Source organism: Canis lupus, chromosome 31, assembly GCF_048164855.1.
Source record: "Canis lupus baileyi chromosome 31, mCanLup2.hap1, whole genome shotgun sequence".
In the NCBI taxonomy this organism is placed as follows: Eukaryota; Metazoa; Chordata; class Mammalia; order Carnivora; family Canidae; genus Canis; species Canis lupus.
The window spans coordinates 20,252,099-20,381,196 of record NC_132868.1 but is presented as its reverse complement, the minus strand read 5'-3'; the positions used below and the strand labels follow the sequence as shown (position 1 = coordinate 20,381,196).

At 43.1% G+C, this 129,098-nt stretch overlaps 1 protein-coding gene and 1 non-coding gene across 3 annotated transcripts; both read left to right on the top strand.

The window, feature by feature from the left end:
- The first annotated feature begins 15,912 nt into the window (after nt 1-15,912).
- Nucleotides 15,913-78,139, top strand: ETV5 (ETS variant transcription factor 5). Of its 2 annotated transcripts, none has more exons than XM_072807744.1 (13): nt 15,913-16,404; nt 22,148-22,266; nt 22,399-22,486; nt 22,619-22,666; nt 22,760-22,810; nt 47,063-47,192; nt 48,119-48,406; nt 60,181-60,440; nt 62,532-62,591; nt 66,999-67,067; nt 67,242-67,411; nt 71,710-71,811; nt 75,584-78,139. In XM_072807744.1, the coding sequence occupies exons 2-13, from the start codon at nt 22,222-22,224 to the stop codon at nt 75,803-75,805; spliced, it is 1,533 nt and encodes a 510-aa protein (XP_072663845.1). In that variant the 5' UTR covers nt 15,913-16,404; nt 22,148-22,221; the 3' UTR covers nt 75,806-78,139. The 2 variants fall into 2 exon arrangements, with proteins under 2 accessions (XP_072663845.1, XP_072663844.1); XM_072807743.1 differs by lacking the exon at nt 15,913-16,404 and adding an exon at nt 18,825-18,986.
- On the top strand, nt 40,799-40,902 carry LOC140622501 (U6 spliceosomal RNA). The gene has a single exon (XR_012022259.1). It is a non-coding gene; the product is annotated as a U6 spliceosomal RNA (small nuclear RNA).
- Nucleotides 78,140-129,098: the final 50,959 nt, after the last annotated feature.

Genomic DNA, 129,098 nt, shown 5'->3' with positions numbered 1-129,098 from the left:
ACACAGCACAGTGCCCCCCAGATGAGTGGACAAGTGCGGGGCCACGTCCCTCCCTCTGGACTCTGCTCTCGCGTTCCTTGGCAGCCGTGCGGCTCTGCTAACGTATCCCGCTCTCACAGCTGGCATCTCCTCCTCCCCTGAATGCTGGGCACTCCGTTGGGGCGGTGCCTCACAGATCACGAGGCCCCTTCAGAGACACCAGCGCTTTTTACTCCTCACCACAGCTCGGGGAGGGTGATTAAAGATGAGGAAGCTAAGGTTTTTCCAAGGCCTCATGGCCAGGCCTCATGCCCTGAGCCTGTGGTTCCAAGCCCTTGCTGCTCCACATACACCCATGTTGCCTTTTCACTTGAACTTCTGTTAAGGCCAAGAAAGTCTCCCTGGCTTCGTCTGTTAGTGTCTACTCAAAATCTTTTTCTCTTTTCTGCTCCATTTTGTCTTGTTAATTTCTGCCCATCCTTGAACCTCTCTAGATCTTTCTGGCTCTCATTTCTGCCGCCCCGTATATTCAGCGGAAGACACTAGGTCAAAGAGAGAAGGCAGCAGAGGAGGATGAAGAACCAAGGAGGAAGGAGCTGGAAAGGGAGCATCTCAGAGAAGAATGGGCAGCATGGTGTGGCAGGTGTGTGTTGAAGGGGGTGGGGAGACTGGGTTCCAGGGCCCACCCACCTCCTCGGGCTCTGCTACCCTAGGCAAGCCCCTTAGCCTCTCAGAGCCCCACTTTCCGAGGAAGGGGCATGTGAGTGGGACCAGTCCATTCCCAAGATTTTTCCCAGTTTCATGAATCTAATGCAGAAAAAGACCTTCTCTTTAATACAATGGGTCATTTTCTTTTTTAATCCAATGACTATGTTGAAACACCAGATTTCACTCCAAATATTTCACTTTTTTTTTTTTTTTTTGCCATAATAAAGAAAAACAAAGACGGTCAGGGGCCATGGCTTTAAGCAACATATATTTCATTTGATTGCCAGCCCTGCATTTTGAGGGGTGGGGAAGGATTACAGCAGTTACATCTCAAGATGTTAGATCCAAAGGCTAAGGAATACTCAAGGAGACCAAGCCAGAAGCTCTGCAGTTGTCACCAGACATCTTCCCCATATTGTAAGAGGGCCGTGAGTCCCGCAATAAACAGTGGCCACTGAAATGTCATGAGAAGGAAGAGAACATGTTATGTATGCATCTCTTGTGAGCCTTCCTGGGGAGGTCACATGGCAAATGTTTCCAGATCATTGAGCTAAGATAGGAAATAACATCCCCGGTTTTTATTCTTCTGGAGCAAAGCTGTTCAATAGAAAGATAATGTGAGCCACATATGTAAGTTTACATTTTCTAGCAGCCACGTAAAAAAGAATAAAAAGGAACAGGTGCAATTAACTTTAATAAAATATTTTATTTAACTCACAATTTCCCAGATCTTCTCATTTTCACATGTCATCAATATAACAAGTATTAATCACTTAACAATCAACTAAATACTTAAAATCATCTTAAACAACTTTAAATAATAATTCGAATACTTTGAAAGGGTTGATTGAATACTTAAATACTCAACATCATTTTTTGGTACAAAGTCTTCAAAACCCAGTATCTATTTGACATGATGGTGCTAGTCTGGGGCAACCGGCTGCCATACCAGACAGAGAAGCTCCGGTACTTGCTCCCACCGCATCTGGCATGTCCTCCCCATGGCCCCTCTCAAACTCCATCGTAACCGCATTCATATACACTTACTCCCTTGCACATAGACACAGCACCCCAGAAACCACAAACACTTGTACCTAGCAGAGCCCTCGCACACACAGGCACATACACAACACCCCAACTGTGTCATACGCCTTCCACTGGTCCCCCCCACCCTTAGGCAAACCCAACCAGCAGATGGAAGAGGACAGGAGGGCTGGCCCCGGGGAGTTCACTGGCATCTTTCCAGCTCCTGGCCCCGTGTTTGACATGGACATCACAGGCCCTTGATGGACATTTGACAAGGAAGCAAGGAAGGAAGAGATGCAAGCTCGCCTACAAGCCATACAGGGAAGAGCTCGGGTTTGAACCTAAAATAAAACACGTCATCATTCCACTGCATCATGCTTCCTCCTACACTTCCAGAAGCAGTATGAAGAGAGCACAGGTTCAGTGCTCAGCAGACTCGGGTTCAAATTTCAGCTAGGTGACCAATTAGGGGGAGCTCACTGCAGGGGTTTGGGAGTGACTTTGGCTAGTGACCTTCTCTCTCTTAGCCCTGATTTCCTCATCTATAAAATGGGGATGATAATATTTACCTCATAGGTAACTATGAAGATGACATGTATCTCGCAAACGTCAGACTTTCTGTAAATGTTAGTTTGCTTTCTTGTCTAATAAAATGGAAATAAATCATTCTTATCTGGCCAAGTTTTAATCATGCAGCAGCTTTGTCCCTATCGAGAGAGGGAAAAGTAATGAAAAGCAAACCAAAATTTGAGAAAAGGAGCCAGCTCCTACCATCTGCCTCCTTGTTTGTTCTTTAAAAAGCTCCACAAAATGCAGATCTAGCCAGGGTAGCCCGTGAATTATGAGCAAGCTAGCAATCCCCTTGCTTTTCCAGCAGGTAGATACACACTGTCCTTTCTTCTGACCTTTGCCTCAGGGATTCCAGCCTTTAAACCTCCTCAGCCCCAAGCCCAGTAGAATCTGCTTTTGCTATTCTGAGCTCTGGAGGCTGGATGCACTTTGAACCACGCCTGGTGCCGCCGCCCAGGTGGGAAAGGGGCCCAGTAATGGCTCAGAGATTCAGCCCTGAGGCCTGAGCCTTAGCTGGCCTTGATCCTCAGGGAAGGAAATGGCTCCCTTAACCAAGAATCTCACATGAGCTCAGGAAAAGGGACAGCTGGGGAAAGCAAAACTGCCATTGTCTGGATAAGAAAGCAGTTATCAAAATTAAACACTCCCTCCTAGCTTATTTCTGACTGTGCGCCCTCCCCTCACACACCCCCTCGAGAGTCTTCTCATCTCCAGGCCTTTTCTGGCACAGCTCCTCTGCCCGCGGGCCCTCCCCCTCCCCTGCCCCACCTTCACTTGTCCATAGGTCTCCCCTCTCTCAATCCTCCCACTGCCATGGCCAAGAAGTACACCGCATACACACACACACACACACACCCCATACACACTACCCTAAAAGTCTTCCTTTGCCTAGAAGTCATCCCTTCCTCCCTTCTACCACCACCATGATCAACACACACCACACACACAACATACACATGCACATATATACACAGCATCATCACACGCGTCCATGGCACCACCACTACCACACGTTCATACCCATATTCCATTACCATGTACCATCGCCAACTGCATCCATATACACTTACTCCCTTGCACATAGACACAGCACCCCCCACACCACAAACACACGTGCCTAGGCAGAGCCTTCACACACAGGCACATACACAACACCCCAACTGTGTCATACACCTTCCACTGGTCTCCCCACCCTTATACAAACCCAACACAGAAACCAAACAAGTATCCACCTGGGAACATTTGATCTCCTGAGTTCTAAGGTCTTACCTCTTTCACCTTGATGAGAGACATCTTGCCTCCCCTACTTGACTACAAGACCCCTGCAGACAGAGTCTGTTTCTCTTTTAATTTTTGCAAACTGCACGGTTCTTGGTCCCTTGGTTGGTTTCTCTCTTTTTTTAAGATTTTATCTATTTATTTGAGAGAGAGTGTGCATGAGTGAGCAAGAGTCGGGGGGAGGGGCAGAGGGAGCATCTTCAGCAGTCTGCATGCTCAGTGGAGAGCCCAACGCGGGACTCAATCCCAGGACCCTGAGATCATGACCTGAGCCAAAATCAGATGCTTAACCGACTGAGCCACCCAGGCGCCCCTCAAGGATTATTTCTGAATGAGCCAACGACTCCATTAAACCATCACTATGGGTCTATAGGGCCCAAATGAGGTGACGAGGAGAACCAATGGTGTAGGCCCTGAGTCCTGGCTGCGGGGGGGGGGGGGGGGGGGGGGGGGTGTTGTCTTTCGTGGCTAGTCCTGCCTCATCCTGCTTCGCTGCCTCGGTTTCATTCCAAGGGAAATATTTGTTCTGTGAGCAAATAAAATGTGAATATGTTCTAATCTGTTGCAAAGATACACAGAGCTGCCTTGGGCCTGATGCTTAGCTCTCTGAGGGCACTTCAAAGAACTGTAAAAATAAAATGTCCCGGTGGGGGTAGGAGGCGTAACTCTTTCTTTCCCAGAGACCAGGCCAAATGAAGACTGGGTATTCAGATTCCCCTCAAACATTTCTAAATAAAACCTCCTCCTCCAGGGACGTGCCTGGCCGGCTCAGCCAATGCTGAATGCAGCTCTCGGTGTCCGGGTTGTGAGTTCGAGCCCCGCATTGGGTGGGGGGATTACTTAAAAATAAAATCTTTAAAGAAGCAAAGCCTCCTTGCGGACCTGTTGGGATCCCAGAAATGATAGGTCCACATAAGGTTGTCTTTCCCATGGTGTCCCTGACTCAGAAGAGCCAAACCTGTGAAAACACATAGATGCACACTCATCCCAGAAAACTTCACTTGGTGTCCACGGTTAAGTAATGGAGGGGATACCTCCCAGAATCGGGTGAGGTACATGGAACTTGTCCACCTCCCCGGCCCTCTGAAGCTAGCCTTCTGCCCCCCACCTGCCCCCCGGGTGGCACACACGGTGGATCTATGTGCCTACATTCGGACAGACGGACAGAATGGTGGGAGAAGTCAGAAAGAAAAACAATTCCTAGCAGCAGAAAATTAGGAAAAGATCTTTGTATTTTGTTTGTTTCCTGCTAAGGAATTCTTAGAAGTTCAGAACCTTCCATAATAAGCTGTCATCGGATACAGTTGTTTCCGAATATGGCCTGGGGTTTGATTGCAGGGTTTTTAAGCATCTGACCCAGGGATGCAATGTTTCTTTCCACTGTCCCCTTGGTCCAGCCCTATCCCCGCTTACAGGCTGGGACAAAAAAACACAGTGTCCAACTATCAGTTACAGAAAGCCAGGACGCAAAAGTGCAACCGTTTAGTAAACGCCTGAAGAGGGATGACTTAAGTCCCTGCAGTAGATTCTGAAAATATAACCCAGGACTCCCCCCGCAGCTCCACGTTCTGGAAGCCTGGGGCTTCCAAGTTGAGCTGTCCTGAGGTCAAGCACACCTATCTATAATTCCATTTCAAAACAAGCCACAGCACTTCTTAGGGTACAGCCTTAGCTGCCATTTGCAGATCCTTATTTGGTGCTTGAAGCCTCTCAACGAACTGCAGGTGAAAAATATTAATGTCATCCTCTGCTTCATTTCACAAGTGGGGACCCTAAGGCTCAGAGAGGCCAAGCGACTTGCCCAGCAAGAGTGAGAATTCTGACTTGCTGACCCCAAAACTCCTCCCCAGGGGACTGCTTCACCGAGGAAGCCAGCCTGCACAGAAGAACTTCAGGAAGCCAACGTCTGCTTATTCCTACTAGTTTGTTATTCAAAGCAACTGCTATTCTCTCCCTCATTAGATCCTCTATTTTTTAACACATGTAATTTTAAAAATTTAACACATGTAAAAGCAACACAATACTAACCCAATCAATTCAAAAGGCTTTTTGAAAACCTCTATGTTTCCTTGGAGAATGAATTATCTTGTAGATTCCCCCATTGCAAAGTGGAATTGGAAGACCTCTGTGGTGTGTTTACAACAGCCCTGTGCTCTGGATGTTACTTGTCTCTTCCAGAGGCCAGGTGGATGCCTCCAGAACAGCCCTTCCTCCAGCTGACACCTGCCATTCACAGCAGGAAGGGGGGCAGTGGACCCTCATCTGATACAGGCAACAGGGTCTGGCCCAATCTCCAGCAGGCATACCTATACTAAAACTAAAACACACACACACCTACACAGAGATTATCATGGTAGTGTTGTTTTTAACCTCAAAAAATTGGAAACAGCCTAATAGCCAACAGCAGGGAACCAAGTAAGTGATATTATAGCTATAAGAAGAGTACTAGGCAAACCTTAAAAATGGAGTTTATGAAGAGTGCTTAAAGCCCTGGGGACATGCCTGTGACATAATCTTAGGCAAAATGCAAAGTTATATATTAAAAAATATATCTCTATTATGTAAAACAGTGAAGAAAAAAGCCAGGGAAGAAATATGTTTAAATGTTAACAGTATTCATTTCTAGAATTATGGGTGCCTGTTAATTCTGAATCATTTTTGTATTTTCCTAATTGTACACAATGAGTATATAATGACTTTCTAACTCAAAATGTTTTTTAAACTTTTCAAAGACCAAGTCCCCAGCGCTGATGAATTAAGAAGACTGACAACGAAAAAATTGACAGAAACAAACAATTTGGGAGGGAACTGTACAAAAATGAGACTATTAAATATCTGATTGCAATTTGGCCATAAATTTAAAGTTTTTTAAAGTATCGTGATAGATATGTACGCCTGCCAGTTGAAAGAACAATTTCTACTTCCAATCCTACTCCCTGACAAGTAATAATGTACCAAATCTTTTAAAATAACAAATGTAGCAGCCTTCAGAATTCTGTTCCTTGTCAGTCCTGGACTTGAGCTCAGAATGGCTTGAGTTGACCTCTACCATTCAGAGTCAGGCTTTATGAGGGGCTCTTGGATGAAATCCCTGGTGTTTGGGGGGAAGGGAGACAGGGGTATAAGCAAATATGAGCCTCCTCCCCAGGCTGGTGTGAGCTTAGTCACTTGCTGGAGGAATTTAGAACTCTGTTCTCCCTCTACTATGCAAGCTAGCAGAGGCAGAGAGTAGCAGCAGAAGGACATGCTGGGTTGATTCCAATCATTCTGAGGCACGCAGAGTGCCAATAGCCCATAGCCAGCCTTCCTCATTCTTCTTGTAGACCCAAACCTGTTCATTTCCACTTGGGAACATCCTGGGCCAGGACAAGGAGGCATCTAGAATAAATGCTTTTTTTGATTCCCCACCCTCACCTCTTCATCTGACATCTGAGCCCTTTTTCTCTTTCTTCTCTGTTCTGATGTACTTTAAGCCACCCTTCACACCCATTAGATGCGGCTTTCCCAAATTTCCCCTTTCCACGTGTGACTCCCCTACTCCAGAATTTACCTAGCTCCCTCTTGCTCAAGAAATCAGATCTAGACTCCTCGAATCTCCACTACAGTCCCTACCCTGCTCTCCCCAAACTCACCTTCCTCTGCCCTACTTCCCCTCCACACTCCCTGCCCCCCTCCCTCATGCTCCCTACTCCCTATCCTTGTATCCAGCCCAGCCCTCCCCATCCTGCAGGCTGCACTTCAGTGGAACCTCAGAAGTCTCATCAATTGGAAAGAAATGTTCCTTCACTAAAATAGAATAATGGAGTCTTGTCCAAATTATGTTCAAAGATACAATTTTTTCAATGTTAAGTTTTCTCCCATCAACTTTTGTTAAACCTTTGGCACCAGCAGCTCTGCCTATCTCTAGTGAGAGCCCACAGATGGCAAAGCGAAAAAAACAAGTCCCTGGTGAAAAATTGTGGAAAAGCCTCAGGAACAGCCATCGCGTGTCTTCAGTAGCTTGTTTATTTCACAGACATGTGCTCACGTTGCAGTTTTATATGTACACAAAAAATAAATTCCCATTTTCTACTAATTGTTTTGGTTCATGTGAGAGAATTACATACCACATGCTTTTGTTATCGCCTCTTCAAAAAAAAATCAGTGTTCTTTGTATAAGAAAATTATGATCACTGTGAGCCAGGACCCCCCGGGTGACTTTGTAAACCATTGCTTAAGACACATTACACCCCTCTTCCCCCAACATAGCACACCCTTATGCCTATTTGTGCCTTTATCATTCTGTTCTGTCCGTGTTCTCCACATCCCCTCCTCTGCCAAAGAATACCTCGGCATTGTACAAGGTCCCCTTCAAATAACACATCCTCCGTGAAGACATTCTGCTCTCTGCCCTGAGATCCAACCTAACTCCTTTAGTTCCTTCAGAAATCAATGAAGAAGATGAGCACTGGGTGTTATACTGTATGTTGGCAAATTGAACTTAAATAAAATATTTAAAAAAAAAAAAGAAATCCGTGGAGAAAGAAACACTATAAATCAGAGAAAAGTAGTTAGGAAGAAAACACTAATAAGATCTACAAGAAAGGAAAATATCACATTGAGAAGCGAGATGTTAAAAACTTTCCTTTATCCCGGGAAATACTGCAAAGGTCAGGAGTGGTCCAGAAAGGTTCACCGAGAGCCTGAATTTATACAGAGAAGAGAGGAGGGAGATGATGTGTTATGTTTCTAATCTATCCCACTGTGCTAGATGCTTTTCAAATATTTTATTTCATCCTCCTTGGAGACCTTAAGGTTTGCATCTGTATCCCTATTTTAGTGTTAAAACTGAGGCTTAGAGAGATTAAATTTTTTCAAATTCACCCACTTAGCAAGTGGCAGAACCATGATGGAAACCCAGTCCCACTCCTCATGCATACTAGGCACTGGGCATCTTTCTTTGTTTTTAAGATTTTATTTATTTATTTGAGAGAGAAAGAGAGAGAGAGAGAGCGTGAGCAGAGTGAGGGGCAGAGAGAGAAGTAGACTCCCCACTGAGCAGGGAGCCCGTTGTGAGGACTCAATCCCGGGACTCCAGGATCATGACTCCAGGATCATGACCCGGAAGACAAACCCTTAAGACTGAGCCACCCAGGCACCCCTAGGCACTGGACATCTTCACATACAATTTCACTGAACAGTCAAACTCTGTAGAGGGAGAGCTATTATTCCCATTTTCCAGACAGGAGAGGATAGTGCAGAGAAGTGAAGTGGTCTGCACCAACAGTCACATAAATAATAGTGATGGAACTGGAGTATGGAATGGAGCTTTGGCTCCACGTTCACCCTCTCTTCCCTCTATTCACCCGACAAGGGAGCACAGGTAGGTTTTAGTCACTGCAGGAGAAGGCAGGGAGTCTGGGAGGCAGGGAGAGGTAGTCTAACCCACTGAAGGTTGTTTAATAAACAGAGAGCTTCTTCCAGACATGAGTCTATAGTGCTATTACCATATTACCTTATGGATTACCTCACAACCACTTACGTCTGCAGGGTGTACACAGAGTTGTAAATGAACGCTACCCGCATTCTTTTGGGAATGTGTGGGTTGGAAAGGGTAAAACATGGATCCTGTAATGAAAAATTGTATCTCGTCATTGAAGGCAGGTTAACACATAGGAAGGAAGAGGAAGACCATATTTAGCATTTATAGTCTACTGTGGTTGAGAGGACCCTGTCAGAACAGGCTCCGGGGGCAGTTTCCAGGTTCAAAATGAACATTCCTAAGTGGGAAGGTCCTGATGAAACCCAGATAAACATAGAAAGCAATTAGGTATGTAAAAAAGAGCAGCAAGAGGGAGGAAAGATGGCAAAGCAATTCAAGTCAAAGGGCAGGTGAAATTCTCCCAACCAGGATGCTACCTGGTGAAAAAAATTCCTCGAAGGTCAGGTGGAAATGCTGATTTTTTGGGGAGGTACCCTCAGGGGTGAGGGTGGGGGAGGTCTCTTCCAGGGAGCTGGCCATGTTTAGGAAGGCCAGGCAGACCGAGGAGAAAGGGAAGGTGGTTCTTCCAACCTGTTTCACGTCACCAGCCCAGTGGCTAAGGGGCTGTCTGCAGGGGAGGATCTAAGTTGAATGAGTCAATGAGGAGGCTGATCCCCTTTTTCTGAACGAGGCCTAGATTTCCAAAATGGAAATGGAAGATGTGGGCATGTTAGTGCAGTACTAGTTCCCTGGCTTGCCAAGGGTGGAGATGAGGCTGTAGGGCCTCACCAAGCTCCATGCCACCCTCAATCTGCGGAACGGAAGGCTCATGTTGGGTGCAGGTAGTGTTGCTAAGGAAATGAAGCACTTCCCTCAGCACACAGCCTGAGCTAGTACAGAAGCCAAGGTTACCAGCTCCCCATTCCTCTCCCACCATGTGGGCAGGCAGAAGCTGGGCGTGCCTAAAAACAAATCCACAAAGAGACGTTAACCCAGCCACCCCCTTTCTCCAGCACAGAGTTTTGCTGTGCCCTCAAAATCACTTGCTGCACATTCACATACTCATTCATCCTCTGGTGACCATCTGCAAGTGCAGGTGCTGTGTTTGGGGCTGGGCAGTTCAGACAAGCAAGAGGGTCTCTATGAGAGGAGTTTGTCCTGTGGACCATACAGACACACAGCAACAATGTGATGGATACTTTAATCAAGGCTATTGCAGAGAAGATGATGTTGGAAGCAATTGCTCTGTGTCTTTTGGATGATTGTTTTGAAGGACCTAAGAGACATAGCCCACAATTCCAAAATGTGAATGATCACCCCTATAACGACTAAGGCCCCTGACATCTTGTCTCCCAAATCCCTGCTTTACTCTGGCTCAGTCATCTGCTGGCCCTACCGTCCTACTAACCCATGGCCTAGCCACACATGAGCAGCGGCCAGACCCTGAACATGCCAGTTACTGCTTAGCCTCCAAAAACTCCAACGTTTTTGAGTCATTCCTTCGGCCTAGAAGGCCTTTCCTTTATTGCTCTTCCCTTCCAAGTTCTAGTAATTAAACATTCCAGGGCTGGCCCAAATGTCAACTCTCTCTGATGGCTTCCTTGACCCTAACAGGAAGTACTCACTGCTCCTTCATTTGTACTCTCAGAAATCATTTTCAGACTTCTGTTACGACACCTGTAAACATCATGTAATAGCTACTTGTTCCTGTGCCTTGCACCCACCTCCCACCAGACTGGGAGCTCTTCTCAGACAAACCCCACACCAAGGATACGAGCCACTCAAGAATTGTGTATGGAAGTAGAAATGAAAGTTACTGCTGCATAAACTCTCATGTGTCTTACCTTAATAAGAGCCCACTGAAAGTGATAGTCCAGGTTCAACTGACAGGAGGAATAGGCCATTCATCCTCCATGCCAAATGCTCTCATACTGATTGCCTTGACTCTATAACGTCAAGTGGGGGACGGGGAGGGGCAGAAATATAGTATAGTAAAATCAAATTTATGGGGTTTTAAAAGGCTTTAATGCATATCCTTAGATATGATTGCCTGATCAGTAGAAAATATCTAGACTGATACACACTAAACAGTTAATAGAGCATGATTCTGGATAATGGGTACAGGCTGGGAAGTGATGTACAGGCTTTTGTTTTTCCTTTGCACACCTTTCTGTGATGTTGAGATTTTTGTCATGAGTCTCTGTCACTTTTCAAAGAAATAAGACACTAAAATGAATCTTGTGACTATATTTTTAATTTTTTTTTGAATTTTTAATTTATTTTTTTAAGTAATCTTTGTCCTCAATGTGGGGCTCAAAATCACAACCCCGAGGTCTAGTCTCATGCTCTTCTGACTGAGCCAGCCAGGAACCCCCTATGACTATATTTTAAATGAACCAATTCAAATTAGGTTAATGTTACTAAAAACCACATTCTACAGTCTTACTAGAATGTTCATAGCAATGTCATTAGTAATATCAAAAACTAGAAACTGCCCAAATGTCCAGGAACAGTAAAATGGATAAATCAGCTGTAATATATTCATGCAATGGGATACTATGTGGCAAAGAGTGAATGAAACACAACTACACACTACAAAATGAATGACTCTTCTAAATATAGTGAAGAAAAGAAGCCGCATGCAGAAGACTTTTTACTGTACAATTCCATCTATAAAAATTATAAAAACAGGCAAGATTGATCTATGATAGGGGAAGTCAGGATGGTGGCTACATTTATGGGGAGGGGGGAGAGGGAGTAAGTAGAGGGGGGCGTGAGGAGGTCTTTTGGGAGCACGGAGCTGATAATGTTCTGTTTTATAATCTGGGTCTAGATGCACAGAGGCGCTTGCTGTGTGAAAATCCATCGAGTTCTACAGTTATGATTTGTGTACTTTCCTGTATATATGATACATTAAAAAGAAAAAAAAAGAACACAAAATAGGTCACAATTTCGATGTCCGAGCACTCCCTTACCTCAAGCTGATAACCTCTCTTAAGAGGAAGATGCCAACCTTCTGGCCTTCTTAGACATTCAGCGATGGGACAAGGGAGACAGAAGCCAAACTGTGCTCCCTACAGGTTTCGGGAGCACCGGTGTGCTGCCCCAAGGCAGAGCCCAAGTGTGAGGAGGGACAGACAGAGGACCTGAGCCCCTCCGTGGGGCAGAGAAGTCAGAGCTTTCCAGGGATGGGCAGCTGTTCTCATATTTTGCATTTTTAGTTGCGTATGTAGTTGGCTACTTGTGGGGAGAAAATGTGGAGAAGGGGGAACAGGGATGAGGAGAGGTTTTTTAGGTGAGCTCTGGTTTAAATAGAAGTTGCCTTATGCCCCAGAGGTAAGGGGCAGGTAACAGACCACTAGCAAGAATCATGGTGAAGAGCAGAAGAGGACATTTCTGGGTTTTTTTTTTTTTTTTAAATTTTTTAACATTTCTCTTTTTTTTTTTTTTTTTAAGATTTTATTTATTTATTCATGAGAGACACACAGAGAGAGGCAGAGACACAGGCAGAGGGAGAAGCAGGCTCCATGCAGGGAGCCTGATGCGGGATTCGATCCCAGGACTCCAGGATCACCACCTGAGCCGAAGGCAGACGCCCAACCACTGAGCCACCCAGGCGTCCCGGACATTTCTGGTTTTTAAACAATTGTTTGGCTTCTTGTAGCAAGAAGGGGGAAAGACTGCCTCAGGCTGAGAGGGCAGGCCGGACGCCCGGTTGAAGCCATCTGATCAAACCCACTGGCGGGATCGTTTCACCTGGGGGCTCCCTCAGCAGTGGCCACGCTTTGATCTCTCCTGTGTCCAACTCGGGCCCCACGCAGCCCCCTCCAGGCCTGGCAGAGCTGCAGCAGAGGTGGGCGCTTCACAAGCCAAGCCAAGAGCTGAGAGAACCACCCTCCTCACCACCCGCTTTCCAGCTGCCACGCTGAGGCAGGCCGGTGAGAGGATCGGCGTTCCGGCCCTTGCAGCCCGGCCGGCCTGCTCTCCCAGGGGGCCCACGGGGACGGGACGGGGACGGGGACGCCGCCGCTGCTCAGGCTGGGGGCGCTGCGGCCGGAACGTCGCAGTGAGCGTTGACCCCTGGCCATAAGGAACTCCCCACTCATGGCCTAAGGGAAGCAAAAAGAGGACTCTGGATGGCCAAAATAGATTCCGCCAAGTCGACACATTCAAGTTCACCCACTTCCTCATCGGAGGGGGCCCGGTGGCTCTCAGAACCCACAGACCCTCTCTCTACGCCCAGGGCCGACTCAACTTGGTTCGCTGCCTTCTGTGCCCTCAGTGGATCAGAGGAAGAAAATTGCAGTGGACGTGAAGGGCTGCTGGAGAAGCTCGTTCCTCATATGTGGACAAGCTCTGGCTGAGAGCTAGTGCGGCAAAGGGGCAAGAACACTTGAAAGACAAGACTCAGGATTGCCCCCCAGTTCCAGCAGCCTAAGGCTCCTTCCCTTGAGGACGGCCAGTCCTTCTTGGGCCTGGGGGGCAGAGCAGGGTGCCGGGCTCGGACCCGTCTGACCCAAGGGCCCAGGAGGCCCTGGAGAGACAGCAGGGCACTAGTGTTCAATGGGGACCCCGCTGCAGAGCGGGACTCCTTTTTGGAGGCTGTGGGAGGCCTAAGAAGTTTCTGAAGATGTTTCACTCTTTTTTTATTTTTATTTTTTTTTAAAGATTTGGGGCTGATTCCTCAGCCATCAGGAATCTAAATATGACCTGTGCTCCCAGGTTTCCCTGATAGCAGATGTTTTCTAAAATCTAAGAATTGAAAGTTAGGAGGAAGAGGCGGGAGAGAGGGTGTCCTCAAGCTTAGGACATGGGCCAGGAGAGGAGGGAGGGGTCCTACTAGGCCCATGGGTCTGAGGGTCAAAAACATGCATCAGGTCAGAGGCCTGGCTTGCCCGATCCTCGCTGTGATAACTGCAGACATGTTTATTAACCTCTCACTTTGACCCTCAGTTTTCACAGTGGCAAATTGGGTTCTGTTGCTCCCTCTGAGGAGACTCGGGAGTTATTAACTAAGACAATGTTGGAGAAGCGTCTAGCACAGAGCTCAGAGCTCGGGGTCTAGTAACATAATTTCCATTCTCTTTCTAAAGTGGCTTTCAAGTCTTGCCGAGCCCAAGACAGTAATTCAGAAGTCGGGTGAGAGTTGCTGGAGCAAGTTCCCAAGGAAGCACAGGGACTCTCGTGGGAGTGGTCAGTGAGCAGCTGGAGCCCCACAGGCAACATGAGGGAAATGCACAGAGGGAGACTAGAGGGACATCGGCTTCCTAACGAAATGTTTCAGGGCAAGGACTATGTTCAAGGTCTGACTCTGTTCAAGGTCTGTGTTCAGGGGTGCCTCGGTGGCTTAGTGGTTGTGTGTCTGCCTTTGACTTAGGTCGTGATCCTGGGGTCCTGGGATCGAGTCCCGTATCGGGTTCCCCCAGAGGGAGCCTCCTTCTCCCTCTGCCTGGGTCTCTGCCTCTCTCTGTGTGTCTCTCATGATTAAATAAGTGAAATAAATTTAAAAAAAAAATCTGCATTCAGCTCCTAACTCCTACTCCTACTCTTAGGTCTTAGACAAATTCCCTAACCTCTCCCTGCCTTGGCTTCCTCACCTAGAAAATACGGACACTAATGGTATCTACATCACAGGGTTGTTAGGAGGATCAAGTGGGTCAGTACAAGCAAATCCCCTAACCGGCCTGGTGCAGCAAAGTGCTCTTTTGCTGAGGTCATTCAGCTTCCTTCCCTGAGGCTGAGGCAGCCCAGCAGCAAGGGTAAGGGTGGGCTCTGGAGGGGCCCCTTCAGGTACACTCTCCCTCTCACTGTGTGCGGACTCTGTGACCTGGAGTGATATATGGAACCTTCCAGTACTGAAAATTCCTCATCTGTGAAAAGTGGAGGTGGTAATAATAGTACCTCCCTCAGAGGACTGTTGTTGGGACTAAATGTGCTAACACATGTGAAGGGTTTGGGAGAGTGTCTGGCTCATATTAAGCACTCAGTAAATGTCAGCTGTTATTATTCCCTGGCTATAAGGAACCCTGAAGGCAATATGGCCCCAGTTTGTTTAAAGAGACATTGAATCTAAAAAAAATTTTCTTTCCTCTCTTCCATTTTTAGGGTATTTGCTTCTGAATTTTAGAAAGGAAGAGGTGCTAGCCAAATGGAGTTCTTTATCTCCCCCTTGAAGACAAAACAAGCAAACCAACAAACATTTCCTTACCTTTCTGACATTGCCCTCAAGTCCCTTCCTCCGTATTATACTGGAAGGGGCCGGGTAGCCCATACCCAGCCTCCACCCAGGGCTACCCTCACCAGAACAGTTCTAACAGAGGAATGGGAGGCAGTTTCCCAGTGTGAGGGACCAAGAACAGGACACGGACACATTTCCCACCACTATTTTGGTGATCAGCTGGAGGCAGGATTGCCTACCTTGCACTTTAATCTGCTTTTGGGATTTTAGGAAAAACCTTAAAAGCTGCCCTCCAAGGGAAGAGAAGTTTTCAGGCGTGGGGCAAGGGACTTGTTTTTTCCATCCTTCCCTGTTGTTTCCCTGAAGACACACTGCAAATTGAAGAACAAGGTGCGAGTTATCCTATTATAATTGAGTTCTGCTACCACTGGAGGACAAAAGCTAGGTTGACACTAGAGGAGTGTTTCAGAGGGCTGGTCCCTCTTTTTGTTATCTTTTCAAGTCCTGTTACTCTCCTGGAAGAGAAGAAACAGTACATTAGAACACATGCTGAACAAAAGCTCCAATGTAAGTAATGTTCTAAGGAGGAAAGACTCAGTGTACTAGACAAAGAACTTCTGAATACTGACCCTTAACTCTTTTTAAAAAAAAAAAAAAAAAGATTGTATTTATTCATTTGAGAAAAAGAGACAGCGATAGCAATAGAGAGAGCAGGAGTAGGGAGAAGAGGGGGTAGCAGGCTCCCCTCTGAGCAGGGAGCCCGACATCGAGCTCATTTCCAGGACCCTGGGATCATGACCTAAGCCAAAGGTAGATGCTTAACTGACTAAGCCACTCAGGTGCCCCTAACTCTTTTTTAAAAAGATTTAATTGATTTATTTATTTGAGTGAGTGAGAAAGCTCACATAGGGAGGGGGTGAGGAGCAGAGGAAGAGGGACAAGCAGACTCCGTCCTGATGCCGGGCTGGATCCTACTACCCTGAGATCATGACCTGAGCTGAAATCAAGAGCCTTAGCCAGCTGAGCCACCCAGGCGCCTGACCCTTAACTCTTATAAAGCAAAGATAACTAGAGAAGATGGGCAGAGGACAGAAGTCACCAAGAAGGAGAAGCAGAAGAAAAGAAGGAAGAGGTGTGGAGAAAAGACATCAGAAACACTAAACAAAAAGGAACCAACTCTGGGAGGAGAAGTCAGCCTGCCGAGGTAGGTCATCATGAGTTATACTATCACATTTTACACCACAGTACAGTGCCTGTCCAAGGACCTCCCTGTCCAACACAAGCTCCAAATTCTAGAATCATAGACTCTTAGAGCTAGAACAATCCTCTGTGTTCATCTGTCCCACCCAGTACAGTGGTCCCTCTGCACTATCCCTAAATCTTTCTGCATAAAGGCATCCTATGGTAGGACACCCATTACCGGTGGGAACATTCCCTCACTGGGCCACTCCAAATAACCCCAAGTCCTACCTAATGCTATATTAAGCTAAAATCTGCTTCCCTGTGACGTCAGCCAGTTCTGTCCACCATTTGAGATTCCAGTGATATTTCCTGGTGGTTTGCTGAGCAACAGAGGCACATGCTATGTCTCCCACATATAGACTCTGGGGCCTGCCGCCCTGAGGGAGGAAGTGGGTGGGGAGCTAACCTGGGCAGGGAGTCTAGCTGGAGAGAAAAAGCCCTCAGGGCTGGTAGCAACCAAGTGGAAACACAGCAGGACTAGGGTACCAGACAGAAATAGCACTACCTGGGGAATGAAGAGAGGCACTAAGGGAAAAACTGTCCTTGAGCTGGGGTCAGAAGCAAAATGCTCGACTAGGAAATTAAGTATCATGGAACTGCTGTTGAAAGTTCAGAGCACCTTCCCCCACCATCAACTCATGCTCACCCCAATCTCTCCAAAGCCAATAACTCACACCTGACCACTGCTGGGTCCTGGACTCAACCAGAGTACTCCACATTCCTTTGGTGAACCCCGGCATTTCTTAGGCTATAAATGACAAATCAAGAGGCTTCTTTCTTTAAGATACAGGGATGAGAGGCACCTGGGTGGCTCAGCGGGTGGGCAGCTGCTTTCAGCTCAGGGGCCAGATCCCAGGGTCCTGGGATCCAGTCCTGCATCAGGCTCTCTGCTCTGCGGGGAGCCCGCCTCTCCTTCTGTCTCCCTCTCTGTCTCTCTTGAATAAGTAGAGTCTTTTTTTAAAAAAAAATTTTTTTTTCTAAAAATCCACACTGCATTCCCCATGGCAGAGGTGGTGGCAGTCCTACAGTTGGCTACCCTGGGACCGCCCTTCACTGGGGTTCTCTCCTAGCATTTGGCGTCTTTCCTCCCTACCACTGGCACATGGGGGGAATGGCAGGGCACCCCAGCATCCTGGGGGAGCGCAGAGAGCTGCCCAGCCTTCACAGAAGGGGGTAGAGGGGGCAGAGGGGGGAGAGGATTGCTTATTTATTTGTTTCCTGGAACACCCTGTTAAGAATCTCAGCAATTGCAGTTAGTGCCCGATCGTTTGGCAGGCAGAGTAGCTTCTCGCCGTTCCCAGCTGCACGGGATCTAACTCGCAAATGCACCATCTTGCATTCAACGCTTAAATGGAAAACAAGCAGTCCCGGAAGGGAGGCAGGCGGTCTAACGCTGCAGGCCCGTTTCGGAGGGATTTACGTTTCTAGGTCGGTCGACTGGTTGGTTGGTGCCATCCCCGCAGAGGATTTCTTTGAGCTCCGACCCCTCTCTCAGCTCTTCTCGGGCCAAGAACCCACCCTGGCGGAGGTTGTAAAATGCAATTAAACAGGGGGAGAAAACGGAATTTGCTTGGGCCTTAGGCTCTGCCAGGATAAAATTGTAACTGGAATCTGTTTGAGAGCTCAGATTTTAAAGGGAGATCCTGCTTATTCTTCCCCACTGGAAACCTGGTTAAAGGAAATTAAGGCCTCTCTTAAAGGTAACTAAGATTAGAGGGCTCGGTTTCCGTTTTCTGTGTTTCTGTGGGCCAAACGCCCAGGTCGGTCAGCGAGTTTCTTTCTGGGTGGAATGACGAATTCCTCTCGCCTGAATTCTAAAATGATAACTTTGCTTGGTGCTGCAGCTGCGAACGTCTGGCGCCCAGCGGCCCATCCAGGCGGTGGCGTTACCCGGGCGGGGGGTGAGGGGGTGGGGGGGAGAAGTAGGGGTGAGTGGGGACGGGGGAAGAGCCTTGCCTCGGCGAAAGTTGGGAGAGCTGCGAGGAGGGAAGTAAACGCGACACTTCGCGGCTTCGGCCCCTTTAAGTGCTTCACTGACTCAGCTAAGCTTCCCCCTCAGGTCGCGTTTTTTATGAATGAAAAACGTCCTTACATTCATTATATAAACAAGCCTGTGCTGATTGGCCGAAGGCCCCCGGTGCATAAATTATGTAAAACAGACCCCTGAGGGGGCGGGGAGGGGCGCGGTGTTGACCAATGGGGGCTGGAGTTGGTGGGGCGGCTTGGCTGGATTTGCCCGCAGACAGGGTAAACAAGGCGTGATGGACAGGCGCAGGAGCGGCCTCCGGCCAATGAGAACCAGACTGAGCTAGGCCCGCCGGCCAATGGCGGCGGGCGGAGCAGCAGGCCCCGGGGGGCCGGGCCAGCGCTCCAGCCTGGTTGGCAGCTGCGGCGCAGAGTCCAGCCGCTGGTGCGCGGAGCGGTTCAGCGTCCCCGGAGCGGTTCGGCCCAGCCATTCGCCCAGGCGCCCAGGCCCGGTGCGCGCGTGCGTGAGCGCGCCTGCGCCCCGGGGCCGCTGCAACGGGAGGAGAGCGGCTGCCTCAGGTGAGGGGGCGTCGAGGAGGCAGGGGGGCCTCGGAGGGGGTGTCCAGGGACGGGACCGAAGGGCCCAGCTGGCGAGAGTTCACTGGCTGATTCAGAATCCTCAAAGTCCGGGTGCACTTTCTATCTGGACTGAGCGCCCCCCCCCTCCCCAGGCCGGCCGCCCCATCCTCTCCCGTGGCCCAGCCCGGCCCGGCCCGGTTCGGTTCGTGGGAGGCGTAGGGTGGGGGTGGCTAACGGTTCGGGAGCGCTCCAAGAGCGGGTTTCCGCACGTCGCGGGGAGGCGCGCCCGGGCGCGGGGTGCGGGGGCTCTCGGGTGGAGATGGGGGGGCTCGGAGTTGCGGGGCTTTGCAATCTCCGGAGGTCTGAGAGCCCGGAGGAGACTTGGAGGCTCGCGAGAAGAGACGCCCGGCGGAGCTTTGCAGTGGGGAGGAGGGGGCGGGAAGCAGCTTGAAGGGAAATATTTGAGAGGTGATGCCCCCCAAAGCACCAGGAGGGGTTAAGTGACACAGGCATGTGCAGCCTGAGGGGTTGGGGCTTGGCCAGGAACTTACGCAGGCCTTGCAAGTTTCAGATTGTGGCAAGTGGACACTCAGTCCCCCAACTCCCACCCCCAGCAGCCCGAGGGCGTCAGGCTGCATCGCGGTTCTCGAGAAATCGGGGAGCATCAGAGCAGCGGCCTGGGGATAGTGGAGGAGAAAACGGGTGCGGGGGGGGGGGATGGATAGATGCTTCTCGCTGGGTTAGGGATCTGTCTGCATTTGCAGAGGAGAGGAGACCCCCGGAGGGAACCGAACTCCCGGTTGAGGAGGGGTGCCAAGGAGAGATGTTTGGAGGTTTGGGGGGCGCGGGGCTTTGGGGGCGGTTGATAGCGCCGGGCGCCGCGGCTCGGTTTTATGAATGTGGATGACTTTATGAATGAAGCGGGTTTCTTTCGTTGGCTCGCGGCTCCCTGCAGCTTTTTTTTTTTTTTTTTTTTTTTTTTCCTCCTTTCCCTTTTTTGTGAATGAAGCATTGAGCTTTCTTCCGAAATCGCTGGGGTGAGGGGCCTGCGTCGGAGGCTGGGCGTGCGTTGGGTGTGGGGGCGGGGGCGCATCTGAAGGAGTTTTCATGAATGGGGAAGGCTGGGAATTGGGTGGAAGCGTGTCTTGTTTTGTGAATGGGGCCCAGCGCGAGGGATCCAGTTACAGCCTTTACCTGCTGCGGCGGCCGCGGCTCGCTCTCCCATTCATAAAACCAGGCCCGCTGCGCGCCGCGGGGGAGGGGCCTCGATCGCGCCGCTGCGCCGCGTGAAAGTTTTCCTGGGGGCACCGGGAAGGGGGGACCACAAAGGAAGTGGCTTAAACTCCCTTAGGCTTAAAAAAAAAAAAAAAAAAAAAGCAACCAACCCTATACTTTGAACAAGATTTTCCTAGCCCTTGAACTCTGAGAGCTTGCTTTAAAAAAATCCTCGATGCCTCTTTCGGGTTCGCTGATGGCAAAGCTTCTGTCTTTCATTTTTAAAAAGGTATTTTTTTTTTTTCCTCGTGGTGAAGCGTGTCGCAACATAGTTCATCGTGAGGCTCTGAAATAGGTCTCCCGCCGAGCCCTTCGCGGTGCTCCCCTTCCCTCCTAGACACTGACGGAATTTCTGAGGTCACGATTTAATCTGACAGATGGGGAAGGTTAGAGAGGACGCATTTTCGTGTCCCTCCACTCACTGCGGATGCTTCTCAGGTTGTGTAGACGGGGTTGGTGGCATTTGAGAAGGAGGCTTTATTCGGAGTTCAGCGCTGTTTGGAAGGCTTGCAGGCAAGCTAGCCGGAGTGTTTTTCTAGGAAATTATGGACTGTGCAGTTTACTTCTCGCCCCCTTTCTCTTTGACTTTGAAAATTCCTGACTCCTTGGGCCAGAGTGCTGAGAGGAGGTTGGCCGTGAAGGGTTCTCTTGTATCCTCCTTACTTCAGAAAATTTAATATTATCCACAAAATGCAAAACAAGCTGCACGGAATTGCCCACTGAGAAGAAGTTCCCTATTTAAAATTTGTATAGGAGGTAAACAAAAGCATTATCCTTAGGCATTTTGCTCTGTTTAGAGCTGGGGTAAATGAAATTACTGTTTTCTCTATTCTGCTGATTTCACTGCATTTCTATTTGGAGAATGAAACAAAGGGTTCGGGAAGATGGTAGTACCTTCCTAAAATTGTTACTTTATTCCTCCCGAATTAGAAAAAGCCCCCTCCTTTCCATTTTGACCCTCAACCTATCTTCCCAGCCCCAAGACTTGACAGTGCCTAAACAAGTTTAATTTTATCTTTTGGCAAGTTTGGGGGGAAATTGGCTTCACTATAAGAAACAAACTGAATTTTCTTTACAGCAAAAAAAAAAAAAAAAAATCTTTTGCTTTTAATGCTTTTAAGGTCTGTGGTAGGGATACATTTAAAATAAGTGTGGTGGAATTTGGTTTCCTTGATCCATTACTTTTCACAGCTATTTTATTTATTTTAGAAGTTGATATCACAGATATCTCTGTTAGGTTGCCATAGGAATGTTTGTGACTTTACAGACACTACATCTGTTTGGACAGAAGAATTAGGTTTTAAAAGAGTGTTGTGTGAAAATAAGTATATCTCTGATCGATATATTCCTGGAACTATATATAGTATCTTACCACTGACCTACAAACCACTTTTAGAAACACTATGTATGTCAGTTTCTTAATTGCCAATAATTTGGAATGCTTAAACCCATTTTCTCTACTTCCTGTCACTGTACTGTCAAAAATTAAATTATCTCTTGAAAGAAAAAAAGAAAGACCTAACTTTACAAATGCCCTGGAGAATCTTGTATTGGAGAGAATCTTGAAATCATCCTCTTATAATGAAAATAAGGGGCTTTGTTTTTTGTTTTTATAGGGAACAGATAGTAGCAAATTTAGGATGTTTATGATAAGAAAGAGAGGGAAGCATAGCTGGTAAATGGATTTGACACTAAGTACACTAGGAACTTTTGATGCCCTTAATCAAGCACACCTTTAGCCTGTAAAGCTTACACCCTGAGTGGGCTTTAAGTACTTCGGGAAAAGGTAGTGATTTTGCACAGGCCCTAAAGAAAGAGCAGTAAAAATTACTTCCTTTCTCTTCTTCCCCACCCCTCAGTTAAAATCTCCCAAATTCATATTGCAGGAGGACCCCTTTCCCCCCAGAAATTACTCAATGCTGAAACCTTTCAAAGTGATATTCGAGGCGTTGGAAGCACCATGGATGGGTTTTATGATCAGCAAGTCCCTTTTATGGTCCCAGGGGTAAGTTTATGTGGCTTTGGTTTGTTTTGTTCTCCCTCTTCGAATATTAGTCTCCTTATTGGCTGAGTGGCACAGCTCCCTTTTGACCTGTGTGTTTCCCTTGAGCCTTCACTGTCTCTTGGCCTCTTGCAGAAATCTCGATCAGAGGAATGTCGAGGGCGGCCTGTGATTGACAGAAAGAGAAAGTTTTTGGACACAGATCTGGCCCATGATTCTGAAGGTAGTGAAGCTTTCCCTTTGCTCTGTGGCTTCTTCAAATGGCGTCCCTGTGAGAGCAGCACGGAGACTTTGTCCTCCCTGCCCTCCTGGGCACAGGAGTTCTCATTCTGGTGTCTTCTGTTTTCAATTCCAGAGTTGTTTCAGGATCTCAGTCAACTTCAAGAGGCTTGGTTAGCTGAAGGCAAGTTTCTTGGCTGTCCGATTTTCTATATCAAACATTTTGCTGTGCTCTTGAATAAAACGTAAAGGTCTAAAATAAAAATCTCTTTTCCAGCACAAGTTCCTGATGATGAACAGTTTGTCCCAGATTTCCAGTCTGATAACTGTAAGTACCTTTCTGGTGGTGGCACATTTGTTCTGAAAATGTTTGGTCTGGGCACATCCATGTCTGGAAGACTCTTTTCAGCCGTCACCAGCCTATTTGGACATGGAGTGCATTTCGTTTCTTTTAATAATTCAAAGTTAACCCTCGAAACTTTTGTTTCATTCCTTATTGGAGTTATTTCTAAAATGCTTTTATTCTATGGCAGGTAAGATTTCCTGAACATAATTTCATCCTAAATTTCTTTTTGCCTAAGAATACTGCAAGGCTTCAAGCTCAAAATTATAAAAACAGTTTACATTATATATGTAAGATGTTGGACTTAACATCCTCTAACCAGACATTATTTTACAGTGTTTTGTTTGTTTGTTTTATAAATTAAGTCCTTGATGCAGATCATGAGTCTGACACTTTTTTCTCTTTTAAAGGTGCAGAAAATAGTTAATGGACGATTCCAGTTAATTGTGGCTTCACCCAACATGTTGTCAATTTTGTGTCTACTTCTAGGTTGACACTGGGTGGTCACAGTGTGACCTGATTTACTCTTGTGTTTTGCATAGTTGTCAGGACTTTATCTTTCAGAGAGGAGTAAAAACTTTTTCTTCAAATGGTCATTAAGTGCGCCTATCATTGAGATAATAAATGCAGTGGGGAAACTCAAAAGATGGCTCTCGAGGCTGGCAAGGGCATGGTTAGCTTTGCACTGATCTTTCCGGGCTGTCCTCAACAGGTTTGGGAGCTTTTATGGTCCAGGCAGAGCTATCAAGGACAAAGCCGGCTGATGAAATGTGAGCAGCACAGGGCAGCTCTAGAGAGCATTAGTCACTGGCGAGTGAGCAGGTTTAAGAGAGGCCTGGAGAAAATGCTCCCTCTCTTGAGAGTTGCATCATAGAGAAATTCATGTCTCTTAGTCATAGTTTATAATAGCAAGCACCTGAGCCAGGCAAGGATTCGATTTCTCATCTTGCAGCAACAAATTCTTCCCAGCTTTGTTTTATCGTGTGTGTGTGTGTGTGTGTGTGTGTGTGTGTGTGTGAGAGAGAGAGAGAGAGAGAGAGACACGGAATGCCATAGGAGAGAGAGGGTATCTTTGTATCTAAGTAAAAGCTGGCTGTTTTAAGCATTAGATGAAAGACCAGAGGTACCAGCAAAATATTCTTTAATGATAGACCTCCTATTCAAGGCACAATGCCATGAAATTTAAAAGGGAATAAACTGTAACCCACAGATGTATAGTTACCTTAGTGCTGCCACAGCTTGCTGTAGTTGTTTTCTATAGGAAAGTAAATGCATGTTAATTATTGCCCTTTTAATTGCTTTCAAGTGATTGGGAAGCTTGCCACTAAAGGGCTAAATAAAGATAACCCAAATATTGTGTGTGTGTGTGTTGCAAGATAAAAGACAGGATTTGTAACCCCACTTTGTTCTGTGTTGACAATTTGGCCCAGCCTTTCCAGTTCCTGCTCAGAGCAGCATAAACTGCAGTTTGTTTGGGAGGTGGCTTTCTTGGCAGAAGTTCTTTGAAATGCTTTTATGACACTTTTGTTTGTTTCTCTGTAACCCAAAGAGGTAGAAGGGAGTTGAGATGACTGCATTCAAATTGATTTCATGTGCTGAAGCAAAGGTATGCTCTTTAGAGAAGGATGTCAGTAAACAAGATTTATATTTGGAGAGATGTTTATCTGCAGGAATAGGCTAAAGTGAAGGAATCAATAAATGTGTTTTGGCTCCTTAGAAATAATTCCCACTCAGCCAATAGAATGTGCTAAATTCTTTAATTAAATTGCCATGCCTACCTAAAATGGAGATGCATTGAGAGAGATTTCTACTTACCAAGCGTGATGTGTTTTTTACTTTGTTTGCTTTTTGCTTTAACTTCTTAAGGTTGAGCTTTCCTGTCCTTTAAGGATAAAACAGATGGTTGAGTAGCCTCAAAAAGTGTTTTAATAATTCTTTCCCCCCTCTGACTCTTCTTTCGGGAGATAGAGGTTTAAGAAGGATAGCTTCAAATAGATCAGCTTGTCTTAGAGGTTAAGTAAGAATACAAGTACAGGGTGGTATGTACTTGAGCCGTTCATCCTTACCATTATGTGTAACGGGTTTGGCTGCAGTTGTGAGTGACAGTGTGTAGATGCAAGGGAGCTGGCAAAGCCTGAGGCTGGTCAGACTTCTCTGTGAGCACATCTCACAGCCTTGGATTGATGATCTGTTTTCACTGCAGTCACCTTCTGGAAGAGCCCATGATTATTCCAGGGGAGGGGGAGAAACTCATTCAGATTTAATAAAACCTTATGAGTTGATTTGAATCAGCCAATCAACGAACTGTAAACCAAACTTGCACTTGCCCAGTAAGGCAGACCTTTTCCCTGCAGTAGCGAAAGCCTTTGTAACAGATATTCTTCTGTGGCCTGCCACACTGATCTTCCTGCCCTTTTAATGATGATTTGATTAATTATCGTGTGTGTGTGTGTGTGTGTGTGTGTGTGTGTGAGTGTGTGAGGTGGGGGGCAGAGGCAGAGTCTGTGTGTGTTTATGTATGAGAGAAAAAGAAAAGTAATGTGGGTAATTTTTTTTTTTTTTTTTTAGAATGTCAGTTTTGAGGATTATGGCTTACTTTTTTCAGTAAGTGCTATGAGCTCAGCTTCTAAAGAGATTATGTTTTGTCAGTTTTCCAGATTTGGGTTCCCATCCATAGTCTTCTAAGTGTGATTTGAATAAATGAAACCATTGTTCTTGTAAGTCCTACAGAAATGCTCTGCTTACTTCTAGCTGTATAGACTTTCCCTTACCTCACAAATACAGACATTAGTAAAGTATCCTCCCCCCCCCACTCTGGAAATTTTTAAAGGTCAAATTCAGTGGAACAGAAAGTGCAACCTGTAGACCATAGGGGATCTACAAATTGGACCCATTATTCCCTGGTCCTGAGAAGTAACCTTGAAGATCCCAGATGGTTCAAGCTGCAAGTCCCTTGTAGAAATAGTCTTGCCCAACCCCTTCATTTTATAGAGGGGATAATACATGGTCCAGATCACTGGAGCTACTGACTGGTGAGTTGGGGCAAGTGGGAGGGGATAGGTGAAATAAGAAAAATTATAAAATATGATCTTTAAAGAACCTCTCACAAAGCTGCAGAGCCAGGTACTGGCATGTGCAGGTGTGTTCCACAGGCTCCCTCATTATTTCAAAGACCTGGAGCCAGCCCTCGGGAAAGATATAGGGAGACTGTTGGCCACCCAGTCTGACATGTCAGTGCTCTTCATTCCAGGATCCTGAGAAACTTATTAAATATCTTGGTGCTGTGAGTTTTTCCATCTAGGATTTGGAAGAGACCTATTAAACAAAGTTATAAAACTGACATCTTTCCTATAAGACATATTAGTGTGCATATAGATAAAAACTGTGTGTGTATATATATATATCTTGAATAATATAAATGTGTGTGTAACTAAATATGTGTATTAACATACAAACCTGGAACCTACAAACCTGGAAATCTGGGTCAGTGGTTAGATGTGTCACACTTTTACTATACATTTTCATAGACTTAACTATAAATCAAAATGGTGGCTAAGATTGGAACTCAAAATGCTTTAGATCTGGGGAGGCAGAGCTTACATTAATTTTTTCTGGATTGACTGGGCACTTAACAGTATTACTAGACTTTAGTATACATAAATAGTATTTTTTTAAATGCAGATTTCAGATTAATTTTTTAATCTCATTTGTGATATTGTGAATATAGCATCTTGAATAACAAAACTATTTTACACTGAGGAAAAAGCATGATAAAAATCTTATTTTAAAACCGTGACCTCCATAGCAAATATAATTTAGAGAACTGTTTGAAAATCCAAATGACCTTATTTTCCCCTTGAAGTGTTCTTTTTTAGATCTGTGTTTCAAAAAGAATGGACCGACTGGAGGAAGTACTAGTAATTTCCTAAGGACTGGCTAATTAACTGATAAAATCGACTTTTCATAAATACATTGCAATAGGTGGCCGGGGAAATAGAATTAACTGTTATGGCAGCCCTTGAGCCTGAAACACATTGATCTTAATCCTGTTTTAATATGAGATGATTCAACTGGACTTTTCTTTTCTTTTCTTTTTTTTAAAACTACATATGAAGTTGATAGAGTAGAGGCAGAGACCAGCCTGTAGCAAAACTCTTGTTAACTTGCCCTGTGGTCTTGGGCCATTTCTATTTGAAAAGACTGTCCCAAAGTCTTTTTGTTTGGAAGGTTAGAAAGTAACAGTAGGCACTTTGAAAGTAAGAGAGTTGAGGGAGTCAGGGCTATCAGTTTGTCCTTTTTTAGAGAAGGTAGAAGGCAGAAGAGTACTGTTCTGGAAAGCCAGGAGAGAACAGTGGAAGGGAGAGGACGTTTGACTCCAGGCTACAGGGTATCTTTCGGAGTCTTTGTTAGCTAGCCCCCTAACTTACACTGGGAGAGTGCTAAGTGATTTGAAATCCTTCCTGTTTTGATAGCCTCCAAGATCCTTTGACCAGGACTCTTAAGGATCCAAGACCTGGAGTTCCCGTTTATCTAAGAGAGCCATATGTTCACACAAAATCTATTTTCTCTAACTTTAATTCAGTTAGGCTTATTAAAAACAATGAATTTCTCTCTTCCTCTTTGATGTCTTTCTGCTCTTAGCCCTCTAATAAAACCCAGTAACCTTTCCAGTCCTTTGCATTTGGCAAGAAAGACTTGGGATGGGGAATTACATGTGTGTCTGCCCCAGGCAGATCACTTATGTAGATGCCAGAGGTAACAAAAACCTGGAATCATTCAAGACCTTACCATCTATCTCGTTTTCAGCATTCTTTACTTTCATGGGATTAAAACATGGGTAGCTCTCTAAAGCTGAGGATTTGTATTATCAGCTCATTTCTACCATCTAGAAGTATCATCTTTTGAATTTCAGCCCCAGGAAAAATGTTAGTGGTAGTAGGCTTGGGTAGGATATGTGGTTTTCTACCAAGAGACTGTACCCTCCACATGTTTTTCGAGTTTTAATGGTGGTAAAGTACAACGAGGCTCAGAGGCTGACAGCCCCCTCTCAGGCGCATGGCTGCCCTTGAGGCAGCTTGGGCCCCATCTGTGCCCTGGCACACGGTGCTTCTCCACTTGGAATCCAAGGAGCTCAGAGTCTTGTCATGTTGCAGCTCCCAGCTCTTGGACAAGCGCCAGGCATGCTGATGCCAGTACCGGATTAGGTTGCTTTTTTAAAAATTCATTTTGTGAACTCATCAAGCTCATTTAACAGAGGCTTTGGTCGTCAGTTTCTATCATTGTCCCAGCCCTCTAAGAGGCTCAGCTTAAAGGAGGGGCAAAATACTAGGTCCATAGTGTATTTGCAGTGGGTGCTTATGAGAGAGAGGGAGGGAGAGTGAGTGAGTGTGTGTGTGTGTGTGTGTGTGTGTGTGTGTGTAACCGTGATGTAAGTACTCCGATAGGCTTGGCTATGAAGTAGCAGCTCTTCTCATGGAGAAGACCCCCACAAGGCAAATAAAGAGGGCTCCCCTGCCCAGAAGGAGGAAGCACGGGGGAAAGTTGCAGCACAGAGCGCAAAGACTCCAGGAGCAGGATAAGTTAGCCACTGGTCTGCAGAGCAGCCAAGGCGTTGAATGTGGGGATTCTGTGGTCAGAAACACTATAGAGAGAAATGCTCCCTGAGTCACATCTGAGTTCACTAGTGTTGGGGCGGGGGGGGGGGGGGGGGGGGGGGGGACAGGCAATGAGAAGAGGTAAACAGAAGATATTTGAAAATAGCCAAATCTGTTATGAAAAAAAGGAAACAACCCAAGAGCTAATTTATCTCCTGGATTTGGTTTTCACAAAGTAGTATGCTTTTCTTGAAATAAACCCTGGCTGTCAGACTGGCTTCATCAGATCTTCTTCAGGGTAATTATTGAAGATTTGGGGAAAAAAAAAAAAATCTCCAAGAAACCAAACCAGTTTTTAGCCTTGTACTTTGTGCGTTGTCCTTGGAGTAGATTTCACCCGCCAACCCCAACATATCCATGCTCTTCCCTTTTGATGTCGCATGGGCATGGTGGGGGTGGGGGGCTGGGGGAGATTATAAACCTTTCAAGCCGGATGTGAAGCCGGTAGAGGAACTGTGAAACTGTTCATAATAGGTAGCTCGCACCCTCCCCCCCTCTGCAGCCGGAGAATCGAGTGGTGTCTCCAGAGACCCTCTCCCTTGGGGAGGATGCCAGGTGGCTCCCCATGTAGCTGTTGGCAGTGAATGGAAAAGCAAGGAGTCTGGAAAGGCTGACTTCCATAGAGAGGTGTCCTCTAATGCAAACCAGCTTGCCCGGGGGGCAGGAGAAATACCAGGGAAGTCTTTTTCTCTTTGCTGGTAGCTACAGTTGGATTCTGAACCGGGCAGCACGGGACAGTTTTCTTTTGCCTTCCCCCCCTTGTGCCAGAGGGCACTTGCCGACCTTCCTCGGAGCTGACTTGCACATCCTTGCAGATTTGAGCCAGGGGCTCGGCCATCCGAATGTTAGGGAGGGTGCAGAGCAGGCCGGCGCCTGCAGTGTCTGAATTTCTTACATAAACACAGCGCGCTGGGCGAGCAAGCGTCCCTGTGGCGACAGCTGGGCTCTGCTCGGTCCGCCCCGGCGAGCTGAGCTGCTGAGTCCCCCTCCGGCCTGAATGGAGCATTCCAAATTGGTTGTGAATGGAGGGCGGGGCTCCCTTGCAGACTTTTTCAATGAATAACCAGACCCTATTGTGCAGCCTGTGGAAAAACAACCAACTCAAACAACACTGGGACTGTTAGAAATATGCTTGTGATTGGCAGCTTGGAGAACCTCCAAAATTAGTTTCCTTTGGCTTCCCTGCTGCTCCCTGTTCTCCGAGCCTGGGCTTAATGAGCCTGGGCTTAATGGGGTTCCAGTTTTCTTTTAAGTGCTGGCTTTAACCCTGCAACTGCCAAGCTAATGGTCTGGGCTTCGGAGGGAGGGCTGCTACTGACCCATGAGGCCGCCCTCCTCTCTTTGTCTCCCATTTTACACTGTAGCTGTCTAAAGGGGGTGCTAATAGAAGAGGGTGGTTCAGCTTCCCCAGAGAGAGAGGTGTTGAGACTTGATCTGAGGATATTACCCTTTTATCTCCCGCTTGCAGTGGGGCTGTGGCTTTAGCTCCCATGGAAGATTCCTGCTTGCTCTTCCACTGCAAGCTCCAGCCTTGATTCCAGGCCTGAGGATCGGGTGTTTGTCTGCTGCAGCGCACAGATCTCTTGCTTCTGCTTACATTTTGACTTGGGAATGACAAAGCTGTAATTTCCCTACTCCTTGGCCTTCTCTGTCCTGTTTAATTTCCCACTGTGGTCGGATACATGTCATTTTAAAATGATACTTCCCAGACTGTTATTCAGCTACGGGGGAGCCTCGCTTTGGCTGTGACCCTTCCGCCAGGCACTCCTCAGATGCCTAGCCTCCTCAGATGAACATCCCAGGAAGTGCCAGAAAGAACCCAGCCTCTGAGCAACCCCATAACCAGAAGGGCCTCCTCACCCCAAATGAGGTCAGGTTCTAGGGATATGCTTACCTCTGTTGCAACCATTCGAAACATTCTCCTCTGTCTTGGCCAGCAGCTCACAGACACCTCCCGCCTCCCCCAAAGGGCTGTGTGGGCTAGACCAGGGCCATGGGATAAGCACGAAAAGGACAATTAGTTAAAAAGCAAAACACAACTCAGTAGTAATGATTCAATGCAGCTTCTCAGTGTTTTAAAGAGCTCTTCTGAATTCCTGGTCCTCATCCTCGCACCTGAAATGAGGCTGTTTGCATTTGTGTTTCGCTTTAAGGTGGTTGGGTTTTTTTCGTTTTGTTCTTTTTTTTGTTTTGTTTTTCCTGAAATATTTCCTTCTCTATAGGAAAAGACAAGGGCCTACAAGAATGTCTTCCTTTCCCTATTAAAAAAAAAAAAAAAAAAAAAAAAAAAAACAGGCCTGGGCAGATTGTCCTTTTGTGAGAGAGTTTGAAACCTCTCAGGAGGTAACCCTAGATATCAGCTGTGTAAGAGGATGCTGATATTTGTGCTTTTCCAGAAGGGGCTGAGGAGGACTTCAGCTTACAGAAACACTTCTCAGCTGAGTGCCTGGAAATGCTTTGTGACTGCCTGAAAGGGCACTTAATGAGGGTCCTTTATACTTTTTTATAGAAAAGGTAGAAGGAGGGGGGGATGTGTCTCCTTGGGGGGCTGCCCTCCCACAGTAAGGACCAGATCCTGGAATGCCTACCCCAACTGTCCTAATCTGAATCTAAATGGAGAATAATTTAGTAGGGGTAGCTACTCCATGCCCACGGATACCTCAAGTCCGAAGATTTCTGCCCCTCAACTCTCTTTCCATTTTCTTCACTCTTTATGGAATCTTTCTGGAGGAATAAGGAAAAAGCCACATAGGGCTTTAATGTCCTCTGTATTTTGACAAATATTAAACTCACTCCCTGCTTCTCAGTTTACATTCTTGTTAAAACAGGAAACAATCTCTCTTCACTATAAGTGGCTCCAAAAGCAGAGGACCCCTGTGTTACGTTTCTTTGTATCTGCGGCAGCCGTAGCAGAGTTCTGCACACAACCAGAACTTGGTGAATGTATTCTGTATACCACATAGTCTCTCGTGTTCCCTTCCCACCTCACCTTTCAACAGCCTCCAACACTAGCTTCTAACTGCTCAGAAGCAGAGGATCTCAAAACCGGAGTTCTGAGAGTCCTTGGGATGACCTTAGAGATAAGTAGGAAAAAACTAGTTAGGACTAGTTCTCATTTTCTGATTCCTCCTTTAAACACATACACAAGCCAAGTCTTCCTAGGCTGCATTTAGACTTCATGCGGGTAATGCTATGTTTCCCAGTAAGACTACATGTGCTAGAGAATAAGTCACGGTGTAGACACCATTGACACATTTGCCGAGTTTCTGCTTTTAGGAGGAGGGCCATAAATAGAGGAATGGTTCTCAGAGGAGCTGATTTCCCTAATTTCTCTAGAGTTTGGATTTTTCTCCTGTCAGATTTTAAGTTTGAAGTCAAAGATAAAATTTTCCACAGTGCTTAAGTCCTGTTTCCAGTATTAATAACACTTTTCTTTAATGCCAGTTTAGAGGAGAATCACGTAAATTGGGAATAAATTATAGGAAGGATGTTAAAGATGGTTTCGTTTGGCATTCTTTTCACCATTCAGGAAAAATGCCTTGTTTCCCCTTTTCTTGATGATGTTGTGTCCTGTGTCCTCTCCCCCCACCCCCAATCCCCGTGAGCAGCCCTTAATGGTAACTTCATGGTCTGTGGTTGACGTAAGGCCCACAGTAGAGGAAGCCATCCTGTCATGTCGACCACAAAGGCTCTCTTTAGACTTGTTTCTCGCAAGTGAAAATCAAATAAATAGTTGTCTATCACATTGGTAAAAGTTGAATATTAAAATTCTTTGAACAGCTGCCCCAGGAAAGGAATTAGTATGAATAATGCTCAGATTTTCCTTTCGGGGTAAGCAGGCCATTCAGTCACCTTTTCATCCTGCTAGTCTCTTAAGCTTGAAAGTAACCAAATGCCCCAGGTGGAAGCCAGCTCTCTAGGCTGTGTCTAAAAAGTCCCAGCCTGTGGTAGTCGAAATGGGGTGGTTCATTCAAAGCCAGAGGAACCACTTATTTTTATCTTGACTCTGCTCTGAGTCAGCTCTGTACACTCACACAAGCCTTACACTCGACTGTCAAATGCTCTGGTTCCTCCAATCGCCCACAAATTTGGGGATGTGACACATTGATGCAACTAGGTATATTCATTCTGTACAAAATATTTTTGTGGAAGAGCCCCATAGCAGTTAAAGACACAAGCCCTACCTCAGTGTTCAGCCAGTTGCTTTCGAAGCTCCTTGTCCTCTCTTTAATTTCTCACTCTTATGTTCCAAGGCCTCTGAGTTTCCAATTTCAAATTCTAAAGTAACAATCCTAAATTGTTAGGGTAAATGAGTCCTTCGAAGAAAAGAAACTGCACAGATCCGAGCCATTTCAAAAATACTGAGATGTGGAGAGTGTGAACTTGAAGTGAATCTGGAATTTGTTCATCTGGGTCCAAAAAAAAAAAAAAAAAAAAAACCCAAACCACACCTCTCTGCTACCATTGGCGTTAAATTATTTCCCCGATTTGATAACAGAGGTTTTCTATTTGGAAATGACGCTGAAAGATTTGCGATTTTGTACCAAGATCCAGAGGGAGTATTCTTGGATAGACATTTGTGCTTTCCCACATCCATAGTTCCCCATCCTCAGAGTCTGCACATCCCTGATTCATACCCTGTGTCCAGTGTGGGCTTCTCTCTGGACACCTGGGTGGCTCAATGGTTGAGCATCTGCCTTCAGCTCAGATCGTGATCCCAGGGTCCTGGGATCGAGTCCTGCATCAGGCTCCCTGCGGGGAGCCTGTTTCTCCCTCTGCCTGTGTCTCTGCCTCTCTCATGAATAAATAAGTAAAATCTTAAAAAAAAAAAAAAAAAAAAAAAAAGTAGGCTCCTGATTAACATGACCACTTCTCTTAAGGAGGATTCATTGAAAGAATCTCTTTCCTTCTATTTTAGCCTAATGTAGAATAGAAACCTTCAAAAATCACCTGTGTCATTATTATTAGTACTGATTGAGCTAAAGAATGGGCAAGGTCAGTATCCCAAATTCTGCTTAGCAACTGGTCCTCCTACTTGATGACCATGGGAAGACATGATCAGCCAACCTTTTATACCCTGGCAAATTTGCCCCTGAACTATAGGTCAGCCATGAGGACTCTTGCTTCTAACGCCCACAACAGGCCCATTATTACCCTGAGCTCTTCGTAGGGCTCACTCAGCCTTTGGAGGTGGGGAGCAGCTTCCAGCCCTTTGCAACAGTAGAGGCAAATAGCCTTGAGGACCACTTTAACTCTTCCTAGCGAAAGCTGTTACCCCTAACCCCACACAGTCTCTCTTTTAGAAACTGGGTGTCATCCTTGACTTGGGTCACATTTTCTCCTCTCTGAAGGGAGAGTAAAGAGCCAAGGAAAGCTTTGAGACCCCTGGAGGCAAGGGTGCCCCCCCATATTCTGAGTGGTCAGCTTGCACGATACTATCTCTCCATCTGGGTTGCAGTTGTACGTTACACAGTGACCTCTCAAGCTGACTTTCATGGGCAGGATTGAGTTTTTCATCTTCTGACCAATAGTATTTCAGCTGGTGATTTGATTCTGGGATACCATGTGCTAGTTCTGCCTGCCAGCTGCTGCCATGGCTGATTGCTGGGAGAGACAGTGGAAGAGGAGGGAGAGGAGGGAGGAAACTTTTGGGGGGATGTTGCAATCATTAAGCTGAGTCTAGCAGAAGCAAACTTCCAGATCATCACATTCCCCTCCCCACTACATTAAGTCGCTCAATGATACAAACATTATAGTTCAAATAGTATGATTCCAGCAATAGAAAAACACCCCCAATAAAGCCCTTTCTTGTGAAGCGTACCCCTTGTCAAGTCAATCACAGAAATTTAAATCCTTTTGTAAGTATAAAACCACCATTTTTTTTCTCTTTTCCTACCTTTGCCCTTGCCAGAAGGGCTTTGTTTTGGGGGTCTAACAAGCTGCAACCCGGAAGCCCCTTGAGCTGAAATGCAGATGTGATCTGGCATCTTTAAAGCTGGGTTTCTTTGTTGCTGAGTCTGTCTTGTGTCATATATTCCACATTCCAGGGAGCAGTAGAGCATAAAATGCCATAACACCAGCCCTATATGAAACAAAATTTAGAAACCCTGTACTTTCCCAGAGCCGGTGTGAGCACTGCACCATCTTGTCATTGATCCAATGGCAATCCTATATACAGCCAGCATTTCCCCAGAGAAAGCAAAGTTCTGCAAACTCCAAAAGTATCCATGGCACCATCTAGACCCATGTTGCTGTCAGCTCCAGTCCATAGCAGAGATTTAGGGTTATCCAGGGTAAACAGAAAATGGAAGAGAGGCTTACAGAGCTTGGCTTCATGGTTTTAACTGCTTCATGGTATCCATTCTTTTGTCTAATTTAAAACCTAGGTGGGAGAAATTCTATCAATAATTCTAATTCCTGGGGATCCCTGGGTGGCGCAGTGGTTTAGCGCCTGCCTTTGGCCCAGGGGGCGATCCTGGAGACCCGGGATCGAATCCCATATCAGGCTCCTGGTGCATGGAGCCTGCTTCTTCCTCTGCCTGTGTCTCTGCGCCTCTCTCTCTCTCTCTCTCTCTCTCTCTCTCTCTCTGTGACTATCATAAATAAATAAAAATTAAAAAAAAAAACTTCCCTTTAAAAAAAAAAAAAGAAAAGAAAAAAAAAATAATTCTAATTCCTATATCCTGGGAGGAATTCTACTGTCTTTGCAGGTGACCACATAGAGATAGTTCAGATACCACTTTTCACTAATGCTCTTTATACATTTCAAAGTTGGGCCAGTGCTTTTTTAAGCTGCTTTTCCAACCTTTAATTTCTAACTCTTGTATCAAGGCCTCTGGGTTTCCATTTTCAGAATTCTGAAGTTGTTCTGATGTCCCTGCTAACCCTGTTTTCCTGGCACCCCACTTGTAAGTTGAGAGTGGGCTCTCTGGAGACGTACTCTCCATACCATCTTTCAAGTAAGTGCCTCTTATTGTTGATAGGAGCTCACCAACATGGTTCCTGAGTTTGCATCCATCCCCAAAAAGTTTCCAGCTCTTGAATTTCCAAATACTTGGTATAACCTCATCTGTCTTATGGGCAAAAAACTAGTGTCTTCTTCCCTCACCTCTTTTTCTTTAGCAAGACCTGGCTCTGGTTTCACTGGTTATTCTTTCAATCTGGTATTCCCCAGCCATGTTCATGCAAGATCATAAGCGTTGAATCTCACTTTTGGATTGGTCCTTTCCAAATACCAATGTAACCCTAATCCTGTTTGTTGCATCTGTCTTTACCCATAGTCCGTGTCATGATAGCAAGGTCAGAGACTTTTTTCCTTGAGCTTATTATATTACCTCAAGTTTCTAGCTCTAAGTCATGAAAAATAGAATGGGTTTGGGTTTTTTGTTGTTGTTGTTGTTGTTTTGGTCCACACAATAATTCCTGAAGCCTCTCTTTCGCTGACTGTAGGTTTTTCCTACTGCATAGAAGAAATCTGATTCCTGAAGCCAGATGTTCCGGGAACTCGCTTTATCAGTTCCTAATTTGGCTCTTGAGATATTTATTGTACAGAAGATAATACTGGCCATACAGGAAGGGCTTCTATAATTGTTAATTGATGAATTCTGCTACCTCATGGTTGATTCTATATCCATGGCCTAGAAGTATACCACCAGAGTGATGATACTCAGTCCTTTGGTCCCCAACTACCAACAAGGCAAGCAGGAAAAAATAACCTGGAGTAATCAACACTATAACCCCTACCACTACCACCATGATTAACCACCAATCTAAAATCTTGAATATTGCCACTGTGCCAGGCCTAAAGACCACTTTCCCTGTACCTACTGATCCCAAATTCTATCCCAGAGAGGAAGCCTTGCTTTCTTCATGTAGGACTTTGCCCAGGACAGTTACAGCTGTTCTTTTTTTTTCTTAAAGATTTTATTTATTTTATTTACTCATGGGAGACACAGAGAGAGAGGCAGAGACACAGGCAGAGGGAGAAGCAGGCTCCATGCAGGGAGCCTGATGTGGGACTCGATCCCGGGTCTCCAGGATCATGCCCTGGGCCAAAGACGGCGCTAAACCACTGAGCCACCTGGGCTGCCCTACAGCTGTTCTTACAGTTTGGGATTGCAGAATGAGTCTGCCCTGAAATCTTAGTCCCGATGTGTTGTATATGCTCACATAGGTGTTGGCTATACCAGAGATTTGTCCTATTTCCTGTTAGTTGTGTGGAGGGCTTCAATTCGACTCCAGAGTCCCACTGCCACTCTGGATTCCCAAAACATAAATGCACAGGGGATTCTCAAGCCAACATACTTTTAAAACACAACATACGTCTTTAGTCCATATTCCTTTCTGATCTAGCCTGGTAAGCTAGGTTGGTCCAATCTGGGCCTTCAGAAACGTGTGCCTTTTTTCCACAAGGCTCAGATCACCAAAAGCCAAGGCCATACATTTCAAACTGCTACTCCTGGCCCTGCTCAGCCTTTACGGACGAAAGGAGCCAAACCAGCTGCTTAAAGGGAAGAGAACAAAGGAGAACCTCAAGGAAAAGGACTTTAATTCTTTTTAATTCTGCCAACCTTCACAGATTGTTGATGACTACATTGTGTCCTCTTGAGGACTCTGGGGATAAAATCTAAGGAGTTGTCCAGCTGTTCTGGTAATGTTCTAAAGCTGTTGTGCATATATATATTTACAAGGGGTAGACATTCTCCATTTTTTCCCAAGAATGCTTTGTGATCTTGAGTTGGGCATATGTTTTAGTTTCTGTTATGTGTGTGTTAATATATATGTGGAATTACTGGTAGATTTTACTTTTGTTAATATTTTGTACTTGTGTAATTACTGTCTTTTTATCCAGGCAATGGTAAAGGCGGCCACAGGCCATAGTCATGATGATAGCAGTGGCACTTTTCATTCTGGCCTCTCTTGAGTGTTCCCTTCTCCTTTCTAATTGGACCAGGGCCAAAAAAGTATTTGAGAATCACTGACTTAGACATTGAAGTGTGACCAACATTTGTCTTTGTGTAAGTTTAGATTCTGGGGCTGTATTAGCCAAACATGGTAAAGGATAAATAGGATAGTATCCTTCCAATTTGATAATGGGCCAGGGTGGCTTTTTTCATGTGTGAATGCATGGTTTTGAAGTTCTTAGCACATCTACTTTTGACCTATTAGTCAATCATAAGACAAAGGCATATTTTTTTTCTCCAAATATCTCAGAAGAGATGGAATAGAGGATCTTATTGATTTATTTTTATTTTTTAAACATTTATTTATTAGAGACAGAGCAAGTGGTGCAGGAGAGACAGAGGGAGAGGGAGAGTCCCACACAGACTCCCGTGGAGCCAACACGGGTTCGATCACATGACCCTGAGATCATGACCTGAGCAGAAATCAAGAGTCAGAGACTCAACCGACTAAGCTACCCAGGCACCACCCTCTTACTGATTTTTAAAACATAGTCCTACATTTGCTTCATTTCTCTGTGTGTAGATTATTTTTTTCTTTCTGAACCATTCAAAAATAAATTGCAGACATGATATTTCACCCCCAGATACTTTAGTGTGCATCTCCACAAAGATTAAAAATATTCTACATAGCCTAGGAAAATTAACTTTTATACAGTAATACTCAGAATTCCCCCAGTTTTCCCTCAAATGTCTTTTATAGCTGATATTAATACTGTTTTTGATCTAGGATTCAATTAAGAATCCCATATTACATTTATTTTTGTCTCTTTTATCTTCTTTACAACACTCTGTCCTTTTTTTTTTTTTTTTCTTTTTCCTGTAACATTGATATTTTTTTGAAGGGTCTTAGTTTTTTTGTAGTTGTTGACTTTTGGGGAATAAATTCTTTTTTTAAGATTTTATCTATCTGAGAGAGGGAGTGCGGGGGGAGGGGCAGAGGGAGAGGAAGAAAGAATCTGAAGCAGAATTCATGCTAAGTGTGGAGGCCAACGGTGGGTACAGTCTTATGAGAGATCAGGACCTGAGCCTAAACCAAGAGTTGGCTGCTCAACTGACTGAGCCACGCAGGTGCCCCTGGGGGTACATTTTTAAAGGTTACGTAAAGGATATATAAGAAACAACACACAGAAATGCTGGCCTTAGGTCCAGAAATGTCCTATGTTGCTGATTGTCTCACTCTTATATCCACATTATTGGACTGACCTTAAATACTAGTATAAAAGAATAGAGTGAGTCAGATGGAGATATTTGGGTTGGAAATAGTTTGTACATGTTTAAGGAGAGGGCTTTTGAGGGAATCATTAAAATTTTTTTAGCACAGCTTACTAGTTGATTTTACTATTTATGGATGATTTTTTTTTTTTTGCTATATTCAATTTTTAAATTTATGCTTAGCAGGGTTAGCTGTGTCGGGTATTAAAGAAGACAGCACATTCTCCCATACTTCCTCCAATCCTGCTTTTAGAACTTGTGCCCCCTAACTACATTTGATAACATTTGAAATTTTTTATTTTTGGAAACTGTTGCCAGGCAGAATTAATGTGAGCTTTTCTGATGGGTTTGAGCATGTTTCTTATTTGGTTTGGAAATCCAAAAGGCATCTCCTTTCCCAGATGTTCTTTTTAAGTGCCAGGACCTATCCACTTACTTTATCTCTCTTGAACCTTCTTGGTTCCCAGAACAGAGTATTATCTCTTGTTCTTGTCATTCACTAGTAGTGCTGTAGCAATTACAAAGAATATTGAGACATTAGGAATATATTTTATGCTTGAAATGAATTTTTAGTCTACTCAGCCCTAAAATAAAGACCTATTTCTGACCTCTTCTGGTAGTACGGTAGAACTTAAAATGTAAGCCTCAGTCTGTTTACCTCTTTTTTTCTAACTGGCTATTTGCACTTTGTCTCAAAATTTGTCCAAAAAAGCCAGAGTTAAGGAAAGGCAACAGTATACTGGAAAGTCAGCCTGTTGGCTTTGTTGTGCTCTTTAAACCGTAGGTCCCAAGGGACACTGCATCTGATGACTTCAAGCCCTCTGGTCTTTGCTAGTGGGGCACTCTGAGAAGTTAAGGGTACATGAGGAGAGAAGAGGTCACACTTACTCGTTCTGGGTGGCTTCTTTGGTTCTCTTTTGCCAGTGTTATGTTTATATTCACATGTCCTACTTGATGGTTTTTCCCTCTGCCTCTTTCCTTATAGTCTACTCACTGCCATAACCAAAGAACAATATGGGCTGATGTCTCGGGCTCTCCCCCACCCCATGCCTTCTTGAACTAAACAGCACGTATTTCCTTACTATGGAGGGAAATGAGGTGGGATGGTAATGGCCTAAGAGAGGAACAGTGACCTAAAGCTGCTGGGAAAGGGAGTAGCTCAAGAATAGACCTTCACTTTAAAATTATGACTCTGGACTCTTGAGACGTCTCTGACCACAACTATATACATTCCACATTCAGAAGTTCAGTGAGAGGCCCTAGACACATAAACTAGCCACCCGAGACATAGTCTCATGGACATGCCATTTGGAAGCAGGTGTGGGTATTCTGGTCACCTTCCGTCATGAGACACAACTTTCCATGAAAGGTAAGAAGATCAATCGAGTGTGACCAAATAAGGTCCTCCCCCAAGGGCAGGCCTGCACAGCTGATTTGGGAAGGTGAATCTGCCCCGGATGAAAATATTGAAACTGAAGAAGGGAGGAGGAAAACCCCAAAACAAAACCTGAGCAATGACCCCCTGCCCCGCGGGTAGGGGGGTAGGTAGGCAAAGCCTGTGTGTGAAGCGTGAGAAATAACAATGGGCTTAGTCTGTCTCCCTCTCAGACTGCAGTGTCACTGATCAGCACTTTCTTTAACACTCAGCAACGACATGAATGCTATATGTATTCCCAACAAAGTCAGTGGCAAATTGAAACTTTGGTGATTACGGAAGCACCACAGGAAAGGCTTGTTAGACGAGGTGGGTTTTGTCTTTCTAAGGAAAAAAAAAATCCTTTTAAATCAAACTGTCGTTCATCCTATCATTCAACAAAAGTGTTTTCCTTTGTTTTGATCATATGTGCTGTAATAGTGAAGTTCACTGCCAGCACTGGCATGGGGTAGCTGCCTTGGACAGAGTCCACAAGCCTGTACTTGTGGGCAGGAAACAGATTTTGTCAGCAGAGGGAATTATTATTTCTCTTGAATGGGCCAGTTTGTCTATTTTTTCTATTTCAAAACAATTGGGTTATTTCTTTGGAAAACTGTTTCTATACCATCACAGAAGAAAGATTTTCTAAAATACAAGAAATCTTAATAAGTATTTATTAAACTCAATGATGCTGCTTAACAGAGCTTCTTTCTTTAAAAATGAGAAACTTATGCTCACTTCAGCAGCACATAGACTAAAATTGGAAGGATTCAGAGATTAGCATGGCTTCTCTGTAAGGATGACACACAAGTTCAGGAAGCATTCCATATTTTCCTAAAATAACACTCCATGTTAATAGTACTGGAATTAAAATAAAAACCTTAATACAAGCAAAGAGAAACTTAATTGATACATGGCAGTCACAAACTGTACAAACATTTAGATCAAGACTGAGAACTTATCAGAAGACAAGAAGACTCATTGTACCCCCCGAAAAGTACTACCCTCAAAGTAACCTCCATCCTGACTTTGCACACCATGTATTAGTTTCCTGTCCTTCTGAATGTTACATAAATGGACTCACACAGTATGTACTCTTTTGTGTCCAGCGTTTACTCAGCATATCTGTGAGATTCCATGCTGTTCAATGTAATTGTAATTTCTTTATTCTTATTTCTGTGTAGTGCTGAGATTTAGTGGGGTTATTAAGCCTATAGATAAATTTGGGAAGAATTGCTATCTCTACAATGTTAAGCTTTCCAACCCATGAATATGATATATCCTTCCATATATTGAGAGTTCTTTAATTTTCTTGTGCTTTGTAGTTTTTAGTTTAGGCATATTACATATCTTTTACTGGATGTGTGCCTACGTATCTCATGTTACTTGTCACTATTGTAAATTTATTTTTCAAATTTCACATGTATACAGTTCTTTTTTAGATTAGGCTTGTAGCTAGTGATCTTGGTAAATTAGCTTATTGATTCTTATATTTTGTGGGTACTTTTATATTTTCTTTTTTTTTTAAACGGTTTTAAAGATTTTATTTATTTATTCATGAGAGACCCACAGAGAGAGGCAGAGACACAGGCAGAGGGAGAAGCAGGCTCCCTGTGGGGAGCCCGATGTGGGACTCGATCCTGGGACCCCGGGATCACGACCTGAGCCCAAGGCAGATACTCAACCACTGAGCCACCCAGGCGTCCCAGTACTTTTATATTTTCTATGTACAAAATCAGGCCACCTGTGATTAATGCCAGTTATATTTCTTCCTTTCTAATCCTTTTGTTTTTTATTTGTTTTTTTTTACTTATTGAATTGGCTAAGGATCCAGCTTGATTTTTGATCACTGTGTCAGATAGAAAAATCTCCCAAGGAATTCCCATAATAACAAAGCCAACTATAAAGTTAAATGTAGTTGATCTAGATTTATTTTTTTAAGATTTTATTTATTTATTAATGAAAGACAGAGAGAGGCAGAGACACAGGCAGAGAGAGAAGCAGGCTCCATGCAGGGAGCCCGACGTGGGACTCGACCCCGGGTCTCCAGGATCAGGCCCTGGGCTGAAGTCGGTGCTAAACCGCTGAGCCACCCGGGCTGCCCTTGATCTAGATTTAATTTGGTGTTATAGTAGTCTACAAAGCAATATATTGTACTTTGTGTTGCACATTCACAGATAATGGACTAAAATCTGGTCAGACAGGAATCTTTGTCTTTTCTACCCCTGACAAGCAGAGACTTCCATATATATTTATTTGTATATGGTTCCTTAACAGAGTTCTTGCAGTTCATTAGGAGTCCAGACAGCTCACTCAAAGTGTTCTTGCCTCACAGGTGGCACTGAGAGGGGACTGTCCAGAAGCACTTTCAGGAGTGGCAGAGCATTTGGGGAGAGGGTATCCAGGGCAGTAATGTGGGTTCTGGCCAGCCAGTGACTCCTGTGGAAGATACCTGGTCTCCAAAGTCAGGTAGCTGTCTAAATAAGTAGAAGATAATGGTCAGCTGAAATATAGAAGGGAGAATGAGATCTTTTAGGTGGAATGGGAGGCAAGAACTGATAAGAAGCAGAGGCTACCGGAGTCAAGAGATGTTGGTTGCCAGTAGGAGGGAAGGAGGGATCCTGGGCATTTCAGTGGCCTAGGGACAGGGAAGGGATGAGTCGAATGGGGATACAGGTATATCAGATGTGCCTCCAGTTGGAGAATGTAGAGTAAACATGAGGATACAGACTCTGAGAGCTGGCAAAACGTATCCTTCCATTCTCCTCTGGTGTTGTCTTTCTTCTTCATCCCTTCCCCTATTTCTTTTTCTCTCAGATTCTCTCTAGGGGGCAATAAGATAGAATATGATAGAATCACCAAGCACTGTTTAGGTAGGAACCTCGACCACTTAAAGACCCGAGACTGTGCCAGATGACTTAACATTTTGAGCCTGGGCTCTCTCATCCTACTAAAAAGGGAAACCAAAAGTACCTTTCTCATTGAGTTGGGAAGATCGAATAAAATAATGTATGTAAGAGCAACTTGTCACAAAGTAAATGCTAAGGGGTCTGTCTGCTGCCTCTTTCTTTTCGGTCTACCTTGTTCTTTTCCAGAGGTCTTAGTTCTTATTCATTTTTTTTCTTTGTTCTAGAGCACTTTCAACCAGGTGTAATGTGATATTTTTGTTGTTTTTGTTGAAAAAAAAGGTTTATGTCCTCTATTTTTAGTGTGCAAAGTGGGTGAGTGAAATGTCTCCCATTTCTGTCAGTGCAGTAGATCACTGAAATGACAGAAGTGCTTGCGTCCTCTCTAATAACAGCAGCTCCAAGACTTGGAGCAATTACTTTGATTCCTTGAGCCTCACAGTCCTTATAAATGCAGGGGCTTGAATGAGGTGGACTGTGAGGCCCTGGTCTAACTATGATTGCATCTATGAGATGATGCCCAAAGTCCGATTCCTCACTAAATTGAGCGTACCACGAAGAAAAGGCCATGGCCGTTGGGCATGCCATCTGATCCCCTGCATCTCCAGGATGCCTAACCCATAGGAGATGCTCAGTGAGTGGGTGAATGGATGGAGGAGTGAATGATATCTTTACAACAACAAAGGTGATCCATATTCACTGGGGATTATTGTCAGGGCACCATGGGCTTTCTGGGCCCATTTTCTATAGTTCTGAGCTTAAATGCAGAATTTCTAATTGTAGAAAATGTTTGTCAACTTACGTAGTCAACTTTTTTGGCATTTCTTTTCCAGCTTCCTTTGGAGTTCGTGACCCTTTTTCATTCCAGTTCATTGCCATCCTTTGTAGTCCTAGGTCTCTGTCATCATTTAGGAAGCGATGCCTGTGCGAAGTTAAATACTCTATTTTTGAAAGCACAGTGTATAATTACACAACATCATAGCACCATCTGCAAGGTGCTGTGCCATTTTCTGTATTTCTCAAGGCAGCATCACATATCTCATTTTACAAAGGAGGGAACAGACTGAAAGCAAGGAGCATTCCTTGGGCTTCTAAGTCCTTGCTTTAAATACACCACTATCTCTGACTAATGCATGCCATAATTAGGTTCCTTCACATATCCTCTGGCCCAGCAGTCCCTTTGGAGAGCTGAGCCTTCTTCCTTACCACTCCAACGGCCCCTAATGGTTTTCTTGTCACTGATCTGGGAAACTTTCGAATCTCGCTCTGGCTGTGTTCCATTTCCTTCTCTCTCTCTCTCTCTCTCTCTCTCTCTTCATTCCTGGGGAAAAAATATTTATTTTTTTTAAAGATTTTATTTATTTATTCATGAGAAACACAGGCAGAGGGAGAAGCAGGCTCCATGCAAGGAGCCCGACATGGGACTTGATCCGGGAATCCAGGATCACGCCCCGAGCCAAAGGCAGACATTCAACCGCTGAGCCACCCAGGCGTCCCGTAAAAAATATTTATGACTAACACTGCCTCGCTTTGTAGGGTAGATGCAGTCCCAGCCTTCAAGGTTAAGAATTAATTGGAAACATAATCCACTTAGTCACTCATTGTGTTAGTCCATGGAGGCTGCTATAACAAAACATGACAGACAGGGTAACATATAAACAATAGAACTTTATTTCTCAAGTTGTAGAAGCTGGAAGTTTGAGATCAGGGTGCCAGTATGGTCCAGTGAAGGCTCTCTTCTTGTTTTGTCCTAGTGACTTCATGGCTCTGCCCTCATGACATAATCACCTCCCAAAGCCTCCCACTACCACCACCATCACATTAGGGATTAGGATTTCAACATATGAATTTGGGGGGTGGGGACACAGACATTCAGACCATAGCACTCATCAGCTGTTTCTTGAACTCCTCCTTTGTGTAGAGAGCATAAGATTCCAGGTGTAAGACAGTTTGGGGGTGGGATAATATACCATTTACTTTCGAGACAAAACAATAAGATACACACTAAGGGTACCGCATAGATTTGAAGAAATCGAGGCATTGGACTTGGCTGGCAGCTTAGATTCTCTCTCAACATGGGTATATGATGTTCCTGAAGCCATTCGCAAATTTTTCTTTCTGGACATGTTTGGCTTACCCTCTGGTCTTGGTCTTGTCAGCAGAACTGGTTACTTTTTAAACAGTACTCTGAAAATGTCAATTCATTTCCAAAACCTGAAACAAGAAAATTGAGTGATACCATAATGGTCTACTTTCTAAATGTAAGTAAAATAGTGATTATAAATGATTTTAAGTAAAAAAAAAGGAGATTTTTCAAGGTAATGTAACTTTTGCTTACACTGGGGCATCATCAACCTTTCCTCATTATTTTTCCGTAACTTTTGTGACAAAAAGCTAATGAGAGGAAAGGCCGTGGCAAAGAGAAGGGTGCTGAGAACCACTGGAATACCCACTGCATTGGAGAAGTGTTGTCCTGTGTCAGATTGTCTAATTGTCCCATTTCATTTACTAACCACATTCTAACAAGCTTAGCCATTTTCTGTGTCTGAATGTCTGAAAACATTTGATAACAATTGAGGCTTGGCTGCCATGATGTCACCATCAAAAAATCACAAGACTAAGGACTTCTAACTATAATCTTCCAGTTCCAAACTTATTCCATGTGTTTTGGAAAAGCAGTTGGCATGCTGTAGGAAAGGAATTATAAAAACCTATCCTTTCCGGTCAGCCATTGGCAGGACTTTGCTTATAAACTTATCTGTGATAGAGGCATCTATCTCGTTTGTTCACTCCTGAGACCTGAACGTGTGGTTGGAGGTGGCACCTGAGCAACCAGTTGGCCAGAAGATTGTTCGGTCTTATCAGCAGAAAACAGATGATCGTTTAGTTAAGTTTTAGGAGTAAGCATTGAGTCAAACCGAAATTTTAGTGGGTCACCAGGGCACTGATTGTGGTTAGCTATCTAAAGAGACCTTCGATAGAGTGGAGAGTTACTGTCACAAAATTTAACTCAAAAAAAAAAAAATTTAACTCCCCGCTCCCCCAGCCTTCCTGATAGCTGGACAGAGAGCAGCAATTCTAACTCTTAACGTAGAAAACAGACCCCGTGGTGTAGCATCTTTTAGAGTTTGTCCTTCTACTTTGGGTAAAATGCCCTCTCTCAAAACAAGTTAAGTCCTAGATAAGACAGAAAAGGCCAACCTGGTTTTATTTTGTTTCATTTTGCTACCACGTAAAGCTACCTTGGTTTGAAAAACTTTGCCCTCTCAGTATCACATATGGAATATGCACTTGATTTCCAAACATTACACAAGAGCTCTGTGTACTATTTCATCAATTTTGGAGAGGTGATTGGCACTTCTCTGAAAGGATTGGTTATGAAAACCTGCCCTTCTGGATTGGTCGGACGGAAAGGCACAGAGTATACACAAGCACAAAGGTTTCAAGGATTCGTCCTTAACTCAGTTAGCCTTAGCTAGGTTGTGGTTTGGCCCATTGTTGTATTCCTTTGCTTTTAAAATTTTTGAAACGCCATTAAGTATTTCTTACTCAGAACTGATATGTAGAGCTGCTTGACAAAGGACTTTTAAAAAGTCATATATTTAATTTATATGCCTCTGAATAAGAAATGTATTTGCCAGAACAGTTTCAAGCCTCTGGGAAGTTAATGTGCGATGTCTACCAGTATATCTGTGGCTGTTTTTGTCTTTTCTGGAAACAAAATTCTTCATGTCTGCAACCCTTGACATTCTATCACACCTGCATTTTTCTTGACGAACCGACACCTGCAGGAATTTTAAGGGTTTCAAAGCCTCTGCGAAAAGCAAACCCAACACCAACAAAATGGGGGGAGAAAAGACATGGTTAATTAAAAGTGTCAGATGATGACTTCCAACTTGAAAGAACTTTTCATTGGTTTTAGATGGAAGGCTCTGTGTTTAAGTGTTTGGCTTTCTCTGGCATGTGACTTGACATGACTTCCAAGAACAATCAGCTAGTTACAGGGGTTGCAGAAGGAAAGCATTGTGCTCCCTGTTAATCGGCTATCCTCTCTTTGTCCACCCCCTCCATCCCTCTTCTCATTGCAGTGGTGCTTCATGCCCCACCTCCAACCAAGATCAAACGGGAGCTGCACAGCCCCTCCTCGGAGCTGTCATCCTGTAGCCACGAGCAGGCTCTCGGTGCTAACTATGGAGAAAAGTGCCTCTACAGCTATTGGTAAGTGGAGCCAGAGAAAGGCTGGCCAGAAAGGAGCCGTCAGGCTGACGGCTTCAAGTGCTCTTCAGCAGACACTCAGAGTAGCGCTCAGAGTAGTCTCTCGTGGCAATGTCGGCCTCTAGGTGTGTAGCCCAGTACAGATGGGGCCTTTGTGCTGCACATAAAAAGTAAAACTGTTAGACGGGCTCCGCAGGGGAACTGTGTTCATGGGGTACTGAGCCCTCCTGAGGGAAAGAACCTTGAATACTGGGATATTTGATCTGTGGCTTCTAGGGAGGGAAGATATACTTCTCCATGTCTAGCATATGTTAATGTGAACTTTAAGCACCAAAGAAGTAATCTTCAAATCAGAATATATGAAAAAGTCCCAGGGCCTGTGCCCTTTACTTAAGAATATCCAGGCCCCAGGAATGAAGCTTTAATTTTAAAGCATTCTTTGCTCTAGAAGATAAACATAGATCTGCCTGGAAGGGGGAGAAGAGCCGTTAATTCAAGTGATCTTACAGCAGAAAATTTATCTTCAATAGGGAATCTCACTGCTTCCCTGGGACCCTGGAGTACTTGGGAGAGGGGGCCAGGACCCTCCTCCCCAGGGCATAAGTTCCCCGCACCATCCATCCCTACAGGCGCATACATGGAAAATGCTCTTAGAAGGGGGAAAAAGGAAACCGGAAACAGAGGCTAAAATTATCTTTGAGAAGAATCACTAGAAGTGTTAAACAAGTCCCTGTGACGCAGTTGTGTTTGTCACTTTTCGGAGGTACAAATATTCCCTCGGGGCTGCCAGCAATTTAACTATGTTAATGCTGTCATTTCCTGGCAACATGGCCTGCAAGCTAGCCCAGGCGTCCTGGCCGACCTGGCCACCAAGGCTCGGCTCCATCTCCATCGCAGCTTAATGCTTCCTTTTCTCTTTCTGTTTCCAGTGCCTATGATAGGAAGCCTCCCTCCGGGTTCAAGCCATTAACCCCTCCCACCACCCCCCTGTCCCCCACCCATCAGAGCTCCCTCTTCCCCCCGCCCCAGCCAAGTCTGCCCACCCCTGCGCACGCCCCCGCGGCTGGCCCAGTACCAGGGGTGGGCCCTGCCCCCGCCCCCCACTCACTTCCGGAACCTGGACCACAGCAGCAAACCTTTGCGGTCCCCCGGCCACCACATCAGCCCCTGCAGATGCCAAAGATGATGCCTGAAAACCAGTATCCATCAGAACAGAGGTGGGTGCTGATCCGGGCTGCTTTTGCTGCCTCCATCCTCCTCCCCTTGACCCCATGGGGAGAGAGGAAGGAGTTGCTTGTCTTTACCAGGTACCTATAAAGCTCTCATGGTATTGAGGCATCTTGTCAGGTAAGATGAATAATAATAGGAATATGACCTGTTTATATACCACCCTGTTCTTGAGGTACTCAGAGGATCTATGAAGTAGGTGAAGGAGGGATTGTTAGTACCATCGCCCCATTATGGAGGTAGAAGAGTGACTTGACCAGGATACACAGTCTGTTGACGCTCACTGAGGGCGGGCTTCCTGACTCACTGGAGACTGCCTCCTGGTATTGAACCTTGGTTTATGCTACTGAAAAATACTGCATTAACATGGGAAGGTTGCTAAATTACAAAAGGTATTATTACTCGTCTGAGTTTAACACATTTTAACAGGAAATTAGCAAAAGACATTACTTGTAATTACCTACTTGTGAGATAGAAATCTTCTCCTTTCACTCCAGGTAGGTAGTTCTACATTCCTGATAAGGAAATTGAGGCATCAGGAGTAACTTGGCCAGAGTCTCATTCATCAAACAAACTAAAGTGAAAAGGGAACCTCCTCTGCAAACACCAAACTTAACTTCTTAGGTCCTAGCCTTGTAAGTCCATGATCTAGGTATTTTAGAATTCTGGATGCCTGTGGCCTTCCTTTGTACAGGGTGTTCTGGAGACCTCTGTCTTTTTATTTCAAGTCTCTCTGGAATATATATAGATGGGGAGTTGTCAGTGATGTTACCAAGAGTTGCAAGATGGTGACCGTTGCAGTTCCTTCCTCTCTTTCTTGTTTTGCATTGGCTGGGTGTAGGGCTGAGGGGCAAGAGAGGGAGGCTGTATGAATATATACCTTCCCAAGGCCTGGTCCAACCCAAATGCCTCCCAGTATTTGCTCAGGGGTCACATTATTTCTAGATGAAATACAGAAAAGAAAGACATTTTTCTCTGGTTTTGGTCCCCTTTGCCCCTTGCTGTGAAAGTCACCATAAAGACCTACATAATTTGGCTGATTAGTCTTTATTCCCCTAGCGAGGCCCAGAACCATGAACACCAATGATACCTAGGACCCAAGGGGCGAGTGTTGATTGGGGGGCTGGCTCAGTAGTGAGCCTTGGTTTCAATGGGGAGCTCATCCGAAGGAGACAGCTACCACTAAGCTTTGCCAGTTTATTGCCTTGTTAACAGCCTTACACTTCTTCAAGAGAATTCAGAAATCGGATTTTTATGTAAAAATTCCAGGTTGTATGGGGTTTTTTTGTTGTTTTTTTGGTTTGTTTGTTTGGTTTTTTTTTTAAGTTGGCAACTAATTCAAATTAAAAACAACAGCAACATTTGCAGACTAAACAAAACCTCTCTGGGCAAAATCACTCTGCAAGGCTGCCAGTTGGTGAACTCAGGCCTGGATGCCATTTTTATTTCAAAAGTTTTTTGGTTTTGTGTTTTTTAAACAATATCTTCCTGATTTTCTGCAGGGATTATTAATTGAGGAGGAGGGATGGGGCGTACATATATTTGGTATATGAAATACTTAACAAACCTTGTATTTGTTACACTATGTGTATGGTGAGAATTACTCATGTTAAATCTCTTTTATACAGTTCCCTCTCAATCCCTGTTTCTTATCCAGAGGGCTTGAGTGAGGAGAATGTTTGTCCTCTTGCAGCCCAGGCAGACAGGAAGCCTTAGTCTTAGTGGTGATGAAGTAGGTTTGTTGCCAGGCTTCCCAGCCCCCCTCCACCCCCGAAAGGGGGAAGTTTGATCCTGAGATCCAGGAGTATCTGCCCTCAGGTGTCCAAAGAGAGAAAGGCAGGAACCAGAAACCAGATATTTCTTTTTAGCGGGGATTCCTCTGACATCTGCCTGTGGACTTAGTTCCCCTACAGTCTGCCATTAGGAGTAGAGGTCTATTTTTTTAAATATTTTATTTATTTATTCATGAGAGATACAGAGAGAGGCAGAGACATAGGCAGAGAGAGAAGCAGGCTCCCTGTGAGGAGCCTGATGTGGGACTTGATCCCGGACCCTGGGATCACGACCTGAGCCCAAGGCAGGTATTCAACCGCTGAGCCACCCAGGCATCCCAGGAGTACAGGTTGAGAATAAAAAGACCTCTCGTGCTCTAGGCTGATACAGAGATCCTTGAGAGTACTAGGGTGAAGAGCAACACCTGGACACTTAGCCTTCTACCTGAGAACACTGTAGTTGCGAAGTTGCCAGTTACAGGAGTTCTCACAGGGGCTTATTTAAAATGCACATTCCTTACTCTGCCCCAGGTTTTGAGGTGGTGGGTCTGGGGGCATGACCTGGATATTTTATTGTCACACTTTGAAAAATCATGATATAGCTGTTTGTTCTACCCCCATCCTTACTCAAACCCACCTTTTCCTTATGCATCAAGTACCCAGTACTCTGAATTTTGTTCTTATTGCCCTTGTCTATTATTAATGAGGGTATCCATGGGATATTTGTGTGATGCAGATTACACCAAAGACATGACAAATGATTTTGCTTGTAGATACTGGAGAGCACACAGAAAATGAGGCAAACTGGGTAGCCCAGGTGGCTCAGTGGTTTAGCACCGCCTTCAGCCCAGGGCCTGATCCTGGAGACCCAGGATCAAGTCCCACGTCAGGCTCCCTGCATGGAGCCTGCTTGTCCCTCTGCCTGTGTCTCTGCCTCTCTCTCTCTCTCTGTCTCTCATGAATAAATAAATAAAATCTTAAAAAAAAAAGAAAGAAAGAAAATGAGGCAAACTAAAATCCCTGGTCTGATTTTGTAAAAGTAATAGTGACTGCACTTGTGTATGATAACAAGCTTAATAACTCCACCTCTAATAACTATTACACCTGCGCGAAATGGGGCAGATTACTTTCTTTCAGTAATTGTAGTTTGTTCTTTGCTAACTTTCAATCTAAATGCAATCTGAGAATATTACTTCAAAAAGAACCCCCTAACAAAAATATATGGTATTTTGCAGGATATGAAGGAAACAGTCTTTTTTTTTAAGACCTTATTTATTTATTTGAGAGAGAGAACACAAATGGAGGAGGGGCAGAGGGAGAGAGAGAAGCAGACTCTGCTGAGTGTCAGGCCCGATGTGGGGCCCTGATCCCAGGATCCTGAGAGCATGACCTAAGCTGAAGTCGGACACTTAACGACTGAACCACCCAGGTGCTCCAGGAAATAGTCTTATTTGAGCTTTTTAGCAATCCTCTAACCAAAGCGGAGTAAAAAACCCTGTTCCATAGATAAGAATATCAGGCCTCAGAGCAGCTAAGGGGCTTCCTTAATGGTCACATAGCCAAATACAGGGGCCTACATTTAGAAACCAAAACATTTATAACTGCACTGTTTTGGTTATGATTTGGGGGAAGGGGGTTGCTAACATCCTCTTAAACTACCAGAACTTTACCCATGTTTTAAATTACAAAACCCTGCTAAATTCCTGCTTCACTCATCTAAACTCATGTTGTGACAGATAGCTTTTTTGTTTTGCTCACAGTATGCCTTATCTCTGCTGTTGAATAAACTTTTTGAGGCTTAAAAACCATGATTTAGAACCCTCTCAGCCCAGTATCATACTTGTCCTCAGTTTATGTTTACTGATAGTGACAGCAGCTTGCTAGGATTATACTTTAAACAAATAAAATATAATCTATTCAAAAGTACATTCTTAATGTTCTATATAATCTTAGTATATAATTTTTCACAAGTCGTAAGTTATTTTTAGAAGATAAATACTGTGTTTGGAAGCCATGATTTATATTCGTGATTTCCTCCCCCCCAAGGAGAGGGGAAATAAAGCATGTAATTTGGCATGTTGAGACATGTTCCATTTATCCTTAAAGACCAGCTGCTCCTTAAAGAGGAGGCGTGTTTTTCGTTCAGCCATCCTAATCTTAAAAGTTTTATCATCATGCTGCTTACGATGTTTATATGGGCTGGGTGAGGGAAATTTAGAAAATGTTCCTGTGTTATAAGTATTGTACTGGCCAAGTATGATTTTGTCCTTTGTTACACCATTTCTCATTACATCTCAAGTTGAAAGAGTCCCCATAATTCAACTGAAGAGGCTCCACTAGGAAATTTATCATGTAAAAATTTTGGAATACACTGCTCTCTCACTTAGCATCAAGAAGCAAATCTCAAGAAATGACGGCATTCAAGACAGTACGGCTGGTGGAAAAATCCCCTGCTTTTTTGATGTTTTCCAAGGGCATCAGTATTGTGATAGGCTATCCTGCTGAAATTGATAGAATAGAATGTCCCAGAGTCATCAAGAAAGGATCAGTTATGCGAATCACCTAACCTGTTCGGGAAAGTTCTCTCCCACAGTGGTTATAAGCAAAGCTTTAAAGCTTAAAGGAATGAGCTTAAGTTTTGTGGATATGTGATTTGATAGGTAACTATTCATTCCCTAAAGATGCTGTATAGATTAAGAGATTTAATATACTCAGGGCTTTCTGTTGTTTCCACTTCCTCTCATAAAGTCCATCCCCAATAAAGTGCCGTTCATTTTTGTCCTTTAGATTTTGTAGTTTTTAGAGAGGGAAGAACTTGACTGTGAGTCATATTTGTAGCCTGGCCTGGAATGAAGTGAATGTGTCTGACGCATCTCCTCTCCACGCACTGCTGTTAATAGCATGTTATGTATGGTAGCACAAATTCACTTTGGGATCCGAAACTGAGTTTTGGAGATGCTTAATGGAACCTTCTTTGACAGACTGAATAATGTACTTCTAATGGTTAGAGTATGAGGTGTTTTAGTTTTGAATCTTAGAGGGATTGTTTTTAACATTTCACTATATTTACCTAGTTGTTTTGTTACCTTTTATCAAACTAAGGGAAATTTCCTTCTATTCCTAGTTGACTCAGAGGTTGTTGTTGGTTTTTTTTAAGATTTTATTTATTTATTCATGAGAGACACACAGAGAGAGGCAGAGACACAGGCAGAGGGAGAAGCAGGTGCCCTGCAGGGAGCCTGACGTGGAACTCGATCTTGGGATCCTGGAATCGAATCACACCCTGAGCCAAAGGCAGACACTCAACCACTGAGCCACCCAGGCATCCCTACTCAGAGTTTTAAATATGAATGAATATTGAATTTTATCAAATATTTTTTCTGTGTCTTTTGACATCATCAAATTAATTTTCTCCTTCCATTTCCTAATGTAGTGAGTTATACTGGTTTATTTGAAACAAACCTTGTATTTGTGTACTAAATCCAACTTATTTGTTATGTGTTACCTTTTTTGCATTCCTGGACTTTTTATTCTAATATATATTGAGGATGTCTGCATCTGTATAGGAAAAAAAATAATAACGTATAATTTTTTTCTTATATTATCCTTGTTGGGTTTTAGCATTGAAGTTATTCTCATCAAATGAGTAGAGGGTATCCTCCTTTTTATGTATGCTAGATTAACACATGTGAAATTGGAAATATTTATTCCTTGAATTTTTGGAAGAATTTACCAGTAAAACCATTTAGGCCTGATATTTTCTTTGTGGACAGATTTTTAATTACCGGTTAAGCATCTTCACTTTTCTGGTCTTGCTCTGAATTTCTATTTAGTTGAGTGAATTTAATAAATTACTTTTTCTGGGAATTTTTCCATTTTGTGTGAGTTTTAAAATTAATTGCCATAAAATCTCTAGTTAGTCCTTGGCAGACAATGTCATTTGTCTTTTCAACAAATCAACTTTGGTTTTGCTCATCCTCTCTATTAGGTGTTTTCTATTTCATTAATTTCTCTCTATTCTTACTAAAATTTTTTATTCATTCTTTCATTGTTTTTTTCTTTTTTTAAAATTTTAATTTATTTTATTTTTATTTTTTTGTTTGTTTTTCTTTTCCTAACTGCCTTGGTTGGATGATTCATGCATTAATTTTTTTAGCTTTTTTTTTCTTTATTTTTTTCTTAGTATTTTATTTAGAGAGAGGCGAGACACAGGCAGAGGGAGAAGCAGGCTCCACACAGGAAGCCTGATGCAGGACTAGATCCCAGGATTCCAGGATCATGCCCTGAGCCAAAGTCAGATGCTCAACCTCTGAGCCACCCTGGCCTCCCACTTTTTTTTCTTTATAGTGTAACATATAACCAAATTAAACTTCTCCTAAGGCTGGGGTGACCAGATACTCAGTTTGTCCCAGGTCACTTATGTTTGGTGCCTAATGGAAGTTACTGCTCATAGCTTTCCTTTTTACTCCCCCAAATGTCCTGATTTGGACAATCAATTATTTGATTTCCGTACCCAAGTCCTGCTTTAGCTGCATCCCACAAGTTCTGATTTAAATTAAAGTTCTGATTTAATTTCAAAGCTCAGTTCTAAGCATTTTCTATTTTTTTCTCTCAATCCTGTAGTTCTTTAAAAATATATTGTTTAATTTCCAAACATATGGGAGTTTTCTAGCTGTCTGGACTATATGATTTTTATTTCAATATCATCAAGAAAGTATTTAAAAGCAGTCACAGAAAGAGTATAGGTTCTAGAGTTGGGTCTGGGATTGAATCCCAGCTTGCTGCTTCCTCTCTGTATGACCTCAGGTAGGCACTTAACTTTGTCTAAGTTTTGGTTTCTTCATCTGAAAATGGGAGAATGGTACTTAACACATGGAATCATTGGGTGGATTAGATGAAGTCATACCAGCACAGAGAAGGTATTCAGTAAACGCTAGCTTCTGTGACACTTTCATTCCATAAAGGAATCTTCCTAAAATGTTGCAGATAACACAGCTTAGAAACTTCTGTTGCTGCATTGGTTAAGTTTTTAACGTGTAAACCTCTCTTTATCCCTAATCTTTGTATCATCAGGCATATTAATGTTATACACATAAAGCTAACACTCTCACCAGCTGTTATTCTGAGAATATCTTGTATTTCCATCACCATCCTTCTCTGTTTGATGTTAGGAAATCAGACAAACATCGAGTCTCTTAAAGGACATATTTTGTTCCTCATCTATCAGTGTTTTTATCATAGTTGAGATGGGCCACATTTGAGTTTCGGCAGTGCTAACAGGCCTCACAGAGCCCCGAGAGCTTTTTCAGAGTTCTGTGGTGTGCTTTTAGGGAGTGTTTGAGTTTGGTTTTGTAATAGTGTCTGGCTCTTGGTAGATGGCAGGAAAGTAAACATTAGTGTGAAATAAATGTGAATACAAATAGCATTTTCATTCTGAGAAAGGAGAATGGATATTGGCTAGGCAACTAGTGGAGTCTGTTATGTGTGTGTTAAAGTTTTCTCCCGGTTCCTTAAGATCTCCCCTTACTGTCTAGCTTCTGAATTTAGCCTTCTGGGGTGGGTCAAGGGGGAGATGGGGCAGTTGATGGTAGTGTTTGAAAATAACATATATTGAGAACTTAACAGCCAGCCAGGCCCTATTTCTTGCATTAGTTTTTGTAATCTTTACAACAAACCTTTGGACAGGTATCCTGGTTGTCCTTACTTTATTGACAAGGAAGGTGAGGCTCAGAGCAGTTACATAACTCACCCAAGGTCACACAGACAGTAAACGGTAAAGATTGGATTTCAGCCCAGGATCTTCTTCCTTTACGGCCACAGCCTCTTACCCAGTTATGCTGCGTCCCTGTTCTATCTTCTCTTAGCCTAAATGGATATATTAAGTGCATGGTGGTGGTTTCTTGGCCGATTTTATGTATCATCTCCCAGCTGGCCTCTGAACCATGGCTACTTTACCTGGCATCCATAGTCACTGTGTAGCCTTCGTCAAATCCACACTTTTCTCCTTTCTTCCTCTGAGCATTGTGTTTACTCTGTGTGTTGGCAGCAGAAACCGAAAAGGAAATGCAGAAAAAGCATCTAACGGTTTTCATAACGTAAACCAAATGTTGGTAGCGTGGGTGAGCTCTTGGGAGGAAAGGCGCTATATAAATCTGACAAATAAATAAATAACTGGTTCTTTAAATAAACTGGTACCGAAAAAGCCTTAATCCGTAACCTATTGAATTTATGCTCCCTCGATAGTCAGAAATCTCCTTTTGCTCAGCAACTGTGAGTTCACTAGGGCCTGAGGAGTTCTGTTGGGATGACGGGTGTGGGAGCGAGAAGGGGGGGCGGTGAGCAAGAGAAGGGGGTTGTGAGGAACCAGGCGGCTCCTGCACTGAAAATGATTGCCTGCCTCAGTAAACAAGAGGCATCTTTGTCATAGCTGTATTATATATACAACACATTCTTAGATACTTCAAAAGGATTGCGGAAAGGGGAAGAGGGTTCAAATGAAGGTCAGTGAGTAAAGTTCACAGAATGTATTTTGAGGACGAGAACGGAATTACTTTACTAATCTCTGCAAATAAAAGCCATTATCGGCAGCAGGCTCGGAGAGAATCTTTCTCCCAATATGTTGGTTTTGTGACTTACCCTTCGGATCCCCTCTGCCTGCCATGCCACTCCCTCAAAACAAACCGGGGCTGAACCCTCCCAAGTATGGAATCTGTTCTGCAGATCCGAGGCCCCTAAGCTCCTCTCACCCTTAAAGTGGTGCTTAGGGTTGGGGCAGGAGCTGCTGGCTGGTACCCAGATGGAAGTACCTTTTCCTGAAGGGACTGCAGTAGGCCGACTCTAGAGTTTCATTCTGGAAGGTGAGAAGATAGGCGCTGAGAGGAAGCGAAAGGCTTGGGCCTGCCAGCTGCAGAGGCTCTGGTTACAGAACTGAGCAGTTCTGCGCCCTCTCAGAGCCATCAAAGGAAGTGATTTGTGGAGGTCACCTTTGAAGGTGCTAAGATGGTGGCAGAGAGGAGAGAGTGTGGAAGATGGGTGCCTCTGTTACTGTTCCTTCCTTCTAGTATAAGCTTTGGTTCTTGATAAAAATAAGGCCTTGAGAATATCTTCATCTTTCTTTTCTGCCCACTTCTTCAGAATTCTCTTCAGAAATTCAGGTTTGCAGTGTGCTGCTGCTGCCTGTATTCTAAATGTCAAGCCTAAACCCGGGTTTCAAATTTACACTTCTTCAAAGACCATGGAAGGGTTTCCTTAAATAACAGCAACCTTGAAAATCCGCATTCCTGATGAAGTTCCACTGTAATGCATTCAGCGCCACAGCGAAAGGCTCTCAACCCACCGAACCTTATATAGTTTGTAAAACTTGTTTAATACATTGGCCAGGCAGATTCGGATGCCTTTGGTGTCTGGGATAAAAGGCTAAGCGTATGTAAAACTGTTTGGGGATCTTCATGTCATGACATGATCTTACGGTAGTACCTTTGGTAAGGTAGCAAAGATTCACACAGAGTGAGTGCAGTGCTAAACCCTGATCTAAACAATGTTTTATCTGTATCCAGATCTCTTCAGTTAAAGATTTTAAATCTTGATATTCTAGAAATCTGTTGGCCACCTGTTGCCACAGATTGATTCAAATCAAATTCAAATTATTTTATGAAAGCTATTCATAGGATTCAAGCTAAAATTAGAGGTAAGACCTTAATATTATAGGCTTCTGTTGTTGGGTTTTAAAATTCCATTGGAATTAGTTGTAGATTTTTAATTTTTGAACCCAAACCTCAGCTCCTGCTTTCTACCTGAGGACATAGATCCACAAACGCTCTTCTTTATACACAGAGATTATGCACATTTATTATGCACATTTCATGGATGGAGACCTCACCTTTAGGGTTACCATCTCTGACTTCTACACCCACCCTCCTGAAGTCTGTTAGTGCTCACAGGTGTGATGGAAACCATGCTTTGTAGACATGATTTTATTTCACCCTTCCAGAGCATTTTGATTCATAATTTACTCCCATGGTACAGATGAGGAAACTGAAGCCACGAAAATTTGCCCCCTATCGCTTTCCCTTTCACTACACTGCCCTTCCAACAGATCAGGGGCAGTCGGTACACTTTTGGGTTTTTCTAACAGCTAAAGGATATTAATGCTACTCAGTTAATAATAAAGTAGTACATATGTATGAAACTGTAGATGAGCAAAAAAAGAAAATCACCTAAAATCATAGCCAACCAAAGATAAGCAGTATTCACTATTCACGTTTAGGTATGCAGATCTCTCCAAGATTTGCATGATCCCAAAAATACTTTTTTTTTCATAGAGACTTTTTATTTTTGCAAAAATTTGTTGTTCTTTTTAACTATTTAACAATACGTCAAAAATAGCTTTCCAAGTTCTTACATATTTGAGTATTATATCATATTTGGTTGTTGCTTACAACTAAATAGCTTTATCATAAATGTGCTTAGCCAGTTCCCTTTTTGCAGACTTGCACTGGTGACCATCCTTGTAGCTAGATCTCATCTGCCTATGATTTCAGGGCTTTTTATGTGCCAGGCACAGATTTGTTAACTGCTTGTTCATCCTCCAAGTAACCAGGACAAACCTCTCTCTCAGTACTTTTTTGATCACTAATGAAGTTGAACTTCTTGTTGGTTTACAATCATTAGTAGTTCTTCTTCAGTGACTTTCCTATTTATGTTCAGTACCCATTTTTTTCTACTGGGATATTCATTCTCTGGTGATTTTTTAAAAGCTGCTTATGTCAACAATATTAACATTGCTACACCTGTTAGAGATTTTTCCCCAGTTTGTTTTGTTTTTGGTTTTGTTTATAATGTATTCTGACTGTTAGAGATGTTCTCCTCAGTTTTGATTCTGTTTCTGGTGTTTTTTTGAACTGTAGAATTTATATAATTAGAAATATCCGTATTTATCTTGATGATTTTTTACTGTTGGTATGATGTGTAAAAAGGTTTTCCCTCACTCCAAGATTATATGTTTCCACATCTATTTTCTCTACCATTAAGGTTTCACATTGAAATCTTAAATCTATATGAAATTTATTTTGACATGTGGTATAAAACAGGGATCTAACTCTCCCCCCAACTAATTTGAAATACTAAGTTTAACAAGTAGTAAATTTTAGAATATTCTTGACAGTTTTTGACTCCCTGTTTGATTCCCTTGACTATCTTTCATTCTTTTATTGCTGTATTAATTATTGTGGTTTTTGAAAATTTGTACATATCTAATCATTAATTTCTTTTCAAAAATTATTTAATACTTTGAAGTTTAGCATCATTTTATCAAGTTGATTGGGAAGGCATTGCTTTTAAAGAATAATAGGGAGCCAATAGCTTCTAAGTCCTAAATATTTTCTCTTTACTTAAATTTTCTTTCTTTTCCTCAGAAAACAGTTTGAAGGTTTTATTCTTATGGCCTACACATTTCCTGATTATTCCTAGAGATTTTATGTTTTTGATTGCTATTATGAATGGGACTTTTTAATTACATTTTATAACTGGCCAATTTGTACACTTTGGTTTTTATTTTATTTTTTTTGGTTTTTAAATTTTAATTCTATATATAGGTCAAAGAAGGAATGAACTAGTAAACATATGTATATGTTAGTACTGTTTGCAACTAAGTGGTTTTATATATTTAAACACATAATCTGACCCAACTATACAGATAGACTGCATGAAATAAACATGCATGGGAGATAAGAGGCTACCATGTCGTTGCTTTGGGGTGTTTTTTTTCTTTCTTTCTTTTTTTTTTTTTTTTTTTTTTTTTTTGCCACTCCCTGACTCAAGAGGTCTGAAATATGCCATATAATTTTGGGAAGAAGGTAAAATGTTCAGAAATATACATTAATAAGTGCTTTGCAAATAATTTCCTTTATCTGAATTTCTAATTCCCAGTGTTTAATCAGAGTAGGCATATATCATGTTCTTAGTTAAAAATTATAACTACTTTCTTCTTACAGATTTCAGAGACAACTGTCTGAACCCTGCCACCCCTTCCCTCCTCAGTCAGGAGTTCCTGGAGATAATCGCCCCAATTACCACCGGCAAATGTCAGAACCCATTGTCCCTGCAGCTCCCCCACCCCCTCAGGGATTCAAACAAGAATACCATGATCCACTCTATGAACATGGGGTCCCAGGCATGCCAGGCCCCCCAACACATGGGTTCCAGTCACCAATGGGAATCAAGCAGGAGCCCCGGGATTACTGCGTTGATTCAGGTTAGCATAAAATCATGCCATTCCTCTCTTTGTTCTCTTGTTTATCTGTCTGGTATTATTGTCTTCTATGTGCAGGGCTTTAGGAAATAGTTTTATAAAAAGTCGCCCTCAAAGAACTTAGGAGCTAGAAAGGCAGACTTGTTTATGTATAACTGAATACAAAGCAACACTTGATCTTAGCCAAGAGGCTCAGAAGCGATTCTGAATACAAAACAAGACAAAAAAGCCATCCGATGGTAGGAGATGGAATTGGCATTCAAAAGTGGTAGGGAATACACCTCTGAGTCCAAGCCCAGAGATCCAGTTATGGATCCTTGCCCAGTTATGCCCTTTATAAGACCTATTATCTTAGGGTCACTGGACATCGGAAATATCGTTTCTGCATTTTAGTCCTGCCACTAGCTTTATGTCTTTTTGAATACAGTGGACTCATAAACTACTAATATGAGCATAAGGAAGAAAATCTACACATAGGATGGGATTCTTTCTATTTTTGAAATGAATAGTATTCTGAGAAAGCACCTAGTATGTCGTGGCTCTATGGGGTGCTGGGTCCACCAAGGAAAAGGCTGTCTTGCTGATTGCTTCATGGGACTCACTGCCCTCTTGCAGTGTTTTCATCTGGGAAAGTTCCTGGTGTCCTTCAGATGCTGCTGGTATACACGGGGACAGGTAACATGTTAGGACACCTATTGTGTGCTTATGGGTTACCTCTCATCTAAAAAAATAGACATATCAAGAAGTTTAAACTGTCATTGGGGATCTCCCCCTACCACCATACACTCATTCACTAACTACGTATCTTACAGGCTGGGCATGTTAAATGAGATCATTAGGGGAAAGGAGAGTTGAAATTCTGCAGTTTGCACTTTCAGAAACAACTTCCTCCTGTTCTTTTCCTCTTCTTTCAGAAATTAAACTTTTTCACTCTTTTCTTGCAGTTGGTACTCAAGGAATTTGAGTGGGGTGGATAGGTTTTTAGCCTTTTTGATGGGTGTTTTTCTTGAAGACTCTGGAGAGGGGTGAGACAGTATGTATTTGAATGACTTTTGCAAACAGAATAGGATATATATAGTTTACTCTTGGCCTTCTGGGAGATAATACATAGATTGCTCAATTCAGGCAGAAATGGGTTATGGGAAAGGCTGGGAAGTAGAAGGGAGACATCTGTTGCTCTATGATTTAAAAAAAAAAAAATACCAGTGTATAGGTATTGAGAGCTTGTAAAATTCCCACTGGCATTCCTCCTAAAGACTTTCATGTGTTTTTCTCAGGAAAACACATGACCAGCAACATTTTTTTCCTTTGGGATTGACATTTTTAATTCATCCTGATGAATTTTTCACTCCACCCTACTCCCCCTTAAAGCAAGACCCTTGGCAGATGTTACCATATCTATAATTCTTGTGTCCCACATGGGCAAAACTCAACTCACCAGCTGTCCTCTCGAAATGGACACCTTGATAATGTGATGCTTGAAGAAGAGCTCACTTGAGCATGGGTTTCATTCCAACACTTCCAATGTGGGGAAATGTACTTGTAAATGGCAGGTTGCCCCCACCCCCACTGGCTCTTGTCCTGGCTTCCTAACCTCAAATCCCCTAATCTCTTTGGCCTAAAAAGACCCTCATCTGTTGGAGCAGAACTGGATGTGACCATCTGCTATAAAGGGGAGCAAATTGGGAAAGATCTAAAGAACACCTCTTCTAACTCTAACCCCCAAAGCCCATGAGTCAGTAGAGACAGAAGGCCAAGCTTGGCCTCTTGAAAGCCACTTTCTTTTTCTATGATTAACTCTGTCACCAGATTTGGTGCTAGCCAATTTCTAAAATGAATAAGTTATGAGAATGAAGCATCATTTTTTTCCTCCTAGTTCTCTTGATCAGGAGTCAGGGGTCCTACTTCCAAATGGTGGGTGATGGCATTGCCCATGTTGCCTATTAGGGTGGTACCTCTTTCCCTGGACAAGACCAGAAAGACATGACCTGGGAGCAGGAGAAGGTCTAGGGGGCTTTACTGCAGGGCTGCACTTCAACAGATGTGCTGATTGACCTACAGAAATTACTGATGGTGTGTCTGTTTGTCTTTCAGAAGTGCCTAACTGCCAGTCATCCTATATCAGAGGGGGGTATTTCTCCAGCAACCATGAAGGTGAGTAACTTTTTTAAAAAAATAATATTTAAGCAGACTTAAAATTGCTTAGCTTCCAGGCTAAGATTTGGGGTCATAGATGGTTTAAACCTTTATTAAGTCATCAAAGTGAGAGCTAATGGATGATAATCTTCAGTTATTTTGAGGCACACTCCTGAACACAGTGAGGACCACCATCATTGTCAATAGAAATGACTAACTTTTAGGAGTTCATGGAATATTATGAAAGAAAAAAAATAAACCAATCTGATTTCCACATTTCCATTCAAGGAGGTTTATATAGCTGTATATATATAATATTATCAGCCTGAACTAGAACTTGGAAACTATGTGACTACTTGAGATGGTAGGTTTAGGATTTCTTTGAACACTGAAACAAGGAAGGGGTTTTTTTCTTAGTACATTTTCCCCAGAAGCATGTCTTGTTTTTTTGTCCTATATATCTGTCCTTAAATAGCCAGAGCAGTGTGATTCCCCAAACCCATGGCATCAGCTTCACCTGAAATCTGTTAAAAATGCAGATTCTCAGGACCCCCCCTCCCCATGCAAACTACTGAATCAGAGCCTCCAGGGGCTCAGCACTCTGTGTTGTAACAAGCTTTCTAGGTGGTGCTATGCATGCTTAGGTTTGAGAACTACCATAGTATCATAAGTTGCAGCTTTGGCTGCACATTAGAATCCGCTGGGGAGCTTTTAAAATTTTTGGTGTCCAAGCTTCACTGAGGACAAGTAAATCAGAAATTCTGGGGTGGTACTTAGGTATTTGTAGTTTTTTTTTTAAAGATCCCCAGGTGATTCTAATGTGTATCCAAGGAGGATTAAAAAGCTAATAAAACTGTACTAGGAAGCATGGCTCATTTTCTGTAAGTGATTGGCTCATAAGCATGATTTGTATAGGAGCTGCCTCCCACTGACCTGGTGAGAGGGGCGATCCAGCAGGGCTATCTTGGGGACCCAAGAATATTCTGAGTGTGTGTCCAGCCCTGGGAAGGAAGGGCTGTCTACCGGACCTCTGACTGTGATCGATTGGCACAGCTGTGTGGGGCTCTCTTCCAGGTTCCCAAATGTTTCTGCGGCAGCAATTGATGTGTGCAGCAGGCAAACTGGGAGGGAGTGGGGGAAGAGAGGAAAACATTTTTGCATAATTACAACATTTAGAAAGGAGCATGCTCTTAAAGGAAATATTTTTAGTAAAGCATTGGGCTGCTTACTATACACAGAATATCTGGCGAGTTTGTGTTTTCCCCCTACTCTTTCCCATTCCTCTCCCCGACCCCGCACACATCTGAGAAGCTAGTTTCAAAGAGACCTGCATTCTTAATTGCTCTAAATTGCCGTGATGTGGCTTCTCCTTCCTCCTTCTATAGGCTTGACCACGGATGCCAGTTAGTGAAACAAGTGTTTCTGATTGGCATCTGTGATTACTAAGATAGCCGTTCTGCCTTAGCGTTCACCTGGAATCTCTGCACAGCGTGTGAATCTTTCATTTCCACTTGGCTCCTCAAATAGGTTCTTCCTTCCTGCCGCCTTTGAGTGGTGGGATGGTTGTGGCCACAACCGATGTAACTGCTAGGGCTAATTCAACTGACTTAAATTTCACTTAAGCCAACAGTACCTTGCAGATGTTTTAGAGAACCTCGTGTGGCAGTGACCAAAAACCACAGATACACCAAAACGATACTCATGGGCAGGCCCTCACCTGATTGGTTTAAAAGCCAAACCTAGAATTTCATCCCAGCTTACATTTTTCCCCTCTGCATTGTGAATGTAGCATCTGTGTCCAGAGGAAGAACATTGCTAAAAATCACATGGCAAGTTTGACAGAAGTGTAAACTCTGAAGACGTTTACTTATAATGACTTTATGATAAGGCCGTTAAAACACCACTGGAGTATCAAAATCCACTTGGAAAGTCAGGAAAATTATAACTTCCTGATAGCCAAGGCAAAAACAAACAAACAAACAAAAAAATACAACACATGAAACATGAGGGGATTATGTAATTCTTGTTGATAATATAAAGTATAACAGTTTGTCATAAAAGTCAGTTTCCTAGTACCAGATTGGAAAATAAATTTATCATAGAAGTCACTGAATCCTGACTTACAAAGCTAACATTGTGTTCTTAAATCTTTTTTTTAATGGAGATTCTTTCATAATTATTCAAATATTCATTGAGCACTTATTATGTACAAGATGGTATAAGGATACTAAGATATTCGGGACATGGTCCTTATCCTCAAGGAATATAGAATCTATGACCAGGACTATATAAGATAAAGCTCTCACATTATCCAGTTAATTTCTTTTTGGGCGAGGGGCAGAGGGAGAAAGAGAATCTTAACCTGAGATTGTGACCTGAGCCGAAATCAAGAGTTGGATACTTAACCAACTGAGCCACCCAGGTGCCCCTACAATTACTTTCTAAATAGTTATTTATCACAATGTACAATTACTATCATAATCTTTAAACTATTATTTATCGTACATTTATGTGCTGGGAACTTAACACTGAGGTGTGGAGATAAACAGATCAATGTAACAGAATATATATTAACTCATAATATTCTCGCACAACTAGTTCTCATAGTGTCTTCCTCTGTCTGCGAATGAGGAAGCTGGGGTGCAGAGAGGGCACGCAGCGATTCCAAGTGTATCAGTCTGGCTTCATGGCCCGCACTCTGTGATGCCCCCCACCATCCCGGGTCTCACTTTGCTTAATGATATCAAAGGGAATATATTTTATTGACATTTATTTATTATTTAATCCAATAAATATTTATGCCAGGCACAGTGCTAGAAGGAGGTAGATAATGAGAATAGTGACTCGGTGCTTGTTCTCATGGAGCTTATAACCCAACTGGCAGAGACAGACAGACAATAAAGTAGGGAAAGAAAAGTGAGACCGAGATATAGTGCCTGGGGCTGAGAAAACAAAAATGAATAATATAAACCTCAAAATAATCCCAGTCAGGTAGTACTTTCCCAGTCCCAGGGCCTTTTAAAAACGGCGCTGGCCCTGCCAAAAAGAACGTGATCTTGGCTGGTTGTGAAAAAAGAGCAGCAGATTATTTCTTGGCATCTTTATTCATGGACTTTTCAAGTCCTAGCAAATCCCTCCCACAATCTCCTGCTAGTCCTTCATTGCAGAGTAGCCAGTCTCCTGGCCTGCCCCCGCTGCACCCCTGGCACTCGAGCGCACCCCTGTACTGCACAGCCAGGTGGATGGGCACGTGGGTGAGCACGGGGATGGGCACGCAGGAGCAGCCGGGGCTCTCTGCAGAGGGGTGTGCTGGCAGGTTAGCGGGCGCTGGCTCTCGCACACCTGAGGAACGGGCTCGGCCGTGGGGTCGGATGTGGTCCCCAGCAAGCCTGTTAGCTGGCTTTGATTGGCACCGCAGATCTCGCCAGGGTCCCTGGTGACATGACACAGTAGTCAGCACCAAACGTACAATAAGGGTCTATGGACTGAGAGTGCCAGCCAGCCCTCCTTCTCCTCGACCTGTTTCACTTTAGGCCCTCCCTTTCTTTCATTTCTGCTTATGCATGTTGAGCCCATCTGTCCCCCGCCCCTTTTTTTAAGATTTTATTTATTTATTCATGAAAGTCACACAGAAAAGCAGAGGCATGGGCAGAGGGAGAAGCAGGCTTTCTGCGGGGAGCCTGATGTGGGATTTGATCCCAGGCCCTTAGATCACTACCTGAGCCAAATGCAGACACTCAACCACTGAGCCACCCAGGTGCCCCCCACCCTGTCTTTTTTGACCTCTGTTCTGTTGTCTCTAACAATAAATACTTTTTATTGCAGGGAAGTCTTTTCAGATTTCTTCCATTATGTCTGGTGATAATACTTCCAACTTGCTTTTAAATTTATTGCTGGTTACTATCCCCCACAGGCCCAAGTCTTTACTCACTTCGGCAACACTGTCTACCCTCCAGGCTCCTTCATAATTGAATGAGATACACGGGCAGCCTCGACAAGCCCTATGAAAGGTTGAAATTAATATTTGCTAAAAGGAAAATGGAAAGACTATGTACAGATCAACCAAATCCTCCTGGCTAGGCCTGCTGAAATAGATGAGATGTCTTTTCAGATATAAAAGCTTAGTCACAGCAACACTGACCTATCCAGACCTCCTACAAGATGTGAGGGAACTTACTGGTGACTCAGCGCTTCCCTGCAGTCTTAGCTCAAATAGCAGGAATCGATGCTTCTCTGACTGGCATCAGAGCACGAATACCTAAGTCCCTTTGAAGTCCCCCAAATTCAGTCTGGGCATACATACTGCAATTAGTAGGGCTTAGGACTTGAAATAGTAGAATTCCATTTTAGTCCTTAAAACCAGAGTTTGAGTAGAATACAGATAGAATTTGTCAAGCAACATGGTCTTTTTAAATTTTCTTTCAGGTTTTTCATATGAAAAAGATCCCCGGTTGTACTTTGACGACACTTGTGTTGTTCCTGAGAGACTGGAAGGTAAGTAGCTCCCTCACCTCCCCACCCCCTAGTTTGTTGCTAAGCTGAAGTGTCAGAGATGTTAGAGCACCTCAGGCTTATTCACGCCAAGCTGGCATTAACAATACCTTCGTGCCCAAATTGCCCAAGAAACTTAATGCTCACATATTGTATGTATATCCTCATCCCAAATAGGCAAAGTCAAGCAAGAGCCCACCATGTATCGGGAGGGGCCCCCTTACCAGAGGCGAGGTTCTCTTCAGCTGTGGCAGTTCCTGGTTACTCTGCTGGATGACCCAGCCAATGCCCACTTCATTGCCTGGACAGGCCGTGGCATGGAGTTTAAGCTGATAGAACCTGAGGAGGTAAGCACTGGTGCTGGGCTTGAATGAGATTTGACTGGACGAGGATGATGATGTCTACATTTGTTTACCCCTCCATTGAGGCTTTTTACTGTGTTAAATATGCTCTTCCTTCTCATTCAGATTCTGGCCTGGCCAATGGGCTTGGCAGTTCTCTTCCTATTAATAGGACAGTTTACAATCCGGGGACAGGCAGGGTTCTCCACTGTAGAAAAAGTTTTAGTAACACATCTGCAAAATCTAAAGAGTGAGACCATGAAGACTTATATCCAGACAGCATCTGTTTTCCATGTTGGAAAGTCTTTTTCAAGGGTTGTTTCGGTGATACCAACTTGTTTTGGTGTCGGGCCTCATGTGTCACAGGATCTATTTGAGGCTACGTGAACATATTATATGAGATTTTGGTAATATAAGATGCAACTACCCCACTGTATATTTCAAGTAGCTCTAACCTAGAGAAATAAAATGATCAGAAGGGGATCAATCTTAGGAGCTTAGGTTTTTTTTAGGTGTATCATGTGGCATCACAATGGTTGAGAGGTGGCCCAAACCTTCATTATTTTAATAGAAAAGAAACACTGTTTTTTTGCCCAGAGCTATTGACAGAAAGGCCTACAGACAGACATATTTTCTCTTCAATGGAGAAATATTAGAATATTAGATAACAAAATAAATTAAATCATGTTCTCAGTTTGGCATATTCCAAAGGCATTGATTTTAAATTTGTTTGATTTAGAATCTAGAGAGATTATAAATGGAAAAAAAAAACTGCCTAAAAATCTGAGGTATGCTTCTTTTGGTACTGTATACCTAGGCATTCTATATTAAATCAGCAGAGCAAAAGGTATCTTTGGGTTGGATGTAAATGAAATGGGAAAAGACCTCTTGGAAGGCATTTGAGCAAGAGGTATGGTTTTAGATATTCGATTAAGTCCAGGATGTGCCTCAGCATACCAAGGGGATAAGTTGGTGTGGGGATTAACAGCAGAAGGTAGCCATTTGGCACTTGGCTTGGAAGAAGAAAATAGTCTGAAAGTTAAGATGAGAAAAGGAGACTATGTGAATTGGAAATTTCTAAAGAATCCCAGCTGGTAGGAGGATAAAGGAAGGTTCCACTACAGGCAGTTATAAAAGAAGATACGCGGTATTCCCTGTCTCATTCCCTTCATCAAATTGAAAGTGTGTAGACATGTCCTATCGTAAACAGTTTCCGCTAAGACTAGGCTCCCTTCAAAGCCAGAGTTTGGTACTATTGTGTTTTTTTGAAGGTTTCTCCTGGGCCAAGTCATGGGGAAATGGAGCTGTACCGGGGAGCCAGCCACCCCACATTGTTTTCCTCATAACATGGTCTGGTTGATACGAGGCTTGAAGAAAGGTTGCCTAGACTCACTGAGGCTTTCTGCATGCAAGTCTGTCATGTGGGCCGTCCTTATTGATTTATCTCATTTCACAAACAGGAGCTTTTATTACTTTATTGCCACTGCCTCAGGCCTAAGCACAGGCTGTGCAGCTGCAGGTAAACCTGGTTATGACCCTCTGTAAAGCTGTTATTGAATCTTCTGCTCTCCTACCAGCGGTAAAGACAATGATGAACAGATGGTAAAGGGCCCCTGCTTTCGTACTTAATAGAGAAACTAATATTAATCCAAAGTGCTCCTAAATGCCAAGGGGCCGAGTCACATGCAAGGCCTGTGGTAGCTTTGCACCTCCCTGGGTTGACTGGACAGCTTCGTTTTTCCAGGAAGGACTTCTTTCCACCCTACCTTGAAATCCCCCCAGCATGCTGCCAACTCTGAGGGTTCCATTCTCGGATATTCCAGGACTGCTTCTGTTCCGCGTGCGCACTTTGGCCTTGGGACGTGAGGCGTTGGTTGAGCTCTCTCCCTACTGGTTGTATAACTTTGCCGTCCCCACTCTTTGTTAAAGTCAGGAAGATACCAACTCCTCGAGAAAGCTGTAAGACGTTGTCATGGGGGGAGCTTGAAGGGTGAAGCGGAGGAGGAAGCTGTTTGGGACGTAATTGTAGGCAGCTGTGTGGCTGAGTAGTGCACTCTGGGTAATTATCCATAATATCCATTACACTGTGCATGGAAATTGTGGTTTTAGAACTGCGTTTTGGCAGGCCCCCTAATCAAATGTCTTTTGATAGTCATCCAGCTTAGCACCCTCTCAATTATGACTGACTCGGCTTTAATCTGGAGCCATTTTAACTGTGAATCTGCATTAATGAATATTTTGGGGGGTAGGGTTGTTTGTTGAACATGTGGCAGATAACTGATGCCATGGGGAGGTTTAAAAGGATGGGCTGCTAGAAAGAGCCGCTCCCTGTGCTGTGGCTTGCTCTGTCTTGAAAAGGGAGGAAAAGAAATGTGAGTTTTTTTAACTCTTTCTGCCTCTGTCCTCAAGATGCCTGTTTTCAAAGTAACAAATGGGAAAGTGAAAGAGCTGCTAACAAGCTATAGCCTGCTCCCCACCCCCCAGAAATGGGGCAGCCCTAATTTCCAGCAGCTTGCAGTTGTGCCGCATCATGCATTACTGTAGACGGAGCAGCCCTGGGGAGGGCTACTGAATCACAGGGCCCTGGCCCAAGAGGATGAGTCAGTAACTATGGCTACCAGAGCTGCTTGGAAGCCGGTGCAGATACAGAACCTCTCTCCAGCAAGCTATTGCATATTCAAGTGACAGCAAAGAGAGGTCAAGGCTAAAGTGGAAAAATATTCCAGAATTGATTTCCACCACTGAATATAGTAAGACGATGAGGCCGGGCTTGCTTTCAGAGTCCCTACATCACTTGCGGGAGGCTCACAGCAGTTCAAGGACAGCTTCATAGTGTCATTTCTTGTGAACAGGGTAGGAGTATTGGCTTAGCAGGTCTCCCTTTCACCACTGCTTCTGTTGGTTTAAAATGTTTATCTTCACCAACCAAGGGATGTATTTTTGGTTAATTGTGCCTTTTTGGCTATTTCGAAGAGAGATTTGAATGGGTGCAGTGTGGAGAAAGAAGGAGAGCCAGGGACATGGTGCATGCTGTTGGGGCCCAAGGCAAATGAATGGAAACTTAACTTTCACATGGTCCGTTGCAAGGCAGGGAGGAATCATAGCTATTGAATTATTCTAATGTAATTAGGACAGACGCATTCTTCCTTGCTTATCAGATCATTTCTGGTATTTTTTAAAGGTCATTTTAGAATCCTGATTTCAGAAGATGTTGCTTTCATTCTGCCCAAATGCTTTAAGGAAATACTTCAAGTGAAATGCTTTTTTATGATCCTCTTTCCCATTTTCAGTCTCCCTATTTCCCATTCCATGTTAACATCTGTTTTTTTAAAGATCAAAGGAATATAATTATTTTGATTTTTTTTTTTTAAGTTCCAGAAGTGACCTAAAATATTCAATACATGACCCCTAGTTTACATACATTTAAAGACCTCTGAGGAGGCTCACATTTCTAGAGTTACTCCTCTCCTGCATGGACAGTCATCCTTATAAGTAGGATTTGGATGTTGAGATGCTTGAGGACAGAAATTGCTTGGCTATCCTGACAATTGGGTAAACTCCACTAGGAAGTTTTCTTGCTATATGGCTTCTTTGCCCAAAGCTCCAATTACATCTCCCCATCACTGCACCTCAGGTGGACTGGGTTGGATATAATGCACTTCAGAACTGTTTGGGAAGCCCTGTTAATTTTTCATTAAGTGGATAATGGTGCTGCATGTTTTAATGTCCATTCTGCAAGTCTGCTGGGAGCGGGGGGGGTTGGATGGCAGTGGGCTGGAATGATCCGGTTCCCCCTTACTCCATGAGCTGCAGTAAGTAAACAGCTCCCAGCCCCTCGCCAATCTTATTAGAATTGAACTTTTGCTCTGCTGGCCCATTAGCAACTCACTAGTGTGTTTCTAATGTTTCAGGAATGACCATTCTAATTATTCCTTATTGACTGCTACAGAAACCATAGCACTTAATGGCAACATGTTAATGGTCTATGGGTATTGGTCAATAATTCATATGTGGAGAAACAGTAGAGAGCCTGCTTCCTCTAGGACATTAGCCAAGCCCTCTGCAATCTTAAAGTGCTAGGATTCTTCGCCTTCTAGATCTCACCTCTCTTAGTGGTTGTGACTGAATCATCACCTTTGTTGAATGTTTGGTCTTGAGGGAATCAAGTACTTTTGCATCCAGGTCAGGGAAGTGGACCATTGACCAAAGCAGTCAGATTACAGAACTCACTCTCCTGGGATTGGGAGAAAACCACTAGGCCCAGGGAAGGAGTTTCCATTGCTCTCTGCTTCTTATCTCTTTAGGTTGCTCGGCGTTGGGGCATCCAGAAGAACCGGCCAGCCATGAATTATGACAAGCTTAGCCGTTCCCTACGCTATTACTATGAAAAGGGCATCATGCAGAAGGTGAGCAGTTACTGGGCCACTCTGACCACTTTCAAGGAAAATGTCAAGGGCTTCTCTAATACGACTTTTTAGAGTGGCTGGGAGAAAATGTGAGCCTCATAAGTGATTCTGGGGTAGGAAAAAATCCTGGGAGCACAAACTTGAGAGTCAAATGAGATATAAAGACCATTTTTAATGCTCTTGGGTACACAAACTCCAGAGCTTGCACATGGAACATACTGTAGGAAAATTAGGAACTCTGCTTTACTTAAATTGCCTCTGATTATAAAAATGCCCAGAAACATAAGCCAACAATTATATCCATAAAGGAGTATGTGAAGGAATCAACTTGAAGGCCTCTACTCCCATAAGAGCTGAGTTGAAGTCTTTAGTTGTCAAAATGCCTAGACTTTTAAATACCTTGATTTAATACTCTCAATAGTGTTAGAGGAGTAAGGAGATCCTATTTCTCTTTAAGAACCTATAGAGGGATGCTTGGGTGGCTCAGCAGTTGAGCGCCTGCCTTTGGCTCAGGGCGTGATCCTAGGAGTCCCGTGATCAAGTCCCACATTGGGCTCCCTGTATGGAGCCTGCTTCTCCCTCTGCCTGTGTCTCTGCCTCTCCCTCTCCCTCTTTCTCTCATGAATAAATAAATAAAATCTTTAAAAAAAAAAAAAAAAGAACCTATAGAAAAAACTGGAACTCAAGTTTAAAAACTCAAGGTTTGTAAAATGGCAGCAGAATCACCTAGCACCGGGTCTTTTTTTGCAGAATAAAGGGTAGAGCAGATTTTGAGGAAGCCAGTACAAAATCCTCATTGGGATGCATGGTGAGAGACCACAACCTGAAAATCCTGTGGATAAGCAGAAGATGGGAATGGTTAATCATTGGTTCATCTTTCTTAGCCACCGTATTTTATGCCGTGCTATTACCCACATTCTAGCATTTACACATTTAGGCAGTCTGGGTGGTGGCCAATAGGATGCACTTGGTAGAAGCAATATGGCCATTGCCGCTGAGAACTTGCCTATGCGGAGACCAGACTTATATTTCCCATAGCAGATGGTAATGTGACCCTATATTCCTCTCACCACCTTAAAAAATATTAAACAGCTTGCCATGAGCCTCTGGATAAAGAAGTAAAGATAAAGTTTTATAGACTTTCTGGTGGTTCATAAGACTGTAAGGCTATTCCCGGTCTGGACTGGACACCATCATCTAATTCCTGTTTCCTCACTCAGACTTGACTGCTTTCATTGACAAGGCCATCTTCTCTTAATTAACGTAGTATTTGTTTACCAAAGAATATATACCACATGTATATAAGTTATCAAGCATATTAGGAAATGAAAAAAAAAAAACACCTATTAAACTATCATCCTATTTAAAAACTAGAACATTCTTAATGCCTTCATTACCTGGCCAGACAATCATCACTCCCAAGAATCTGAAGTCCTGAGGCTGGGTCTCTTTTCCTGCTTCCAGTAGCACCGGCGCACATCTCTATCACGGCCCTTCTCTCTGTACTGTAAACTACTCATTACTTATCAGCATCCCCCACAGGAGTGTAGTAAGCTCCTTTGGTGTAGAGCTGAGGGTTTGACTTCAGTGCTTGGCACAGAGTTGATAGATAATCTAAAATGGGCAGTCACTCGATTTCTCCTTTTTGTAAAGTGTACAATTCAGTGTTTGTTTTTTTAAATATTTTATTTATTTATTCATGAGAGACACAGAGAGAGGCAGAAATACAGGCAGAGGAAGAAGCAGGCTCCATGCAGGGAGCCCAACATGGGACTTGATCCCAGGTCTCCAGGATCACACCCTGGCGGCACTCAACTGCTGAGCCACCCGGGCTGCCCAATTCAGTGTTTTTTTAATTTATTCACAGAGTTGTGCAACCATCACCATGATCAATTTTAAAACATTTTATCACCCCAGAAAGAAACCCCAAATCCATTAGCAATCACTTTCCATTTTTCCCCAAACTTCATGCACGTGCATGCGTACACACACACACACACACACACACCCCTTTTAGTGTTAATACTGTCAAGTGGAATCCTAAAATTCAGGAAGAAGAGCTGTTACTCCTTTGCTGTTCCCAACTCCAGATCCATTCTGAGGGAATTTGACCAAGATACAATAACTTGAACTTCTAGCAGTGAGTTGTCCCTATGACTAGGGACTTCAGTTGTTTAAGGAAGTAAAAAAGAACTTTATTTCTGAGAACAAAACAGGCAAAGAGTACAGGAAGGCACAAAAATGAGGCTTGGATGGGTTCAGATCCTAACATTCCCACTTATTAGTTGGATGCTTTGTATTAACCTTCCAAAGCTTCTATTCCCAGTAAAAGTGGAGATTAAAAAACAAAAAACCCTGCTATCCTGTAATTTCACAGGATAAAATATGTGAAAATGTTCCAGAGATAATAATGTGCTATCCAATGTGAGGGATTGTTGTTACATATATTACATGACCCATGAGTAAAAGAAAACTAATTAAAGGTGAATGATAGCGTGCCCGTATGGGGAGAGAGATAGGAAAGCTGTAGTCCCTTATCCTCCGTTTTAGTGACTGAACCAGGTTGGGAATCCATCCATTACTGGCCCCTGATCTCATATTATTTCCACTGTGCCCTTCTGCCTCACTCTTTTACGTATACATACTGGCTTTAGGGGTGGGGTGTCAGAAATTCAGTGTAAATCTGTAGCTTAAAAAAACCAAATAGGGTTGATTGGTTGTGTACATCAAGTTGCCACTGGGATCGAGTCCCATGTTAGGCTCCCTGAATGGAGCCTAACATTCTCCCTCTGCCTGTGTCTCTGTCTCTGTCTCTCTCTTCTCTGTGTATTCTCATGAATAAATAAATAAAATCTTTAAAAAAAAAAAAAAAAGAATGACCGAAGGGTAGGGTTAAACTCAGCCTTTTGAATTTTAAGCCTAAAATGTTCATTTTATCAGTAATTTTAGCGGCCTTCCCTTGCCCCTTTGTATTACCCAGGCAAAGCACTTTATCAGGTTTGATTATCAGTGATAGTTGTCCTCTTGCACTGATGCTAAACAACCAGCAGAGAATGGGTGACCCCGTTGACCTGGATGGCTCATCAACCACATCATGAGGCCTTAGAATCAAGAACTTTGGGTTCTAATAATACTATAATGCAGAAAATTCATAAAAAGGTAGTTAGCAGTTCTTCGGTGTAACAGAACGATAGAATGCATAATTTAAAACCCTAGGTAAGCCAAAAAAGCAATTCTCTTTGGCTTTGGAACACATTTAAATTTCCACAGAAGCTCTCTGGTCAAATTCCTAGCCCTCCAAAATAACAAAGCCGTACTGTGAAGACTGTGAACCTTGGAAGTAACTGAAAACATGGTCTTTCGGCCTTTCACTTTTCAATCCTCCTTGTTCACACCGAGCACTGGCCTCAGCATAACCTTTCTTTCTAAGCTGTGAGTATAACACACTGAGAATTTTCCTCTAAAAGAGCCTAAGTAAATAAATAAGTAGGTGAGCCTATCTAGTCTGAATTTGAAATTCAGATATCTTCAACTACTGAGCTGTGGTGTCAACAAATCACTCGGCAGATAACAAGCCCCCAGGACTTATCAGAATAAATCTCAATGATTTGGACAATCAGCTGCTAATGAGCCTCCTTTGGTCGCTGGCTCCTTGAGACCTTGATGAAGGACAAACACCTGGTTATCCTTCCCTTGGTTCCTCCGCCGTCCCCCTCGCCCGCCCCATGCCCTGTTCCAGCTGGGCCTGAGAAGGTGTGTTTTTCTCTCCCAGGTGGCTGGGGAGCGATACGTCTATAAGTTTGTGTGTGACCCGGATGCCCTCTTCTCCATGGCCTTCCCTGACAACCAGCGTCCGTTCCTGAAAGCAGAGTCCGAGTGTCACCTCACCGAGGAGGATACCCTGCCCCTGACCCACTTTGAAGACAACCCGGCTTACCTCCTGGACCTGGACCGCTGCGGCAGCCTCCCCTACGCCGAGGGCTTTGCTTACTAAGTTCCCGAGTGGCTGAGCGGCCAAACCCTAGAGCTAGCAGTTCCCATTCAGGCAAACGAGGGCAGTGGTTTTGTTTGTGTTTTTGGCTGTTCCTAAAGCTTGCCCTTTGAGTATTATCTGGAGAACCCAAGCCGTCTCTGGATTGGCACCCTCAAAGACAGATACCTTGGCTGGGGAGTGGGAACAGGGAAGGGGCAGAGAAACCACCAAAAGGCTGGTGCCTCGGCTCTGATCCTGACAAGGTTTCTGGGAAGAGATTGCAGTGGAGCCTCCTTCCCATGGACACTATATATGCAAAGCAATACCTTGTTCAGGGTAGTGCCCACAAACCAGGACAGAGTGTGTGACAATCTGCATTGATCGTGGACTACTAATTGCCTTTACATAGAAGGGCTCTGATTTGCACAATTTATTGAAACAGAAATGACAGACCCATAGAACAGTAGGCTAAGAAGCTGGGAAGGCTCAGACCGTGAAGGGTTAAAAAGTCTATCTTCAAATTGGGAGAGCTCTTCTAGCTCGAGCTGCAATGTTTCCCCTCGGTCTAGAAAGAAGGGGGGAAAGTCAGAACAGCTGTTCCCCACTCCATGGTTCTCAAATACTAAACCGTTGCGACTCTTGGGAACCTTCTAGCCATGTGGTCACCAAGTAGAACAAGCCCCCTTTCTCTTCCCAGTCACACGGCTGTGTGTGTGGACGGCTTTCATTTTAGAAGGGTGATTTACACTTTTGACAGTATTTTGTTTTGCTTTGATTCGGGGGATTGTTTTGTTTTGGTGGTTGTTTTGGAAAACCAGTTTATAAACTGATTTTTGTAGTTTTGGTATTTAAAGCAAAAAAAAAAAACAAACCTTTTGGTAACTGTGCACTGCGTCCTAAGCAGGGCAGTGCCGACTGATGACGCTGCAGCTTGAAAGGGGCTTTGCTGGGGGCGCCCCCTTAGCCGTGCACAAGCCCATTCTATTGCCTGCTTTGTGCTTTCTGCACCAGACAGCCTGATGGAACATTTGCACCTGAGTTGTACATTTTTGAGGTGTGCAGGGCAGCCCGGACACACCACTTAGATTCTATGTGTATAGTTCCCCGTGTTTTCTAACATGCCCTCTCTGGAAAGCATATGTACATAATACATGTCATGTCCATTCGAAACCTGGCCACCTGGCGGGAACCCTGGGGATTTCTCCCCGGGCATGACCGATGACAATTTCCATTTCATCCATTTGTTTTGTTTTCTTTTTTCTTTTTTCTTCAATTCTTGGACTTTCAACCCTGCATATGATTCAATAGGGTTTGAGATGTACATGTGACACTGACAGGTAAAACAGTGCTAGCATTTGAGTTTCCTGCCACCTTAAAAAAAAAAAAAAGTTTACTATGATTACTGTATTATATCAGAAAAGTTTTAAACCACCCAGCTAAAGCTATGTGAAAGTTGGCCTCAAAGTGGAGAAGTTCTTAGAAGTGGTAATGCCTTGCTGCCCACTCTGCTGATAGGATTGCTCCGCTGATAGGATTCCGTGCTCCCCGCAGCACTTGGCAAGTTAACCCTGACTGCTGGTCCTCATGTGCACAAGACAGTGCTGACTCGGTGAGGGGAAGAAACCCGCTTTGAATTGTTTGCCTCTCAAGGGGGGTGCGTTACAGTCTTCACCAGCCCCCCCCCTTTGACCAGCAGCGGCACATCTGCGAAGAGGTTCATAGGGCTGAGGGGTGCATTTTATAGCTATGAAAACATGAGGTTTTCCTCTATTGGAAGCTAATTAGCCCGCCAAGGTATTGAACCTCTAGCTTGGGCCTTAATTAGCATTGTACTCTAATCAAAGGACTCTTTCCCGACCATATTTATAGCTCTCTAACCTACACATAGTCTATATATAGATGCATATTTTACCCCCAGCTGGCTAGAGATTTATTTGTTGTAAATGCTGTATAGGATTTGTTTTTTTCTTTCTTATCCTGGTTTGGGTTTTCTTTTTTTGATGGATTTATGCTGTCTTAGCAAGTTTGAAAATAACCCTCTGTAGCCTGAGCTCCCCCCTTCCCCTGCTGTAACCACGGGGCCTGTGCTGGTACGGGACACAGGATGGCGCATCACCGTTGCATTCCCATTGGACTCATGCACCTCCCGGATGGTTTTGGTTTTTTTTTTTTTTTTATTTGTTTTGTTTTGTTTTATTTTTGCTTCTTTTCCAGAGTGTGGAAAGTCTACAGTGCAGAAAGGCTTTAACCTGCCAGTTGATTTGAAATACTTTCCCCTGCGCAGGGCCGTATGCATCCTGCCAAGCTGCGTTATATTCTGTACTGTGTACAATAAAGAAGTTTGCTTTCAGTTTACCAAGTGCCTGAAACCTGCCTCTTTCTTGCTCTCAGTGGTCTAATTTGAAAGCAAGCAGAAGCCACCTGGCTTTCTCTCTCCCCTTCCCCCCAACCCCCATTCTCTCTCCTTCCCTCTCAGCTCTTTGGCCTTACCAATGGACTGGAGCTGAGAGTACTTAGAGGAACTATTACCTGGACATAGAAGTGCACAGTGCTCTTTGGCCTCCCCTCTTAAACTCTGGCTAAAAATGGAATCTGAAGGACTAGGAGATAGAGAGGTCCTCTTCACATCCAGTAGTAAGCTGAGACTACCCCATCCCCTTGAGCCTGCCTACCTGCTCAAAATTAGTAACAATTTTTTTTAAGATTTTATTTATTTATTTATTCATGAAAGACACACAGAGAGAAAGGCAGAGACGCAGGCAGAGGGAGAAGCAGGCTCCAGGCAGGAAGCCTGATGTGGGACTCAATCCCAAGACCAAGGATCACACCCTGAGCCAGGGGCAGGTGCTCAACCGCTGAGCCACCCAGACGTCCCTAGTAACAATTTTTTTAAAGCCTAGCTCCCATTTGGATCCTAGGTTGTGTGAATGATGACTGACTAGGCTAGGACTAGGAGTTCCAGAGTAAGTCTAGCTTAGCCCCCTGGATACATTCTTGAAAAACCAGGAAGCACCTAAGAAGTTTATTACTAATTCTCCCCGCAACAAGCTTTGATCTTAACAAGTAAAATTTTTACTAATATCAGGCTGCCTGGAGAACCACCACAAAGGCTTCGGAAAGTCTTGGCCTGTTTTTTTCCTAGCTGTGGGGCAGGGAGAAATTTCTCTTCCCAGTTTGTCTCCTCGTGGGCATATATCGTGTGGGTCAAGTGTAGAAGGGAATATCCATATACAGAGTGCAGGGCTGTGTGCAGGGCTGGGTCTTGCCGTGTTGCTCTTTCACTCTATTCTGCACCTTCCTTTGGGCTTTTCAAGACTCCTATTACAGTAGAGAATTAAGTAGAACCTTTTTCCAGGGCTCTGACAGAGGGCTTTCTGTAAGTTTATCTACCGTCTGTCTTTCACTGTTTTACAAGCCAGTGAGTGTACAAACATCGGAGACTGAATCGGAGCTGGTGAGGCATGAATGCCTGCCACATAAACCCATTAGCTCTGACAGATGAAGAAAAGACGCTTGGGGAGAAGGCAGGGGAGCCCAGGACAAAGCGAACTCTGCCTCTCAGCTTCACCACGATAAGGCTCTGACAGTCAGCTTCCCATTATTCACGGGCTCATTATCCAGCCTGGGCCCAGACCCAGATCGTTAACCTAACGCGGGAGGTCACCAAACACTGGGCCGCCCTTACAGCATTGGGCGCTAGGCTAAGGAAGCCCAGAAAATGTGAAGTTTACTCTTCATCGAGGTCCCCTTTCATGAGCCAAGCCCGGCAAACAATGCTTACTCAGTTGCTAGATGACAAAGAGGTAGTGTGAGGGCAAAAGAATGTGGTCATGAGAGCCAGAGTATGTGCAGAATCTAAATTCTAATGCAGCTGGGACAAACGTATATAAATGTGAAAGAAAAACACACACGCACCCAGACGGTTGGATACCCTAGACAACCCGTTGTCCGGTAGTGCAGGTGGCTGGAGCTCAGGGTGTAGCCTCTGGAACACAAGCAAAAGGAAAAAAGGCCAGAAAAGCATCGATTTTAATACCTGTATGTGTAAGCATTGTTTTGATTTAGCATGAGTGCACTGTACTTAAAATAGGCAGTGGGTGCGAGAGTGGCACACGGACAGCCCCTGGGTCCTGATCCCAGCACGCTGTTGTCCCATTGAGCGACCAGCTTTCTTTAGCTCCTCCACTTAAAGACCTGACTCTACACCCAAACCTTGGTTTGTTGACCTTGGCAGTGAAGCTCAGATAGCTAACCTTTGAATGGCACTTCACAGTTTACAGAGCACTTTTTCGTCCCCATTATCTTTTTGGCAGGACTTCTTAAATGGTAACAGCCTGTTGAAACTGAATCTGAAAATAAGGCTGTTAGCCTCCCAAAGTACTTTCTTGGAATGTTCAAAGTGGCTACTGTGGGAAGAGGACTAGACACGGGGGTTCTGGCCCCAGCTCTGGGATTGACTGGATTAACTCGATGATCTCTGGGCCGTCCTGGCCTAACCTCCCAGGCCAGTGAGGGCACAGATGAGCCACTACTTCCAGATCTCTTAGGAGGTATGGGAGAAAGGAGTTCCTTTGGGAGTTCAAGGTGTGTGTGTGTGTGTGTGTGTGTGCACATGCACACACATGTGGACACCTGCGTGCACAGGTTTAACAGCTAAAAACATTCTCAAGTCATTACTAGTAAGGAAACTCTAAAGTGTGCTGAGTCCCATCATTAAAGATATATGTCTGTTCATTTCCCAAGCATCTACTGAGCTAGATGCCAGGCACTGCTGGATCCTGAAAATAAATGATTTAAGATGACAGTTTTCAAATAAAGCCCTGTTCATGGCACAGTAATACATGCAGTGATTCCTTAAACGCCCTGCTCACGAGCTCATAGCAGCTCATACTCAAACTCCACTGATACCACCTTATTCTGACCACACTGGCCAGAGGCTGAAGAGGTGGGCATCCCTCCACCCACTGCTGCCCCTGCCCCCAGGGTTGTGAACTCTTCGGAGTGCTTCCTACCGGGGAGAGCAAAGGGTAAGCCCCAGGGTCAGTGTGCTGGGAGCTGTTGGTAGATGAGTAACTCAGGTGGGCTGAGGGGACCTGGAGCAGGTATGGTTGTGGTTGCTACACCTCCTTATTACATGAACAGGGCTCTCCTGGATGACCTTGGGTTTTTGGTCTCCCTACTTCAGGTGAGTGATTCTTTGCATCCATTGTTCTGTTCAAAAACATCAAGCATCTCTTTTTTTTAAGAAACTGCAGTAGACACTTTGGGGTGGGGGGGGTCACACAGGGAAACCCACCCTCCCCTTAAATGGCTCACAGGCTAGTGGGGAAAATATTTTTCTACATGAAACTAGAACACAAGTTATAACTTGTGATGACTATCAGTCATCCAATAAGTAGTGCCTATTCTATGCCAGGCCCCACTCTAGGATTGGTGAAAGGGAAAAAATGGGTACAAGTCTCTGCTCTCAGGGGTCTTACATCTGGGGGAAGGAGTGAAAAACACATGAAACAAGTGATAGCACTCATTAGATGGTGTTAAGTACTATGGAGAAAAATAAAGCAGGGAAGGGAAATAGTGAATGGTGAGGTATAGGGGTTGTGATTTTAAATAGGGATGTCAGGGATGACCTCAGAGCTGGGCAAAGACTTGAAAAAAATAAAGTAGCCTGATGGATATCTGGGAAGGAAGAGCATGTAGACAGAGGGAAGAGCAAGTGCAAGGCCCTGAAACTTTGAGTACACATGGAATATTTAGGAATAGCAAGACCTGTGACTCCAGATCAGAGGGAGTGAGATGCAGGGCATAGTTAGAGACAGAAGCAGAAAGAAGAAATTCTAGTTGTATCATCTTGGGCCAGGTAGGCTCTTTAATGACTGTGACACTGGGGATGCCTGGGTGGTTCAGTGATTGAGCATCTACCTTTCACTCAGGGTGTGGATCCCAGGGTCCTGGGATCGAGTCCCACATCAGGCTCCCCATAGGGAACCTACTTCTCCCTTGGCCTATAGTTCTGTCCCTCTCTCTCTCTCTCTGCCTCTCATGAATAAGTTTTTTAAAAAGAGAAAGAGAGAGACTCTGACATTTGCTCTGTTAATGTTTAGCTGTTAGAGGTTTTGAGAGAGAAGTGACATAATCTAACCTAATTTTTAAAGGACCGCTCTGAAAAAAAAAAAAATAAATAAATAAAAAATAAAGGACCGCTCTGCCCATTGAGTTGAAAAATCGATTGTAGGGAAACAAGCAAGGAAGCACAACCTTGTAGCAGGGCTACAGGAATGCAGGTGAGGTCCAGGGTACAAAGAGGACCTAGTCTGGATATATTTTTAAGATAGAGCCAATAGGTTTCAGATGTGTGGAGTGAGAGAAAGAGAGGAGTCGGTTACGGCTCCAAGGTTTTTTTTTGGCCTGAGCACATGAAAGTGTGAAGTTGCATTTACAACTATTCACTGAGATAGAGGAAGAGAAATTGGGGATGAGAGTGAGGGAAGAACAGGCATCCTGTTTTGAACACGTTAACATTGAGATGCCTATTAGAAATCCAAATGGGAACATCGATTTGGATACATGAGTCAGGAGTTCAGGGGAGAGATCCAGACTGTAGAGAGAAGTCATCAGTGTGTATTTAAAGCTGAAGCTAGATGAGATCACTAAGGGAATATGTCTAGATAGAAAAAAGGAAAGTTCCCAGGACTGAGCCCTGAGGACTTCAAGATTAAGAGGTTGAGGCGATGGAGAAGAATCATCAGAGGAGCAGGAGGAAAAGTGGCTCATCAAGTAGGGACGATCAGAACAGTATTTCCAGGGATCCCTGGGTGGCGCAGTGGTTTGGCGCCTGCCTTTGGCCCAGGGCGCGATCCTGGAGACCCGGGATTGAATCCCACGTCGGGCTCCCGGTGCATGGAGCCTGCTTCTCCCTCTGCTTGTGTCTCTGCCTCTCTCTCTCTCTGTGACTATCATAAAAAAAAAAAAAAAAAAAAAAAGAACAGTATTTCCAGGAGAAAGGAGAAATCAATACGGCAGATGCTTCTCATGTGTCAGTAGGGTGAGGACTGAATTAGCAACATAGAGGTCACAGATTACTTGTGCATTTCCACAGAGTGAGAGAAGGAGACACAACTGAATGACCCAAAGGAGGTTTGAGGCAGGGATCAGAGAAGGCTCCATGGATTCAGAATCCTGGGCTTGAGTTCAGCGCAGCCTCTTTCACTACCCCTTCCATTCCTTGACTCACAAAGTCTGAAAGAGCCCTGGGCATCCCTGCCAGGCGTCCTGCCCAGAAGGTACTAGATGACTGATTCAGGGATAGAGGAAGAGAGATTACGTTGCTGTCACCATCATCTTTACCATTCCTATGGTACTCTGTTCTTGTTCTGTGCTCTTATATTTCTTTTTTTGAAATGTTAAGTGTTTTTAAATAACCTTTTTTCATATTACACAATTAGCATATGTTCTTTGTAGAAAAACAGAAAAAAACCTTAGCCCAAATTTAAAACTATTCTGGAAACTCCACCTAAAAATCACAGTTAACACTGTATCATACATCCTTCCACATGGCTTTTCTTTTTTTTTAAGTTTTATTTATTTATTTTAGAGACACAGAGCTTGAGCAAGAGGAGGGACAGAGGGAGAGAGAGAAAGAATCCTCAAGCAGACTCCCCACTGAGTGAGGAGCCCAACTCAGGCCTTGATCCCGGAACCCTGAGATCATGAGCTGAGCCGAGATCAAGAGTCAGCCATTTAACCAACTTAGCCACCCAGGTGCTCCACCCACATGGCTTTTCTCTGTGCTGTTAATTATAAAAATAAGGTCGTGCTATACAGTGGACATAGTTTTGTAATTTATTTTTATACAGTATATTTTGAATATCTTTCCAGATCAGGAAGTATTTTCCTACAGTCATTTTTAGTGCCTGCATCGTTTTCCACTATATATATATATATATATATATATATATATATATGTGTGTGTGTGTATATATATACATATATAATAACATTTCTGAGCAGTCCCTTTGCTGGAGATTAAGGTACCACAAATGTATATCCATAACCAAGCCAAGTAATCTCCATCCCCCAAAATCAAACAAACAAACAAAAGACAGGAATTGGGTTTTTTTTTTCTGGTGTTCCCAATTAACAATCAACTCCTACTAATTTTACCTTCTAGATATCTCTCAAATCTACCTCCACCATCACTGCCATAACTCAGTCACAATCACCTCTCACTGGACTATTGCCAACACCACCTAACACACTTTGCCACATCCACCCTTACCTCCTCCAACCCCTCTTCCCTACTGTAGTCAGATGATGAATTTTAAGCCCAAGCCATTCTATCACTTGAGACTTTCCAATGACACCCACTGGAACACCTAAAATTTAAAAAAGACTGATACTACCGCATGTTGGCTAGAATACAGTGCTGAGGTCGTGTAAAATGATACAACTCCTTTGGAAAGCTGGTGGTTTCTTATAAAAGTAAACATGCATCCACTTTACGATCTAGCACCTCTAGTCATGAGTATTTAGCCAAGAGAGATACAGAAATGTGTTCACAAAAAGACCTCTGTGAGAATGTTTAGAGAAGCTTTATTCACAATAGCCACCAAAAGCAACCCAAGTGTACATCAAGGGAAGATCAGATAAACAGGTTGTGATATCCATACAACAAAATACTACTCAGCAATGAAAAAGAATGAGCTCTGATGGTAGAAATCAGAAAATGATAGCAAGGTGTGGATAGGCAGGAATTGATCGGAAAGGTATAGAGGGAATGCCCTGGGGTGAAAGAAATGCTCCAGATGTTGGCTTCGGTGGTTGTTACTTGTACATTTGTCAGCATGTGGCAAACTGAATACCTGAATTCTGTGCTTTTTATTTCCTGTGAAGTATTCCTCAAAGGAGTATTTCTAGTCATTTCTTGGGATAAACCAGAATCCTTAACTTGGCCATACAAAGTGAGTCCTTACCTGTCACTTCAGCTTCATCTCGTCCCATTCTCTCTCATTTTAGATGTTCCAGCCCCGCTGACCTCCTGGTGTCTCCTGCTCCAGCCAGACACAAATTATTCCCTGGACCCGAAATGCGATACTGCCTTCAAAATCATCCATAACCTCCAACCAGCTTAACCTCAACACATACTTTCATCTCAATTCAAAGATCACCCCAGGGGAAGACAATCAACCACTCTTACAAGTAAGTGAATAATTTCAATTTCCTGGCCTTCCAAGCTTTGCTCTCATCCCCCATTATCCACTTTTTCCACACTATCTTTTTTTCATAGCACTTCTCACAATTCTTAATTATTCATTTATTTGCAAGATTAGTTGATTGTCTTTCCCAATAGACTATAAATTCCATGAAAGCAGAACCATGTATACTTTGCTAACTGCTTTATCTCCAATACAGAGCAGGTGGTTAAGAAATATCTATTGAACGAGTAAATACAGTAATCAGCGTCTTTGTTCTTTTATGACTTTCAGGATACATTCCTAGAAGATGGATGTTTGAGCAAAGGGTAGGAATATTTCAAGGTTATTTGTATGAACGACAAAAGGCCCACCAAAAAGATTGTGATTCATACTTGTTCTTATACTCTTTGTCTACACTCAACATTATTTATACTTAACACCTCAATTTGCCATTCCCTCTTTCTTTCTCTATTCATTCAAATATTATTTTTTAATATTATTTATTTATTCATGAGAGACACAGAGAGAGAGGCAGAGACACAGGTGGATGAAGAAGCAGGCTCACTGTGGGAAGTCCGATGCGGCACTTGATCCCAGGACCCCAGGATCAGGACCTGAGCCAAAGGCGGTTGCTCAACCACTGAGCCACCCAGGTGCCCCAATTTATTCAAATATTATTTATTGAGCACCTATTACATACCATGTACCAAGCCAGATGTTCATTATGCAGTGATGAATTATATCAGTTTTCACATTTTTTGCTTACATACCATCGAAAAGAATTTTCAAAAGCTAGACACCTGTTAGCACTACTTTAAGTCGACATTTAACATTTTCTATCATACTATGAAAAGTTGAAAAGGATATAATTTCCAATCTATTTTACATTTTTACATTTTAAAATATAATTATTCCAATTTAACAATGGATTTTATATATGCTACCAACTTAATCACCACCATCATTAAACTTTCATCATTATCACCAAACTATACGATCTCTTCTTTCACAGACTTTTATGTTACTCTTTTTTTTTATGGGGGGGAGAAAGGGCAGAGTGAGAGGGAGAATCCTGAGCAGGCTTCGCACCCAGCACAGAGCTCGACACAATGCTCTATCTCACAGCCCTGATATCATGACCTAAGCCAAAATCAAGAGTCAGACATTTAAGCACCCCACCACCCAGACACCCCATGTCACTCTTTTTTTATCCTTGAATCCATATTTCCGCATACACCCCCTAAAAGAATTTTATCCTGATACAATCTATTTTTATGCTGGAAAGTCTTTATCCTGCCTTTTAATCCTACTCTAGGATACATGCATACAACGAATTGTTTTAAATCATTTCCTTTGGCAATCAGCCTTTACATGTTAAAAAAGTATTCTGTGTTGAGTGATTACTAAATTAATATTTCACAATCGATCAAAACAACATAAATATATAACCAAATCTGGTATATATTTCTTAAAATTAAAAAGTAAAAATGTGTCAAAAACGAATCTGTCAGTGACCTCCCTGGGATGGAAGTGCTGTTGTTTTTCCATTAGTTCACTGCACGAATGAGATAGGTTTCAGTGTCCGCTCTATTCCTAATTTTCAATTTTAAGTAAGCGCTAAGATACACTGTGGGAAGACGGTGCTAGCTGTCCACCAAATTCATTTTCTTCTTCTCCTTTGGCAGTAAGATTGTAGCTGTACACATGACTAGGCTACATTCCAGCATCCCTTGCAGTTGATGGGCCCATCATCAATATATTGTCTCCCAGTTCAAATTCACCATTTTGTGTTTGCTCTGTGAAATGAATCTGGGCCCCATATGCATTCTTTCTTTGCTAGGTGGCAGTGACACTTTGTCAGCAGAAGGCGCTGGAGTGACAATGAAGGAGAAAGGGCTTTATTTCCTGGTTCCTGTGTGCAGTCTCCTGAAGTTACTCCAGCTTCTGTAGTACCTAGCTACTGCAGTGCGTAGCAACCAGCTTCCAGCATTTTCTTCTGGCACCCCCTACCTTCAGTGGTTTTATTTTTTTTTTTTTATTTTTTTTTTTCCTTCAGTGGTTTTATAGCAGAGTGTTTGCATCTCCTGTTGGGCCTGCACTTTTTTCAGTGCCTGTTGGGCTCCCATAGTGCACAGTAGCCAGTGGCAACCAGCAGCCAGAAGTTTCCCTTGGTACTGCACCCTCCCAGTTGGCTTTGTAGGAAAGGACCTTGAGCAGTTTTCTCTGGCCCCCAACAGGGTGGATTTCCAGCAAGTTCTACCAGTCAGGAACTCTCTGCCCTTCAGTGAGCCATAGCTATATCCTCTAATACAGCAAAGAATTAACTTAGCAGGCTTACAATGTCCAAACTTTTCACATTCCAAAAAATGGTTTGGCCTTCGCCTGGCTCCTTTGATAACCTCTAAGCCCTTGGAATATCTTGCCTGGAATATCTCTGTGTCTCTGTTTACCCAGGACCTCAGGCCATGCCACATAGTCTACGCTAAGAGTGTGATTTATACTTGGGGTGCCTTGGGCCACATAGCATCAATTGACTTCTGGGGGGTGGAGTGAGTGAGTGAGATCAGCCATGTGGGCAGTAAGCCATGCACACGTGATCAACCGCTGTGGAAACACCAAGGCTCAGGTAAGTTTCCTGAGCTGGCAATATTTCATGAATATTTTCACATTTCACTGCTGGGAGAATGATGGGCTATCCCTTTGGCTCCAGTGGGAGAGGACAACCCGAAAAGTGTGCCTGGTCTCTCCTGGACTCTGCCTGTGTGCCTTTTTCATTGCTGATTTTAATCTGTAGCCTTTTACTGTAATCAACCATAACCTTGAGTATAACAGCTTTTCTGAGTTCTGTGAGTCCCTCTCACAAATCATTGAACCTGAGGGTGATCTTGGGGACTCTCAAACACACCTTCCCAATAAAGTCTGAATCTCAGCCCTCTGGGGAGAGAAGGGTATTGGGACCCTTCCTTGGCACTCTACCTCACCCTGGGGCTAGTACCCACTCTTTATATCTGCTATTCCTTTACTTTAGAACTGACAATCCCTTGTTACTCCAATTTCCTGTATTGGTTAATAACTATTCATATTAAACTTTCCTTATTCAAATTACTTTGTGGTTTCTCTCCTCTGATTGGACCCAGATAGATACTTAGTTCTCTTTCAGCAGAAATAATGATGGCTATTTCTGGGTTAGGGCTATTAAGAAAGCATGTGTACCTCCACTGTGCCTTCTTCCAGTTGGATGTAGATGATGACCAGACCCTGGGTGGTGGCAGAGGTGCAAGATGGAGAAGCCTGGGCCTCTGATTCACCACATGCCTGTTAAGAAACAAACTGAACCATGTTTATGTCAATTTGTAAGAGCAGTTTAATTTACCCTAACTAATAAACCTTGTTCACTTAAACAAATACTTAGGAATGGAATAAGCTGCGTGCATGTGTGTTTAATAGAAATATCACTCCCTTATGGAATAGTCCTTCCAAGCTATATGCCAAGGTTCACATACTGATTTTCATCAGAAATTATTTTAAATGATCTGTCAACTGACAATTCCATTAGGTCCTCCTTTGATTTCATTGAAAACGAAAGATTGGAGTCAACTTAACTTACAAAACTAGAAGTTACCAATCACTAGAGTCTAATCATTTCCTCCATATGTATACCAAAAAGGTTTTACCGAGACTTAGCTACCAAATGCTTCTACTGGTGGTTCTCAAAGTGTGGATTCCAGACAAGTGCATCAGCATCATCTGGCAACTTGTTAGAAATGCAAATTTTAAGCCCCACCCAGACCTACTGAATCAGAAATTCTGGGGATGAGACCAGCAGTCTGTGTTTTACCAAACAAGCCCTCTAGGTGATTCTGAGGCTCCAGTTTGAGAATCACTACTGTATGTTACATCTGTAATTCTTTGCCTGGACCTGTATTTAATCAGATAGTTTCCAAAAGCATTCAAATATTGAAATACTAATTTCAATATATACATATATGTATATCCCACAAATTTAGTGGCTTCAAATGACACACATCTATTTTCTCCCAATTTCTGTAGGTCAGGAGTCCAAGCATGACTTACTGAGTCCTCTGCTTCAGGACCTCATAAGGCTGCAAAGTGCCAGCTGGGACAGAGGTCTCATCTGAGGCACTGCTGGGACAGGATTCCCTTCTAAATTCACATGGTTGATGGCAGCCATCAGTTCTCTGTGTCTACCAGCTAGAGGCCACCCTCAGCTCTTTGCCACCTTGAGGTCTTCCCAGTATGGCCCGTTGCTGATTCAAAGCCAGCAAGGCAAAGTCTCTCCTAATAAGACTGCAGCTGCAAGTTTCTGTAACAAAATCATATAAATGTAGTCATGTACATCCATCATCTTTGCCATATTCTCTTAGTTAAAAGCAAGTTCTAGGAAGGGGACGATACACCTGGAAGGGGAGGATATCGCACAGAAACAAGAATACCAGGATATAGGGATCATCAGGTCCACCCTAACCTCTGTCTGCTGCATTGCTCAGGACTTCTTGTTTAAACACTTTTGTTTCATCACATGCTTTAACTTTTTTTTTTTTTATGATAGTCACAGAGAGAGAGAGAGAGAGAGAGGCAGAGACATAGGCAGAGAGAGAAGCAGGCTCCATGCACCGGGAGCCTGATGTGGGATTCGATCCCAGGTCTCCAGGATCACGCCCTGGGGCAAAGGCAGGTGCCAAACCGCTGCGCCACCCAGGGATCCCCACATGCTTTAACTTTATTTAATTAAACTTCAGAGGTTCTCTCTAGAGCATTCAATGGTAAACATTCTGAAAAATATTTACTAGAATAACTTTTCCAAAGCTGAGCCTCCTGGTCAAATCAGACTATGACTTCCTTTCTATCAGAAAAAGTCAGATGGCATTTTTCAACTCAAATAAATGTGTTAATACAAAATTTAAAAAACATATAAAAAATTGAAATAATACATTTTATAGCATATATTGTAAGAAAGATCATTAAAAGCAGGGATGCCTGAGTCTCAGTGGTTGAGCGTCTGCCTTCAGCTCAGGGCGTGATCCCAGAGTTCTGGGATCGAGTCCCACGTCGGGCTTCCTGCATGGAGCCTGCTTCTCCCTCTGCCTATGTCTCCGCCTTCTCTGTGTCTCTCATAAATAAATAAATAAATAAATAAATAAATAAATAAATAAATAAATAAATAAAATCTTTAAAAAATATATTACTAAAAGCCGTCAAGATCAAACTGATGAATATCTAATAAAATTGATCACATCTGAGTTACCAGAACAAGATGATAATGGCAGTACTCATTACTTTATAATTATTCAGATGTGTGACTAAAGTTATCAATTATTATTAATGTGATGAGTATTACTGAAAACAAGATACTCCTTCAGTAAGTGTGTGTCCATGTGGGTACTGAACTCTGGTGGACAGCTTCTGGGGTTAATACAATAAAATAATGCATTAAAAAGGCCAAAATAGCTCCATTAATTTAATTAGACATTATGATTAAATTTCCCATGCATTTAATGAAAAAGAAAGGTATATACTGCTAAAACTAATTGGTCCAGAAGCTAGCATATAATTTTATTTTTTGTTAATAAGAACTAGAAAATCTTATTATAAGCTGAAATAAGATGAGTATTGACTATAATTGCAATGCACATTTCATAATATGATTTGACAAAAGAGGTTTGAACTATTTTATTGAGCAAGGCATACCAAATTTGAAAGCACATGAGATTTTTTTATATAGTACCTATTTTGTATGCTTGCATGAAGGATACTTTGTTTGCAAATTTGTGTTTTTCTCATTTCAAATCTGTGAAAAATTGAAAGAATAATATAATAGACACATGTAAACATTTCACTTAAGTTCATCTAACCTTCTACCTATTTATGAAAGTATATGAAATGAAAAGCCCTAAGTCACAAGGACTTTACAAAGACTATTGTCTAGGAAAATGTGTCACAAGCTAGATTTGTCTGATATTCTCTTGTGATAAGATTCAAGTCAAACATTTTTGGCAGGAATACTACTTAAGAGTTAGTGTACTTCTTATCCCATCACCTTGAGAGGCACATGGTATCAGTTCGCCCTGATAGTACTTATTCTGAAGGTGATTACTTGGTTAAGGTAGTAACGCCAGTTCTATTATAAAATTACTCTTTCCCCTATGAGATTAATAAGTAGCCCATTCCCCAGTTAAATTTCATCTGATGATTTTATCATCTTCTGATGATCTTGCCTGAGTAAATAAATATACACATTGGTGGTTGTCCAATGTTAATTTTCTGGGATATCTTGAAAAGTGAGTAGACTTCTTGGCTCACATCACAGAAAAGTCCAGGAGCAAGACAGTTGAATCCAGAGACTCAGGTTAAGTCACCAGTACCTAGTCTCTTTCTATCACACAAGGTTCTGCTTTTCATTTTGTTGGTTTTGTTCTCAGGTTACACATGGTGGTGGTCCCTGTAAGCCCAGGCTTACAACTTTATAGCTTCAGGTCCAATAAAAAAAAAAGATGACCTCTTCTGAAATAATAGTCATAAAAGTCTTAGAGCTAAGTCTTCTTGACTCTGATTGTCTTAGCTCAGGTCATGCCCCATCCACAAGTCACCGACTGTGGTCAGGGAGATGACACCAAGTTTGATTTACATATCCAACCCTGCAGCAGGAGCTAGCGTCAGTTCCAAACAAACCATATGGACTGAGAGGTGGTTCCCCAGGGAAAATGGAGGAGCTGTTATTAAAGGGAGAGGCAAAGGATGCTGGGCAGGAGGCAGAAACAACAGATGTCTCCTATAACTGATTATCCAATAAAGATGTTTAGACATCTGATAAGCCATCTGAAAAGACCAATGTTGGAGAGTAGGAAGCAAAGCCAGGCACCTATTCAGTCTTTACATCAAAATAAATTCCAGATGATTTTTAAAGTTTTTATGTAAAAAACAAAATGACAAATGTACTGGAAAAAAGCATGATTGAATAATTTTAAAAACTGGGAGTAGAGATAGCCTTTTTAAGCATGACACAAAACACAGAAACCAGAAACGATAATATTATAAAATTTGACTACATAAAAACCTTAAAAGCTTTTTTAAATCAAAAATACCACACTGAATGAGGCAAGGAAGCTCTGCAACGAAGATATAATAGTTATGAAAATCTATATACCAAGAAATGTAATAATGACCATCATGTAACATAAGTTAGAAAAGATACAAGAAGAAATAAACACAAATACATTAATAGGAGACTTTAATTCACCTCTCTCAGTCCATGACAGGTCAAGTGGATAAACGATGGTAGATAAGCAATGATAGATAAGACCTCACATATATAATTATTAGTAAGGAAGTTCTGATAGATAAAATTTCAACTTTGTACCCTGAAAATAGAAAATACATTCCCCTTCCCCACAAAGGCCTGTGAAACATTCGTGAAACTTGATCAGATATTAAACCATAAGAAAGCATTCTCAAGACCAATGCACAATAATACCAGTAATAATAAAATCAGAAAATAAAAAGACACTTCCACCTTCGGAAATTAAAAAAAAAGTTAAAATTCTGTCTTGAACATTTCCTTGGTTTAAGGAAAAATAACAACTAGAGTTCTAGTCTGTCTAGAAGCAGTAACAATGAAAACAGCAGCACCTGTGGGCTAGTGTTAAAACAGTGTTCAGTGAAAATTCCATAATTTTATTTAAACTGATAAAGAAGATAGAAGAAACACAAATTAATTGAGCATCTGACTTCAAATTTAGAAAAAGAACAACATAAACTATAGGAAACTAAAAAGGAAAAGAATAAGTCAATGTTGGAAAACAAAAAAATAGAAATAAGAATAAATTAAGGCATAACGAATAAACCAAGGGGAAATAATAAAATAGATTAAAATTTGCCAATCTTATTAAGGAAAAAAACAGGTATGGTAGGCAGAATAATGGCCCCTCAAAGATGTCCACACTATCATCCCTAGGACTTATAAATATATTACTTTACATGGCAGAAAGGGACTTTGCAGATGTGATTAAGGTGAAGGACCTTGAAAAAGAAGAGCATCCTGGATTATCCAGGTGGGCTCATATCTCATCATATGAGTCCTTAAAATCAGAGAACCTTCCCCTGTTGAGGTCAGAGCGAAATGTAACAACAGGTGAAGGGTCAGAGAGATGTATGTGAGAATTTGGTGTGCTATTGCTGGCTTGAAGACAGAAGTAGAAGACCATAAACCAAGGAATGCAGGCAGCCTATAGACAGTAGAAAAGGCAGAGAGAGAGTTTCTCTCCCAGAGCCTCCAGAAAGGAATGCAGCCCTGTCAGCATCCTTATTTTAGCTTGCAGTCCCCGAGTCAGACTTCCCACCCACTAAAATGTGAGATAATAGGCCACATACACTTGTGGTAATTTGTTACAATGAGGAAGTTAAATTTCACAAATTAAGAAATGACAAGAGAGAAATACACCTAAAATTAGAGGACACTAAAAGGTCATAAGGCTAATTTGCTAACTCTATGCAAACTTTGAAAACCTGAATGACATTGACCAACTTCTAGGCAAATAGATTCCCTAAAATCAACCCCAGAATAGGTGGAAAATAAAAATAGACCAATTTTCATAAAAGGAAATGAGAAATTTGTTAAAAAGTTACTCCCTCAAAAAGCACCAGGCTCAGAGAATTCCACAGGGGATCTACCTCCCCACCCCCCTCCCCACATACACAGGGAATTTTTACTAGACTTCTTGAGAGTTGATAATGCCAATGTTATTTAAGTTGTTTGACAGCTTTGGAAAAAATAAAAACCTTGTAAATGTTTTTTTTATGAGAATTTAACATCGATACAGATAAATAACAAAGATAGCATGCACAAAAGCTACATATCAAGCTAATTTATAAATATAGATACAAAAATCTTAAATGAAATATTAATAAAAAGATCCTAGCAGAATTTTTTTAGCAGAATTTTTTTTAAAAAAAGAGAGACTACATAAGGATACTCTATGAATGAATGCATGGATGGTTCAATACTAGGAAATCAATCAGTATAATTCATATTACTAGATCTAAGAAGAAAAATAGTATGGTCATTCCCATAGACACTGAAAAGGCATTTGACAAAATTAAAAGAGCATTCATTTAAACCACTAATAAATGTAGAAGGAATAAAAGAATTAGAAAATCATAATTCAGCAACCATCACAATAATATAATTAATGCAAGCTAAAAGCCATCAGTTAATGCCAAAATTAGTAGGTGAAAAGTTTGAAGACTAACAGGATATTTGCATAGTCTCAGAGTATCTCCCCAAAGATACTTAGAACTGCAATGGAAAAATGGTAACTTTACAGAGGAAAAACCTGATTAACACTATCATGTGATGAAAGCTAATGTCACCAATAATATGACAAATCAACACCCCACACCTGATATGATGCAGTGAGAAAACACAGCAGCCCTTCTGTAGTATTCCTCCAAAATAGTATAACCTTATCCTAATCATGAGGAAACAACATACAAACTTAAACTAAGGGATTTTCTACTAGAAAGACTGGCCTGTACTCTTTAAAAATGTCAGCATCATGAAACAGAAAGAGAAAACTGAGGAACTGTTTTAGATTTTAAAAAAGAAAACAACTAAAGAAACACGGCAAATGAATTTTCCTTTGCTATAAAGGACATTATTGGGACAATGGATAAATCTGAATATGATCTATAGATCAAGTAACATATTAATGTTAATCTCCTGATTTTTTTCAAAGATTTATTTATCTATTTTAGAGAGAAGGAGACAGAGAGAGAAATGGGCAAATGGGGGAGGAGTAGAGGGAGAGAGAAATTCTCAAGCAGACTCCCCTGAGCACAGACTCTGATTTGAGGCTCAATCTCATGAAATCGTGATGAAATCTCATGAAATCATGATGACCTGAGCCGAAATCAAGATCTGATGCTCAATCAACTGAGCCAACCAGATGCCCCTAATTTCCTGATTTTGACCATTGGCTTACATTTATAAAAAATACTTGGTATATAGGTGTAAAAGAGCACCTTGTGTGCAATAGTTCAGGAAAAAAATATATATATACAAGAATAAGTCAATGTGTGAGGCACCTGGATGGCTCAGTTGGTTGAGCATCAGAATCTTGATTTCAGCTCTGGTCCTGATCTCAGGGTCCTGGGATTGAGCCCCACACCAGGTTACACACTGGGCATGGAGCCTGCATGGATTTTCTTTTTCCCTCTGCTTTGCCCACCCCGCCCCATACAAAAAAAAGAATAAATCAATGCATTAGAAAACAGAAAAATAGTAGATATAAGAATAAATCAAAACATAATGAATAAATTAAGGGAAAAATAATAAAGTGTATAAATATAAACATATCTATTTATATGTTTAGATGAAATTAGATCCAGAGAGAGAAAGCAAATGTGGTAAAATGGAAAACATTTGGGAAATCTGGGCGAAAAGTATGTGGGAAGTCTTTGTACTACTCTTGTCATTTCTTAAACAGCCTTGATTGTGATGAAGAAGGAGAGAGAAGTTGGTCAAAGGTTTAGGGGGCTGGGGGTATTGTATTTTTGAGATTTTTTAAATTTTATTTATTTATTTTTTTTTTAAATTTTTATTTATTTATGATAGTCACAGAGAGAGAGAGAGAGAGGCGCAGAGACACAGGCAGAGGGAGAAGCAGCCTCCATGCACCGAGAGCCCGACGTGGGATTCGATCCCAGGTCTCCAGGATCGCGCCCTGGGCCAAAGGCAGGCGCCAAACCGCTGCGCCACCCAGGGATCCCTTTTTTTTTTTTTTTTTTTTTTTTTTTTTAAGAGATTTTTTAAATTTTAAAGTAATCTCTACACCCAATGTGAGGCTCCAACTTACAACCCTGAGATCAAGAGAGGCTTGCTCCCGCCAGGCACCCCAGGGGTATTTTTAATGAGAGAGAAGCTGGAGCATAAAGACACAGCAGCAGTGGTGAAAGAGTGGTGAGTGGGGGAGAGTGTGCATAAGAGTGAGGAAGAACAAACAAGTGTGAGAGTAAGAACAGAAGAGGAAATGCTTGAGATTGTAAAGGAGAATAAATGTTCAAGGTTGGAGGTGCCTGGGAGGCTCAGTCGGTTAAACATCTGCCTTTGGCTCAGGTCATGATCTCAGGGTCCTGGGATCGATTCCTGCATTGGGCTCCCTGCTCAGCGGGGAGTCTGTTTCTCCCTCTCCTTCTGCCCCTGCTCATGTGTGCCCTCTCTCTCTCTATCTCTCACTCACTCTTTCTCTCAAGTAAATAAATAAAATATTTTCTTTAAAAATGACAATGGGGGACACTTGGGTGGCTCAGTGGTTTAGCGCCGCCTTCAGCCCAGGGTATGATCCTGGAGTCCCAGGATCGAGTCCCACATCAGGCTCCCCACATGGAGCCTGCTTCTCCCTCTGCCTGTGTCTCTGCCTCTGTGTGTGTGTGTGTCTCTCGTGAGTAAATAAATAAAATCTTAAAAAAAAAAATGACAGTGGGATGCTGCTGGCATTTAGTGGATGGGAGCAGAGACGTTAAACTTGCTACAGTGGTCCAGGAAGTCCTACACAATGAAGATGGTACTGTCCAAAATACCACTGTACCCCTGTCAGAAAGCCCGACAAGAGCTATGCCTAAGAATCAGGCTTCGGGGGTCAACAGTCAGCCCGCCCACCATTACCGAGCCCTGTGACTGGGCAAGGCACCAGTTCTTCTCATTTGTCTTGAAAATCAGCATTTTATACCAGATGGGAACTCACATCCTTCAGCCTCTGACGTGCCCAGATTCTGTCTTCAGAGGTCACCAACAGCAGTGACGAGCTGATCCTGCCAATGATACACAGGTGTAGGCAAGAGTTAACCCCCAAACCCCTCACTTGTAACCACCTCAGCCTGGGCAGGTTCACAGACTAGTAAGTCTAAGCTCTGCATCTAGAACTTAGATGATAACTGTGCTTTCCATAAAAGTCTGTTAGTTAGCAAGCATTTCCGCCTGGACTATTTCATTGAGTCATCCCATTAGCCCAGGAAAATAGTTATTACAACTCCAGTTTTATAAATGAGAGAAACTAGATTCAGAGGACAAATGACTTCCCCAGGTAACTGGGTAGTAAGTGAAAGATGATGCAGGGGTGAGGCCCGTCTTCTAAGGCCAAATCCAGAAGATTTGGCCTTCCCTCCTCCCCACCTCCACTCTTACCATTGCCCTTGGGGCAAATGCCAGTCCTTTGGTCCCTTTGGCTTAGGCTAGGCAATGAGCTGTCTTCCTCATCCTCCTGTCTCAGGTGATGCTTTTCACTGGGATCAGAAATCACTCAAAAAGCAAGCAAAAAGACCACAAGCTTGCTCTCAGCTTCCTGAGGAAACAACTTTCTAACACCAACAATAGAGGGCCAACTGGTCTGAAAGGTACTGAGCTCTCTGCCACTAGATGTGTTTAAGAAGACATTGAATGACTATCTGGCAAAGATGTCATAGAGACGATTCCTAATGTGCCAGTTAAAAGGATTTCTGAGGTCTCTTCCAAATTTGAGAACAGAGGACTCTGTGCTTTGGGAGACAACATGGTTCGGAAGCTGGCTGGGCAGAGGCCCAGGGCATGGAAAAGAGACAAGTCTGGAGAAGGAAAGAAAGAAAGAAGAAAAACGTCTGAAAGTGATTGTGAAGGCTAAAGCGGATTCTTCTCTTCCAAGAAAGAGACTGGAGCCCCAACAGGGATGGGGAGACAAACTGGGCTGATGCCTAAAGAGAAAGTTAGAGGAAATGTCAGTATTTCTCAAATAGCCTTGCCCAGAAAATGTGTCAACAAACACGCAGCCAAACTTCATTGACTACAATTCAGGCAACACAGACGAGAAAAAGAGGAGCAGTCTCTTGAGAGAGAAGCACTTGAATTGAGTTAAAAATATATTAAATTCACAATCAATCAAAAATGCTAAAGGCCCAGAGAATGTCTCTGGACTAGATTTCTTCCATTTGCCTGAATGGAGGTGGTGTGGGATTCTTTTTTTAAAGTATCATCTGAATCAACTTTTGGGGGCGGAGAGTGGGAAGGACTGGTCTGTGGTGGGAAATCTGCATTTCATCTTTTAGCCAGACCAGGATTTTAAATGCAATTCCAGAGAGAATTCTGGGGCCTACTGCTCTTCTTACAATGGAAACCAGGTCCAGAATGATTCTTTGCAGCCTGGCAGCCTGAAGTAATAAACAGCGTCAGGTGAAAGGAGGATTCACATTTATAGTATCGACAGAACCACTTTTTCCCAAAATCCATTGAAATCTTGTTTAGCTCCTCTTTTCAGCCAAGGGGACAAAGGCTTTCACAAATTTAAGGGAAAAAAGTTTTTCAACAACTCCTTTTCTTACACATGAAAAACATTCAGAAAATACTGATGCACTATAAGGAAATAAACAGGACATGTTTCTCCACTACCCAAAAATTAGCATTTTGGTATGTCTACTTGATTTTTTTTAATGTAGTTTTCATTTTTTTGAATGGTTCCAAACAGAGTGGCATGGAAAAGATAGTCCTTGAGGAGGAACATCACTTCACTTCCAGCGATCTGTTTCCCACCTACCCCACCCTCTGAGGTGAAGTCTTTTTGGTTGTTTGTGTATCCTTGTAGGGCTCCTTAATGCAAATACAAGTACAGACATAACTTCATGTTTTCCACCTTTCTTACTCTAAGAGGCATCATACCACATGTACCACATCTCGCTTTTTGCTTTTGATCGTGTATCTTAGTTCAGATTTTTTTTTCCTGTGTTTCTGCAAACATTTTAGTTTTTACTAAAATGGGAACACACCCCTGTAACTGGCTTTTTGCACTTCAGAATGTTTTATGGACATGTTTGTATACGACCAAATATTCTCCAGTGTGACTTTTAAAGGCTGTGATGTCAGGAAAAAGCCCTGAGATACTGATATGGCTGGGTTTTGCCTTCCTCCCAGTCAGATCATCCCTGGACCAGGAAAGAAGAATGCTTTAACCCCCAGCTTCAAAGGCCCATGGATGAGTTTCAGCTCAGCCTGTTAGTCACCGCTGTGTGGACGTAGGCAGGGCTGAGGCTGGGAGTGTCAGTTCGTAAATACTCACATCCTCCCACCCACAGTAATGCCAGCCTGGCCTCTAACCGGGGACTGCAGTGAGGATTAAATGAGACAATGGTTAGGAAAAGACCACTTAATATGGGGCAACAAGGTGTTAAAATATTGCTACATCTACACCATAGACACAAGCATCTGTCCCTGCATGCACACACACATGCACACACAAGTACTTGCATTTTTTTTTAAGATTTTATTTATTTATTCATGAGAGACACAGAGAGAGAGAGAGAGGCAGAGACACAGGCAGAGGGAGAAGCAGGCTCCATGCAGGGAGCCTAATGTGGGACTTGATCCCGGGTCTCCAGGACCACACCCTGGGCCAATGGCAGCGCTAAACCACTGAGCCATCCAGGCTGCCCAAGTACTTGCATTTTAACAGAGAACTCTTTTTGGTTACTGTCTTATGGTTTTTCAATAAACATTTTTTCTCAAAATTTGAGTCTTTTGAAAACATTTTGCTTATTACATATTTAACATATATGCATTATAGAGAAATTAGAAGAGTGGATGACCAAAAGGAGAAAAATGGAATAATCTATAATTTGTAAAAATCCTTGCCCAATTTTCATATATGCACATATATGTATGTACGCATGTCTATACATACATACACACATATAATTTACAAAAGTGGGTTTATAATTGTATATTTTGTTTTTGTAATCTCTTATTCCACTCAACAATATATTATAAATACTGTTCCATATTCATAAATATTATCTTTGTTGTTATTAATGCCTATATAGAATTCTGTTGCATTCGTGAATATACCGTACTTGGTCTAACCAATGCATTTTTGTTGGAAATCTAAGTTCTTTTGAGATTTGCCTTATTACCTATAATTCCATACTGGTTATCTGTATAGCCAAATACTCACATGCATTGAAGAAGTCCATTTAGAATAAGTCTCATATGTTTCCATTTATCCACTCAACCACTGCTCTTGAGCACTGACTCTTCACCATGAACTATGTAGGTGCCAGAGTTGCAAAGATGAATCTGGCACAGGGCCTGTTAATCTAGGCAAGGATGCTGAAAGAATCATTAATTATGCTTTGGGCTCACTAGACTTCCTAAGGTTCCTAGTGTGGCTGACTGGCCAGCCCTGTCACAACCCTATGTCTTATTCATGCAGCTAACCTAAATGACCCTTTCTTTGCCTGGTGAACTTCTACCCATCTGTCAAGACCCAATCCAAATATCCCTTGCTCTATGGATCCTTCCCCCACCCCTCAAGAGAGAATAAGTCTCTCCTGGAGAATTTTTTTTTGGTCCCAGAACACCTGTCACATTCCATTTTTAATTATTCATGTCCTTCCCATCTTTTTCTCTGCACTGTACATTCCTTGGAGTTGGAGACTTTATCTTATTATCTCCAACTATGCCCAGAAAGATGCCTAACTCATAGATGTTCTCACTGAGCACTTATTGAATGAGTCACTAGTACCATGTGCTTAGTAAAATAACCACTGAAATTACTTTATTGGCAAAGACTTGCACTTAGCAAAGGGCCATGGTCAGACCAGTTTAAGGGAAGGCTCAGCTGTCCTGGCCCATGGGCTGGGCCAGCTTTTCCCCATGTTCGTACTTTGTCATTCTCTCACTTGACCTTAACTATTGAAGACTTAGACTTCATTCCTAAATGTCTTGACTCACTTGAAGAAGCAAGGGGCACCAATGACTCCCCAGGGCCCTAAACTTTTATGATTGGAAGGGTTTTTTAAAAGAAAAACAAACAAAATCATGAATACCGAATTAGGTATAAAAATAATATTTACTTTGACCAAGGAAAGAAAGCAGAGCAAATTACACATTTTAAAAGCTGACCAACATCATAAACTCTAACAGCCTGACACACTTGTCTAATACTTTTTGAAGTTTTCAATTATTCTGAGAAAAATATACAGTAATCTGAAATTAAGGAGTACACAAGAACAATATCAATACATTTTAAAATGGTTACAATCTAGGGTATGATGAGCCTGTAGCATGTTGTAGTGCCAAAAAAGTAAGGAAGTATTAAAAAAGAAGAAAAAGAAAAAAATTCATGGTCATATGTCAGAGGAACACTTGAGCCAACTGAAAGAGCTCCCAATGGCCGAAGCTGGAACATTTTGAGAAACAAAATAAAGAAGTATTGGATTATAACCCAAAGTATGAAATAAATATCCAGAGTATATATATTCTATACTGATATAAATGATTGAATAACTAAAAGGAAAGAAAGTAAGGGCAAAAGAAAGAAAAAGAGAAATCTCCCAAGTAGAAGAATTCCAAATAATTTATGTAGATACTACCCCCTCAAGGAGGATTACGTAACTCCCCACCCCTTAAATGTGGGCTGCACAAAGTGATTTCCTTCCAAAGAAAATAGTAGGGCAAGGGCAGGGATGGGAGGAATAACTAAACAGCAGAGAAACTGGACAAACACCACCTCAACCAGGTGACAGAGGTCACCATCAACATTGATAAGTCATGGTGATAGTATGTGCCCTGGATATGATGGGATGAGAATGGCACTTTACCTCTGTGGCCTTCCTCCCCAAAACCTATAATCCCAGTCTATCCATGAGAAACACAGATAAATTCCAATAGAGGACCACTCTAAAAAACCCAACGAGCACTCCCCTAAAACTGGTCAAAGTCTTCAAAAAGAGGAAAAGGTGAGAAATTGTCACAACCAAGGAAAGTATGAGGGTACATGACAACTAAATGTAGTGTGAAATCCTGGGTGGGATCCTGAAAACAGAAAAAGGATATTAGGTAAAAACTAAGGAAACTGGAATAAAGTATGAACTTTAGTTAATGATAATGTATCAGTATTGGTTCATTAATTGTAATCAATATAACTAATGTAAGATATTAATAGTAAGGGAAAACTGGGAACAGGGTATATGGGAACTCTGTACTGTCTCCACAACTTTTCTGTAAATCTGAAACTCTTCTAAAAATTAAAGTCTGTACAGAAAAAATGGCTATAACGTTGTATTGAACTCCACAAATGTGTTGTTAAATTATAAAACTTGTTAATGAACATGTGTTGGAGTTTATCATGAGAACACTTGTTCTTAGGCCATTTTGCTGCATCAGGAGAATTTTTCCCTGTTCTTTTACTTAAAACAGCCAGACTTTATCAGTAAATGAAGGGTTTTCTTTCTTTTTCTTTTGTAAGATTTTATTTACTTATTCATGAGAGACACACAGAGAGAGGCAGAGACATAGGCAGAGGGAGAAGCGGGCTCCCTGCAGGGAGCCCGATGTGGGACTCGATCTCAGGACCCTGGGATCACAACCTGAGCCAAAGACAGACGCTCAACCACTGAGCCACCCAGACATCCCAAACAAGAGACTTTCATCTCTTATCTGGGCATATATATTTAAATTTTAACAGATAACTGTGAATGCTACAGGTAAAGGAAGGATGGGGGCCTGGAGACCAGTCATTGGCCCTCTTCTCCCCAGCTCTCTGGGGCATCCAGGGAACTGCCCACGGCTCTAAGTAGTTGTTGAATTCATTAATTCTACAAATATTTGTGCTGTTAGTGAATACAGTGGTACACAACAAGGTCTCTGCCTTCGGTAAGGGATGGTCAGAAAACTCTAGGCTGGCTCTCAATCCTGGCTGGATTTTAGAAACACCTGAGAAGCTTTGTATTATTTTTTTTAAGATTTTATTTTTAAGTAATCTCTACATTCAACATGGCACTGGAATGCACCCTGAGATCAAGAGTCACACGCTCCACCCATGGAGCCAGCCAGGAACCCCCTCACCTGAGAAGCTTTTTAAAACATACCAGTGTCTGGGCTTCTCCCCTAGAATCTCTGAAGGTGAAACCCAGAAATCCGTATGCTTTAAAATCTCCAAGAGATTTTAAATCTCCACCTGCTCTAAAATCCCTGTTCAGTGATCTTTGTCATCAAGGGAAGAAAAGGAGAAAAGGGCTGAAGTCCAGACCCTGGAGACTACCCCCTCCCCCTGATGGAGTCTGGGGAGAAAGGAGCGGGGGTGGCAGAGGTTCCTCAGCTGAAGGCAAGGCTGGCATCGCAGAAGTGGGGGCGAGGGGCGGGTGCTGAGGAGCTATGGTGCGTAGCAACCCACGCACTTGCTAGTTTTAGAACAAATCAGCTCTTCTCCGACATATGTACTGAAGAAGCCTCCTCCTGGAATTTTCCAGACAGAGCTGAGGACTACTCACAGCATAAAAGAAACAAGCCTAGATTCTGCTTCTCTTGGTACAAAGAATCCTAAGACTGGAAGGTCCTTAAGGGGTCACCAACACCCCCCCCCAACACACACACTTCAATAATATTAGTTCCACAAGCTGTATGTTTCAGAGCAAGTTTTCATGGTGCATCTGAACATTCCATGCAGATATTTGAGCTGCCTTTTGGCATTTTTGCAACCGTAACCAAGAACTCCATTTAAGGAAAAGCCTAGAAAATGTGGCTAAGGGACAAAGAAAGGGAAGAAGAGATGAGCCAGTGGCCTAGAGTTGAACAACCTCTCACCCCCTTATAACCTTACAGATAAGACAGGACTCTCCCCACTTTAGAGAGGAGGACACTGTGCCTTTGGGGATCGAATATCTATCTTCTCCAGGCTCATTCAGGTAGCACGGGGCAGAGCGAGGATCTCTCTTACTTTCACAACTCTGTCAGCAGCTTTATCACCCCTGTTCTCCCACGAGGACACTGAGGCAGGCAGGAAGATGGTGGGTGGCAGAGGGAAGCTTTCACGTGGGTCTCCTGCTCCAAAGTCAGTGCTCTCTCCTAGGAATCAGAGCTGCCTGCTGCCCCCACCCCCAGCCACATCAGGAGAGTCTCTGGTCAACTCTTTGCACTGTCTTTGCAACTCTTCTGTACATGCAAAATCATTCCAAGATAAGTTTATTTAAAAATGGGGACGCCTGGGTGGCTCAGCAGTTGAGCATCTGCCTGCGGCCCAGGGTGTAATCCTGGAGTCCTGGGATCGAGTCCCATATCTGGCTCCCTGTGTGGAGCCTGCTTCTCCCTCTGCCTGTCTCTCTGCCTCTCTCTCTCTGTGTGTGTGTGTGTGTGTGTGGGTCTCTCATGAATAAATAAAATCTTAAAAAAAAAGTTTATTTAAAAATGGCAAATAGTATCATTACTCTCTTATACCAAACTCTTTGCAAACAATAAATAAGTTAATATTATTTTTTAAATGTTAGTTTATTCAAGGCACCTGGCTGGTTGAGTTGGTAGAGTCGGTAACTCTTGATCTCGGGGTCATAAATTGGAACCTCACATCGGTTGAAGAGATTAAGAAAAAAAGAAAAGTTGTTTTTTTTTTAATGTTAGTTTTCTCATCTTCACACATTCTTCAATATCTATTTCTGTGTGCATTTTGTAATATGCATAATATACAATACAGGAGCCTATGGACAAATTATATTCGTTTCTGAGGGCTCTTGTAATAAAGTACCACTAACTGCACACCTTAAAACCACAGAAGTGTATTGTCTTCCAGCCCTGAAGGTTGGAAGTCTCAAGGCAAGGTGTGAGCAAGGGTCATGATCTCTCTCAAAAGGTTCTAGGGGAGAATCCGTCCCATGCCTTTCTCTTTGCTACTGGTATTTTTTTTTTAAATATATTTTTTATTTATTTATGATAGTCATACAGAGAGAGAGAGAGAGGCAGAGACACAGGCAGAGGGAGAAGCAGGCTCCATGCACCGGGAGCCCGACGTGGGATTCGATCCCGGGTCTCCAGGATCACGCCCTGGGCCAAAGGCAGGCGCCAAACTGCTGCGCCACCCAGGGATCCCCGCTACTGGTATTAATGGCAGTTCTGCTCTCCTTCCTCTGCCCCTGTTACACGACCTTCTCCCTGTGTCTCTATGTATATTCCCTTCTTATAAAGATGCCAGTCATATTGGATTAGGGGACCCTGCTCAAACATGACCTTGTCTTGACTTACATCTAACTACAACTGCAATGACTCTACTTTCAAATAAGGTCAAATTCTGTGGCTCCAGGAAGGACATGAATTTGGGGGGACACTAGCCAACCTAGTAGAATATACCTTCTGGCCTCCCAAAATTCACATCTGTTCCATGTACTAAAGGTCCCCAAATGTTCCTAAGAGTTTCAAGTCATTCCAGCAACATCATTAAATCCAAAATCTCATCTAAATATCATCAACTCTGAAAGGCCCACATTTCATCACCTAAGTCATTTATGGGTGAGGTTTGGGATATGGTACATCCCGACCCAAAATTCTGCTCTATCTGTGGAGCTGTGAAACCGGAAAACAACTCATCTATTATCAAAATACAGTGGTAGAACAGGCATGAGATAGGTATTCTCAGTCCAAAACAAAGAAAGAAGAAACCAAAAAGAGGTCACGGATCCCAATGAAGCCTGAAGTCCAGTGCACAAATCTAGGTGATAGTCTTGCTCTATTAGTCAAGTCTTGTTATTTTTTTTATAGTTATTTAAAATTTCCCAAAAATAAAGAAAAGGAAAAATAGTTCCCTTTTCCCTAATATAAGAGCTGCAGGTTTAATGTAGAAAGAATACAAACAAATAAACAATAAACATCACTCCTAATTCCATGACATAGAAGTAACCCACTGTTCACATTTGGTGCATTTCCACATACACATGATTTATTTTTCATATTTTATCACATTTTTACATTATGCCTGTACTACAAATGGTAAAAAAAAAAAAGGAAAACAATATATATTTTATATATGATTCTAACTACTTTGCCTAAGCAGAGCCCCATACCACATATTTCTTAGTCATATTACAAACAGCCTTGTTGGAAGAGGCAGTTGCAATTGCAAGTGATATCCAGCCATAAGCCACCAATCACCACGGAGATCCACTGGAATGGGGAAGTTTTCTAGGAATAAAATGAAAAGTTGCCTTTTCAGATGAAAGCCCTGAGTTTCTTAAAATTTCTGTACAGTGACTTGCATTCTCTCTTCTCTCCTTCAGCTGATTATAAAAGAGGCTTTAAAGAAATGAAACTCTGCAATATATTATCCCAATAGATAGTAAAGGAAGATAATCACAAAAATAATCCTTTGAGCTAAGATATCTGCAGCTGTCAGAATCTATAGTGTTGTATATTTTTAAGTGTTGACTGAAATTCTAGAGCTACACATCAATAATATATTACTCTACTGAATAAATGTGTTTATTTATTTTTTAAGAAGGCTCCAAGCCCAGAATGGAGCCCATCATGGGACTTGAACTCATGACCCTGAGATCATGAGTTGGTCACCTAACCGATAGAGCCACCCAGGCACCCCTAAATGTTTAAAACATCCCTACTTTGACTAGAAATAAACTAGGATTGGATTAAAATGGTAGGTAATAATGCTGAAAATCCTTCAAAATACCTCATAAAATTCCATCTATGTATTTATATTTCCAAACACTTGCTCAGTAAATTCACTTTTGTGAGTTAAGGTTTAGTAATAATGTTTAAGTTCAACTATTTAATAAAGTGGGTTTTTTTAATTTAAAAATAAGTAAAATCCCAGTGAAATGCAATAATCCCCCCAACCTAGCATCAATCAGCTTCCCTTCCATCAGACCATGCATTCTTTGCCCACAAGTGTTTTTATTAACTGGGATACCATCCATCTCTGCGCAACTTTATGAAATGTGTTTTGGCTTGGAGCACAGAAAATCCATTTAGACATTAATAGTCTAGTTGCAAGTTATGTTATTCATTCATAAGCGTAACAACAGTGTGCTGTGATTTTTTTCCAACATTTTCCCCTTAATTTTACTGGCTAGTAAAATCCAAACACTGGAACCTTTTGCCCAGAAAGTGGTGCCAAAGGAAAGCAGCTGCCCACCCAGACCCCCCAGGGGCTCTCCAAGACCTGAGCCTTGGGTGAGGCCCCAGGGGAGAGAGGAAGACCTGCTCTCCAACTGCTAGTCCTCCCCACAGGGTCAGCCAGAGGTTTCCCTTTAGTCTTCCTGACTGAAGGAAGAAAACAGGGGTCTCCCTGTAGTTCTAGAAATTCAAAATGGTACTATCACTGCAAAGCATTCTTCATTTACTTCTTTCAATCAAGCGTTCTTGTTCTTCCAAACCAAACAATTTTCTTGGTTGCTGTTCTTCCAGCAAGCTATTTTGAATAATTAATTATGTGCCAGATTCTCTATAAGGTGGGCATATAGAAAGGAGCTCATGGTTCAGTAGGGGAGAGAGGTGTGTAAACCTATACTTGCAACACAAACCTGGTGAATACTGTAATGAGACAGGAGCAAAGTACATGGAAGCCCAGCGTATATTTGGCACAAATGTAGTCAAAGATAGGTATTTGTAAAAATAGTTACCAAAGAGCTATTATTTATCCCATATAAAAATGGGTCAAATATATACATGAATATCACCTCAACCTCATTAGACAAATGGTGAGGGACATGAAGCAATTAATACAAGAAAAGAAAAGGATCAAACAAGAAGTTTTCAAAGATCCCTTATTTTATTAGTCTTCAAAGACATAAAAATCAAAATAATGAAAGCAAAAATTTGTAAAATCCAATTCCTGGAAGTCTACAGAAAATTTAAAACTCCATTTCATCTATTAGCAATGTAAATTTATACAAGCCTCCAGGAAAACAATGGGGCAATGCAACCCAATTTGAAACAATAGTTATCTTTCTAAACTCAAGATCCCAATTTCATGGAATTTATCCTAAGGAAATAATTGTAATGAAGAAAAAACTTACATGTATAAAGATATCTGTCACTGTTATTTATATTAGTGGTAAACTGAATATGCCATACATACCTAATACGGGGGGGGTGGGGGAGTGTTTCAGTAGATTACAAAAATAATTAGAAAGTCTCTGTAGCAAAATGAGAAATGATTTACTTGATAATATAAAATTTAATAAGAGGAAAACACAAAACTGTACAGGATAATAAATATAACTCTAGTCCCCAGATCCAGGTGGGACTCCAGCATTAGAAACCTTCAGCTAGAATAGGTTTCAAAGTGATTTGGCAAACGTTAGGCTAGGCATTTCCATAGGTAGAGTTAATCAGCTCTTCCCTTCTATGCTTCCTTTTCCCTAGCCACCTCCCACCCTTGTCATCCTCTGCTTTATTTAATCTATTTTAAGACTTTTTTTTAACCTCTTTATCTCCCTTCCTTTGAGGTAGAAACTATGTCCTACTCATTTTTGTAACCACCTACCCCTTCACCAGCCACTAACAAATTGGATAAAACCATAGTTCTTTAATTTACTTAACGGCGTACAAATACATGATGAGAGGGAATGCTGAGAAACGACAATAATTGTGTTAGTCTGGTGAAACTGAGAGAACATTTAAAAAAAATACTTTTCTTATATGTTTTGTTTTACAATTTTTTTAAGGCCAAATCCCAATTGCCTGGACAGGATTTCACTGTGATATCTGAAATCAGGCTTTGGATAACTATGTCCCATATGAGTAAGGAAGTTTATCTGGAAAAATAAATGTATAAGCTTGAAAGACAAGCCAAGACATTTTTGGAGAAAAGTAAGGAAGAGAGTCTGATTCTATAGATACTATAATTTCTTTTAAAGCTATAGTTATTATATGAGCGAGAGAGAAGCCAACAACCCGGACACCTCACTGAGTGTGACGGTGTTGTTTTATTATCACTGGAATAGGCCTGACTCTAAAACACACACAGAGCGAGTACATCCAAGTCTTTAATAGTGCTGGACACCTACACATTTTTCACCGTGAGCCAAGATGAGTCTGAAGGACCACACTTGGCAGAACAGCATAAGACCTACGTTGGACATGACTCAAGTTCATAGTGAGGCATCCTTTATTGTCTTCCTCCTCTTGTCAGCAATTCACCAAAATGCTCGTTTTTATGATATGGCTTTTAGAGGAATTAAGCTCGAATAGCACAAAACTGTATAATTGCATTACAATTCAATCGCAATTATTAACAGATCCCAGTCTGCTACATCATTATTAGGTAATAAAGATGGTGATGATAATAATGATAGCTACCATCCATAGTCTGTTTACCATGTGCCAGTTACAGTGCTAAACAGTTGGGAAGATGATCAAGCCTACTAGCCTGCAAGTTCATGTGTGCTACTTATTTAACATGAACAATTCTAAGAACTTCAGGTGACCACAGTCTGGAAGCAGATGAGTCACACTGGGCTTCCAGAAATCATATTGGATGCACAGGCCAGTGTCCACATCCCCATATGACAATAGGCAGGAAATTAATTTCTAAGGTTTTCTTTCAATAAGGCATGCACTTCCTGCTTCACCACAATCCTCACTGCTCCCTATTGGACTTATACTCCAACCTTCATCATAGCTTGCTTGTATCCTATACATTTTAATTTTCAACCCCTCCACCTAGACATCATGACTACAAGTCAGGCATCTGCCACTAAATGGTACAATGCCAATAGGTAGGCATAAATATAAAAAAAAAAAAATGGCAATCATGTAGGCTGATAGTTTTCCCAAATCTTTTATACCAGTGAAGTATTTCTTCTAATGAAATCTTACACAAGGCCTGATCTCTAAATATAAAGAAAAGCTGATCTGGCTGAGAGTGGGGAAAACCCCAAGAAGTACCCAATCTTTTCCCCATCCTTCTCTCTTACACCCTCTGGGAGAACCCTTGACACTCTAGGGGTGCTGGCAACAGTCCAATCTCCTGATTACAAAGCAGAAGGCACAAACAAGGGAAGTCATCTGTCCTCAATCACACAGCTAGTTAGTGGTGGAGAACCCAGGTCTCTGATAAATGAGTCACTGTTTAGCAGCTTCTTCCATTAAAGTTGTTGAATGGAAAAGAAAAATTTTAAGTAAGAACAATGATTCTCTACCGGCTGCTTTTTCAAGCCCTCATTACTCCATGTTACACACCTTTATTAGAAAAGTTTTAAACTAAGTAGTCAAGCATAGAATTATGAAACCATATGGTGTTAGAATAGAAAAAAATATCAGAAGTTTTTTCATCCCACTGCCTCATTTTACAGGCCAGAGTAACGAGGAATTTCTTAAAACTAATTTCCCCTCTTAGGTGTTCCCATTTACCCTTGATTCAATATATGAAGTACTGTTACATCTTGACTTGATGGTCAGAAGCCGGAGCTTTCTATTTTAACCAGTTTCTCTATGAAAATTGCAGAGTTAAGATATAAATTAAAGTTGTGGTTTCTTAAGTCAATCAGAGAAAGACAATTATTGATTTCACTCATATATGGAATTTAAGAAACAAAACAGAGGAGCATAGAGGAAGGGAGGGAAAAATAAAACAAGATGAGATCAGAGAGGAGACAAACCATAAGAGACTCTTGACCATAGGAAACAAACTGAAGGCTGTGTGGGGAAGAGGGGGGCAGGCGGGAATGGGGTAACTGGCGATGGATATTAAGGAGAGCACTTGATGTAATGAGCATTGGGTGTTATATAAACTGGTGAATCACTAAACTCTACCTCTGAAACTGGCAGTACACTCTATGCTAATTGAATGTAAATAAAATCAAATTAACTTTTTTAAAAGTTGTGATTTCTTTCTCTTTGGGACTTACTTCAATCTTTGAAACACTCTCTTAGTGGGACCTTCAAACATCTCTTTACTCCAGAAAGTGTATTTACACCCTTACAGGAAGATTGTTTGTTTCAGACTAAACTTTCCAGGAGAATTCAAGTCAAACCATCTGTGGTCAAGAGCTTTTATTTTAAATTTTCCAATTAATCTTATGATAGACCAATTTGTAAAACACAATAAAATCCAAATAATAGGAAAATAAAATTTTTATTTTATTTTTTTAAAGATTTATTTATTTATTCATGAGAGACTCAAAGAGAGAGGCAGAGACACAGGCAGAGGGAGAAGCATGCTCCATGCAGGGAGCCCGATGCGGGACTCGATCCTGGATCCCGGGATCACACCCTGAGCCGAAGGCAGATGCCCAACCTCTGAGCCACCCAGACATCCGGAAAACTGAATTCTTAAAAGACTCACCAAATACAACTTTTTTATTCTAAGCATAAAATTACTCTATCAAATTGCTATAGCAGTTTTTAACCACCTACTTTCCATTCCTATCCTCACCTCATTGTGAACTAGTAATGAACAAATCTCGGAGCTACTCTGAGTAGCACCATGCACATGCTACTGGTAAATACCAAAGCACCGTCCAGGTGATTGGTCTGGATACAGGGCATGATAGTGAGACCACTCGTGTGAGCCAGGCTATGCTTCCCACCTTTTAATCCCATTCCCGCTAGCCATTTTGAGAATATGGTGGTGGTCCTCCTAGGTCTGGGCCCTGGTCTCTGCACAGCTCAGTAGGAAGGAGCTGTGCACAACTGTCTAATTGCACCACTTGGAAAAGAGTATGGCAGGGTTCAGATCACGGAAGCCATGCAAATGAACTAAGAAATGTTGGGACTTCATACTGTCAGTAATAGGAAGTTGTTAAGCTTGACTTGAGTCATATTTGCATATGAGAACAATAGTTCTGCTAGCAATGTGAAGCATGGCTGAGAGGGGAACAAGACCCCTCAAGAGGCCTCTGTCATACTGTTGGAAAGAGATAATATAGTCTGAATTCAAGTGGTAGCAGTGGGGTTTCAAGAGCAATTTAGAGAACTTGGTTATTGATTGAATGCAGGTGATGGAGAGCAGGGAAATTCACCAATGACACCCAGGGTTTGGCTTGAATGACTGCATGACCGGTGGTACTAGTTACTAAGATGGAAAGCCCAGAAGAAGGAAGGTGCTGAGAACAATGAGTCCCATTCCTGACAGGCTGTATTTGAGCTGCCAGACCGTGCACTCTGACTCATGGTGGTCTCTAAGCTGGAATGCCCACCACTCAGCAAATCTAAACCATAAAAAAAAGACATTGCAACCTTTAAAAAGCATATTAAGAACACTAAAGCAACATGGGAAGATATGAAGTAACGTTAAGTCATAAAAATGCAAATTAAAATAAAGCTCTGTTAAATTGGCAAAAAAAAATTTTTTTAATTAAAATGCCCCAAACTGCCAAGGATGTGGGAAACCTGGCACTGTCACACATTGCTGGTGGCAATGTAAATTGGTACAAACCTTTTGGAAGAAATTTGGCAACATGCATCAAGAACCATAAAAGAGTTTGTTCCTGTGACCCTATAATTCCACTTCTGGAAATCTATTCTAAGGAAATAACTCAAAATGTGGGAGGAAGAATTTCATACACAAAGATGTTTATCATAGCCAAAGCTGGAAACAAGCAAAATGTTCAATAATAGGAGACGGGTTAAATAAGTTATGATACATTGATTTGCTGGCCTCTTGTACAGAGTGAAGCTGCTCAGTAATGAAGAAGAATGCCCGTGCTAGAATGTAAAGTGGATGTGGGTAATACATCTCTGCTTTCATCCTTCTTGTGTAAACAATTTCCACGGGAAAAGGACTAGAAGGAAATGACCATGATGATTGGGTTACAGTGATGAGTCCGTAGATAATTTCTAAAGTTATTTTAAATGAATTTCCCCAAAGCCATTGTGAATGGTCAAAACACTTATATAAGAAAAACCATAGTGTATAAGGGAAAAAATTGGTAATTAAAAAAGTAAACTAGAGAATTGTATTTGCGTTAGTTTTTTTTTTTATTTAAACATTTATTTATTTATTCATGAGAGATACACAGAGAGAGGCACAGACATAGGCAGAGCGAAAAGCAGGCTCCCCACCGGGAGCCCAATGCGGGACTCGATCCAGGATCCTAGGATCATGCGCTGAGCCACTCAGGCGTCCCGTATTTGCATTAGTTATAAAAAAAACAAAAATGTAGGTTTTCTCATAGACCAGGAATGGAAAAGACCATCAGTAAAAACAAACGGTTGATGTTTTGGAGTAAAAGATTTTTATGTTTACAATATTACAATTAATTATAATCTTACGTATGAGTTTGTAGTCATTTCAAGCAATCTACCCAATCTTCAAAACCCACCTCAAAGAACTTCTCTTTTCTTTTCTCTACTTAAAAAAAAAAAAATGAAGTGTAAGGATGCCTGGGTCCTCAAGTATAAGGATGCCTCACCATACCACCATGCAATATTATTCCAATATTACTGACTATATTCCCTATGTTATATTGACTATATATTGACTATATGCCCATTCCTTATTTCATCTCTGTGAGTAATTTATTTTATAACTAAAAGTTTATACCTCTTATTCCCCTTCACCTAAATTGCCTATGCCCCTACCCACCTTCCCTCTGGATACCACCAGATTGTTCTCTGTATTTATGAATCTCTTCCTGCTTTTTCTGTTTGTTTGCTTGTTTCATTTTTTAGATTCCACATGCAAGTGAAATCATATAATATTGTCTTTCTCTATCTACTTTATTTCACTTAGCATCATACCCTCTTGGTCCATCCCTGTTGTCATGAATGGCCAGATTTCCTTCTTTTCTGTGGCTGAGTAATATTCCACTGTTATAGATATAGGCCACATCTTCTTTACCCACTTCTCTACTGATGGACGCTTTGGTTTCTTCCATATCTTGGCTATTGTAAATAATGCTGCAATAAACACAAGGATACATATATCTTTTCAAATTAGTGTTTTCATTTTCTTTAAGTAAATACACAGTAGTGGAATCACTGGATCATATAGTAGTTCTATTTTTAACTTTTTGAAAGACCTCCATCCTGCTTCCCACAGTGGCTGCCCTGATCTGCATTCCCACCAACAGGTCATCAGGGTTTTCTGCTCTCCACATTTTTGTCAACCCTTATTATTTCTTGAAAGACCTTTTAAGGCGTTCCCCATCCTCTGATCAAACATTATTGCTTCTTCTTTGAACCACCATGGCATTTCATTTTCATTCTTGTATGATGTGGCCCAGTAGTTCTCAAACTTTAGTGTGCATCAGAACACCTGGTGGCCATTCTTGGGTTTTAGCCCCAGAGCTCCTGAATTAGGAGCTCTGGGGTGGGGTCTAAAAATTTGCATTTCTGGCAATTTTCCTAGGATACATGTACTGCTGGTCTGGGGACCACACTTTGAAAACCCTTATAGAAGGAGCTGCAGATGCAATAGGATATCCCCCTGCCCCTGGAGAATATCTGCCAGTTTGAACACCTTCTCGGAGACAGACACATTCTCAGGGAGCAGTTACCCATGGTAAACGAGGAGGCATTTGCCCAGTATGCTACATTTCTCTGGAGATTAAGAAAGGCAGAATCAGTGAGCCGGACTCAGCCAAAAATTCAGTTTACTGCTCTGGCCCCTGCCTAGCATCACGGGAGTTTGTCCCACCAGCTTTCAAAAGTTCAACTAAAGTAATATACACTGAACAAGGCACTGGGTGGGGATGGGGAATACATAAATAAAGCTTAGTCCAGTTCCCCAAGTCCCCAGCAGTGCACATAAACAAATGCAGTACACAGTCCCATGGAGGAGAAATGAGGTGGCCTCAGTTTTGCCTGGAAGAAGAGAATGAGGCTTCTCAGAAAGAGCCATAGTGGAACTGGGTCCTCGAGAACGAGGGATAATCCACCTGGCAAAGATGGGAACCAGGTGAGAGCAATCAGACAGAGGGAACAACCCGAGCAAAGGCTCTCAGACTGGGCCATACTGGCCCACTGCGGGATGGCTCCTCCGTGCCTGGAGGCCCGAGAGGTTTGTGCAGGGTAAGGGGTGACGTGAGGACAGATGGGAGTTTGGGGTCACCTGAACACATTGCTATAGGCGAAGATTTTATCTGATAAACACTGGGGAGCTTTGGGTAGGGAAATACCAACTGACATTGGTGTTTAGGAAGAACAAGAGGGACAGACAGGAAGGCATATCAGAGAGTACCGCTGTCATTGGTGAGGATGACGAGGCCCAGGACAGGGGGCTGTGCTAGAGAAGGACAGGAAGGGACGGCTCGAGAGATGTTGTGGGGGTGGAATCACAAGGATCCAAGCCTGTTCAGCATTGTGAATCCTTCCAAATCCCTTTAACACACCTACCCCCACGGCCCCCCAGCTCCCCAGCTCCCCAGCCTATCCTTCTTCCCTCCTTGGCTGTTAAATTCTAAGGCAAGGAGATTCCAAATGCTGACTACATCTTCCTTGGCCCATCTCAGCTTTTGGCAAATAAATCGATGCCTTTCCCCAGAAAGCTTTTCTTGAACTTCATAAAGTTAGCAAAGAGAAGAAGTGTTAACAGTATGATCTGTTGAGTCTCAAATTCTAATCCCAGCCCTCACACTAACCCAGCTTTTTCACTCCCTGAAGTTCTGCCAAAATCCGAAGAGAAGGTCTGTGCCAGACACAAGTAATTCCAGCTGAACAAGCACTCCGAGGGTCACAAAATGTCCTGCTGCTGTAGAGCGGGCTTTGGGCAGCTAGTGAGGGTGCATGTGTGTGACACAGTGAAAAGGGGCATGAAAAGTAGTTTTCTTTGGTGGGTAAATATTCCATTGTTGATGCTGAATTACGTGAGGCTCGAAGAAGACAGGTGTCATTCATTTATGAAAAGAATGGAGGAAGAGAGAAGGCATGATTTAAGATGGGCTCCTAGGGAGAGACCAAAAGGGATTTATCCCCAGCGGCTTGAGAAAAGTCAAGGTTTGGGAGGCACGCAGTGCACACGCTTGTGTGGCTATCGTGCATGTAATCTTTTAGAAACACCATTGCATTTAATCCCCACAAATCACTCTAGAAGGCAAATGGTATTATGCCCATTTCACAGATGACAGAGCTGAGGTTTAGAAAGCTGAAGTCATGTGCCCAAGGGAATGTGTAAGCAAACTTCATCATAGTGAAGTACAGACTGTGTGAAAGAAATAGTCTGACTGACATGGGGAAATGGAAGAAAAAACTGATGCTGTTTCCCTTACCTTTGTATACGACTCTAGAGTTTGCAGAGTACACTCATGTACGTTACCCTCGTGGCATGCTCCGGAAGGCCCTGTGAGGAGGACAATGATGGTTCCATTGCAGAGATGAGGGAACTGAGGTCAGAGAGAAGGGATTTGACAACTAGAAACTGGGAGTTGAACACAGAACTGAGTCCAGACCCAGCTCCTCTTCCAAAGAGGGAGGCTCTGTAAAAGACATAGGGAGTGCTAAGAGAAGAGCAGGGTGCCTGGGTGGCTCAGTTGGTTACGTGTCCAAATCTTGGTTTCAGCTCAGGTCCTGATCTCAGGGTTGTGAGGTTGAACGCTACATCAGGCTCCCCACTGGGTGAGGAATCTGCTTGAGATTCTCTCTCCCTCTGCCTGTGCCCCAACCCCACCCCTGCTCACCTCTCTCTCTCTCTCTCAAAAAAAAAAAAAAAAAAAAAAGAGAAAGAAAGAAAGGAAGGAAGGAAGGAAGGAAGGAAGGAAGGAAGGAAGGAAGGAAGGAGAAGAGCATTCCCAGGAGCAGGAGACAGAGGACAGGAAAAAAGGTCCTCAAGGAGACTTTATAGTATATGAGGGCGAGCCTAAGATCCTCAAGGCCAGGTTACACCAATGTGCAATGGTGTTGGGATCGATGTGTCAGGCCTGGAGCCATGCCACCAGGGTTTGAATACAGATTCTGACATTTAGCGCCCCCCCCATGCCTCAGTTTCCTCATCTGTCAGTGCTGACACTAACGGCCCCTCCTCCAACAGAGAATGCTGGGAGGAGTGAGCATGGGAGAAGTACTGAGAAGAGGGCCTGGGGCTGTATCATCTTCATGCAGTTTTGCTGTTATTGCCATCATTACTGTCACCACCACTGCTACTACCATCAGCGAGTCCTGGGGACGAGGCCAGTCTGAGGAGAGAAAGGTTGGAATCTCAGGTTGTCACATTCAAACGTCATCTTAGCCTGTTCAGGCAGCTATAACAAAGCACCACAGACTGAGGGGCTTATAAACAACAGAAATGTATCCCTCCCTGTTCTGGGGGCTGGAAGTCTGGGATCAAGGTCCCAGCACAGTTGGGTTCTAATGGGAATCTTCTTCTGGGTTACAGACTGCTGACATCTTGTTGTATCCTCATGTGGCAGAAAGAGGATGAGAGAGCTGTCTGGGGTTCCTTTTACAAAGGCACTAATCCCATTCCTGAGGGCTCCCTCCCAATGATCTCATCACCTCTGAATGGCCCCTCATCTAATAACACCACATTGGGGGTCAGGGTTTCAACATATGAATTTTGGTGGGATACATTCAGCTCATTGCAAACCTGAAGGAGCAAAAGTAATCAGAGGCCTATTTATTTTATTTTTTTTTAAGATTTTATTTATTTATTCATGAGAAACACACAGAGAGAGAGGCAGAGAGACACAGGCAGAGGGAGAAGCAGGCTCCATGCAGGGAGCCCAACGTGGGACTCCATCCCAGGTCTCCAGGATCACGCCCTGGGCCGAAGGCAGCCCCAAACCACTGAGCCACCTGGGCTGCGTTTTTTTTTTTTTTTTTTTGATTTTATTTATTTTATTTTATTTTTTTAAAAAAATTTTATTTATTCATTTGACAGAGAGAGAGAGAGAGAGAGTAAGCACAAGCAGTGAGGGGCAGAGGGAGAGGGAACCTGACCTGGGGCTTCATTCCAGGACTCCAGGGATCAGGGCCTGAGCCGAAGGCAAACACTTAACCCACGGAGCCACCCATGCAAACCAGGCCAAATTTAGTTAAAACAGGATAAAAGTGTTTGTTGTATGACAATGAGTCTGGTGGGCGTACACAGGCCTTCCCTAACACTTCTCCCTGTGTGGACTAGGACCCCATCCTTGAGCTTCCCCAGCTGCCTGTGCTTCTGCCATCACCACACTCACCCCAAGTCCCTGTAAGTGCCTGATAATTGTCTGCCTCCCCAGCCAGACGATGCTTGTCTTCTTCACTGGGGCATCTGGCATCTAGCACACTCTCTGGCACCTAGTGGGTACTCAGGGAATATCCTTCTGATGAACGAATAATAAATGACGCACAGTGGAATGACAGTTTGGAGAGGAAAGAGTCTATATGGAGACCAGCCAAGAAGCAGGTGCAAGAGGCAGATGCAAGACTCTGGGTTAGGATAGAAGAAGGAGTTAGGAAAAAAAAAGAAATGTAAGAAGCATGCTCAAGAAAGGACAGATGGGGCTTTGTGAATGATGGACGATGGGAGTTCACAGGAAAGGAAGGTCAAAGTGGATGCCAGCCCCAGGGTCCTGGACACTGGCAATGTCTGTTTAAAAATGGGAAAAGGGAGCATGGTGGTTCATTGTTTGAGCATCTGCCTTCAGCTCACGTCATGATCCCGGGGTCCTGAGATCGAGTCCTGCATCGGGCTCCCCGACGGGAGCCTGGGGAGCCTGCTTATCCCTCTGCCTATGTCTCTGTCTCTCTGTGTGTTTCTCATGAACAAATAAATAAAATCTTTTAAAAAATAAAAATGGGAAGAAAGAAGGAGATGTTGGTTTATGAGAGAAGATTCAGTCTTAACTTTGCCTTTGTTGAGCTTCATAGAAGTTGGCGGAGACGCACATGGAGCAATACAGGGCAGGATGGAGCAAGAGCTGCGGGCGGGAGCTGAGGGTTCCATGAGTGCCTCTTCTGGAAAAGGGGCAACAGCAGGAGTGGGTAGGGACTGCCTAGTCTAAGGAGGCATGGAGCAGAGAGGAAAGAGGTAGATGGCAAGGAGACCTGGATGGAACAATGGGACCATCATTCCAGGCTGTGTTGCCTCATTTTTGCCACATACAGCCCAATCTGCCTGGTGGAGTTAGCTTTAAAGTCCCCTTAGTTGTGCCCAGACATCCTTTTCCACTCCACCGCCTCACCCTGCCCTCCTTTCCCCTCCCTTCCCTCCAGCAATCACCCCATCTTTTCTCTGCCTTGGGAAATACAAGCCAGAGGAAGACACATTCACCAAGTGTCCTAAATAAAGGCAGTGCTTAGCTCTTGCGACCCCTTACCCCCCTCTTCCTTTTTTTCCCAATCCATACCTTCCCAAGACCTGCCGATGAAAGGACGGAATCAGAAAGGAAAGCCATTTATACCAGAAGACCAAGCACGTCACTTAATTTTTGTTTTGTTTTCTTGAAACGTCTCATTTCAGTCGTGGCTGCTGTGAACCCACAACTTCTCATTTCTTCATTTCTGCAGGAAAACTGCAGCTGCTGGGATTCTCTGAAGAGAGAAAGAGAAAAAGCACCAAGCCATTTCTGCATGTTTCTGCCTCCCTGTGGTTGGTGGAAAATCCTAGGAAAGAAAACTAATGCTCATCCACACTACAGGACAATGCGGGAAAAATTGACTCTGGAATTGAATGCACTTAGGTGAGCTGACTCATTGTGCTTTAGAGCTGCTGGTTCCTCACCGAGCAAACACAGTGGGAAGGACTCTGCCCTCCGGAGAGGATATGATGATGGCATAACAGGATCAGGGACTTTACCCAGCTTAGGTGCTCCCTGAAGACTGACCCAGTGGTCCCTGCTGCTGCCCACACCAACCTCCAAGCCTCTGGACTATCTGCAGACCTCTAGGGGAGCCATGCGGGAGGCACAAGCTAGGGACCCACTCCCAATGGAGTTTCTGCTTAATGGTTTCCAAGAATTTTCACTTTATTATACATTTTTTCCCAGACTTCAGTCTGACTTGACTAAAATGTAGAGAGACCTCACAAATTTGGGGTGGCCAGAGCCACATGCCTTCCTAAGCTTATCACACTCTATGGGCCCAAGTTTAACACCATCTCCAAACAAAACATCTATTTCTGGCCCAAAGAAGGCCCTAGAAGGCCTGATCTGTCTACTTCATCAAGTGGTGCACTTGCTTGGAAGGGGGCCAACCATGTTGGAGTCCTGGCCAGCCAAAAGTACCCAAGCCACTTTTGGAGAGGGCAAGCGGAAGTGAGGGCTCTGATTTTCATGTTAAATCCCCATTTGGCCTCAGAAATGTTAAAAATAAACTTTCACCTGCATCTGATTTTCCTCTTTGTTATTGCAACCATTGTCTGTTTGAACAAAGAGGTAGCAAGAGCCTCTTTGAGCAGTTCACAGAGTTCAAGCCAGAGCCCAAATTGGAGGGACACAGATGTTAATGAACAAGGGGAGCAAGCAAGAGTGCCACTGGGAATCAAAAAACTTCCTCAGGATTGTCGGATCACACTCTGCTCTGTCAGCGGCCCCTCCTGGCTCTCTGGAGAAAGACCTAGGAGCTGCCCGTGCATTTCTCCCTTTGCAACTAGATGTTAGAGGGAGAGGGTGATCCAGCCCTCCACCGGCCCCCGTTTTTCTTCCCACTTGCTTGCGTTTTGGAAGCACCCATCAAATTTGGGGGGGGGGGGGCGGGTAGGTTAGTTACAATAGGATGAGAAATCACAGATTTCTCTACACTACACTACAGAATTTACTGGTTACCTTGGCAACAGTATGTTGTTATAGAAAGAGCCTGAGTTTGGGAGCTGGATAAAGCTGGATTCAAATTCATTTATTTTCAGTTGCGTGACTTGGGCAAATTACGTGACTTCTCTGAGCCTCAGTTTGCTCTGCGATAGAATGGGCATAAAAACACCATATTGGTTAAAGCTATGCTAGCTACCATAATAAACACACACACAAAGTTACTTGGCTCTAACACTGTGGAAGTTCATTTCCGATTCATATAAAGTGCAGAACAGGTATTCCTCATCTCCGGGCTGTTCTCTTCCAAGAGAAGAGGTATGTGCCTTTCTCTGTCTGGCTTCACCATTTTCTAGACGGCTCTCCAGGTCATCAGGCTCTGTAGACATCCATCCAAGGAGGATTGGTAGAAGGAAGGATTGGATGGAGGACTATGGCCAGGGGAAGAGTTTTATACTAAGCCTAGAAATACCACATGGCACTTCCACTCAGGGGCTAGTGTCTATATCACAGGTATGTGGCTGCAATTTATTGCAAAGAACACTTACCACTGAAGTCCAGCTTCGTGCCCAGGAAGATGAGGAAACGGGTTTGGTAACCCTTTACCTAGTCTTTGCCATGTACACCTGCTTTCCGGGTAAATGAAATAATGACTATGAAATAGGGCAGCTTTTAACACAGGCTGTTTCCTCTTTCTCTCCATGGCCAAACTTTTTGCTAGGAGCAACGAGAGAATCTTCCTTGCAACGACACAACAGGAACAGCTGCTGCCAACAAGCTCTTGACCCCCGCAGTTCTCCCCTGACATTTCCTTGTTGCCAAAGCGGTGGACCCTGAAACCCTGGGCGCTCCTTCCCCGCATCTTCCAGCACTCTCCCCACAGCCCTTATAGTTTCACCAGGTCCCCACCCTTCCACGCAATTGGAAGTTGCAGTGGTTAAACCCAAGATCAGAAAATCCTCACTGAAGGAACAGGTTAGTTAAGTTACCCGTGGTGTGACTGTGTTTCCGTTAAGTTTTATTCTTCACGCCTGTAGGTAGGCCATGCAGTCTCTCACTGCCGTAGTCCCCACCATTTCCTGTTGATGACACCTGGTTGGGTTCATTCATCTACCTGCCTGGTTCCTGGAAACGGTTGGATATGATACCCCCCCAAGACCTCCTGGGGGCTCCCTGGGTCTCCACGCAGGGCTTCCAACCATCAAGCCCAGCACCCTTTCCTTGCACGCATTCCCAGTCGGCCACTCAGACCTCAGGGGTTTTGCCTGTACCTTGAGTCACACCTTGGCTCTGCTTCCTCTTTCTACACATGTACACGGCTTTGGGGACACACTCCTCGTGACTTCCCCCAAGTACTGCCTTGTCCTCACCTTAGCATCGGTTTCATTATTCATCTGAGCGAAAGGGTTAGCAGCAACATCTTACTGAAAGTTGTGGTTTCAGAGCCGTGGAGTCAGTGGAGTGTCACCAGCGTTTAGGGGGTTGATCTTTATACGGTGTTGCCTGTTAGCATTTCTACAGTGTTTCTAAGAGCAAATGTGTCCCAAATTCCAAACAAATGAATTTGGAATGAATTTTATGATCCAAGCCTTTCATAACTCAAGAATTGCATTGATCAAAGTTCTGATATAGTGGGAAGCTGACGGACATCAGAGACATCCAGACTTCAGTTTAAATCCTGGCTCAGTCGTGTACTAATCATATGATTTGGGGCCAATCATCTAAACTCTCTGAAGTGTGTTTCTTCCTCTGTAAAACGAAGAGATAGTCTTCTTTAGAGTGTTGGTACAAAGACTGTGAAAGTATGTATAGATAGCTCAGAGTGTAGATGATACGCTGATGATACGTGTAGTAAACATTCATAAAATAATTATTATAGCTTGCTGTAACATAAGGAAGCATTAGGTTGATCTAGGCTGTTTATTAAATTTTACTTTTTGAGCAACCCAAGTGGCTCAGCGGTTTGGCACCGCCTTCAGCCCAGGGCCTGATCCTGGAGACCCAGGATGGAGTCCCACATCGGGCTCCCTGCATGGAGCCTGCTTCTCCCTCTGCCTGTGTCTCTGCCTCTCTCTCTCTCTCTCTGTGTGTGTGTCTCTCACGAATAAATAAATAAAATCTTTAAAAATAAATAAATAAATAAATAAATAAATAAATAAATAAATTTTACTTTTTACTTTTTTTATTGAAGTATAATTCACATACAATGTTATGTTAGTTTTATGTGTGCAACATAGTGATTTGACATTTATATATATTACAAAATGATCCCCACGATAAATGTAGTTACCATCTGTCACCATACATAGTCAATACAATATTATTGACTATATTCCCTATGTTGTACTCTGCATATTTATCTTATAAATATATGACTTATTTATAACTGGAAGTTTGTACCTCTTAATCCTCTTCACCTATTTTGCCCATTCCCCACCCTCTGCCCTGGTAACCACCAGTTCTGTGTATTTATGAGTCTGTTTCTGTTTTGTTTTGGTTGGTTGGTTCTTTTAAGTTATTTGTTATATTCTTTTTTTTTAAGATTTTATTTATTTATTCATGAGAGACACAGAGAGAGAGAGAGAGGCAGAGGGAGAAGCAGGCTCCCTGTGGGGAGCCCGATGCAGGACTCAATCCTGGACCCCAGGATCACGTGCTGAGTCAAAGGCGGACGCTCAACCACTGAGCCACCCTGGCGTCCCTATTTGTTAAATTCTTAAAGTAACCTTTTTTGACATAAACCTTCAACATATAATTTACATATTTTTACTACGGAAAATTTGAGGAAAGAAGAAACTTAAAAGGAGAAAATAGAAATCAACCAAAAACCTCACTATTCAATAAAAACCAACTATTACCATCCTCGTGATTTTCCTCTCAGGATTTTACTATGTACGTGTACGCTTTACACCATTGCAATTTGGCTAACCGTTATGTCATTTCACATCCAATATTTTCTACTTAAAACATAATAAGCTCTTTTTCTGTAAAAATTCTTTACAAATGCTAGTTTTATTAAAAAGATTTTATTTATTTATTTATTTGAGAGAGAGAGAGAGAGCATGGGGGGTAGGGGCAGAGAGAGAGGAGCAGACTCCCAGCTGTGTGCAGAGCCTGCTGGTCCCAAGACACTGAGATCAATGACCTGAGCCACCCAGGCGCCCCACAAATGCTAGTTTTAAAGAATTTTAAATTCAAGAAAATGTTAAAACTATCCAATAGTTTGTTTATCTATTCTTGTAGGGCTAAACATTTAGATTATTTCCATTTTCTTACTCTCATGAACAATACTTCCATGTAAAATCCTGCAAATTTTCTTTTTATCTGTATTTGTGTTTGCTTACTTAAAATGGCTTCCTAGAAGTAATATTGACAGGTCAAAATGGATGCACATTTCTTTTTTTTTAAGATTTTATTTATTTACGAGAGAAACAGAGAGAGGCAGAGACATAGGCAGGGGAGAAGCAGGCTCCCTCAGGGGATCCTGATGCAGGACTCGATCCCAGGACCCAGGGATCACGACCTGAGCCGAAGGCAGATGCTCAACCCACTGAGCCACCCAGGTGCCTGGGATGCGTATCCCAGCTGAGTATTTCCTTCAGAAATTCTATTTCAACTTATTCCTAGAGTGTTTTAAAATTCATGCTAATGCTTTCCTATTCCCTTCTGCAAGGAGCCCACGAGTTGACTCTATTGCCAGGGGACAGCAACTTTGTAGAGTGTACGGTATTTTGGGGAGAACAGGGGGTGGGAACTGCCTGGCATGCACTTTCTTTTCCTAACAATGCCCTAGATTCCCTTGGAGGAATTGTCTCTGTCCCTTGTACGGTTGTGGTGGGACTTTGGAGTTGGAACCGTCCCCTGGGCCAGAGACAGAATGACATGGAAGCCAGCTGCAGGAGCACCCAGAGCCAGGCTCTGACCCTTCAGCCTTGGGCTAGAAAGCAGCGCTCAGTGCTCCTGGGGCTGAAGCCTGGGGGCCCTGTTTCCATAAAAGTTTCATCCTCTGCCCTAAAGCCTCTCTGTGGTGGGCCAGGCCAGTGCTGGAGCCTTTGGATAATACCCTGGCTCTCCCTTTCCTTTCCTTAATCCCAAAGCAGGCCCAGAGAAGGCACTTAATCCCACAGTGCCAGGTGCAGAGACAGTGTCCAGCACATGTTTGGTGAAATGACCATGGAGGGGACCGAGAGAGCCTAAAAGAGAGGACCCCCAGGGCTGCAATATGCACCATGTAACTGTCTCCTGGAGCATTGTTCTGGAAGAAAGCCCCTGGAGAAATCCATGTGGGTCAAGGCTGCCGCCAACCTTTCTAATGGAAGGCTCGTCCTGCCACCTAGTGGTGGGCAAAGGGACCTGGGCAGGGACAAGCCCCCAGCAGAGGGCAGTCAGGGTCAGAAGGACCTGCATTCGGAGGGGCGGCAGCTGTGGACAGGTTAGGGGAGACGCCCAGCAGCCTGTGGACACCACGGAGCCCAGGGTCCCCTAGGAAGGAGGCAAGGGTAGGTATTGTTCCCAATAATATTTACAGCTACTCTTTATCGAGCACTTACCATCTGCCCAGGACTATCCAAAGTGTTCTTTACGCGCTGATTTTTGGTCCTCCCAGCAGCCCCTTGTGAGGATGGGAACTAAAGCCCAGAGAAGGCAAGTGACTTGCCCAAGTTCGCACAAGTAGTCAATGGCCGGGGGAGGTATTAAATCCTGCATTATCTGAACTCATAGCTTGGGTTTCTAGGAACATTTCTAAAATCAAGAAGAGAGAGAGATAAAGAGAGCCATCTCCCGTGTCCCCTGTTTCTTCACCCCAGCCCCACCCTCACCCCACCCATTCCCTGGGTAACAGACGACAGTGTTGTTTACTGGGGCGCACAGCCCCATTTCAGGACCTCTCTTGGATTCCCCACGTCTCTACTCAGAGCAACTCCAAAGAGAAGCTTTCTTTTCCTAAGCCTGGAGGTGGTGGAGAGGGAGGACAGGTGGCAGTGGGCTCCCTTGTCTACTGTTAACAAATAATAAACATTTTAGACTTCCTGTCACCATTCTCCTCTCTCAAGACACAAACGAGGCCCCTAACAGCACAGTCTCCCTCCAGATGAGCCACTGTAGGGTTTGCTTCTAGGCCCAGAAAGGGCTTCAGAAAGGGCACCTCACAACAACAATGGTGGGGCTGGCCTGGGGCTACTGCAGCCTTGTCCCAGGGCCCGAAAGGACCACCCAGTGAATACACAAGGGGGCCAGAGAACTCCCCACTTAGAGGATGCTGAGGTTTATTTAGGAAAGGGCAGCCATTTTTTCTGCCTCGCCCACCCATATGAGTAATAAACTGCCTATTTTTAGTTTAGGGTTTTGTTTTTCTTTTCCCTTTTTAGAGATCTATCCAGACTCATTTCCCAGGGTTGAGAGCATGAACTGCCTTGAGTTAACTGCTCAGGAGATGAAGAAAGTGCTCTCTGAAAAAGGAGAGTAGTCCTCAAATGCAGTGACTGTGACTTCCCCCCCAACAACCAAGATTGTCTGCAATAATATCAACATCATTCATTCATTGCAATACCTTCAACATCATTCATTCATTGCAATACCTTCAACATCATTCATTCATTGCAATACCTTCAACACCATTCATCAATAAACACTTGCCACTTGATGCCTTAAGAGACAAAACAGCTGTTGTTTGGCACTGCCCTGGCTCCTTCTCCTCTGGATCAGATCCTGGGCCACTATATCCTCTCACACAGGGAGCACCATCCCATCCCAGCTCAGCTACTCTCAGCACTATCCACTGCCTGCCTCGCCTCCTCTCCCAGAAGTAGACAACCTCTCATCCACAAAGTACCTGTTGCTGGTTCTTAGCACTCTCCAACCTATGCATGTGTTTATTTCCTTTTCCTTATAATGATATCATCAATTACCTTTATGTACTTATTTAGTCTATCAATAATTACTGATCACCTAATATGTGCCAGATACCAGGACAAAGATGAGTTGCAAGTCTCTCAGAGCCAAGAGAAAACTAGTATATAAGATAATTACAATATGGTGTAGGAAATGCTAAGCCAGAAATATAAAAAGATACCATGGAGTTCCTTCCATCATCTTCTTGTTCCACTTTCCTACCTTCAACCAAGCCTTGCCTCAAGCTCCTTGCCTTTACCTACTGTAGAACCTCTGGGCTTCACTTTAGCTAAATGCTTAGATGGCCTCTCTTGCCTTGGCATGACACAAACCCAGTCATAAACTGAAAAGGAGCTACGGCAGCCTTTGGAACGTGGACCACCCCAACCACGCAGAAGAGAAGTCCACAAATGTACCATCAGTTCTGGTGCTAAAAAAAAAGCTTGTGGAATGGATAAATGAAAGATGGATGAATGAATGAATAGATGAATAATTGAATGCTGAGTCAATCAATGCTTTAATGAATGAATAAGAGAATGAACTTCCATCCTGGAAGCCAAACTGAATTTTAGGGTTTCCAACACCCGTGCTTGCCCACTGAACACAACGTTCCCCAGAAAATCCTCTACAAGGATTTTTTTAATTTAAGAAATTAAAACTACTGAAAAGTTCACTGAGCATGTGACAATGCACTTGGAGACACTGGAGCTGTGTAAGGAGAGTCTCAAAACCAGGTTCGGGATCACTTATGCAAGAGAACACTGAATGGTCCCCACGTCTTATTAGGGAAGAAGCTTCAAATTCCTCAGGCCAGAGCCTTATGAGACAATTTGACTGCTGAGGGGCGGGGATGTAGCTACAAAAGGTAGTAGGTTTGGGGCTTCTCACTTAACCAGTTGGGGGTACCACCCTGAACACCAGCTGGAAAGTTATGTGTGAGTGAGATTACTGTGTCAGATCACCACTGCAGTGTTCCTACTGTAAAGAGAACTGCAGGGACACCTCTGGTGTTCCGGCGATTGTGTCTGACATATCTCTCCTGTAACTGTAGATGGCTGTGCTATAAAGAAGACCAGGATCAGGGAGGAAGAGGGTTGTGTGGCCAAGGGCCTGTCTGAACAGTTTAAATGCCCTTCAAGGCTCCCTGGTTCTCTAAGAGGGCTGAAGCTTTAGACTTTGGGGTTTAATCGATGGGGAAGCCTGACATCACGGTCTGGCTTCATCTGAGAGACACAACACATGTTGGCCATTTCCTCTGCTGCAGGAAATCCCAGCTTCCTGTAAGCTTCAGGGGTGATCTTTTAAGAACATGTTAAAAGACAGGGAATGCTGTAGCCCACATTTAAAATAGTTTGAAAAGAAATTGTTCCCCTTAGTGATGACAAAGGTCCACAATTCTTTAGCCTAACTCTAAAACCCAAGAAACTCAACATTTTTTATAAGCAATTTGGCAGTACGCTGACTTTTCTGAGCTAATTTGGTGGCAAAACCTGATCTGAACTTAGGTAAAGCTATTTATGGTGTTCAATGATCCCATGTAGTGGAAATAGTCAGATCTTTTTCTGCAGAGATATTGATGTGTTGATTACAGGTTCCTGCCCCAGCCCTTGCTGGTGATATTATATAATGCACATAGACCATAACCTATCTAAAATCTGAAAGATCCTGAAAGCTGAATTGTTTCCTAGCCCCATGTGTTTTGGATAAGGTACTATGAATCTGTACCCCCCCTTCACCTGACCAGCTTCCATCTACATGTGGTCATGGCATTCACCAGGCAGCCCTCCGAGGCAGTCCCCCAATTGAGCCTTCCATGCAGCATCAGGCTCCCTCACCATGGCACTGGGCTCTCCACCCTTCCCTTCTGGCTGAAGTCCTTTCCATCATCACTCCCCTCCTTGGTTAGAAATGAGCATTTTGACCATCCCAGGCCCTGCCAGGGCTAGGCCCAAACAGATGCTGCTGGTCACACACCTACTGAGCCACCTTCTGTCACCTTCCACAAAATCCACACCCTGAGTCCCTTCTGACACCAACTAGACCAATAGTTGCCCTGCCTGAATCAGTAGGGAAACTCTTTTTTTGTTGTTTGTTTTTTAAAGATTTTATTCATTTATTTGAGAGAGAGAGAGAGAGAGAACGCAAGCAGGGGGGGTGAGGGAGAAGCAGGCTCTCCACGGAGCAGATAGCCCAATGTAGGGCTCCATCCCAGGACCCTGGGATCATAACCTGAGCTGAAGGCAGATGTTTAAATGACTGAGCCATCCAAGCGCCCCAGCAAAGACCATTTCTAACTATTGGATCTGTTGTGATCTGTCTTTAGACTCCAGAGATAAACTCTAAACTTGTTATTCCACTTGGCTTTAAAAACTGTGACAGAGGGCATCCCAGGTGGCTCAGCGGTTTGGCGCCTACTTTCAGCCCAGGGCCTGATCCTGGAGACCTGGGATCGAGTCCCGCGTCAGGCTCCCTGCGTGGAGCCTGCTTCTCTCTCTGCCTGTGTCTCTGCCTCTCTCTCTCTGTGTCTCTCATGAATAAATAAATAAACTCTTTTTTTAAAAATGTGACAGACACAAAGAACTTATACAAAACAGTGATCATCCTGAGCCATTTATAATAATGAAAAATCAAAAACAAATCACATGTCCAAAAACCAAGGAATGGTAAAATAAATGTTGATACGCTTTTCTGTAAGAATATTATGCTGCTGTTAAAATTAATGTTTTTGGAGAAGTTTAACAGAATAGAAAAATGCTCCTAATGTAATATCCAGTGAAAAAGCCAGATGCAAAATGGTACATTTTGTT

Excerpts from the sequence above, each read along its gene's own strand:
- ETV5 (XM_072807744.1), top strand. The coding sequence starts at position 22,222 with ATGGATGGGTTTTATGATCAGCAAGTCCCTTTTATGGTCCCAGGG. Across the intron at positions 22,267-22,398 it reads TCCCTTTTATGGTCCCAGGG|AAATCTCGATCAGAGGAATG; the intron begins GTAAGTTTATGT and ends GGCCTCTTGCAG. Across the intron at positions 60,441-62,531 it reads GGATTACTGCGTTGATTCAG|AAGTGCCTAACTGCCAGTCA; the intron begins GTTAGCATAAAA and ends TTTGTCTTTCAG.